Source organism: Papio anubis, chromosome 11, assembly GCF_008728515.1.
Source record: "Papio anubis isolate 15944 chromosome 11, Panubis1.0, whole genome shotgun sequence".
Classification (NCBI taxonomy): Eukaryota; Metazoa; Chordata; class Mammalia; order Primates; family Cercopithecidae; genus Papio; species Papio anubis.
Window position 1 is genome coordinate 32,724,106 of NC_044986.1, and position 129,135 is coordinate 32,853,240.

Sequence of the window (129,135 nt, forward strand, 5' to 3'; positions counted from 1 at the left end):
CGCAACTGCACTGGATGGGGAACGGAGGGAGGAGATAGGACAGACGACCACCCCTCCACCCACGTGGAGAGGGCCTCAGACGTAGGGTTCTGAGAGCCAGCACCCTAAATCTGGATGCGGGTGTACTGATAGGACCACAGAGTTGGCCTAGTATAGGCGCCTAACTGGGAGTTATTCTGAAGAGTAAGAACTTCCTGTCCCAGGGCCAGGGTGCACGGGGGAGGGTGGCTACTAAAGGGCAGGCTTGTCTCGGCCTCCACCGTGGTTCAGCTGCCGCCAAGGAGGTCTCCGCAAAGGAGTTGGAGGTCGCAGTGGGAGTGTAGTTGGGAAGATCATTGAAGGGACTTTTGGGGATCCACCAATGGAGGGGAGGCCCATCTCAGAGACAGGGAGAGACAAACTTGGAGCCATGGGGAGTGACATACAAAATTTTATTCTTTCTTTATTATTATTATTATTATTTATTTCTTATGTGCACAAAAGAAAAAGAATGAAAACGAACCAACGCGCTGAAAGTGGCCGGGGAGACCAGAACCGTCCGGGGAACTTTTAGCAGGTTAGGCCTGGGCCTGGGTCCGGGGCCTCTGCCCGGCCAGCCCCACAGGACTGGAATGAATCGGACCTTGGACCTCGGCGCCCTCGCCGCCCCGTTCGGGCCACTGGGGCCTGGCTGGGCGCCGGGTTCCCTTAAACGATTCTCTTTTCTCTTTTTCCTTTTCAAATAAAAAAGGCTCGAAGGGGAGAGAGATCTGGGCGAGGACTCCAAGCCTTTTCGGATTTGTTCAAGGATTTTTATTTATTTATTTTCACTTTTATTGACTTTGTTTCTGTTATTTCGAGTCGTCACGATCCACGGGTGAGGAGACATGCAGGGCGCATCGCCACTACCGAAAGAGCAACTACGGGGTGGGGCGGGGCGGGGCGGGGCGGCCCGGCCTTCGGCCGCACGGGGCGCGCGGGGCACGGCCGCGAGGGGGCGAGCCCGGGGGCTGGAGCTGCCACTTCGGATCTAGCCTGCGGAGACAGGGCGGCCGGGCCAGGGCTGGGAAGAGAGGCCGAGGAAGGAACAGAGACAGACAGACGAGAGCGACAGAGACGGAGAGAGACAGGGACAGAGCGAGAGAGAAGCGGAGAGGAGAGGGGGGCAGAGGGAGAGAAGGGCAGGGAGGAAAAAGCGAAAACACGGAATTACAGAGAAAGAGCCAACAAAACAGGCCAGAGGAGTCCACAGGACCATGTTCGTCATTTTGCATAGAGATTTCTTTTCTTTCGTAATTTTTTTGTAACATAAAAAATGCCCCCCTCCCGCAGGACGTGCTGTGCTTTAATGGGCGTGTAGCTGTGTTCCCCCCTCCCTCCCAGCGAGCGGCGACTCTCACAGCACAGACAGCGGGGCGTATCTACAGGCAGGGCTGGCGGGCGACAGGGACTCTATGGGGCCGGGCGGGGCAGGGCGGAGGGGGAGGGGTTATGTACACCGGGGTTCGCCTTCACACAACACACACCATCATTCCACAAAGCAGCAGCCTGGTGGCCTTTTGTGTTGTTTTGTTCCTTTTTGCAAAGACCATCATATTAAATAAATGTAGACTTTTTGTGGTTCTGTTCAGTTCCTGCCGGAGGAGGAGGCTGGGAGGGGGTGGGAGGAGTGGAGTGGGCAGCCCCTCACTTCCACCCCGCAGCAGCTCAGACGCCAGCTCAGAACCGGTTCTTACCACCGGCAGATTGAGAGTCTGTGTCGGGGGAGGGGGAATCAAGTAACTGCTGGAGGAAGATCCCAGTCCGCAGCCTATGGAAACTGGTCCTGCGGCGGTCCCGGAAGAGCATCCGATGGGGCTGCGAGTCAGGGAGGAGGATGCAGGGCGTCGAGGACGGGCGAAGGACGGGCAGGAGGGGAAACTGGGAGGCCAGCAGGTGGAAGAGACGCTGAGGTAGGGGCAAGGCAGGGCTGAGAGCAGGGTCTCGCAGCAGGAGGTGTCGGGCCCTGGGGAACTAGGCAGTCCAGGTGGAGCAGTGAAGAGCCGAGAGCCCAGCTCGGTCGGTGCGGGCTGCTGGACCCCTCGCTCCTTGGGTCCCAACCTTGGAAAGACCTGACGACCCCAAAGCCCGTTCCTAGAGCGGGACCCCCACTCCCTCATTCCACCTTCTGCGGCAGGGCACACCCGGAAGGCGAGGGCAGTCCGGCTGGCACTGGGGGTAAAGAATTTTCCCCAAGGATTCGGCAGCGAGCTCTTCCTACTTCAGTAGAAAGTCGTTTTGTTCTTAATCTCCTTGGCCCAGCCCCTCCAGCGAAGCCTTCCGGCGCCCAAGCGTCCGAAGCGGGTGCCTGGGGCTGGGCCGCGCTGCGGTCCGCGCTGATTGTGTGTCACAGAAACTTACGGCGCGCGCCGGCTGGTCGCGCCCGAGTCCGGCCGGGTGGCTGGCGGGCTTCGGGGCTGGCTCGGTCGAGGCCGGGGCGAGCTGGGCCGAGTCCGCTTAGCGCCGCCGCGCAGTCCAGGCAGGCGGGGAGGGGCGGCGGGCGGGGTTGGGGGCGGTGAGCCCGGGCCTGAGGGTCCCGCCCGCGGCTCCACCCGTCCTGTCCGGCCTTCGAGGGGGTGATGTGAAGGGTTGCGGGTGTCCTGGGATGGGGTGAGGCTGGGGCGGTGGCCGGGAGGCATCGCGTCGGGTCGGTCCTCCCTCCCTCCGGGGTGGGGTCAGACGGGGACGATGTGGAGGCCGAAGCTGTCGGCCTGAAGCTTGATGTGGTCCCCGCGGTAACTAGTGGCGGTCATAGGCAGCGGCAGCAGCGGCAGGGGCGGAGCCCCGGGGGGCGGCACTATAATAATAAGGGGAACCTGGAAGTTAACACAGGAGAAGAATGGGCTGGGTGAGAGGACAAACAGGAGAACAAAAAAGGAAAGAAAAGCAAAGAAAAGACCTCCCCTGGCTGGGGTCCAGCGGGATCTGGACTGGGAGACCTCGGCTGGGCGGTGGAGCCAGTTGCCCTGGAGAATAGTTGCGTTCACCGGGCATGAGAGGGACCCGATCCGGGGAAGCCCGGCTGCGCACCCTCCAGGGGATCCGAGGGCGAGGGCGGCGCAGAGCCTCGAGCGACCAGGGAGGGGACGGGAGGGCAGGAGGTGCGGGCGTCCTCAAGGGGTCCCCGGGCCTCAGTACTGCACTAGCAAACCTGTCCCCCTGGCCCGGCCGGGCCCCCAGAGGTCGGGTCGCCGGGAGTGGGACCGTGCCCAGAAGCCGCGCGGCCGCGCTGAGCCGCCGGCCAGCCAGGTGGCGTACTCACTTAGTAAGGCGGGGTTGCTGAATCTCCAAGCCTCGTTGTAGGCCGTGTACTGGGGGTGGCTGTACGGGTTGCCGGAGAACTCGCTCCCTGCGGGAGGGTCGGGGAGTGGGGATCAGACGCGTGCACGCCGGGGCGGACCCCACGAGTCCGGCCGGTGGCTTCTCCGCCCGCTCCTCCCTCCGGGTCTCAGGCGCAGGTGTCGCGGGCAGGGTAATAGCCTGGCGGGTGGGCCGGGCGGAGGTGGGGCGATCACCGCGTCCGCGTGGGGAGAGCCCGGGGAGGCGGGAAGCACCGACGCGCTCGCACACCCACGGGTGGACCCTGTGGGCGAGTGCCCGCCCCGGGCTTCCCAGCGGAGGTGCTCGCGGCCACCCACGAAGGGTTTGTACTGGGGCGCGTGCACCCTGTCGCGCTGGGGGCCAGGGCTTTATAGAGGCCACTCCAGTTCTAGGAGGCATGGCCCCCAATGGGCGGAAATGGGGGTGGGGGACGGTGGCGAAGAAAGGCCTTCGGGACACTTTCTCCCGGAAAGTCCTAAGAATGGCATCAATGCGCGGTGCCAACGCAAGAGGTGGGGGCTCTGTTGGGAGACACCGCCCTCCCGCTTTTCCCTCTAGAGGTTGGTTGCGTGGGCTACGCGGCAGGGGATGGAGGCGGCAGGAAGCAGGTGAACTGCCCGCTGGTCCGCGAGCGGTGAGCAGAGGGCCCGTGGGTTGGGAGCCGTCGGAAGCTGCCTCCCTCCCTCTGCGGGAGAAAGGCCAGGCCTCCAGGTTTCCCCCTCGCCCTTTCTCCTGTGTGATGACCCCAGACTGTTTACAGTGATCCCTAACCGCGGGTTAAGTAGAGGAGAAGGGGCCCCTCTCTGAGAGGGAGCTGGGGTGGGGGTGGGGGATGCAGCCACTGGAAAGCCTGTTTATTGACGAGGAGGGAAAGCATGCGTGCAGCAGGATAATGAGCTTCTGAGCTCAACTGTGACCAAGAGGAACTGAGCTATCTCCTTCCCCATCGCTAATGAAACAAGTGTAATTTCCTCATCAGCACTAGATTCTGTTTAACGACTCCCCCCTCACCACCACGAGCTCTCTGCGGCTCCCTCTTCCCCACCTCCCTGCAGACTCCCTGCCCCCACTTCCCCACTCTTCCCTCACCCCCACCTCTTTAAAACCTCCTCCAACCCCCACCTGCTCACTGCTGGGAGCTTCTCCCTAAAATCTCCTTGCCCCCCAATAAGGCTTCTACTTCCCTTCCCCTAAATCTGGGCAGGAATCCCTTTACCCACACCTCTAACTCCCTTCAGCCCCTAGTCTATAAGACCCAGCAGCAATCTCCCTCTTTGCCACTGTCCCACCCCAAGCTCTGCTTACCCATGGTTATCCCTAAATGTCTCTGGATGGATGGGGCCAACCACTCTCTTCTATCCTCCCCCTTCCCCATACCAATGAGAGTTGAACTTCAGGGAAAGGCCATATAGAGGGCGGCCAGAGGGAGTGAGTTGCTGGCTGAGTGAGTCTAACCCTTCTTAAGACAAGAGTGTTTTGGTGTTTGTGTGCATAGGAACTTCAGCTCTCTTTGGCTTCAAGCCCCTGCTCCCAATCTGGGGATTGGGGATGGGTATAGTACAACCTCCAGCTGCAGTCACCAGACGTTAAATAGAGCCTCTGCCTCTCTGATCCAAACAACCCAAACCCAACTCCTCTGATCAGGGATGGGTCAGAGCCCCAGGGGAGCAATGGAAGGCTGGGTGCCTCTGAAGAGGTATAGGGGTGTTCTAGCCTGTCTCGCTGCAGTGAGTCTCCCTGGTTCCTGCCGCAGCCTGATCTCCATTCCTCTTAGGGACTAGCTCCCTCCTGCCTCTGGGTTGGCGTTGGTTCTCAACATTGGTCTTCCCTTGTGTCTTGGTGTGTACCAGGGTGGCTTTGTCTGAGTGACTGACATGCCCCTGGAAATGGTTCTTGGCTCCAAGTTTCCATGGAAACCAGGGCAGGCTCTTCCAAGCAGTGTCAGCTGGCTGGGGTGGGCTGGGCACTGAGGGTGGAGCTGAGGCTGAGTGCTCCTCGGGCACAGACTCGGGTGGGTGGGCGCTGTGGAGGGGCCATGACATACAGTGGGTTGCACACAAGGGGGCACTTCTGCAAGCTTCCTCCCGGGCTTGCTCATGAGGGAGGATGAGGGACCAACTGCAGCCTCTAGGGAGAGAGAGGGACAGAATAGCAGTGGTTTGCAGGGAGGGGACGTTGGGTCTCCCCCCACCCCAGCCTCAGACTACAGACCATTCAGCAGCTCACCCACAATTTAGTTCCCCCCACCTAGATTAGGCAGCTGCAGCATTGTCACCTACCAGGCACCATTCCTGCCAGGGTGGAGGTGGGGTAGCTTCCCTGGCCAGTGGGGGGCACGTGAGGGGGGTAACCAGGCAGAGTGGTGCTCGCCATGTCACGACCTGGAAAAACACAAAGGGGAAGGAGTGAGGCCTGGAAGAAAGGGGCCTGTCTCTACTCACACCAGGGTACTGCATGGAGAGGAAACTCTTGGAGAGGAAAGAGCTCTGTGCAGACGTGCGGGGGTACGTGTGCCGTTCTGCACCTGAATGCGCAAGTCGGAGTGTGCCTTTGCATGTGTCTAAGCTAAATATCTATGATCAGCTGTATGTATGCATCTCTGTTTTGTATAGCTCTTTGTGTCTCTGTGCATTTGTGTGTGTGTGTGTGTGTATTTGCCTTTGCCTGTGTCTCTGTGCATTCCAAACCCAGATGGAGATGGGAGGGAGATGACCTGGTTTTACTCCTCCTTCTCAGCAAGATATTCAGCTGTGGTCTCTCCAGTAGCCAAAGGGACCTCTATCATCTTGCTTATCTTTCCTCTCCCTAAGACCCCATCTTTCCTTCAGGCTTGGAGGACACCCCACCATCACCCCTACAGGGAGTGATGGCTATTCCTTGTCCTCTCCAAGTGGAGCTGCAGGTGCTGGGCCTGGCAGGTGTGGAGAGCAGGGGGCCAGCCAGTGAGCTATTTTGCTGTTAGTGTTTATGGCATTTACATGATAGAAAACCACCCTGAAGTGAATCAGGAGCTTTGAGCCAACAGTGCAAGTGGACCAGATAAAGTTCCAATGAGCAAAATCTGTTCCCCCACCAGCTGCTGGACTTCTGTCCCTGGAGGGCTCTCCAGCTAGAGCCTGGAGGGTGGGAGACAAAGCGAGTCAAGATGAGAGTGCTACCCCTGGTCCACAGACATGTCCTCTGGGACACAGCTGCACATGACTGGGCTCCCTTCCTTGCCTGCACACTCCATTGCTATGAAGGGGTCACCACCTCCCTTTGCAATTTAGCATTTTCTGATCTTTAATAATAATTTGCTTTCTCCCCTCTGCTATAATCCCTTCATCCTCTCCTGGACCTCCTGGAACCCCCTTAACCCCTCCAGATTCCCCTTATCCTCCTCACTAGCCAATGCCACTCTACCACTCTAATGCCTCTGTCCATCCTTGGGAAGGCAAGGCATGGCTGCAGAAAGTCACAAGACTATGCATATCCGGGCCCATTCACTTTCTTTTCGTCAGCTGGACCATAGTCATTAGTCTCCCAGTGGCTATTCCAAAGCATCTCTCTCTCTTTGCTACACTCCCTTTGAAGAGGGCCTCACCTCCCTGCATTCCAGAGATGTATGAGTTTCCTCACCCCTTCCTTGACACATCTGAGTGATCCATCCTTCCCTAGCTACAGAGCTACAGCTCAGGTTTTTGCATTTCTAGCACCCTGCTGAACATTTTCCTTAGCTGTCCCTCTGTCACCTCAAACCTAACTGGAATAAAAACAGATTCATCTTCCCTCCGTCGGTTCTTATGATCTTGAAGATCATAAGACCAAAAACTTTGGAGTCCTTCTTGACATAGCCTTCTTCCTCTCATTCTAGATGAAGTTAGTCACCAAGTATTGTCAATTCTCCTTGGCAATGTCTGTTACATCTGCTCTATTTCCATTTCTTCCACTACCTTCATAGCTCAGCTTTTAAGCACCTTCTTTTTGCCACACAGTATTTTTGCTTGCATTCCCTGCCTCCACATTCTTCCCCTCCTGTCTATCCTAAATGTGGCTGCTTGGCTAGTCCTCATGAAACATTGCTTTCATCACACCACTTCTCTTGTAAAAACCGTCGCTGATTCCCCGTAGTCTATAGTTTGAAATGAAACTCTGTGGCTTTTAAAGCTGCTAAGGTACTCTTTCCACCCCACTTAAGATTCTCACCCCTCCTGGTTTAGTTTGACTGTTTTTATTGGCTTGTGTGATGTGAACCTCCTACGCTTTTGCCATGACCTTTTCTTCTTCCTTGTCGTTTTCCTCTCCTTCCCCCCGAAGTCTTAAAATCCCTACCATTCTACCCACCAGGGAAATTTCTCTCTTCCAAACTTCCACAGCATCTGTGCTGCATGGTTTACCATGCCATTATATATCATAATGCATCAGCCCCGATAACATAGCTTGCTTCTTCAAACAGATCATAAGCAACCTGAGGGCAGGACCCTGTCTTCTGCTTTATCCTGCATAGTTGAGAACATGGTAGATGCTCAATAAACACTTGTTGATTAATCCTCCATCAATCTATTGCACTTAACAGCCAATTCCTGATGGGTTATAATTTTTTTATTGTTTCATATATATTGGTCTCCTTAAAGAAGTAAAGGCTGGGATAAAATGTAAATATTAGAATATGCTTTTTCTTTAAAAAACAATTTAAACAATAGATTATGATTTTTATAAGCTGATGAGAGGTTTACAGTAAGGGACTCATATATTGTGACTTTATCATGCAATAGAATGATTTTCCTCTATACCTGTCTAATATAGCCAATATCTTACATTTCCGAAAACTCGAGAACAAGCAGAGTAGAACTGCCAAACACGAGATCAGTTTTGACTCCTAGAGAGACAGAAGAAAGGATTCGTGTTTGCCTTGATGTGGGTTTTCTTTTATTGACTTCTGTTGTCAATGAAAGCTACACTCCTCCTGACTGTCTCTTAGTGGAGTGGACCTGAAGTAGACAATGACAGCAATATCAAAATCAATTCCTAGAGAGATTAATAATATGGCACTTATTGGTCAAAAAAGGCCCAGGACAGGATCGAGTTAGGGAAGATGCAGGGGTTTTGAAGCTAAACAGATAAAGAAACCTAATTCCTCCTTCCCTGTCATCATAAAGTCTGCAAAGCAGCCAGGAAAAGGGGTGTGCCTCTTTCTTAATAAATAGGAATTTAAATGCATCTTAATTTCGGTTTTCAGTTGCATGATTCCCACAACCTATCACCATGAATTCCTTATAATCTAAGGTTTTGTCACAAAATCTCCTACCTCATTTCAGGAGGAAGGAAGAAAGGCTGGATGACTAGAAAGATGTTTCTAGCTAACCTGGATGCAGTCTTATTGGAAAGTTTTATTTCCACTGGCTTTCTCTCTTGCAAAATGGCAACTTCCCTCAGGTAGGAACTTTCGCATGCTGAAAGTCACCCACTGGACAGTTGATTGAAAGGCACATTGCCAAATTCTATTTAGAAAACTGAAGCTGGGCAGTGCCATGTAGAAATTTTAAAAATGTGAAAGAAGAGTCCCAAGACTAGGAAAAAGCAGGCAAGCTTCCTCGTGTTCTGCATACAGCTGTGCACCTGCTGCTGCGGAGTCTATAACACCAGTATCACCACAAAGAGGTACCCTGTTAAGGACCCCTGAGCCACTAACGGTGCTGGCCACTGCATACAAAGCACTCTCAATTGCTTCATTAGCACACAGGTGACACCTAAAGAGCAGAAAAAAATTGACCAAACTCTTGCCAGAGCCATATATTTTTCTGGAACACCATTGTCAATAATGGAAAACACATACTGCAGGAAGTTTTCAAATTACTAAGACCGTCATACCATTTGCCCAGCAGCATTCTTTGAGCAAGCCTCTTTTAGTGAAAGAATATGAATGGGTAATGGAATCTGTGCAAGCAAGAATCGACAGAGCACTGGGCCTTGCTGTACTATACATGGGTGGAAAAATAGGAGTGCAGACAGACTCTAAAACTGTACAACAGCACAGCCACCTCCGTTATACCAACAAGCAAAAGCACAGAAAAAGGAGAAAACAGCTATGTGACAGAATACATCAGTTATAAAATACGTGCCACCCAACAGAAAGCAGTAGAGGATTTTCGTTGCTCACTGACAATGGCCAGTAACATAAAAACAGCATAAGAAATTATAAATGGACAAAACCCCACATACTATTACAAGAGGATGGGCATTTCATGTTGGACGCTTGCTTTCCAAGGTACAAAGTTGTTTTTTGTTTTTCGTTTTTTGAGATGAAGTCTCGCTCTATCGCCCAGGCTGGAATGCAGTGGTGCGATCTTGGCTCACTGCAACCTCCACCTCCTGGGTTCAAGTGATTCTCATGCCTCAGCCTGTAGCTGGGACTACAGGTGTGTGCCACCATGCCTGTCTAATTTTTGTATTTTTAGTAGAGACAGGGTTTCACCATGTTAGTGAGGCTGGTCTCGAACTCCTGACCTCAAGTGATCCGCCTGCCTCGGTCTCCCAAAGTGCTGGGATTACAGGCGTGAGCCACCACGCCTGACCAAGGTTACAAAGTTTTTAAAGATGAAGAGCCTTCCAGATGATGAGGTAACTTCCTTGTTTCAAGGGTGAGACAATGAAGGCACAATGATGCATCACGGTTTTACCATGACTACATAGCTAATAAATGATAGAGCCAAAATTTGAAGCCATGTTTATACCACGCTGCCTTTTAATAACACGAAGCCAGATACTCCCCAAAAGAGCCAAAGAAAAGGAAAAGAAGTCATCTGACAAACAAAAATCTCATATCGTCATGGTTGTTGATAAAAAGGACTCAGAGAACAAAATCCCGACGCCAAAAGTCTGTAATAAAACTCCATGGGGTGGAGTATTAATTTCCTGCGAGAATTTTCTGAAAAACAAAGAGGGTCTTCAAGAAACAGTGGTAGTGGAGAATCTTAAAGTCCCCAGAAGTGTTCAAAGCACTGTACTTGATGAGGATATCTTCTCAGTTCAACTGCAGAAGTCCCTGAAGATTCTACAGCCAATTTCTACAGCAATCACTACATCTGCATCAGACAGTGCACTTTCGTCAGACATTCCTTACCAAATGGGCCAGATCAAATCAACTGTTTTGGAGAATCTAAGTGCAGCTCCTCTTACAAGTACAGAGAAAAGCAAAGTGAAAGCCTTTATTAAGAAAGTTGAAAAATTGTAGTCATCAGGTAATTTGCGCTACTTTCACTATCAGGTCTAAGATTCAAGGTCAGAGCTGTGTTTCTACTTGTGCCAGGACTAGCTAGCATTCATCGAGCACCTACTATATGCTGGGCAGTGTCCTTCGTATTTTATATGATGTATTATCTCATTTAATCTTCATATCAACCCTATGATGTTGATGTTTTTATTTTTATTTTTATTTTTATTTTTATTGAGACAGGGTCTTGCTCTCGTCAGCCAGACTGGAGTGCAGTGGCACAATCTCGGCTCACTGCAACCTCCGCTTCCCAGGTTCAAGTGATTATCCTGCCTCAGCCTCCCCAGTAGCTGAGATTACAGGCACCTGCCACCATGTCTGGCTAATTTTTGTATTTTTTAGTAGAGACGGAGTTTCGCTATGTTGGCCAGGCTGGTCTCCAACTCCTGACCTCAGGTGCTCCGCCTGTCTCAGCCTCCCAAAGTGCTGGGATTATAGGCGTGAGCCACCGGGCCCGGCTGTTGATATGTTTTTAACCTCCCCCACCTTTTTTTTTTTTTTTTTTTGAGACAGAGTCTTGGTCTGTCTCCCAGGCTGGAGTGTAGTGGTGTAATCTCCACTCACTGCAATCTCTGCCTCCCAGGTTCAAGCGATTCTCCTGCCTTAGCCTCCCAAGTAGCTGGGAGTACAAATGCCTGCCCCTGCACCCAGCTAACTTTTGTATTTTTTAGTAGAGACACGAGGTTTTGCCATGTTGACCAGGCTGGTCTCGAACCTCAGGTGATCCACCCACCTCGGCCTCCCAAAGTGCTGGGATTACAGGTGTGAGCCACCATGCCCAGCCTTTAATCCCCAGTCTATAGATGAGAAATAAACTCAGAAGGGCCAAGTATAATGTCCAAGATTTCACTGCTAGTAGATGGCAGAAACTGGATCACAGAACAGGCTGTATACTTGGGAACTGATCCTGGAATGATATTATTCTTAAATAGTGCAGACCCAGAAAACAGATAGATGTTTGGTCCAGGAAAGTAATATGGGATCATGCTAAGTGAATCTTTCCTATAACAGAACATCTTGTCACTTCTTGTTTCTTATGTTTCAATTTCTTCCACTTTTTTACAGTGGTGGTTTTAAATTGGGGTTAACTGATGCCTTAGGAACCCATAGATCACTTCAAGGGGTCTATATAAATCTATATATAAGATGTTATAGACATTATATATCTGTATCTTTCTGTGTAGATGGTATATGACTTTTATCATATTCTCAAAAAATATGGCTTAAAGATTAATAAGCACTCTTTATAAAAAAAAAAAGCAAAAGAGCCCCGTTCTTTGGCATAAGACACTGATTTGTTTGCAACTACTTGAATTGTATCAATAAACAAGATGATACGAAGCACAGCAAAATAACATGTGAAGTAGCAGGGAGGTTTATCTCAAGTCAAGGAAAATGTCAGCATTCAGAAGATCAAGGAAATAAAAAGGACGCCACGAAAGAAGCAGAAACTGCTGCTCATGATGGCTCAGATGAGACTTATTAGACATAGATTTATACAGCAAAAGTTCTATCGAGGAGTTCAGAGATGCTTTTCCTCAGCATCTTTCTCTGAAAATAAGCACTTTTGCTACCCACTTGACACTGTGGAAGACCCTAAGGCCAGAAAACATAACTCTTGTTTTACTACCCTATCCTCAAGTTCTGTCTGCTTCTCATAAGGTAGCGAAAATGAAGACATTAGATTTCTTCAAGGCTGGCAGTCTGTGCCTGCATTTGACATAGGCATTTATAATACTTACAGGAATACACAGTTATTAAATTTGTAATTGCTGCCTAAATATATAAATGCATAATTGGTATTTACTATAACAATTATGAGCACCTTATGACCAATTCAACTTATATCTATTACACTAAAGTAACAAACTTTAAATCCACACAAGATGTTTTAAAAGGAGAGGAAAAGAATTATCTACATATTTCCTTTCATTTCTTATTTCCCAAGCTTCCAGATCCTCCCAGGATTTGATTTATCCTCTGGGGCAGAAGGGACTATGGGACGGCCCACAGCACCAGGCTCTGCCTCAGCCCCATACCCTACCTGAGGCTTGCCTGCTCCGGGTTCCAGCAGAGGGGGCTGTGCCTACAACTCAGGGTGGCTGCTCTTCCAGCTGATCTCAGCTCCCACTGACACCATGAGACCCTGGTCCCTGGTGTGTCCTAGGCAGGGATGTTACCCAGATCTGCAGGGGCTTAGTGAGGTCTACACCTTGAGAGCCAACTGGCCAGACACAACCAGTCATGCTGTTTCCATTCCCTCTCCCAGCACCCTGCCCTCCTCTGAGCTGTGTAGCCTGTTGGCTCAGGGCCTCACAGGAGGCGGTTTCCTTCTAATTCAGCTGGACCATGGATGGAAATGCAGCTTCAGCATCCTAGGATAACACTAGGGAGTGTTGGGGAGAATCACACTTTCAAAGGGCTGAGAAGGAACTTGGCTATCTTCTAGTTCAACTCCCTCATTTTACAGAGGAGGAAACTGAGGCTCAGTCCTCTTCCCAGTTCACGTCCCTACGTTGACTTCTCTGGCTCCATGAGCTAATCACAAATGAAGACTGGAGTTGGGCAGGGGCTGGCACTCAAGAGGTTGGGCCCAGGCTCACAGATGGGCTCAGAGCATGAGAGACCCCCATGCTGGGTGGGCAGAGGTTAAGCCTGTTTGCACAGTCTTCTGATACTCCAGGCCTCCCAGTTCCTCTCTGGCTTTATTTTGTTCTCTGAGAGCACTGAATTGTCAGCTCTAATCCTTCCGAAAGCGCAGTGTTTTTCAGGCGCTCTGTGTAAGTGAAACCCTAATCCCAAGGAAAACGGCCACTTAAGCCTCTGCAGCATTAGGCTGTTCTCCAAGCCCTGCAGGATTTCCTCCTTCCCTGCCTGAGAGCCCAGCCACCACCACCACTGGGGAGAAGAGGGGAGGATTCAGGCTGAAGGCACGCAAAGCCCTCTCAGAAGTGACAATAGTGACGGAGCCTGTCTCCCAAAGCTCAGGGTTGCAAAAGCACTGGCTTGTTTGTCCTGAGGCTATAGCTAATTGTGGAGGTGGAAGGGATTCTGGCTACCCTGGGAAAGGAGTGGGGGGTCTTCCTGTCACCTTGGAGGTGACCGGCCCTCTGGGGGAAACAGGTTTTCAGGTCTTGCCTAGGTGGCTTTGAGGCCACTGGGACATTTCTGAGCCCTTGGTACCAATACATGCCTGTTTCATTGGGACAGCAGTCTTTAGGATTTCTGGTCATTCAAAAAATGTTGGGTTGACTGACCTTACTTTTACTTAGCCAACACTTTCTTCTTAAAAAGTACCAAATAATGGACTAAAAAGCTTAGTGCTGGGAGATCCCTTTTTTGGAGAATTCCCCTGTGGGACACATCAAGCATCTAAATGACATCTACAGAAGCTGGAAGGGTCCCCGTAACCTAACGAATCGTGAAAGCCGTGGCCAGTATTCTCAACTGGGCAATCCTTTATTGGCCTGAGTTGGCTATTGTCATGCACTTGATAGCAAGATCATTGATTTCTTAGAAAATATTTTGATTCAAATTCAGACTGGACCCTTTCTCTCTCTCTGATCTCTAATGATCAAGTGAGGCCATCCTTGGAGGAAAAAGCATTCCATTTGGCATGTTCAGCCTTTTGGGCCTCACAGACAGAGGGAAAAGATGAAGGGAGGAGGTAAGAAGAAAGGTCCAAGGTTATGGGCCAAATTTGAGCTCAGCGTAGAAAACACCAGAACTATATCTTTGCTAAGACACCCCAAACCCTTCCTACCTTTGTCACCCTCCCATCGATGTTCCTCCCTCTGCAGCCCCATTCTCAGCCTGGGTACTTCTGCCATGGCACCCTTCTGGGGAGGGCAGCCCAGCAGCACGGGGTGGCTGGTAGGCAAAGACAAGGACATGGGATCGGGACCTGGGATTGAGGTGGCACGGCTTTTATTCTGGTCAAATTTGGCCTGACTCTGATCCCGAGAGTGGATTAGTGCCTCTTCTTTTCCATATCCTTTACCTCTAGCAGTGGACTAGGAGGAAGGGAAAGAGGCCTGATCCAATGACTCCCTAGGCTGCAGGCCCAGAGCAGCCACATATCCGTCAATGTCTCATTGCTATGGAAATGCCCCTGTAATTAAATCAGAGCTGAGGTTGGGGGTTGGAGGTCCTTGGGGATGTGGCTTGCAGACTCAGGGATGTTTGGAGGAGGCTAGCCTCTTTTCTTGGGACCCTCACAGCCTAAAGGAAGGGTCTAGGGCATGTGAGCATTGAGAAGCAGCCCTCTGGCTTGTTTTGGCCTCCACACTAAAGGGCTCTCTGACTTGCCACATGTCTGAAGTTGTCCTAGCCCTCTCCTTTCAAGGAGAGGAACTGTGATGTCTGTGCCCTAAATTCCTCTAGCTAATCAGGGGCTTTGAGCTGACAGACAAGACTAGGAGACACCCAGCCTCCTTCAGAAACATTTCTCAGTCTTTATTGCACTCTCCTCCCCTAGGGGCTGGCCAAGGGCTAAGCTGTTTGTTTTATGGAGGGAAATGCAGTTGCATTGGAAGGGGGTTGTTAACTACAGGAAAGAGGCAGTTCCTGGAGGTCCTCAGGATGCCCTGAGTAGGAGGAGGAGGTTTCCCAGGGTCCACACCTCTATCTGCTAAAAGGCCACTTTGCTAACCATCTCAGATGTGGGCCAGGAGGCCGAGCTTCTGAGAGTTGGCAACCCTTTCTCAGAAGCTACACCCACACTACTCACACTGGTCCTGCTGCTGTCCAGCTGTGAACTTTGCCTCTCTGGCCTCCCCCACCTCTGCTCAAATGAGCCAGCTTCTGGGAGACCAGCCTTTTCTGCTCCATCTTCCTGCCTTGGGCACTTCCCTCTTGGGCAGCATCTACATCTCTTCCTGGATCTTAGTTACAGCTTCCTTCAAAACTGCAGTCTTCAGGAATTGCGATTCCTCAAGGATCTAGAACTAGATGTACCATATGACCCAGCCATCCCATTACTGGGGATATACCCAAAGGACTATAAATTATGCTGCTATAAAGACACATGCACACGTATGTTTATTGCGGCACTATTCTGTAAAGACTTGGAATCAACTTAAATGTCCATCAGTGACAGATTGGATTAAGAAAATGTGGCACATATACACCATGGAATACTATGCAGCCATAAAAGGATGAGTTTACAAGTCCCTTTGTAGGGACATGGATGCAGCTGGAAACCATCATTCTTAGCAAACTATCACAGGGGACAGAAAACCAAACACCGTATGTTCTCACTCATAGGTGGGAACTGAACAATAAGTCCTTGGACTCAGGAAGGGGAGCATCACACACGGGGCCTATCATGGGGGGAGGGGGAGGGGGAGGATTGCATTGGGGATTATACCTGATGTAAATGAGGGATTGATAGGTGCAGCAGAACTAACTTATAGCACAAGTATACATATGTAACAAACCTGCATGTTATGCACATGTACCCTACAACTTAAAGTATAATAATAATAAATAAATTAAAAAAAAAAAACCTCCTCCTAAAAGAAAAAAAAAGTCATTTCTCCCAAGCTCTTGAATAAAACCACCTTCCCCCAACCAGGATGGGGAAGCTACTGAGGCTTCCCACCTGTCCCCACCCCACTGGGGAGAAAGGTACTGTCCCCATCTCTAACTCTCTAATGTTCAGACATTTTCCCAAAGAAAACATAAGATTTTCTGCTGAGGCTTAGCAGTCTGGGAGCCTGGATAAGCCTGGAACAGGCTCTACTTTCAGAGTTGCCTGAGGCTCAGCTCTTTCCATGCCTCCTGGACCCCACACCAATAATCTATAGGTGTGGTCCTCATTCTTTGCCCTTTTTGATCTCCATTATCTGACAATTTGGTGAGCAGGGGTGGGAAGGGACTAGGGGATCCGGATCTGTGATAAAGATACAACTGATACTTCCTTTCATCTTTTTTAGAATATTAAACTTGCTGAGTTTATAGCGCTTTTGGACTATTCTATTGTCTTCAGTTCTTGGGGGATGTTAACTGTTCTGTTTATTGCTTCTACTAACTTTCCCTTTTGGAAGTTTGTGTTCACATGAGATGTGTACTTTTTCATAGTAAGCTCATCATTAGTGGTGGCTTTTCCCCCCACCCACCCTGTGGGAGTCCCATGTGCCCTGGATTGTAGAAGGTCTCTACAAAGAAGGTTTCTCATTGCTCCTGGTGGAGTTTCAGAATGGGTAACTATCCTGGACAAATTTGTATGTAAGTTCCTGGCTTGGGTTTCCTGCGACATACTCATGGTATAAATTTAGACTCTGATCTGGCATCAGGCTTGGGGTCTCCATGTCTCATGGTGACATTCCCTGTTGCCCCCCGCTTCCTTGTTTCCCTGGGCTACTGGGATGAGTGTATGTGTTTGCCTTTCACGGACAATGTGATCCCTGTTCTGTCCCTTGCTTTATGCAGGATGACACTCAATTCTAGCTTCCTGATTCCCAAAGTCACGTTCCCTGACTGGTGTGTTACAACCCCATCCTCTCCCAGTCGGCGTCTCCCTCAGTGTAATGTCAACAGCCTCTCCAATACTGATCTGGCTTTGAGTTCCCCTCGATTTCTGGCACCAAAGAATGAGGTTTGCTGCGTATTAACATTTTTGTTGTTATATTTTATTCAGTTACGTTTTGGTGAGTTTAGCCTGCCTGGGTCCCAGACCATCAATCTCCTTCCTCCTTTACCTCTCTGTGACTAAAACAAGGGCAATGAGAGCTGCACTTGCCCAAGGCTCGGCCAGTGTGCGGCAGCAATGCCCACTAGAGGCTAGTGAAGCCTGCTGGGTGCAGTGGCTCCAGGGGCTGGTGTTTTGCCTAGTTTCTAGAGCAAGCTTGTCCAATCCACAGCCCGCAGGCCACATGCTGCTCAGGACAGCTTTGAATGTGGTCCAACGCAAATTCGTAAACTTTCATCTAACATTATGAGGTTTTTTACTTTTGTTTTTGTTTTTAGCTCACCAGCTCTCTTGGTGTTAGTGTATTTTATGTGTGACTCAAGTCATTTCTTCTCCTTCCAAAGTGGCCCAGCGAAGCCGAAAGATTGGCCAACCCTTTTCTAGAAAGCATGGAACTGCACAATCTCTGACTTCCCCCAGTACTGTCCCTTGCATCTGGGCTCTCTCCTTCAGGGTGGACTCGCACTGTGTCAAGGGACTCTCTCATGCTCAGAAACATCCCCAGTGACTTTGGGAATCCTGGAGTAAGTTCTCGTCTTCTCCTCCCAGATCAACATCACTGCCAGCATCTCTGCGTGCTCCTCTGTCACTGCAGCCCCAGCCAGGCATGGGGAGGGAGGCAAGGTGAGAAAGCCATGGGGAACAGGGGCTATCTTTCCTACCAGGGAAGGGAGACTTTAAGGAATGAAGGCTCCAGCATGTAGCTGGAGCCAGAGTTCTCACTGCAGACGTTCTGACCCAGAGGGCCCTGGGACTACTGAGAGGTGGATGGCAGCCCCCTGGGGTCCTTTGGAGGGTCAAGAAGGTGGTGAAAGGTACCAGCCACAGCCATCCAACCTGAAAAAGCCTGGGGCCAGAATGCCCCTGACCCATTCTCTCATGTAGCTGGTCCCTTTTTCTTTATCACTTAGGAGAGACTCGGCTCCGTTCCAGACCAGCAGCCTAGAGCCGTGGGCTGGAGAGAAGAGATGCCGCTGAGCTAGAGCAGCCCAGCGGCGGAAGGGAAAGTGGGTGATAAATTTAAATAACCAGCTTGACTTGGCAGCTTGCTGAGTTGTGATGCAGTGAAATTAAAATCTCGGCAGAACTTGCAAACACTACCCAGCAAAATCAGTCTCTCTCCTTGGTTCCCTGATGGAAGGCGGGGAGGGGAGGCTACGGGGCTGAGCCCTAGCCTCTGGCAGCCACCCTTGCTTGCAATGTGATTAGCTGTGTCCTGGCCCACTGGGCCCCACTCTCCCCTGCACACAATAGTCCAGGTTCCTCTGTCCTCTCAGTCCTGACCTTGTGGAATAGCTGCATCAAGTGGCTGGTGAAGTTTGAAATCAGCCTCCAGTGCCAGGAGGTGGCAGGAATCTCAATAAGGTCTGGCTTTTCAGGTTGGGCTAGGGCATTCCCTCATCCCCTAAGGTTTGCAGCCGTAGCTGCCAGTCCTGGGAAAGAAGATGAGCAGGGTACCTGAGACATGGAGGATGAAGAGGGCTCCTTGAACACCTTGGCACTCCTAAGTCAGGCTATGGGCACAGGGTGACCTAACAGCTCCCTTACCTTTAGCACACACCTCCCCAGCATCACCTACCCACCTGAAAGAGCCTTCTTTTCTCTTCTCCCACCAAAGCCCTTAATATTTGCCAAAAAAAATAAGTTTTTAAAGACTCTTTGAGGGCAATGTCCACAAATATACTAAGGACCTCTCTCAAACACCAGTTCTACCTGGAGCCCGGTTCTCACAGATGCCAACATATTTCTACAAGAACTCACCCAAAGTCCATTCTCCTGTTTCTGTTCTTCTTGCATCACTGCTCACTACTACCCACAATATCCTGGCCTGAAGGCCAACACGCTGGACCCACTGCTGAGATGGCCCATGGAGTCTGAGCAATGCCCCATTGCTCACCTTGACAGTACCTCTAGCAAATTCTGTTTGTCCCCATAATAAACACATCATAAATCATTCATCTTTAATAGATTATGCAAATTAGGAGGACATAAAATCAACAAAGATCAATAACTGCAGCAGTTTAATTGCCAGCAAAAACAGTTTAAGAATGAGCATAATCTGCAGCTCTTTCTTGGGTAATGGCGCTATTAATCCAAACACTGGATCTTGGCCTAAGTGTGGAAAAATCATTCCCTACCCCTATCCCCATCTTCCCTCCCCCACCTCTCCACACACTTCTCTCTTTTTGGTAATTTCCAGTTTCTGAGAGTTTCCCCGTCATTACCACTGGTGAACAGCTCCGAATGTTAATGGTTCTGCTTTTGTTACTCCTCGCTTGATTGAAATGTCGCATACAGATTGAGATGTTAGTGCTAACTTGCCACCTGGGAATGTCAAGCTGGGTCTGAAATGAACTTTTCTCACACTTGGATCCAGATGGATCAGCCGGAGATGTTCCCAGGCTGAGCTGGGACTGTTCCAGGGCCATGGGGGGGAGGCGGGTGGGGGCTGCTCAAGGTGGAGGCACTTCTCTGCACCAGCCTCTGGGTCTCCTACGGCAGGAGCCCTACCCTGAAGATCCATATCTCCATCCCAGGAAGTGCTCGCCTTCTAGACTATGGCCTGAGCACTGGGCAGCACATGGGGTTAGAGAAGTCTCCCAGGTTCTCTTTGACCAGTGCTTGGAGTGGCCATCTTTGGGAAGTGACCACTGTACCTCTGAGCAGGTCAGAAGAAAGGTGGCCTCTGCCTTGGGTCAGAATACCTAGCAGGTCAGAGAGCTTCCCAGCTGGGCAAAGAGTGGCTCATGCTGAGGGCCATTCGGTCATGGGCTATGTCCTGGCCCAGCTAACCCAGCTAAGGTTGTCACTCCCGAAAGCCCAGTCCAGGTCTCCAACACTTCCAGAACTCAACCTCTGACTCCCTAGCCAAAGATCTAGGCTGGAAACAGTTGTACCAGTACATACCCCTTAGGGAGAGGCTGGGAAAGCTGACAGGGCTCTCCTAAACCCCCAGGTGGAGGCTGGGTGGCCACTGAGCCCAGCTCAGGCTCAAGTGCAGCCACACTCAGACCAGCTCCCAGGCAGAACCAGGGCCCAGTTCTAGAGTGCGCTGTGCCTGTTCCCTGTCTTTGCTGCTGGCTGTGCAACCCCGCTGCCGGGTCCCCAGGCTGCCTCCGCTTGCCTCGCTCTGCAGGTAACGCCTCAGTGTCTCCCAGTCCCCACCGAGACCCTTCTCAATCATCCTGTCTCCCAAGGAACAAACGGCACATTGGCTTTAGTGTCTCCAGAATAATTAGGTGAATTTTAATAACACCTCAATGTGTGTCTCTCCCACTTGGGCAGTCTCCTGGCCTGGAAACCCTTCTGCAGTGGCACGCGCCTTCCACAGGCTGGAGCTCTGCGGCCTTCCCTGGACCCCACCTCCCCTTCCAAACTAACTGGCCCTGCTGCTCTTCATCTGTAGGGGCTCCTGGCCATGGTGCCCCTAGCTCTGCATTTGATTGTGGGCCAACCCTGATCCTACCTGGCCTTGAAATCAAGCCTTGGTGTCAGTGACTTCTCGGGGAAGCAGGAGGAAGGCTGGAATAATTGTACTCATCTCAGACTCCACAGAGCTGGGTGCCATGCCCTCAAGCCCAAAGCCATGGTCACCCACACTGCCTGGAGGGAGTGGGAAGTGGGTCCCCCAGGAGCCTTGCAGACACACATGTGGAGGCTGGACACTGGGTACCCATGCTCCACTCTCACCAGCCTCACTTATTTGCCTTCTGCAGATGTCCCCACAAGAGGCTCATGATTCTGGGCAACTTGGGAGAGGGAAGAGAAACGGGCAAAGGGAGAGGTGAAGGACAGGAGGAAGAACTGGCAACAGCCCCTCCTAGCATCAGCCTCTCCAGGTTGAAGCCCACAGACACCCTGACCCCAGTTTTTTTCTCCCCACATCTGCACACACCTGTTCAGGAAGCACCCTAGTTTTAGAAGCCTCGTTCTTTCTGTAAATATCATGGCGGGGGATCTGCTCATCACACTGGGCTCCAGATGGCATGGGCTGAGGCACCCTCCACTGAACACGGTGCCCCCACCCTCCTGGAAGCCCCCTTACCAGTCACAACGGGGTATGTCTGCGTGCCTGACACATTGCTGCCCAGCTCAGGGTTGGTGGATGCAGATAGACTCGACTTGACTTCATCAAGCCCAGGGGTCAGGGCTGGGAGGGAGTACTCGTTCCCCTGGGAGGAGAGAGAAAAGTGACAGCTCTCTATTGATGCACACACAGAGAAAGGGCTTGGTGTGCAGATGGGGAGGAGGAACGGGGAGCCCTCCCAGATGGGGGGGGGGGGGGGGGGGGGGGGGGGGGGGGGGGGGGGGGCTTGGCGGATGATGGCAAGCTTTGTGTGGGTAGGAGCAGACCTGACTTGGTGAAATCGGAGGCGCGGCACCCTTTACACATTTTGGGCAGTTATGCCAGCACCCTTTATGTTTCTGTAGCATCTCCTGCCTAAGCACCCCCGAAGGTAGGGTGTAGTAGTGGGGATCCCCTTGTTGAGAGACATGGGATGTCGAGGAACCTTGGGGAGGACGGGGAACCATGGCATGACTGGCAGAACCAGTAGCTAGGGGAAGGGCCTAGTGGGGCCTTCAGCCTGGCACTGCCGGCTGCTCCGGTATGGGCGCCCCTTTTTTAAAAACAAACAATGACAGCCCCATGGGCCCCTCGCTCTCTGCCTGTGCACTGGGGTGTGAAATTGGGGAGGGGGAGAGTCCACATGGCTAACAGAAGGGTAGGAGGGGGACAGTCATTGACTCTGAAAGGGTGTCCTGCCCGAAACACTCGGGTAATTGCCTTTTTATTGTAGCCACGGCCAAGCCAGACCCCAGAGCTGGGCAGACCAGGAGCCTGCACAAAGCAGGAAAAGTTGCTCTGATTAATATTACGTTAAATTAAAACTGATTTTCTGCTCTTTCGGGTCCGTTTTTTTCCCTTCCGCTTCCTGGCCCCCCCAGAGTACCCCCTCCCCTCCATGGCTGGACGGGATTGCCTCGTCATTTCCAATTCCTTCTCGTATTGATCTTCCTGTAGAAATCAGTTTTGTAATTAGCTGCAAATTAGGCCTTCTACTGGGGGTGAAGCTGCCCCCTGATTTATCACCAGAGTAATTCGCTGTGATCGGAGAGAAATTAAAATGAACTCAATTAGGCTTCGGATTTGCTTTATGGGCCCTGCTCCGAGTTTCAGGGGGAAAAATGACTGTGCTGGTGTTTAATAGTCTAATGAAAGTAAATAAAGGTTATTCATTGTAATACAGCCGGGGACTCAGGGAGGGTGCACCGAGCCGCCCGCCTCGGCCGGCTCCTCCTTTGTTGGTTTATGGCTCAGGGCACCTTAAAAAGACTTTTGATTTTTGTTTTATGAAGACAAACAGCTTATGGGATAAAAGGACGGGCGGGGAGAAAGGCGAGTGGCTGGGAGCTATTGGAGTCTTAGAGTGGAACTGTAGCGTGCGAGGCTGTGGGGCTGCACTGATGTGCATGTGTGGGAGCGTGTGTGTGTGCGTGCAAGCACAGCAGTGCTGTGTTGTACTGCGACCGTGGGCCTGGCCTGGGCCGCATGTGTAGCAGGGATGGGAGTGTGCCCCTGTGTGTAAGCGGGTGTGCTGGGGGCTCTACCCAGCGTATGTGGGTGGAGGCATATGCTAGGGGTATACTGAGCTGGTAATCTGGGAACAGCACACACCCACTGGCTCCATGCGGCTACCGGGACATGCTGTGAGTACTGTGGGCTGTGGGTGGGGGAGCAGGTGGACAGTGGTGTGTGAACACAGTACCGTGGGCTGCGGGTGGGGGAGCAGGTGGACAGTGGAGTGTGAGCACAGTACCATGGGCTGTGGGTGGAGTGTGAACACACGCACAGCAGCACATGGAAAAGTTTGGAGGCGGTTTTTGCGTTGTGCATTTTGCTGGTGTGTTGTATGCTGTGCCCCATGCTGTGTGTCCTGGGCTGCTCAGTGTCTGCAGAGAGTGTTGGGTGTAAGTGGTAAGCTGCCAGCCTACCTAGGGTTCCATCGAATGGCTGGCTTGGGGAGCAGGAGGCAGGCACAGGTGGGCTCTCCTGACACTGGGCAAGGAAAGCTCCCCAGGCTAGCATAGATTTTCTGTAGGACCTGAGGGGCTGTGGGCAAGGGACACAGCAAGAGGATGTTCCTGAGTACTCCATGCCAGAACCACGGAGAAGTGGAGCTAGAAGGGACTTGACAAATCCTACATCCAAGCCCTTCATTCTATAGATGGGGAAATTGAGGCTCTGAACAGAGATGATTTACCCAAGGCCATACTCTTGCATCCAGAACTCATCATTTCTAATTACTATATACAGACCATAAAGATTTGTCTTAACGATACTATACTGTCTCGTGTAAGCCTGTTCACACTGCACACACACAGAACACACGTGTGTAACACATACAATGCTGGCTATGCACGTGGTGTTTGGTGAACGAGTTCTTGAGAGGCCTTGCTCTGCTGGGTCCTTTCTACTTCTGCAAGCAGAAAGCTCCCTCCTCACCTGTTCTGATTTGATGTGCTCTGATGCCTGGAAGACGTCAGGGTAGGAAGGACGCTCAAAGACCCGATCCAAAGCTTCCAGCTGCTGCTGGGTGAAGGTGTCAGCTCGCAAGTGCTTCCGCAAACTGTCCACGCCACTCTGGGAATCTCCATTGGGGACTGAGCCCTCGGACACATCTGGAGAACACATGGACACTCAGGGCATTAGCGCCAGGCCAGCAGAGGCACAGGAACAGTGCAGGGCAGAGAGGTGGGCACCCGGCCCTGGAGCTCTGCACCCCTATGGGACCCCCTACTCTCAGCCCTAGGCCAGTGGGGCTGACACCAGAGGGTAGCCCTGCCTCAGAGACCTGGCTGAGGAAGCCCAGGGAACAGAAGGACCTGAGGACCTGGTAAGAGATGGAGTGGTCACACTGTGGAGTCAGGAAGGATTAGCCAGAGGTGGAGCCAGCGGGCTTCCAGGAGCCAGCTCCCCAGGGCATGTCTCCCTGAACCACCCCCTGCCCCCAAACCAGGGCCAGCCTGGGGAAGAAAGAAGCTGGGTGTCTCAGACGGGCATTACTGAGCCTGTGGAGAATTGAACTCGGCTCCGAGATGAATTTCAGTTCCACTGATTCCAAGGGTTGAAAACCATCAAATTTCCAAGGCCGAGTGTAACCTGGAGACTGGGTGAAGTAATTAACTTCGCCCTGAGGGAGGAGGGGCTCTGAGGCAGAGCTGAGGCACTCTGCTTGGGTTGGGCCAGGACTGAGGCCAGAGGGAAGCCAAGCGGGAGGAACGAGGTGTCGCTAGAGCAGCAAAGCTCCCAGTTGGACAGAGCCCACAGAAGGGCCCCCGTGGATGCCGCTGTGCCCCAGCCACCTTCTCGGCCTCTGTCTCCAACCTGGACCTGGGCTTAGGCCTCCTACAGGAGCCATTTTCTTGGTTACCTGGTTCCTCCTGCAGGTCTCCAGAGGGAGCAGAGACTTGTCACACTGGTGCCCGCTCCCCCTAGGCTACAGGTCAGTCCTGTTTCCATGTCCCCTTTCCCCAGGTGTTCTCAGCCCTTCCCTATCCCTGCCTCCAGCCTCGGTTCCCTGGGCATTTTCAAGGTGTACAGTAGGCAATGTGCCTGCTCTGCAGCCTCTCCCTTAACCCACACCTTGCAACTCCCCACAGTGGGGTTTCCCCGACAAACCCTACACCAACTTGGTCACTCCTGGGCTCTCCTCAGCCCAAGACCAGCTGAAGAGCCTTGGGCCTGGGGCCAGCCCAAGCCGGAGGCCCCAGGGTGTTCCTCTGGGACTGTTATATGTATCAGTTTATAGGTGATTATACGATATGATATAATCAATATTGCGTTATATACAGTAACACCGTACAGTATCATTCAGGAGACCATAGAAAATATTACATATTGATTAACTCAACCTGCAGCCATCCTCCCTTGCTGGCCTCCCAGACCGAGCGTGGGGTCTGCTTTCCTAATGTGACCTCTCATCTTCCCTCCATATCTATTCTGGAGGGGGTAGGAAAGCAAAGAAAGTGCGTGCGTGTGTGTGTGTGTGTGTGAGAGAGAGAGAGAGAGAGAGAGAGAAGGAGAGACAGAAAGAGAGGGAGAAAGAGACAGAGATCAAGACCAGGACCACATCTGAAGCAGACAGACAGAGGAAGCTTCAATATTTGTTCCCATGGACACAAAACTTGGTGGTTGTGGTTTTTCAGTGTAAGGCTCTGGAATCATTTCAGTCTTATGGGATGTGTGCATCAACATGTGAGTTGAAAGTTGGAGTGTGGTAAATTTATTTTTCCCTTTTGTGTGAGTATTGTGTGTCTATGCACTTGTACACAAATAAACATCCAGATAAACAAGGGTCTGCGTGTGTTGAAATGAGAATGAGAAGCTTTCTGAAAGGAAGTGTGTGTCTGTGTGTGATTGCATGAGGACCATGAGGCCACATGCCCCATTTCTCCTGTGCCTGCTTCTTTTTTCAGGATGTGCCATCATCCTCATTTCACTCCCTGTAGCTATTTGCATGTCCTATTGTGTCTGATTCTCCCTTCCTGGAGCCCTCCTACCTTTTGGGGAAATCAGAGTCTCAGGGCTGAGGAAGGCATCAAGTGTCTTCATATATGGTTATTGCAGGGGCAGAGAGGGTGTATTTGTGAGCATGTGTTCGCACATCATGTGTGTGCATGTGTGGCAGGACTCCCCTCATGCCTCTGTGTAGATTTGTGTATATGCCTATCTGTATGTGGCTTGGCTCACTGTGTGTGTGCGTGTGTGTGTGTGTGTGTGTGTGTGTGTGTGTGTGTAGGGCCTGAACTGAAGCTTTGTCCTCAGGTCACTGGCTGGAGGAGTCTCTTTGCCTTCATTTATTCAGGGGCCCTTCAGATCTTGACAAATCTGTCACTCTAAATTTGCGAGAGATTATGGTGCTCTCTCCCCGGCCCGCAGAGAGGTGATATATGATATCTGCTGCCCCTATTGATTGCCTGATCTGGTGGCAGAGGCCGGCGAAATGAACTTGAAATGAACATCATGCCTCAACTCATTGTGCGTATAATACACTACTTAATCCCACATTTTTCAGCCGCTATGGAATTCAATTGATCAATCATGTTCCACTGATAGTACTGTTTTAGGGGTTATTGCTGCTCCCTCCACTCACTGACCTTTTTATTTATTTATTTATTTATTTATTTTTTGTATACTCAGGCCCTGGTGGTAAGACAGGTTACAGAGGCAGCAACGGAGGGGAAGGGGGAGGGAAGGGAGGCAAAGGCTAAGGAAGCCTGCTACTGGAAGAGGTGGCAGTGGGAGGCGGGGAAGCAGAGGAAAGGGAAGTGGGGAGGAGAAAGGAGGTGCTAGAGGAGAAGGAAAACAAAGTGGTGTGATGAAAGCATGCGGAGAACCCCCGCCCCGCAGAGAGGCTGGAGGAGGCTTGCGGGAACTCTTGTAGGAGAGGGAGGGCAGCAGTCATGATGAATGGTGAAGGAGCACAAAGAAACTTATGTGGAGCAGAGAGGTGAGCCGCAGGGCCGGGGAGAGGGCAGCGGCATTACTGATGGGGGACAGCCAGCCAGCCCTCCAAATCCACCACACGTCCGTCCAGTAGGCTCTCCCGGCTCTTTCCAGAGGAGGGGGTGGCGTCCTTCCATCAGCTAGGGAAGGAAGGGAGGAATGAAGCCAAGGAGAGACGGCAGGAAGGGAAGGAGGAAAGGGGGTTGGGAGAAGCCCTGGATCAGAAGGTCCAAGGAGGAGAAACTCAGGGAAGGAGGAAGCCCAGAGGCACGGAAGGGCAGAAAGCGGGAGGGGAAGAAAGGGAAGAAGCCTTCCGCGCCAGAAGCTGGAAGCCGGGCTGGGATGAGGACACTTACTGCAGGAACAAAACCAGCTGGCTCTGCTTTGGCTGAAGCCTGGGTGTCCTGCTACCTGGTGCCCAGGGCCTGGATGAGGGTGGCTTTCCAGGGGAAGGAGAGGAGGAGGAAAAGGAGAAGAGAGTAAAGGAGGAGGAGTCAAAAAGGAAAGAAGGAAGACAGCTGTCAGTGCTGACCACCTAGAGGGTTCTCCGGGGGAAGATGGGGAGCGAGCTCAGCATGGGGCTTTCCAAGGGCAAAGTCTCAGATGGGACAGCAAGGAGGAAGAAAGAGACCCCTGTTAGGCCCAGCTGTTGAAGGGCTGTCTGGCAGAGCTGGGCTGAAACAGAGGTGGAAGCAGAAGCCAATCTTAATCTAGGTTTCTAGGACGTAAAAGCCGTTCTTAATCTAGTAAGCAGGGAAGGAAAGCGCGTAAGTGATTACACAGCATCCATTTCAAAGAAGATCCCCTACCCAACAGCCCCTTTGCCCCCATGCCCAGCAGCCAGTCTAAGAGCACCTTGTGGCAGGGACCGTGACTAATGCATTTCTGCGGCTCCAGCATCAGGAATAGCCCCGAGTAGGTACTCAGACTCTCCTGGGTGGTATTCAAAGCTATACCTCTGGCAGAAGGTTTTGGGACTGGCCACCTGACTGGCCTGGCACCACAGGACACCCAGTCTCTCATCAGGCAAGCCCCACACATCCCTGGCTAGCAGATGTGCTATCCCCACTGCTTGTTAGCCTCTAACAGCATCAACTCTGACCCGCAGGCCTTTCCCACTCTCAGAAACACCATCCTGCCCATCTCTGGTGCCTCTACCAACACACAGACAACACTGTGTTCTTGGTGAGCAGCAGAACTTAACCCTGGGGCTTCTGAGCTGCCATCCAAAGCAGGTGGCAGAGGCTGCTTGAGACTGGGGCCTGGAGAACGCATCTACATTTGAGCTCCCTGCACCAAGAGGGCTGGAGGCTGCTGGTCATGTGTCCTGCGCGTTCAGGAGCAATTCTGATTTCCAGTATTCTTCCCCATTCTCTGGTCACATTTTTAGACTGGGTCTGGAGGTGGCTGTGGATTTAATAAGACCAAACAGAGCAAGGAAGGGACCCTGTGCTAGTCAGTCTCCATAGAGGGAGGGTTCAGCCTCATTCTCCGTCTGCCCCCTGCCCAACTCCCATTCTGCAGCAGCTCACAAGTATCAAGAACTCATGACATGCCATTGCTGTTATTTACAGAGCTCGTTCAATCCTTCCGACAACCCTGTGGGGGAAGTACTATGATACCCATTTTAAAGATAAGGAAGCTGAGGCAAAGAAGAGAGGTTAAGTAGCTTGTCAAAGGCCATGCAGCTAGTAAATGACAGCCAGATTTGAATCTGGGTCTGAGTACAGAGCCTGCCCTCGAAATCATTTCACTCTGCAGCCTGGGTGCCAAACACAGTGGGCCCAGTTGAAGGCCACTTGGCTCCATCCAGGGCACAGCCTCCCTCTCGGCATCCCTCATTCTCTGCCTGGCACCCTCCCCAAATGGAGGCTACAGCCTGTGGCACATGTGCTGGCTGAGTGCAGACTGTGCCCAGATGATTAGGGGATGTCTGGTCCAAATTCTTCATGTTACCATAACTAGCAGGGGTGGGCCGTGACTTTTCCAAGGTCACACAACTGGGGAATGGGACCCCCAGGACTGGGCCATTCCAGGTGCTCTGTCCACTGTGGCATGAGCACTCTCAAGGGGGTGAGCTGCCACAGGTCTTTTTGGAACACGGATAGTATGTAAATAAATTAATTCAATTAAACAAACTGCTGAGTCAAAACTTTGACATAGATTATTCTTTCAAGGATAACAAAGCTCATATTGTCTTCTTCTCTGACTGTTTCATATTTGCTTAGCATTTAACAAAAGGTCTTCATAGATCTAGGGTATTTGGTCTTCCCAACCACTCTCCAAGGTAAGTAGGGATTCTAATCCCTTTTTACTGGGGAGGAAACTGAGGCTCAGAGTATATAAGGTGCAGGGCAAGTGGCTGGCTCAAGGGGACATTTACTGGGGGTCTTGGCACAGGGCAGGAGCCCCGACAGCTGTGGACTAAACGGACAGACAGAGTGGCTGCCTGCCCAGCCAGAGCCCAGAGTGTGGGGCTGCTGGCAGCAGGACCCGAGTCTCCAGGCAAACGAAGAGAACTCCAAAACCAAAGATCAACTTGACTGGAAGGAGAGCTGCTGGTGTGGTGACAGTGGTTACTTCTTGATCACAAGCAATTTTTATTTTCTTTTTATCTAAGTTTTTCCATATCGTCCAGGCTTTGTGCAATTAGTATGTGCTACTTCTAGAATCACTATTAAAAATGTCTTTACTCCTCAACCGAAAGATCTCATCTCCTCATTCATTCAGCCCTGCCACTCACTCCCCGTCTATTCCTGGGTGGCCCTGGAGCTGGGCCCTATCTCACACCTCTCACCCCAGGTCAGGGCCCTGGTACTGGCCAGTCATGAACGGAGTTGTCCAGTGGGGTCTCAGCAGCTTGGGGAGGGGGACACTCCCTGAACACTGTCTTGGGAGCAGGGCTAGGGACAGAAGGGTCACTGCAAGGGACAAGAGACAGTTGGGGGTGGTGGTAATAGATAAAATGAAATAATGGGCCAGGCATGGTGGCTCATGCCTGTAATCTCAACACTTTGGGAAGCTGAGCCTGGAGGATTGCTTGTGTCCAGGAGTGTGAGACCAGCCTGGGCAACATAGCGAGACCTTATCTCTACAAAATATAAAAAATTAGCTGGGCATGGTTGCATGCACCTGTGGCTCAGCTACTCAGGAGGCTGAGGCAGGAGTATTGCTTAAGCCTGGGAGGTCAAGGTTGCAGTGAGCTAAGATAGTGCCACTGCATTCATCCCGGACAACAGAGTGAGACCCTGTCTCAAAAAAAAAAAAAAAAAAAAGAAAAGAAAAGAAAAGAAAGAAAAAGAAAGAAAATAAAAATGAAATGATGTCATTTCCTCTATCAGAAAGCACCAAGGCTCATCAAAGTCTACAAAATCAGGATGGTATGAATGGGGTTGCCCATCAAATCCCAGGAAGCAAGATGAGGTATTTGAAAAGAATTTAAGTATAGCAAAGAATTACACTAACTTTGGCCACGTGCGGTGGCTCACGCCTGTCATCCCAGCACTTTGGGAGGCTTGAGGCGGGTGAATCACAAGGTCACGAATTCGAGACCAGCCTGGCCAACATGGTAAAACCCCATCTTTACTAAAAATACAAAAAGTTAGCTGGGTGTAGTGGCGGAGGCCTGTAATCCCATCTACTTGGGAGGCCTGAGGCAGGAGAATCGCTTGAACCAAGGAGGCGGAGGTTGCAGTGAGCTGAGATCGTGCCAGCCTGGGCGACAGAGTGAGACTCTGCCTCAAAACAAAACAAAACAAACAAACAAAAAAATTGCACTAACTTCAGTTTTCTAAGCTCAAATACAAACATCTATCTGTCTATGGAGAAAGTAATGATATTAGGGCTTTCACCTACACTCATCAATCTCTTCAAACTTTACAAGGTGCTTATTATTATTCTCACTTTCTAGAAAAGGAAATAGAGAGGCAAAATTATTTGTTCAACACCACAAAGGTAGGAAGCAGCAGAGCCTGGATGTGAACTCAGGGATGTCAGACTCCGAAGCTCTCTCCATTCTGCCACGTTTGCCTTCTCTGTCAAGGATCCATCATCACTTACCGAACACTTACTGTGTTCTGGGCAGGCTCAAGGTACTTTATGCACATTATCCACAGTCTTCACAGAACACTTGGAAAAGTGACACTGTTAGTTCAATTTTACAAACGAGGAAACAGGCTCAGGGAGAGTTCAAAATATGTGCAAGATTGCACAGCTGGCAAGAAGCAGTCTTGGGGAAACGGAGTCTTTATCCGCAGGCAGAAAATGACCTCAAAAAGTGATATGGGAAGAAAAGAGAAAAGTGTGGAGGCAGCGGGAACAGTGGGTGATGGGCCTCAGGCCTCAAGGGCTGGGGGAGCAGTGGGGCTCAGGGGCCAGCTGTGCTGGGGATGGGGCTCTGCCCGTTCTGATGGTGGCCTCTGCTCAGACGGTGCTCTCTCTGCCTAGCTACTCCACACATTACTTCCGCCTCTGAGGGGTTCACCCCCAGGCTGCCCCCCAGTCTTCTCAGCTGCCAGTTGTTGCAGTTTCAAACTCAATTGTTCTCCTCGGTAGTGAGGCAAATGGAGTCATTAATTACCTTCTATCGGCTGGGCTGAGTTCAGAACGCGATCAATATCCCCGCTTGTCATTCAGGGCAGCCCGCCTGTGCAGCCCCAGCCCCACCCCCATGGCGGCACAGCAGAACCAGGGAGATGGAAGTCCAACTGGGAACAGGGAGTGAGGTTTGGGAGCTGAGGAATGGGGTGGCTCCCCAGAGGTCAGGTGCTGTCCAGACTGGTAGAGGAGGGAGGATTGATGGATTGGGGGGGGTGAGGGTTCACAAGGGAGAGTGGAGGAGGAAAGAAAATGAAGGAGTGTTCCAGAATGAAGAGAGAGGTAAGTGAGATAGGAGATGGGAGGGAGGAAGAGAGGATGAGGGGGAAGTGGGATTCGGGCAGTCAGGGAGGAATAGATAGGAAAAAGGAGAGGGGAGGGAAGGGGCTCCAGAGGGCCAGGCTGGGAAGGAGCTATGGTGACACTGCTTGTCCAGGGAGATGGATGATACGCCTCATTGCCTTCCATCTTTAAACTGGACATTCAGTGAGTCTGGCCTGGCCACAGTTCCCAAGCCAAGCTCAAGAGGTGGGCATAAAGTGGGCCAGGTGCAGTGGCTCACTCCTGTAACCCCAGCACTTTGGGAGGCCGAGGTGGGCAGATTGCTTTAGCTCAGGAGGTCAAGACCAGCCTGGTCAACATGGTGAAACCCCGTCTCTACTAAAAATACAAAAATTAGCTGGGTGTGGTAGCATGTGCCTGTGGTCTCAGCTACTTGGGAGGCTGAGATGGGAGGATCACTTGAGCCCCTGAGGTGGAGGCTGCAGTGAGCTGAGATCATGCCACTGCACTCCAGCCTGGGAGACAGAGTGAGACCGTGTCTTAAAAAAAAAAAAAAAAAAGGGGTGGACATGAAGAAGGCTTTGGAAATCTGGTCCAAACCTTGGCTCGGGACAAGACCAGGTTCTGCCCAGCCGTCTAGCCCTAGGAAACTACCTACTGTACTTGACTAAGCCCAGCTTCTAAACACTCAGTGAGTTCATGAGCAGGGAGAGGCTGGGGTAGCTGTGGGCCTGCCTGACCTCAGGCTTGCTGTGCCCATTCACACCCACCAGCCTCTATGGACACTAATGGTACTGGTGACCCTAACACAATGCTGGACCAGAAGTAACATCTCCTGGGTTGAAATCCTAGTTTTGTTGCTCATTTGCTATAAATCTCCTGAACTTTTCAGGATTGAGTTTCCTCAGACGTATACAAGAGGGCTGTTAGCTCCTCCCTCATCATTAATTTCTCCTTTGTCTGCATTCCAACAGCCATCTATCCAAACCTTTATTGTAGAAATAGCACTAATAATAACTAAAACAGATCCAGTTTCTACTTGGATACCAGACACTATACTTAACACGCATATACTGATTTAATCCTTACAATAACAGCAACTAACATTTATTAAGTGCTTAGTATATATCAGGCACTCCTCTGATAATCTTACATATATTAATTCATCACTTAATTTTCATGAGAACTTAAACATTATTGTTCCCATTTTGTAGATGCGGAAATGAAAGTGCAGAGATTAAGGAACTTTCCCAAGGTTACATGCCTCAAGGATGACGGAGGAGTAAGAATTCAACCCTGGCAACATGCCTCCGAACCTGGGGAAACTGAGGGATAGAGAGACTAGGTAATTTACCCAGAACAACTTATGATAGCCAGTAAGTGGCAGAGCCAAATTTAGGATCTCGTCATATCATAGTTATTTTTTAATGTTTGTTTTCTCCTCTAAACTGTGAATTTTGAAGGCAGGGGTCCTATAGTTTTCAACTTTAAACTTCAAGTAGAAAAGGTGATCACGAATGTTGACTGATTTATTGACAAGAATTCCAAAAGCAAAGACTGATCAGTTCTTAACTTGCTACGCTCAACATTTTACCTTTTAGAAGGAAAAAGAAGCAACAAAGGAGAATGCTACTCTGAATTCAGTGTCACTCACGTTCTACAGCTGGAAAATATCATGAAGGGAATTTAACTGGATTCCCTCTTAGGTATTTAAAATTAAGACAAAACCCAAAAGCCTGGCTCAGAGAGATTAGGTAGTTTTCCCATGTCACATAGCTAGTTGTCATAAGAATGGGAACTGAAGTTCCTAGCTCAGAGCCCTTTCCACTATTGCAGGCCACTTAATTCTGACCAAGAAAGAAAGACTGATGAAAGGGAAATAGTGGGGATGCAGGGAGAAAGCAAGCACGTCTAGAGTTGACAGTAGCTCAGGAAGGGGGTGCTGGGCAGAATCTGAATTGAAGAAAGCAAAATGATCCATGCTGGGGGAAAGACATGCCGGGGATTCCATGGCAAGAGATTCTAAAAGAGACCATAATTCCACGAGGACGGGATGCTCTAAAAATGAAATTTTGCTTCTATAAGCTCATATAATCAACCTGACAGCATAAAGGGAGTGGGAGTGGGGGAGGGGGTGAAAAAAGAAGGACATTTAAGGAAAATCACTGTTGTTGCACACAGATAAGCTTTAAATTATGATGATCCCAGATTTTAAAAGGACATGTACATTGAACAGCGGAAGATTATGCAGCCATTAAAAAATCGTGTTTTCAAAGAATATTTAATGATATGTGAAAATGGTCCTATGTAATGTTAGGTGAAAATAGCAAGACATGAAGCTTCTTATATGGTATTGTTCAATTTTTGCTTAAAAAATTATATATACACAAAAAAGAAAGAGACTGGGAAAATCTACCAAATTCAACAGTGGTTGTCTCCTGGTGATGACATTGTGAGGGAATTTTTAAAAATTTACTATCTCTTCCAAGTATTTCCCAAAGAGCATGTATTCCACTTATGATCATAGAAGTCACTTTTTTTCCTCTTTTACAGGATACATGACAGATGGAAGGGGGGGACCATAACCAAGGATGTTGAGGGTGGCATGAGCCTGTCAGGAAGACAAAGGCTCAGAACAAGCTGAGACAACAAAAAACGGCCTTGGATGCTATGTTTGGAGAAAGAAAGAAAAGAAAGGCAGGTTTTGGCTCAGTCCTAGGGAAGAGGATGTGATATTGAGAGAGAAGGCAGAACTTCTCAATCCTCAGCTTGCTTTTGTCTTCACCAAAGGAAAGTATCTTCAAACTGAGCCCAGTAGGAGGGCACTGGTGCCCTGGTCAGGGAGGGGCCAGGCAGGTAACCTCTGGCAATTTCAATGAACTTTCCCAGGTCCAGACAGGACCTAAAACTGCTGCTGATAATCCCTGAGATGTCGCAAAGAAAGGGTGAGGCAGTGACAAGCCCAATGCCATCCTGTCTGTTAGAAAAGGGGGGAGAAGTACACGTATGCAAATGACACTCAAAATCATAAATTCAGGATCAGGTTCTGGAAATCCTTTAAAAGAAATTATTATACAGTTAATTACAGCCAACAGAAAAGGAAATGGTGATACCCCAGAGCTTGCACGCACTCACAAAAATAAGTTGTGGCATATTTACTCGATATCAATGCTTAGATCAAATACCTCCCTCATATACACTTCCCTAGTTGCCCTGACTGGAAGCAACTGCTCCTTTGTTTTTTTCATTCATCATATGACTTCATGCCTTGATCATGGCATTCATCACATTCTGCTTATATAATGATGTGTCTGTCTACCTCCCTGCTAGATTGTAAGTTTCTTGAGGTCAAGGACTGTGCCCTATTTACCTTTGTAAATCAGTCCTGCCATATGTTGTACATAGCAGGCACACAATTTGCTCATCAATGTAAACTGGATTTTTAAAAATAATTTATTAACGAAATTCTGTGGAAGTAGTGAATGTTAACATTTGACAAAGAATCTCCTTCCTAGCATAATGGACAACGTGAAAACAAGTAAAATGATTGATGGTTGTTGGGCTCAGTAGTTCCCAGAGCATTCATTCACTTATAGCAGCTAGGAGGAGGTCTCCATCGGTGGGCCATGTGGCTTTCCTGTGTTTTCAAGGAAAATAACTCTTTTGAAAAAAACTAGTTGGATGATGATATAGAAGACATCCTTATGACCTTAATCGGGTAGAATTAAGAACCCAAACCAACAAGATGAAATTCAGCAGGGATAAATGGAATGCCCTATGTTTAGGTTAAAAAAAAAATCAATTACACAAGTGCAGAATGGGGTAGACCTGGCTTGATAGCAATTGATATGAAAAAGATCTCGAGGTTTTAGTTGACCACGAACTAAATATGAGCTTGAGTCTGACACGGCTGCTAAAAAATCGAATGTAATCTTAGGCTATATTATGGATGTAGAGTCTCCAGATGGGAGAGTGGCAAGGCTCTACTGTGCCTGGCATTGGCTAGACTGTCTCTGGAGTTCAGTGTTCATTTCTGAGGAACTTTAGCCTTCAATAATGAATTCTGAGATGGGTAACCAGGATGGTGAGGGAACCCCCTCAAGGGCAGGAACCGTATCATGTGAGAATCTGAAATCTACCCAGGACCTAGCCCAGCATTTGCCAAGAGCTCAGTAAATATGGTGGAGTGGATGAAAGGGAGGGAGGGAAGGAAAGGGAGGGTATCAAATGGAGAGCTTTACCGCCACCACCATTCTCTGTGGCAAATTCCATTACCTCTATTTTAAAGATGAGGAAACAGATTCAGAGATATTATGTAATCAGTCAAAGGTCCCAGAGCAAGTAGGGAGTGGAGATGGACCCACATCTGGACATTTGGATCCCACATCCTGTGCTCTTCCCTCAACCCGCATGACTCAGTATAAAGTGGTGCTGCAAACAAACAATGGCCACTGTCCATCTCTGACATATGTCCAGGCAGAGCTGTGGCCTTTCAGGCAGAACTACTGGAGGAAAGAGTTCTATGGTGAGTGGCAGATAAGACAGGATGACCCTTAAGAACCTGACACTCTGCCTTGTCACCATCCAGCCCAGCCAAGGTCTCTCAATCTCAGCCACTCCTAGGCTCCCAGGCTCAAGCCCCATTTCCTGCTTGCCCTTCTAGTCCATTTACCCAGATTCCTACGGAACACACAGTCACGTGTCTGGGCATTTAACAAACAGCCAGTTGTCTGAGTGCAAAAGCCTTGCCTTCCCCAGCAGGCTGTAAGCTCCTGAGAGCCACATCCTGGTTCTCTGCTCCTCTCATACCTCCCAACACAGTGGGCACCTGGGCCCACATTGATACAAAGATCCCCAGAGAGGCCAGAGAGGAAGGTGTCAGTTTCCTCACTATCCCACCGATTTACACACCAAAGCAGTCAAGGACTCTTAGCTCACTGAAAACTGTCCAAGGACAGGGGGATAATCTGAGGGGCCCCTTAGGGCCCTGGTATTTCCTAACCAACCTGTAGAGAAGAGGGAGATATGGAGGAAACCTAGAACCCCAGGGAAATGTACCAGCAAATTTACTTTCCTCACTTTAAATAACTTAGCTCCCCCGAAAAAAAGCCCCCAGGTTACCTGTGGAGAAGAAAAGCATGGCACCCACTGCCAAGTCACAGCCAGCCTGGATGTATGCGACCCATGTATGAAGAAGTGAAACGGGGGAGAGTGGGTACCGACAAGGAGGAGGGAGATGAAGGCCAGAGGCCCCAAGAAGGGAACACACAGGTTGTGGGAGAGGGAGGACAGAACCAGGGGAGGAAGGAGAGGGGAGAGCTTCCAGTGGATTTAGGGAATTCCCCAAGGAGATCATCTTTCCCACCTGGGAGCATTGGTGTGCAGTCCTGCTGGCCTGCTGCAGGGGCTGGGGGGGAAGGAGGACTCACTGAGTGTCTAGCTCCTGGGACCCTAGCCCTTCCTCAGCCTTCCCTGGGCTCTCAGGGAGGGGGTGGGGCCCTCTGCCTAGTGCTGTCCCCATTTGGCTCCAGCAGGGACCAGAACCAGTTAGAAATCTCTGGAGCCAAGAGGAAAGGGGGCTTTGTTAGCTCAAAGGACACAAGCAAGGCGAAAAATTACATACCAGGCCGCCCTAAGTATGCTTGTTTAGAGAAACTGCTTGCATTTATGAAGTCTTTGGTGCGGAAAGCAGGGTTGCAAATGACTGCATCAGAGCGACAGTAAAGGCCATTAATTTCCTGTTATGTTTTCCTGTGTTGGGGGCTTTATTAATTTAATTTTACACTGTCGAACAACAGCGAGAGCTGACACTGCCACACCGCCACGGCTAGGGTTTTCTTTTTGTGTGTGTAGCAAGCCTTTGCCTGACATGCAAATCAACGCTATTACCAGAACCAATAAAGATGTGTGGAGGGAAGAGGGGAGGGAGGGGAAGGGAGAGCGCAGGGTGGAGAAAGGACCAATGCCATCCTTGGCCAGTGTCTGCCTCCTGTGCCTAGCACCTCCTGGCTTCCCAAGGCGTCCTCCATAGTCAGCAATTTCTGAGCATCCTTTGCTATCCTTCTGCCCTCTTCTTCTCCCCATCCTCTGCTTCTGGATGGTTCTACCTCTGTCATCCTCCTCTGTCTCAGTTCCTGGCAGAACTTGCGTAGAGACATGGAGTTCCCAGAAAGAAAAGGGAGATAGACTTGTCATTGTCTGACCCCAGCTGAGGTATGTCGCGGAAGCCACAGGGGCAAGCAACATGATGGTGCCAAGCCCACAGGCCAGAGCAAAGGCCTATGTTGCAGACTTCCTCTCCAGGCATTTTCTCTCCCACAGTCCCTTTTCATCTAAAGTCAAGGGTCCTGGCCCACTTACACATTATTAGTGCACACATGCATGAACCCACGTGCTTGTGCATGTGAGGAAGAGTCCAGAAGAACAGATACTCCAACACTCCAACTTGCTTTTAAGCCCCTCTGTGAGCTTTCATACTTTAACATTGTCAACCACTTATTTCCTTTGAATTACCAGGAAACAAATAAGGTCTCTATTTCTCCTTAAAAGACTCCAATAGCTATTTTCAGTAGCTGTAAGGCACCCACATAGTTCAGACCAAAATGCCAGAGAAAAATGGATCCCCAGCATCAGAAGAAAAAGCAAGTCCCTAGAGGTTCCTTTGTATAGCATTCTGGTCCCTTTTGCTGCCTAGGCCACATACCCACTGCCCAAGACCACCCACACTGTCCCTCACCCAGGCGGCTCCTGCAAGCTGGCTGCCCCAGGTGGCCCACAGTGCCCTCAGCTCCCCACACCACCAGTCCACCCAGGTGCCTACACTGCCCAAGTGCCCATGCTGGGCACTCTGCCTAAAGAGATGGAGATGGCAGGTGAGGACGGAAGAGAGGAGGAAAGAAAGGCTCCTGGAGTCACCCCTACCAAATCTACTGTCTGCATCCCTCCATCCCAGGCTGCCCAGGCCAAGGGAGATATGTGTGAGCCAGCGAGTGTGTGTGAGTGTGTCTGTGCATCTTCCCCTCTGTCACTGGCTTACTTGCTCTCCTGCTCGCACTTTCTGCTTCAGGAGCTGTTTGGCAGGCTCCGGGAGGCTGCTGGATGGAATCCAGCTCTCCCTAGGAGGAAAGCATAAACTTCATAAAGTGCATTTACTTTAATGCAGGTTCCTGGAGCTGCTCTCCTCTGACTTCTCTTCCCTCCCCTTGTCTGCTGTCTGGATCACATTCTACCCCTGCCCCTGTGTGTACCCCAACCTTACACACATGCACACACATACACAAGTACACATGTACACATGCACACACACGCTAGCCAGTCCTCCTGAAAAAGGTGAAGCCTGGGGCAGAAGGAGAAGGGCGAGGTGTAAAAGCTCTGGCTGCAGGATAAAGCCCCAGCCCCAGTCCTGGAAAGGCCCCCAGGAGATGCCCACACACTTGTCTCCAGTAGTGATGAGCACAAAGGGTGCTTTGAAGCAGGCAGGCCGAGCCTCAGGGAGGGAGGGGATGCTGACATTTCACGGGGGCAGCCAAATTAGGAGCCACCTGGAGGATGGGCCACAGGGCTCCAAGAATGGGAGGGAGGGAAGGCCAGGCCTCCGTGCAGGTTGAGGTTTGTGAGGCCTCTCTTGTCTAGTGCTGTCAAGGTCAGCAGGTTCGGGTTCACTGAAGGGTCAGGATGGTTTGAATTACTGGCTCCACTGCAACTCGGCTCTGAGGCTCGTGATCTGTCTCACAGCCCCTGAGCCAGGCCCAGCCCTCCCCCAGCCCTCTATGCCTTTCCACCCCAATGGGGCAAAATGGAGAGGGTCCCAGAGAGCCCTAAGGCCACCATGGCTCTGAGGAAGGCAGAGCAGGAGGAGTCCTTCTCTGGGCTCCGGGGGTGGGGGGCAGCAATGGTCAAGGAGGCTGCCAGGACCATTCTCCCCGGCCTACGTCCTCTCCAACCCTTTTTCCAGCTGCCTGCCCTTCTCAGCTGCCTGCTTGTCTGCAGAGGAAGAGGAACGCAGGGAGGCGAACTCAGGAGCAGCAGGGCCTGGGGATAGCCTTGGCGCCCATCTCCTCCTTCCTGCTTCCATAGCTTGTGCTTGGGGAAGAAGGGCAGAGCTGAGGCAGCGGATTTCCTGCTTGGTGCCCTTGCGGGGTGGGAAAGGAGAACAATTCCTGTCTGCAGGGCTGGAAGGTAGTTGCCAAGTGAAAGACTAGGAAGTTGAAGATGTATTCTGACAAGACAGGTGCTCATCCACGAGGGTGCAAACGTGGAGCTGGGCACGTTTTGGGTACCTGACAGCCTTTGCTGAGACAGTGGTATACCTGCACCCACCCACCCCAATTTCCAGTGGTGGATGGACACATACAGCCCCCTCCGGGGCAATTCTGTACATTCTCTCCTGGTAGGGTGGAACTGACCTCTCTATTCTGAATTTCTGGCACTCTGTGAACAAATATATACTCTTTTGTGCTAAATCTCAAAATACTTCCCCAAACAACCAGATGGAACTCTTCATCCACATAACAGCATTAACTAGTTGGGAAGCAAAGGTAGCTGGTGATTTGGCTGCTGGCTCTGATATAAAGGCAAGGACTTATATGCAGATGCATATACCTATGTCGATCCACACAGCCAGGGCTAAACCCCTGTACTTCCCCACAAAAACATACAAATCACCTATGCACAGGGCTCAAGATAAAGGTCTTTCTAAAACATCGACAGAACCTACACCTACCTCTGGATAACGACATGGTCAATATTCAACAGGCTCACTGCCAACTCTACCCAGAGGTTGGCTAAAATATGTGATCCAACTAAGACAGAAAACCTGCCCCCTCAGGTATGAGCAGTTTAATTTCCTTGGTTACTAGGAAGATATAATCATAGCAATGAATGTGTGTTCATAAATGAGTTTTTTTCCCTGTGTTTTGGTGAGTGCTGACCTTTGAACCTCAGCTCTTTCTTTGACTGAGTGAACATTAGGCAGGTTTTGAGTTTGAGTTGGAAAATGAACATGGGTTGAGCCAATGCAGTTAAAGTCAGGCACTTCTCTAGACAGGCAGTTGCCATCATATAGATTTGGTTTCTGGACTGTCATAGGGCCTATCTTCTAGGGAGGGGAGAGTCTGTGATGTGCTAGATAGTACAGTGTGTGAAATCATGAAACCCCACCAATAATCCACAGAGCACCTCTCCTTAGAGAAGCACAAACTCAGGCTGGGCGCGGTCGCTCATACCTGTAATCCCAGCACTTTGGGAGGCCGAGGTGGGTGGATCACCTGAGGTCAGAAGTTCAAGACCACCCTGGCCAACATGGTGAAACCCTGTCTCTACTAAGAATACAAAAATTAGCCAGGTATGGTGGCGGGCGCCTGTAACTTCAGCTACTCAGGAGACTGAGACAGGAGAATCGTTTGAACTGGGAGGCAGAGGTTGCAGTAATCTGAGGTCGTGCCATTGCACTCCAGCCTGGGCAACAAGAGTGAAACTTCATCTCAAAAAAAAAGAGAGAGAGAGAGAAGCACAAACTCTGCTCAGCTGCCCTCTGCCAACAAAAATGTCTTCTTACAGTGCTGAACTAGGGTCTGGGAGGAGAGCAAAAGCAGAGAGAGGCCCTGCAATTCCCTACCTACGATGTAAGCTCACTTTAGAAACCTGGGAGCACACTCCTTCTCCCTTGTCTTCTCTAGGAAAAGAGTCGGATGGCTGGGTGTGCATGTGTGTGTGTCTGTGTGCGTGTATGTGTGTCGGTGTGTGTGTGTGCAAGAATTAGGTGGTAAACAGACATAATTGTGCCCAAGTGCTGGGTTTTTGTTTACCCAATATGGTGCAACCTCGCCACATCTTCTGGGCCCTCCTCAGCCTCTCTCCAAGCTCCTTCAGGCTGAATCTCATCCCACTAAAATAAGTGTGTACTCAGCAAAACTTCCCCAAACTCTTCCTACGCAGGGAGCACTCAGATCCCTCTCTAGTTCTGCCAGGCCCTGCATCTGGACCAAAATGCCACTGAGAGAGTCAGGCTCTGGCTCCTGCCTCTGCCCCCAGCCATACCCAGTCCTCGCAGTTCAGAGCAAGCCTACCAAGGAGCGCTCACCCACCGACTTCCCCCATCAGCCTCGGTCAACACAGCAGGCTGCACCCGAGTGCCCAGGGCCTGGGAAGCCGAGCAGTGGCAGCCTCTGGTCTTCCTTGGGGTCCTGCTTGCCTGCCTTTTCTGACCCCAGCCCTCCTCCCGCTGCCCCTCCAGAGGGAGAGTGGGGAAGAGAGCTTGGTGACCAGGGCACGCCTGGTTTACATTAATGAGATACACCGAGTGTAATCCAGCCATGGAGGCAGTCTACAAAAGGAGGCGATCGCGGGCGGCCAGGAGCAGAGCTGCTCAGGTAATTGGTTTATCTATCTGGAAGCAGGGGGAGCAATCTCAGCACAGACAGACTAGCAGTAAAGTCTCTTCCTTAAGGCTATTTCCTTTGTCTTTTCAATTGCTTGCACATCCATGTGAGAGAGGGAGAGAGTGTTAAAGAGAGAGGGAGAGGGAGAAATGTTAATTTGTGAATTAATGGCTTTTCTCAGCGGAATTGTAAATTCAAATGTCACCTCACACGGTGACACCACGGCTGGTCTGCTGAAGAAGCAATGATAAGATCCCCCACCTCCCTCGGTGCCCCTCCCTCCCCAAAGATAGCTGTGGAGTGGAACATGCTACTTTTAATTTGCAATAACAACACAACAGAGGTATGCAGTAATGACTGCCTTCTTCCACCCTCCTGGCTTCCTTCCCCCATAGTCCAGTGGCTCCCCCATTTCCTCTCTCCCCACACCCTTCTCAAACAACACCTCACTTTACCCTGGGTGCCCCCACCCCACCCCAGCCAGCGCCCGATCACATGGGGGGGTGCATTTGGAATTGACAACGCTGCAACCCTCTCTTCTCCTTCAATAATCAGGGAATTAATGACCCTGAAGTTAAAGTGAGGCTGATACCGAGGCCCTGCCCAGCGTTGGGAAAAAGCCTTCATTGTTTTCAAGCAGGAGGCGGGCAGCAGTGAGGGAGATTCATGGATGGAGATTGAATATGCAATTTTCTTTCACCTTGCCAAGAGCTGCCCCTGGGCTGTGCCTGGCCTAAATTTTTCCTTTTACCATCTCTGCCTTATCCGGCCCTCCCACCTCCCTTCCATTCTTTCCAGAAAATTACCTTCAAAATTGATTTCCACTTTTACAAACAAATATAATGGGAACACAGGAAAAAACTTGGGCCGTGATGAATTAGGGCTGTCAGGTGCTTCCAGGTCTCCTTTGCTTTTGTTTTACTACCCGATCTGCTCTTTGTTTTTCCAAGGGCTGGAAAAAGTGCCCCCCATCCACTGAGTGCCTGACCCTCCAGGCCACCGGGGCCTCAGCCCCCAAACCCCATCAGTGGCCCATGGCAGAAGTAATCCAGGCCCTGAGACTCTATTAGCCTCCTGGTCTCCCAGTGGAAGCCTGAGCCAACTCCTCCTTTTCCACACTCTGGCCCTCAGGAACCCACTCTCTGAATGTTCTCTAACCGCCACCCCCAAGCTATTTCCCTTGACCCCCACACCATGTTCCCTCTGGCCCTCATACCTCTTAAAGTCCAGACCAGATGCAAACCTCCACCTCCTCTAATGTGGGCAGGATCAGTGTATACCTCGACTAGAGCAAATGAGAGACAGACAAACACTGAGAGATCCCAAAAGACAGGAAGGCAGAAGATTGGGGGCAGGACCCCAAGATCGGGAGACCAGATTCCCCTTCTAAGGCTTACAAGGGTTCTGAGCTGCAGTTCCCACACAGCCTGGCTGTAAGGGCCTCAGTCTCCCTAGACTTGGGCCCTAGGTCGCCCCTGGAGGCAGGCTCAGGACAGCACCTCCATTTATCAGCAGTAGGTAGGGTGATGCCTGTGCCCAGGACCATGGACGCCCAACACACTCAGGCCTGGCTTAGAGCTCTCCCTGATCACACGGTCACACCTGGCACTCTCTTCAAGCATGCACACTACCCAGGTAACTGCATACCTTCCCAGTGCATGACATTCCCATCCCCTTACGCCCAAAGATCTCAGAGCGGTAGAACACAGGCATACTCACACTGGCATAAACTGTGTAAAAAATTACATTTGGATTTATAAAACAAACATACATTTTCCAAGGTAAATAAATAAACTTGCATGTGGGAGCAGAAATGTACACAGATGAATAGAGGGAGAGATGCCCACATGTTAGAAAAAGAAGGGGATCTTATATTTATTTATTTATACACACCTAAAATGCCTGTGGAGGCGGAAAGATGACATGTGGCCCAAGTGGGTAACCACAGAGTAAATGAACAGATCAAATGGACAAAGGTTCTCCCAATCCCAGGTGTGAGGATGACGCCTTTCCTCCACTGCACTGATCCCATCCAGGTTAAGTAATCCCAGCATCCACTAAAGACTGCCCTAGTTACAAGGAGCTGCACCAAAGTTAGGGCATCTGTGCCCAGATAAATTTCTTTCTAACACAACTTCATTTCCTCATGAAACATAAACCTGCCAATTAGGCTTTCTTTCCCAGGTACACAAGGATGCATCTTCCAAGATGAAGTCAGCTCAACACTAAATTCATGACCTCATGGAATCCTCTCCATAGTCCCCAAGAAGGAAGTGCCATTACCATCTCCATTTTACAGAGGAGAAGATTGAGCTGATGAAGGTTAGGTGACTTACCCGACTAGTGAGAGGCAACAGGATTCAGAACCTGCTATGCTCACTCCAGAGGCCACATTCGTTCCCACTGAGCCCCACTGCCCATCCATGCCTTGCTCTAGGGATGGCATGCTCACTCCTACCCTGTGCCTTCCTTCCTGGTGGGAGTTTCTGCAGCCTTCTGTTGCCTCAAGCCAGGCTCCCAGACAAGGGCAGGTCTTCTCATTTCTATGGCTTAATCCCTTCATTTGCTCCAAGTCTAACCTGAGCAACACTCTTGGGGACCTCTAGGATGGTAGCTAACTAAGGAAATAAACTGCTTCTTCCAGTTATAGCTTCATCCAAAGCAGAAGGGAGCTATTAAAGGCAGTGACAGGACTCGGCCATTTGCAGCCATGCAGCCTGCCCTGCCTGCAAACGCACAACTGCATCAGCTTGGCACCACTCAACAGCACAATTCATTGTACACCTAATTAATGGAATGCAGTATCATGACCCCCTGCAATCTCACACCTCAAAGGATGATCCCAACACACCTCCCTCACACAGACCAGCAGACTCTCACCATATGACTTCATTTGGATTCTTGGACAAGTTATGTAACTGCCCTGTGCTTCAACACCACCACCGATGAACAGCAACGTTTTGGGCCCCAGCCAAAAGCAACTGGGTGAAGGCGAAGGACTTTCAGTTTTCAGCCTGATTGCAGATAGGGACATACAAGAATCTCTCTCCTCCAGCCACACAAACCAGCTCACACAGTGTTCAGGGAATTGGCTTTCCTTCGAAGGGCCCAGGGAATCCAGCACTAACATGCTTACCCATAATTACAGCTAAGAAGAAGTGAGGATTTTTGCATGATATGAACGGGGATTCTACCTTCTCAGACTGATGGACAGTCTGTCTTCTGGGTGCTTCAGAATATAACTTCCTCATCCATCTGGCCTGTCTACCTGTCTCATTCTGGGAGCTCCTGGGCTCTTGGGATGAGGGTCAAAGCCTCTTGATCAGCACATTTCTCAAAGGAAAGTCAGGGGGTGTTTTCCATACTCTCAAAGGCCAAGGCATGGGAAGGGGTCTCAAACAGGCTCACAGTCACTGCCAGTTTTTCCCCAGAGTCACAGCTGATCAGTCCTTTCCTAATATCCCCAGGGAAATGATGGCTGCAGATACTAATAACACTGTCCATATTCTGAGTGCCAATGCCAATAATGTTCTGGGCATTATCACTGTGAGCACCAATAACTACTGCTGAGATTGTCTCCAATAACGCCAGCACGCACTGCAGTGATTGTCCTCACTAATGCCCATCACCGTGACATTGTTAGAGCTGAAGAATAGGCCGAACTGTACCCAGAGCAAAAGAGGAGCAGCTTCCTGGAGGACAAAGAGGTTCACAGCTTGCCCTCAGGGTAAGACACTCCTAGGAAGATGCCACAGTGCTTGAGGCCAAAGGAGGGCCAGTCTGGCAGGGTCTTTAAGGGTCCTCCTGGAGGGAGATGAGCCCCTCCATTCCCTCTAGGGTCTAGCCCTTTGATGTGCATCCTCAGTCCCATCCCAACACCCCTCAGTTCCCCATCAGTGTTCTCTTTTACTGCAGTCCTGGCCCAGTCACTGAAGGACACACCTGGGTGTCTGCAGCCCATGCCCGAGGCTGCCTTCTGTGACTGGCCTGCCAGCTGCTTTGCTACCTTGGCCTGACTGCAGAGTTGAGCTACATCATCTTGACACATAATTATCTCCCCTATTCTTAATCATCTGAGCTGCTCCCTAATGCAAACTGGGCCTGGCTGCTTAGAAGCAACCAGAGTGGGGGAAACGGGAGGAGGGGCTGCCACAGCTTTACCTTTGCTCTCTCCTCTCCCTTCCCACCGGGGGCTGGTGGATCAGGATTGGAGGGGGAGGTCAGGGAGAACTGGTCTCCCTCATAGGCCTGGCCTCCACCAGGGAAAATACAGCTCCATTTGGCCTGGGGTTGGTTAAGAGGAGTTGGTAAGAGGAGGAGAACTGTCTCTCAAAAAAAAAGTGCAGCCTCTGATATTTCTTGACACCTGGATAGGCTCAGCAGGTAAATGTTTCAGAGGAAACTTGGGGGCCCCATAATCTCTTGCTTTGAAGACTTCCACTGCTTCCTGCAACATGGCCCTGGTGCATCACTGTCACACTGCTGGAGCATGAGCTTCCCAAACCCAGCCCTGCTCCTGTCCCTTCCTGCTCAGACTACTCCTGCCTTCAGAAAAAAAAAAAAAAAAAAAGGCCTAAACTCCTTCTATGGTCTAGACCTGGCCTGCTACCCTGTAGCCTTAACCTGTCTCTTCAGCCTTACTGTCCACTACATCTCTTTGTGCCTTCTATCCCTGCCAAAGCTGCCCTGCAGCGGTTGGTCAAAGGGCCTTCTGGTCACAAGGCTCAGTCTATCAGATAGAATTTCAGGTTACCATTGTCTCTGAACATTCTCCTCTTCATCCCTCAGGCCCCTCTTCAAAGAGCAGCCCTTCCTGGCCATGTACTCCCTCCCCAGCCCAGTTCCTGTGGCCCGCCATCTAGACCTCCATCGCAACAGGGTATCTGATGGGCCTATCTGCTCTTTGGGCTCACATGTTTAACATGCCCCACTAGAATGTAAGCTCCTTAAGGACAAGAATCATATCTTGTTCTGCTTTGGGATCCTATAGTACCAAGCCTTTCTTGAAACTGATGTCCAGGAAAGGTTCACTGAACTGAACTGATTAGAAACAATGAAGGCGATCAACCGCTCAGGAGAGCACCCTGTTCTGGGCCAGCCAGGTGCAGCCCTGGGTGACCACAGCCTCATGCCAGTGCCTCCATACCCCCCGCCTTTCTTGCCCCACAGGAGCCCATGCAGCAGAGGGCATACTTGGCCACAAGGTTGGCATACTTGGCCACAGCCTCAGACTGAAAAGGGAGATTACAGAGGGGCATCTGTGGCCTCCCATGGGCCGCTGGGCCTCTCACCCCCTAAAAAACACAGGGGCTGCTGGTTAAGGGAGAGACTTTTAGGGTTTGAGGCAGATTCTATCAAAGAACTCGGGGTGCCAAGGAGCTTGGCCAAGGCCTGAGCATGGGGAGCCTCAGGGAGAATTGGGACTTAGGGCCTTTCCCACAACCTCCCCCTGCCCATCAGAGGCTGCCGCCAAAACAACCACAATGAAATTTAGTGAATGGCAAAGGCCGTGGCAGCCAAATCGGTTTGGATATTTTGGAAGAAGGAGAAATAGAGCCAGACAAGCTGTTTCCCTGTGAAACGAGGCCATTAGGGCTTCTGGAAGGAGGCCAGCGCCAGGTCATCACTGTCTTGCCAGGCCTAGGCCTCCCCTCCACCCTGTCCCTTCCGCTGGGGGCCAGGCTTCTCCCACTCTCTTCCCTCAGCCTAGGCCGGGGGATCTTGGACTGTGGGCCCAGGCAAGCTCAGCGTTGTCCCTTTTCTCTGCTCCTCACTCCATTAGGCTTCCCCTACCGAGGGTTTGTCTATGTGTGGAATGACCAGATAATTTATTGTCCAAACAGGACATTTCTAAGAGAAAAGGGAGATGCTGAGATGCTGACTGGCCAAGACACAGAGACAACAGGCATAAATTGGGACTGTCCTGGGCTAATGGGATAGATGGTCACCCCTTTACGCTCATTGTCTGAGGATTCTGTCTCTTTCCTGGGAGATGTCTTTAAAATCCTCTGAAGGCCAGGAGGTTACCACTTCTTCAGAGGGAACCATGAGAAAATGGGGGCAGAAAGCAGGCCGGAGACACTGGTGTCTCTGTTGGTCTGGGTCTGCCAGCTCTGTGCCCCAGCTTTACGCATCACAAGAGAACCAGATGGTAACCAAGAGACCCCCAATGTCATGACATTTGAAAAACACTTTGTCCCAGGCTCATCCCCACCACTCTCCCCCTTATGTCTTTTCTTCTCTCCTCTTCCTCTTCCTTCCCCATTCCCTTTGACACCCTTCCTAACAGCTTGGCTGCACCTTGAGGCATTCCAGGGAGGTGAGGGAGAGGGCCAGGGGATTTGGAGTGGCATCTCTACTCATGGAGAAGAAGAGGAGAGAGGGGTCCCATGTTCAGCTCCCTGTGAGGTTTGAACTGGGGGTGGTGTGCATGTGTTAAAGAGAAAGGACACCAGGGTTGGCTGCACATGACATCACTCCCTCACCTCCGGACAGATTGGGATCATGTAAGGACAAGGTAGGTTGGCCTTTCATCCTCAGGTCAGAGACCAGGTGTTCCCCCAACTCCAAAACCTTCCCAAGGTAAATAGTTCCTGCTTCTCCTCCTGGCATCCCACAGGGATCAACAGGGTGAGCCCTAGTGGCAGGTGAGGCAGCCTGGGCTGCTGAGCAGATGGTGAAGCTGATGGCCTCACCAGCAGCCACCCTCCCTCTCTCCAGGAGCCAGCAGGGCAGTTGGGGGACCTGGGCTTTGCTACTAAAATTGATCTTACAGCAGAGCAGCTGCGAGGCCGGGCCGAAACCGGAGCTTAGAGTCCAAGGACAAAGCATGCGAAGGGGAAGCCACACCTCTTCCCTCCTCCCTACCTTCATCACGTTTCCTCTTCTCACCATTGGAGCGAGGAATCCCCAGGATCCCATTGATGGAGTAGGATCCCACTGGGTCATTGGAGGCGCTGGAAACAGGAGGGGAGGCCGTGCTGGGAACTGGATGAAAGGAAGGAGGAAATGGCATCAGGATAGCAGTTGTGATCGTAGGCCAAAGCCCCAAGGCTCGGGGGCAGAGAGAAGCAGAGGACATAAGGAGGGATAAGGAGCTCACATTCCTCTTGTTCCTCTACCTTCTCTGGGGTCTATTTAAGAGGGGATTGCATTGCCACGTACAGGCTACTATTCACTTCTGTCCAGCCCTGAGGTAAGCGGTGCCCAGTCAACCCCAGGCCTTCTCTGCAGACCTGTGGATTTCACTGGGGTTCTCAAACTCACTATCCTAAAGACGGATGAAGTACAGGCCCAGGAAACACCAAAGCTGTCTCCATCTAGGCAGCACCTCCATGGTCCTCTAGAGAGCACAGCTCTTTGGATACCCCCTTGCACAGCTCATCCAGTCCCTGGAGTTGGGCAAACCCTTCTAATGAAGACCCAGCTCATTGTTCTCAGTCTCCTGGGCTGAGTCTTTACCAATCCTGATTTAAAGTCTGTGGCTTTCTAAGATGTGTCTCTGATTCTCTAGGGGACACAAGACTGGTCCTGATGTTCCCCAGGAGTGTGCAATTCTCTTTCTCAGCTGCTTTTGGTCTTGAAATCACTTGAGAAACTCCTAATTTCTCCCTTAGGGCACAGATTAGTGAACCCATTCACTCCATGGTGATCAACTCAGGTACAGCCTGGCCCAACCCTCCCTCCCAGCACACACTGTAACACTGGCCTAGTAAACAACAGCTCCTGCCAACTCCTGGAGGGCTGGAACTAGCCATTTCTATTACCTGCTGGTCAAGAAAGAAGGGGACAACTGTCAAGAGGAACAGCAGGAAAAATGTAACCACATCCCAGCCCCTCAAACCCCAGGCCTCATCTATGGCTACAGTAGCACCAAGTTTCTCCTTGGGCCAGAGGGAAGCTAGTCTATGTGCGCTGGCGACAGAGGAGGAGTGTTAGCAGGTGTTCTAGTAGGCCTGGGTCACGTCTCCGAGAGGCCCTAAGCATGGCTCAAAGAATCAGGAGGATGGAGAGAGGAAGAGAGATACAGAGTGGGTGAGACAGAGGTTGAGCAATCAAGAGAGAAAGGCCAAGAGGAAAGAGGCCATGAGGAAGGAGGGAGACAGAACAGAGCCAGAGCTACACCTAAGAGAGAAGACAGGGAAGGGCAGAAGGAGAAAAGAAGAGGAGGCAAGGGGAGAAGACAGAAGGACAATGTTAAGAACAAGATGGAATGTTAAACAAAGATGGAATAAGAAAGTTGATATGAAAGAAAGAGGGCACAGGTAGGGAGACAGAATCAGATAAAAATAAAAGATTATAGAGAAGGAGGGAGAGGGAAGCAGGAGGAGGAGAAGAAGAAAAAGAAGAAGAAATGCTAGAAGGAAAACAGTTAGAGAGAGGAGAGGAGGGGAGAGGATAGGGACTGCCTAAGGCAGGGAAGAGGGAGGTGACAAAGGTGGGAGGCAAAGAACAATCCTAGTAAACCAGTATCTCTCAGGGAGACCCTATGTGGACAGGAGTTCAGGCGAGAGGAGTTGGCAAATAAGATGGGCCCTGGACCTCAACCGGGCAGGCAGTTCCCAGGGGTGGAGCTGCATTTCCTGTCTTTCTCTAGGTGGGATCCGGCTTCCTCCCCTTCCCTGAGCCCTCTTACCAATGGTGTGGCCAGGGGCGGTCACTCCTGTCCCAGCCCCATCCGGCGTTGGGTGGAAAGGCTGCTGAACTTTGGTCCGGATGATTCTGCAACAGCGTCACAACAGCATCACACATCATATGCCCACTCCTACCCCGGCCAATTCCAGCCCAGCCCTGCAAAGGGGCTCTCTCCCAAGTTCCTCAGCGATTTCCTCATCCATCTGCTCCCTGCGTCCCTGCCCTCACTGACTGCTGCAAGGCACAGGGTTTTCCTTCTGTTGGCTCTGCAGATCCAACCTAATGTAGCTCTGGGTGAATGCAGCCTGCCTTATGTCCTGCTATGTGCATCACCCAAATTATTGTTTGATTTTTGGTAGCAAGGATCAGGGCAGCAGACCCAGTGAGCACAGCATTCTTTCTCTTTCTGCAGGGTGAGGACTGCCCTGGTGGCTTGTTGTCCATCTTTCTCTCCTCAACCACACATGCATCTCCTCCTGGTACCAGGACCTCCTGGGATTTGAGATCATTTTGGAGCTGGCTTTCCTACTTGGGACTGTATCACAGTCCTTCAGAGTTGAGAGGATGAGATTTCCCCATATCCTGAAAGAATGAGAAGTAGCCAGGGAGGGGCTGGGTCACAGGTGACCCTTTTGTCCCCAGGACTCCAACACAGCACACAATCCCCTTGCCAGATGTCAGGTCCTGAACAACCTCCTCTTGAGCCCACTTACTGCCCTCAAACAAGTCAGAGCCTTGTTCCCATATGGCTGGCTGGTTTGCTGGCCTCCTTTTCTGAGGTTCTTACTTGGATTGCAGCTTCTTCGCCAACCTGATTGAAAGGTCTGGTGCCCTCCCTGTACATCTTGGGGAGAAGGGGCCAAATCAAACATCCCAGGAGCCTGCTTTTCAGGGATCTGAAAAACCCAGGGCTCAGTGATGCCAAAGACCAGTCCCAGGGCCAAGACTGAGGAATGCTCCCCCAACCCACTGGTCAAATGAGGGGCCTTTGGAAGCCACTTTTCTGATAGCATTGCTCTTCCCCACAGAGAGGCATGTGAGCCAAGCTCACCTCAACCAGCCAGGTGAGTCACAAACCATGAACCAAGTCAGCTCTAAAAGCTTTTCCTGAACACTTGCAGGCGTTGGGATAAGCCAGCTCATAGTGCTGGATATGAAGGTGGGGAGGGGAGACTTAACCCCTGAAAAAGCTAAGTTACCAGAGGGAATCAGGTAGTTAGTGCCGGAAAGTTGGAGCGGAGGAACCATTCCCCTTGCAGGAGAGGGAACTGGGGAAGAAGTCGCTGAAGACAGGGAAATTGATGTAGATCTTCAAAGCTGAGTAGGGCTGAAATCAGAGGCACAGAGGATGGCGGAAAGGACACTGGGCTACGTGGCAGGGGCCCTGAGTCCTGCTTCTGATTTTGCATTTAAGAAGCCACATAGCCTTGGTCTCATCTCTCAACTTCTCTGGGCCTCAGTTTCTTCAGCTGTAAATGAAGGGGTTGGACTACAGGATCTCCACTGTCTCTTTCCCCAGTAAAAAATAACTTGATCCTAAGATGAACAAAGAAGTAGAAGGGAGGGCATCACAAGCTGGTGGAAGCAGAAGCCATGCGAACCTGCTGCCTTCTGGGTTAATGCCCAGAGCGGTCAGCCAGAAAGAGTGGAGGCAGGCAAAGGACTAAGAGGAAACAAGGGTGAAAACTTGGATGTGATGAGAACCATCACCATTTTCCACTTACTGAACATCTACTATGTGCCAATATTATACACAATTTATATGACTTATATATATTACTGTTAATTTGCACAACCACCTCCAAAGTAGAGACTATTATCCTCATTTTGCAAATTGAAAACCAAAGCTGAGACAAGTTTAAGTAGCTCACTCAAGATCACACTACTGGCTGGGTGCAGTGGCTCATGCCTGTAATCCCAGCACTTTGGGAGGCCGAGGCAGGCAGATCACGAGGTCAGGAGTTCGAGACCAACCTGACCAACATTGTGAAACACCGTCTCTACTAAAAATACAAAAATTAGCCAGGTGTGGTGGTATGCACCTGTAATCCCAGCTACTCAGGAGGCTGAGGCAGGAGAATTGCTTGAACCCAGGAGTTGCAGTGAGCTCAGATTGCACCACTGCACTCCAACCTAGGTGACAGAGTAAGACTCCGTCTCAAAACAAATATCACGGTACCAATTAGGGCAGACTCAGAACACAGCCTCTAAAATCTATGCTTTTTGTTACTTTGTCATCCTGCCCCCAACATGTAGGAACCAGGTTTAGAGGGTCTTAAACCATGAGTGATTTCTAAACGAGTGGGTATCTGTACAAACAGATCCCAGTAAAGCAACATACATATACATGAGGCATGAGGCGATATGGAGCTGGTCTCAGGAAAGAAAGGGAAGAATTTGCAAGACAAGAGGAAGGCAGAATGGCCGGAGTTTGGCAACCAACTGGAGTCAACCATGGCTTTACAACCTCAGTTTTGTGTAACTGGAAGCTTGGTGGAGTTTACATCAGCAGGTCAGGAATAAGGCTGTAGGGAGGTGACTGGTGTTGGAGGGAAGTGGTAGCGTTGGTCCTAGATGTGCAGCACTTGAGATGAAAGGGGAGCATCCAGGTGCAATGCCCCTGCATCAGCAGGCAAAGAGGTATGGATTTAGGAGACTGTCAGGGACCAGGGAAAGGAGTATTTAAAAGACAAGAGGCCTAAGGAGTGGATACTGGAGGACATTTACTTCCAGGGACTGGGAAAAGAAACTGACCTTGCCTAGGAGTCAGAGAATTGGTTGCACAGGAAATGGCAGACCAAGATAGGTCAGTTTCACCTAAGTCAATGGAGAAGAATGTTTCAAGAAAAACACAACCTGCAGTGCCAACAGCAACGTGGAGACTGAAGGGAATTGGGAACAAGAAGAGGCACAGATTTGGGATTCTGGTGGCCATTAATGGCTTTGAGGAGGAGTCTCAGCAAAGCAAGTGGAGCAGGAGCCAGACAGAACAAGGTTAGGGAATGCATAGGGAGGAAAGCGAGGCAGGGCGGTAAACGGAGAGTATTGCCTCAGAAGTTTTTGGAAAAGGAAAGGACAGGAAAGTGTGGAAGGTGGAGGATGGAATGGGTAGCTAAGTGGAGGGAAGGACTTCCTGGGTAGGAAAGACCTGGATAAGCTTGTAGACTGAGGAGGAAGAACCAGTGAAGAGGAAGAGACTGAAATTGCCTTAGGGACTGTGGATGATTAACAGAGCAAGAGAGAACAAGGAAAAATGGAGTGCAGACTCCAGGGAAGTGTTAGCCAGAGATGGCATATTTTTAGGTGACCAAAGCTTTGAAAAGGAGCTTTTACGGTTTTTATCTCTCAGCAAAGCAGAAGGCAAGGTCATCTCCCAAGAGTTGGAGGGAAGGTTTGGAGTATGATCACAATGGAAAAGATTGGATAGTAGCTGAGAGGTGGTGTACAATCACCTACAAGAAAAGTCTAGAAAGATGCTGAGCAGCTCAGAGTAGCTGCTCCTAGTTTACTGCAGCAAAAGCTTCTGTGAGTTCACTGGGCCTGTGGGTGGCTCTGGCTTGAGGGCTGATGGACTCTTGACTAAGGGAACCCCAGAGGTGGGGCTGGCTGAGAGAGATAACTGGATGGGCTTGGGGAGTTTCTGTCTTTGTTACCCAGAGCCTCTGACCCCTAGGGCACTGGTGCAAATTTAGCTGAGGCAGCAAGCGATGGAAAATCACTACTCCCTGACAGTGGCTTGGTGGTGCATGGAGGAGGAGCTGGGCAGGGTGCCTGCTGTGAGTTACTAATGCTCTTGGTGTCCATCCATGACCTCAGGCAGTGGGCACTTGCCAGTACCTAGAGCTGATCTCGGAGAATTTAAGAACTGGGATCGTGGAAATCTGATGGTCATCCATTGTCCTCCTGTCTCCCATACGACAACCCAACAACTCATGGCAATTTCACTCGGGGCTAAAGGATGAATGAAGTAAAGTAGTTGTTGATGATGATGGCCTGATACCATTTCCCCATGTTCCTCCTCCTTCTCCAATTCTTTTTCATACTTGGCCTCACAAGATAGCCAGACACACACCAAACCTCCATGGCCCCGGGCAGGTTTAGCCTGGAAGGTCAAGTTCTGGATATAGATCCCTGGAGGGTGCAGCCGGGACCCTGGAGGACACAGCTCTGCTCAGAAGCTGGGAGGTGTCATTTTTCCATATCCACAGAGAGACTGCCCTGCCAGGGTGCCCGCTCCCCACTTCTCTTTCCTTCACAGGATACTCTTTCTCCTCCACCATTTCTGATGAGAGCTCGCCCTTTTCTGGGGATCTCCAGGGCTTTGGCCAGGGCCCCGCATGGGGACTTCCAGGCACTTAGAGTTTCCCACACTTCCAAGGGAGTGAGAGCAGCAAAAGGAAGAAGGGTATGGGTTATGGGCTCAGCCTGCCTTAGTCTGAATCCCGGCTTTGTTACTTGTTGCCTGTGAAACCCCTGGCAGTTTCTTTTTCCCTTCTCTGTAAAAGAAGATAATACTACCATACACTTCATAGGACTGTAGTGAGGACTAAATAGGACACTCCATGTAAATTGATTAGTATGATGGTTGGTTCAATAAATGCTACCTATAACAACAATGATGACCAGTATTATTATTCCTACGGGTGACCCCTAGGCCCAGCTGCTTTCAATTTAGGGGCTGAGCCAGATGCACGCAGGAGACCTCCCTACCCAGTATGCCCCAGACTGGTCAATGCAGTTGCCACTGAGACCCTGGGAAGAGCATTGAGAAGACGAGAAACTGCAGCAGCGGTGGCAACATCCGACCCAAAAGGAGGTTGCGTCAGACTCTGAAGAAGACAGACTGGGGACTGGACCAAGCCCCACTGGGGTCACTGGCAAGGATCCACAGGGTACCCAAGGGATGGCAGGGGGTCATGGCAGGACTTCAGAGCAAAGGATGACAGGGCAGGTGGGGAGGCCACTCCCTCATTGGTTAAATTCCTGGAAGACCCCCACCTCTCACCAACTTGGATATCAACACCATCTCAGGCTCTGTGAGTAAGAATGAAAGCCCTGTATGAGACTCCTATTAACACTGCGTTAGACTCAAGAAGAAAGAGAGAAGCCCTCCACCTTTTAAGAGAGCACCAGTCGGCCGGGCGCGGTGGCTCAAGCCTGTAATCCCAGCACTTTGGGAGGCCGAGGCGGGTGGATCACGAGGTCAGGAGATCGAGACTATCCTGGCTAACACGGTGAAACTCCGTCTCTACTAAAAATACAAAAAACTAGCCGGGCGTGGTGGCGGGCGCCTGTAGTCTCAGCTACTCAGGAGGCTGAGGCGGGAGAATGGCGTGAACCTGGGAGGCGGAGCTTGCAGTGAGCTGAGATCAGGCCACTGCACTCCAGCCTGGGAGCACAGCGAGACTCCGTCTCAAAAAAAAAAAAAAAAAAAAAAAAGAGAGCACCAGACATTCCTCCTACTCTTCTAGTTCTGCTCTCTCTCTTCCTCCTCCTTCCCCATTCTTTTCTCTGTGTTTCACTCTCTGTCTCTCTCTTCTCTTTCTCTGCTCCTCTCTCCACTTCCCCTCTCGTTGTATGTCTGTCTGTCTCCTTGCACCCTGAAGTCCCAACGTGGCTATGTGAGTTTATTGATTCCTGGGAGCTGGGGGAAAGCAGGAGGCAGGGCTGGGGTGCAGGCTCAGGGATGGAAATAGAAGGCTATAAATTATTTGTGACAGGAAAGCAATAGTGGCAGAGTGCTGAGCACAAGTCCTGTGTCACTATTAGATTCCTTTTAGCCTGATGACACTGTAAAAAAGGTTAAGTGTCTGCTGGAATCGTACACCTGGGGGGCCGGGGCAGCCTGGGAGCAGAACAAGCCACTGAGAGCAGGTATATCAATTCTCCAGGCCAATAATATTCCTCTCATTGATCGCCACGCAAAGTTCAAAAATCTCATTACAGCCAGGCAGACCGGGAACTTTTTACAAATCAATAGAATGATATAATGTATGTATACTTAGTACAAATGTATCTATTCATCTATCCATCCATCCACAGTCCGCCTCAGGGTTTCCAAGTTAACCTACCCATCATATTATGTTATGTTATGTCTGATATTATATTGTATTATATTATATGATAATAAATGGTGTGCAAAAACTCCCTGAGGTGGAGACAAGAAGAGGTCCTATTAGCATTGAGGTGACCTCAGACAGCTCACCTTGGGAGGAGTAAGGTGGCAGCATTTACAGGACTAGGCTGGGCAGGATTTCTAGGAGCAATGCTTCCTCAGGAGAGGCTCTAGTTTAAAAACAAAAACAAAAAACTGTGTACTGAGTATCTACTACATGTTAGGCAATGTTCTATGTACTTCAAATAAATAGTTCACTTAATCCTCACAACAATGCATTTTGCACACAAGGCTTATTACAACTTGCCCAAAGTCACCCATTTAATAAATAGCAAATCTGGGATTTGAATTCAGGTAGACTAATCCTAGGGACTAATCCCTTACCTGATAAATTAGACTGCCTCCAGGAGAGAGACACCCAAAGGCCCCATATTTTAACTTCTATTTTCAGTCCCTTCTGAGAAATGAAGGGTGAGGGGTTTCCCTGAACCTCAGTTTTCCTCACTAGAAAATGGGAGTAATAACACCTGCTGGACCCAACTGCTGACAACCCCTGTACACTGGGTCTCCAAGCTTGTCGCCATGAAATCCTTTCCTGCTGTCTAGAACAGACTTGCTTCCCAATTTTAGAATTACTTCCTGGCAGAGCTTGAAGAAACCAGTGACATGACCAGGCTTGGGGCAGGCTGCTCTTAGGAACAAGATGTCAAGTATCTGGATATATGTGTTATATACATGTATAAATCAGCTTAAATTGTCCTGGAGTAAACTGCCCACTTTAGAGTCTTTGCAGAAAATATTTAATCCCTGGTATGGGGAGAGTCTTTCCTGATTCAGTAAATCAAAGGCACTCCAGGGTAGAGAATGTGCCAGATTAGCTGGCCCCACTGCCCACTAAGTCAGACAAGTGGTCATGGGGGCCTCTGCCAGTGGCCTCAGGCAGCCTGGGCATTATAAACTCGATCATCTTACAGAACAAAATGATATTTGCAGCTGGGCATGGTGGCTCATGCCTATAATCCCAGCACTTTGGGAGGCTGAGGCAGGTGGATCACTTGAGGTCAGGAGTTCGAGACCAGCCTGGCCAACATGGTGAAACCCCATCTCTACTGAAAATACAAAAATTAGCCAGACAGGGTCTCACACACTTGTGGTTCCAGCTACTCGGGAGGCTGAGGTGGGAGAATCACTTGAACCCACGATTGCAATGGTGAAGTGGAACCCAGGATTGGAGGAGGCAGAGGTTGCAGTGAGCCGAGATGGTGCTACTGCACTCTAGCCTGGGCTGCATAGTGAGACTCTGTCTCAAAAAAAAAAAAAAAAGGTATTAAAAAGGATATTTATGGCCAGGCGTGGTGGCTTACACCTGTAATCCCAACACTCTGGGAGGCTGAGGTGAGTGAATCATGAGGTCAGAAGTTCAAGACCAGCCTGGCCAAGATGGTGAAACCCTGTGTCTGCTAAAAATACAAAAATTAGCCAGGCGTGGTGGTGGGTGCCTGTAATCTCTGCTACTGGGGAGGCTGACGCAGAGAACTGCTTGAACCCGGAGGTAAAGGTTGCAGTGAGCAGAGATCGTGCCATTGCACTCCGGCCTGGGCAACAGAATGACATTCCGTTTCAAAAAAAAAAAAAAAAGAAGACATTTGCTTCAGCGAGGGATATTTTGCCCAGTTAATGCAAGTGGTTATCGCTTCAACTCAAGTCTTTGAGAGCTGCCTATATCAGGCACGTATCCATGGCTTGGCCCCGAGGCAAGTCAGCAACACTAACAGCGGGAGACTTTTCACAGCAGAACCTTGAGTGAGATATCATAGATCACCCAGGAAGTGTTTACCTCTCCTGGAAATGGTCCCTACTCCTGAGAACTCTAAGGAGCTAGAATCTCCCCCCTTGTATACCCCAGGAACTGAAAAATTGAAATTTACTTCCTCCTCTCCACAGAAACACAAAGGAAACAGCATCTCCTCTGCACGTGGCTTCCTTTAAGGCAGGCCTGAATCACTTAACACACTCTGTTTTTGTAACCTCTGGCTGCAGTTTGGGTTGAGTTTAGAGGTCTTTTTGCCCATGCTCACTCACATGCCTTGCAGATTTCAGTCTGGATAACTGACCATATGTCAGGCAGGGTTCTGGACATGGCCACTGATAAGGGTCAGGTCATTCTTCAGAATTGTGGGCAGGACCTTCCATTCTGGCTGTGGCAGGCTGTTGCTGGCATACACGGGTTCCAGGTTACCACGGTTCCTCCCAAATGTGTCAACTCTTGTTGACTCTCAGAAGTCATAGCTGAGCTCCAAGAAATGAAAGTCCTACCAAAAAGCTGGCAGAAGGGTTTCCTCAAACTACTGCCCTTGAACTACCTGCATTAGAATTCCTCGGGGTGCTTCCTAAAATGCGAATCACCGGGTCCCACCTCAGACCTGAATTAGAGTTTCTGAACTCTATTTGAGAAGACTAGCTTAAGTCAGGGGGTGAAGAAACCATCCTTCTGGTTGGTTTCTCAAGGGGATCCTTGGGAGAGTTGGGAAGAAGTCTTAGTGAGTTAAGAAATTTCCTTTCTCATACTCTATCAATCCACGTTTCTCTCCATCTATTTACCCTGACTCCAGCTGACATAGTCACCAAAATTCAATAAGCTATCAGTTGCTCTGTGGAAACAAAACCAGAGGTTAAAAATTGAAATAATTTCTTTTTCTTTTTTTTTGAGACGGAGTCTCGCTCTGTCGCCCAGGCTGGAGTGCAGTGGCCAGATCTCGGCTCACTGCAAGCTCCACCTCCCGGGTTCACACCATTCTCCTGCCTCAGCCTCCCGAGTAGCTGGGACTACAGGCGCCCGCCACCTCGCCCGGCTAATTTTTTGTATTTTTTAGTAGAGACGGGGTTTCACCGTGTTAGCCAGGATGGTCTCGATCTCCTGACCTCGTGATCCGCCCGTCTCGGCCTCCCAAAGTGCTGGGATTACAGGCTTGAGCCACCGCACCCGGCCAAAAATTGAAATAATTTCAAAATGGTTTTTGGTACATTCCAGGATGATAAATTCCAAATTCCAAGTAGGTTACTTAGATACCAGGCATATATTCTGCATCAACTTAGCCTTCAAAGACTGGCATTGAGGGAGATTATCCTTCCACCTCGTGCCCCTGAAAGCCCAGGCCAGAGACAATTTACCAGGCTAGATGGGCCATGGGGCTGGCCCAAGGGGGCAATAGTGATGGTTTATATGATGAATGGTAAGCATATGGATTGATTTAACTTCAAGATATGCATAGGTTTAAAAATTAAGGGGCAATGTGTTTAACTAACCATTTGGAAACCAGTCTGCGGTGCATGCCAAGCCCAGAGCGTGATCAGACTAGCTTCTCTCACCACTGGCCCTGCCCTCATCTGTCAGAGCTTCTGGCTAGAGCTGGAGTCTACCAGCTGTCCACCCCCATGGTCCTGCTTGGGAAGCTCCAGAGGCTTGAAGACTGCTTGATATAAGGTGAACAAGGTACTGCTATAGATTCATTGCTGGGATCAAGTCTCCCACTCTGCACCTGTCCATCACCTACTCCCGTCCCACCACAGGCATGCCCACCTCCCTCTGCAGTCACCTGAGCAGGAGCAGATATAGGGCCTGATAGTGACTGCCTGGCCTCCCTACCTCTAGCCTTTCCTACCTCTCACCTATTTAGGCATTCAAAAACAGTCCATCAGTCTTTCTCTGTCTCTTCCTGAAAGAATGTGATACAGCTAAACCCTACAATCACTTCCTATCACCTGTAGGATAAATTCAGAATTCTTCAGCCCAGCCTTCAAAATCTTCCCTAATCTGGCTCTATCCTAGCTTTCCAATCTATTTCTCTCTGTTTCCCTCTTCCTCTCAGGGTCTAGCACAGAGCTGAAACCTTGTTTTCTTGCTTACTCAATTCACATAGTAGAGTCCTTCCCTGAACTCTGAGCTCTGCAAGGGCAGATGTCACTGCTATTTTTCTCATGACTGTCTTTCCCCAGCACCTAGCAATGGTGTCTGGTATAATGTAAGTACTTGATAACTATTTGTTCAATAACAAATGAATATCATTAACAATAACAATAATATGCTCTTGTTTTTTGTTTTTGTTTGTTTGTTTGTTTGTTTCTTTTTGAGATGGAGTCTCACACTGTTGCCCAGGCTGGAGTACAATGGCACAATCTCAGTTCACTTCAACCTCTGCCTCCCAGGTTCAAACAATTCTTCTGCCTCAGCCTCCCGAGTAGCTAGGATTATAGGCGCGCACCACCATGCCCAGCTAATTTTTGTATTTTTAGTAGGGACGGGGTTTTACCATGTTGGCCAGGCTGGTCTCAAACTCCTGACCTCAAGTGATCCTTCCACCTCGGCCTCCCAAAGTGCTGAGATTACAGGCATGAGCCACTGCACCTGGCCAATAATAACAATGACAGAATCTTAAGGGACACAGTGGGCCAATATACCCTTACTATATACCAGGCACTGCGCAAAGCACTGTATGCAGATTATTTAACTTAATTCTCACAAGTACCTATGAAGATTATTGTCCATAACTTACAGGTGTGGAAGCTGAGACTCAGAGAGGTTAGGTAACTTACAGAAGGTCACGCAGCTGTTAAGTAACACAGTCAGAATTTAAATCTGAGTGTCTCACTCCAGAACTTATGTTGCTAACCATTGAATAGAATAAGTCAGTCATATCAAGAGCAGATGGTAGAATCTATGAGAGGCTAGGCCTGAATAGAAGAGCTGAATTTAATAATAGTAAAAACAATAACTATCATTTATTTCGTATTCATTATATGACAGGCATTATAATGAATGTATTTTCTCATTCGAATTCAACTATAACTCTATCAAATAACCATCCTCTCTATTTTGCCTAAGAAACAACAGAAAGGCCGAGCAACTTGCCCAAAGTCACATGCTTAATAGCATTGGAGCCAGAATTTTTTTGTTTGGTTGGTTTTTATTTTTTTCAATTGACATATAATTATACATGTGCATCGGGTAAGAGCCAGACATTGGATCCAGGCTTGTGACTTCAATGTCTGTAGGATGAACCATTTGACCTTTTTGGGAAATTTATATATATATATACACACACACACACACATATATATATTAACTATTTGGACATGAACAAATTTTTCCTTCAGCCTTTTCATATCCACGATTTTGGAAAATTGAGCAATTATATATGTAGACAATTAACAGAGAGCACATGTAGCTGTGATTTTAAACATGCTTATTCTCTCCCATGCATGTGCCATAGCTGTATTTGATAAGCATCATGTCTGCGTTACAAACAAACCACAATTTTAGATTAAGTGGCTATAGGCTTCAGTGAATTTTATATGCACTGGTAGGTTTGGGGGGCAAATTTTCCAAATTATTTTCACCTATCTAGTTTCCAAATCATGTACATGATTGCATGATGATACTACATATAGATGTTTCTCAATTTCTGTTTTGAGGATCCATTTCTATGATTCATGTATCTTTATATTCAGGTCTGCTCCAATGCATTGATCTAAGATTTATAATAGTGGATATATTTATCAAAACCTACTTCATGAATACCTGCCAAGTTATGCCCATTTCTGTCAAATATGTAAACTACAGCGAGACTACACCATCACTGTTCCCTTCCCGGGGTGTTTGAGATTTTCACATCACAATCATGTTTTTATATTGGTCCATGCACCAGTATTGATGTACATAAATGTGCATTTGTATACCTGTGTATCTCTCTGTCTATGGCCAGGATGGGGTGGGGGAGGGGGATGTGGAAATGAGAGAATTATTAAATGCCAAGTAGCTGTGCAATAAATTCCATTGATTTTATAAACTCCAACTTGTCTTCAGTCTCCTTCCATTCTTTATCCTGGGGGCATTGCAACAAAAACCTATTTTAAATACCTTTGCTTCCCCCCCTCCCCCTCCCCAAAAAAGTGTCAATATTTTATTTGGATTTTTAACTTCGCTCCATAACAGTTGTTTGACCTCCTGACTCGTGCGAGTCACATAAATTCTGGGACTTTATTCAGGAGCCATGTTCCTGCTATTGAATAAGCAATTTGGGAGGGTGAATTAATGACTTGTGCTGTTGCTGGAAAGTCCCTGAAGAAATATTAAAATTGCTTGCAGACTGAATCGATACTCCGTGAACACCCAGCAAGAGGGCTTTGGCTCTGGAATGGCCACAGAAGGTAGGGCTGGGTAGAGGAAGGGGAATTCCTGCACCCAGCTTGGTGAGCTCTCCTCCCACCACCACCTTTCCCTTTATCCCTGGAGCTCTGTCATTTTCAGTAACAGCGAAGTCTTATTAAATCCCAACCAAGATAGAACTGAATTGTCCTGTCTCGGGAAGCAGGCTCAGGGGACAGTTTACTCTCTTACTAGCAATGAGAGCCCAGAGGCCTTATTAGAGGTGATGGTCTGGACACATACACCTGCTGGAGAAACGGCATGGTGCTGCTGCTTTCTGGCAGGCTGCATTGTGCTTGGGAGGACTGCAGCTGTGATCGTTTTCTGCTGGGTGTGCAGGAGAATTGGGTGCTGCGCTACTGGCTCTGTCTCTGTGTGTGCCTGCCCACGTGGCTCAAGTGGCCACATGATTTCAGCCTGTGGGTATGGGTGTGCCTATGGGATGCAGAGTTTGAATTGTGTTGCGCATTATCTTGTATTGTTGCATTGTGTTGACGCATTCCGGCAGCTAGCTTAATGTTTGTTACTTGGTGTTTTGTGGTATTGTATTGAGGTGGCTGCACTTTGTGTAACACTGAGTTGGAGGAATGTGAGTATTGTTTGGTGGCAGTGTCTGTGTTTCTGCTTTGAATCATTGTGTTCATTGATCATATCAGCATCTTTTTTCCCTAATGTATGTCTTAGAGATTAGGTTAATGGATGTCTCCTTGGTGATGTGGGTTGAGTAACGATGCTGGATCTGGGTGGTGGTGTACGATTCGGTAATTGCTTTAATTGCCTTCTTGGTGTGGTTGTGGGTGAGAGGATCCATCCTTTAGCTCTTTTAGCTTACTCTGGCCTGGTCATTTGCAATTCTGCTTTTCAGAAGGAAGATTCTAGAGATGCAGGACAAATATCTTCTTGATGACCAAAAATACGATTCTTTTCTTCTTGGAAGCAAATGTCCCTGCTCTGCTGAACAGTTATGACTTTACCAAACGAGAACAGGTCTGCCTGATTTGGAGAGTTAAGCCCCTAGACCTAACCTTATCCCAGTTGAGAGTCCAGATCCTTGCTGCAGTTAGAAGAGGATGGATGGGAGCAAACTTCCCAATCCCAATGGGAACAGCAGCATAAACTCTAGTTCTAAGCATCCCCATTCCACTCTACTCTGTGGCTCTAGCCATTAGCATCTTCTTCCTTCCCAGTATCTCCAGATGACGTGGCTCAGCAGTGACTTGCACTGAGGAACACACACCATGGAAGACTACAGAGATACACAGAGGTGTGACCATCTGCTAGGGTGCAGGGTCCCTGTTTTGAGCTTGTAAGAGACTGCAAAATATACAGAGTTCCCCAAGAGATTGCCTATGCCTGCACTTCCCTTGATCCAAAGTAGATATGAAGTATGACATAGGGGATAAGCATGTGGGTTTTAGAGCCAGGACTGCATGGGTTCAAATCCTACTTCTGCTACTTAGCCTGTGACCTTGAGCAAGTTATTTAACTTATCTGTACTCCAGCTACCTCATCTATAACAATCCTATAAAGCCCTATGGGGTTGTTTAGGATGCTTAAATCAATTAATGCATGTAACATGCTTATAATAGTTCCTACTGTAGTAAGCACTTGCTAACCACTACGATGATGATAATGATGATAAATATAAAGGCTTTCTGAGTAAAGCAGCCATAAGGTTGACCTATGTATGTGTATAAACATGTACACATATGTGCTAGTGTACATAAAATCCTAAGACAAATTAAGGAGGTGTGTGTGTGTGTGTGTGTGTGTGTGTTTTAAGCAGAGAAGTGCAAAAATTGCAGCCAAGTAGCACAGGGGCAGAGGGTAGTTCTCTCTCTGCCATCTGGGGAGTGGCAGGGGCTGGGGGTTTACAGAGCTCACCACTGCCTATGCCCACACAGAGGGCAGCAGCTGGCCCTGCATCCGGTAATGAATAGGCAACCCTTGACTTGTTTCATACTACAAGAAAAATGTAAGGATGATTGAGCTTTCAGGATTCTAATTTTGTTCATTAAAAACATTTACTTTCTAATTTTAAAATCAGAACCTTTACCAGCTAATAGGCATAAATGAGGAATAATGAAATCTATGAATTTGAGAACGATGCAAAAGGTATAAAAGGTATCAGATAAGCGACTGTTTAGGTATTTGGGTGTGGGTCTTATGGCCATTGAGCTGAACTTGGTCACCTAACTAAGCCAAAGGGGCAGGGAGAACTTGAGGCAAGAATGGGATCGCACCTCAGTCTTGTTCCATGAAAGTTCCCATAAAGATGAGAAACACATCTTTGGGAGTTGGGAGTTTGGGAAACGTTGGTTTTCATCTTTACTCTTGTCAGGCAAAGAATAAATAGAATTTGCAGTTGTCCAGTTAGTTGGAGCCATTGCATCAAATAGATTAAGCCCAAAGTAATTTTTTCCTGAAATTTTTTTCTTAAAAAATTTTACTCCTTAGCAATGGAAATAACTGCAATGATTGTCAAACTCCCATGCTTCCTTAGAACATCCAGACATGCCAGACAAGAATAGACAGATTTGGTTTGAATTTGTTAAATATTTGCTCACTTCTCCCTTTCCTCTTTCTTCTTCCTTTTTCTTATCTCCATTTCTTTCCTCTCTTCCCGTCCTCTTCCTGTTTACCTCCCTTTCCTCTCCCCTCTATGACATTTAAGAATCAGTGGAACACTTCAAATGCATCAAATAAGGATTTTTCCCCACTACCATTTCATTTTATCTTTTAAAAAACCTACAAAATGCAAAGCGCCACAACCTACAAAAATGCCATGAAGCCCAGAAAATGCCAACTTTCAATTCCTCAAGCAATAACGGGCTCATCCAAGAGAAGGAGTGTGCAGTTATATGAAGTACACACACACACACACACACACACACACACACACACACAAGGGCTGGGCTCTCAAAGTTGACAAAGGGACAATTATCTGACTAATTCTGCTCAATGGTCAGATTACTGAATCATAGAAGGTCTTTTTTTCTGGAAATACACTGAGTGGGTCCTCTTTCTAAATCCATCTGGGCTCACGAGAGACTACGATTCTCACTGGCATTCATGATACACAATTCTGTTCACAGAATATCCTTTTGGCTCTTCAAACTTTTTTACTTAAAAATATTTCAGCCGGGCGCGGTGGCTCACGCCTGTAATCCCAGCACTTTGGGAGGCCAAGGCAGGCGGATTACCTGAGGTCAAGAGTTCAAGACCAGCCTGGCCAAGACGGTAAAACCCTCTCTACTAAAAATACAAAAATCGGCCGGGCGGGGTGGCGGGTGCCTGTGATCCCAGCTACTCAGGAAGCTGAGGCAGAGAATTGCTTGAACCCGGGAGGCAATGGTTGCAGTGAGCCGAGATCACGCCACTGCACTCCAGCCTGGGCGACAGAGCTAGACTCCATCTCAAAAAAAAAAAAAAAAAAAAAAAAAAATTTCAGTGTGTGTGTATACACAAAGCAGAATGCATACACACTGAAACAGACACATAACAAGAAATACAGACTTGATGATTACTACTGCAATAATAATAACTAGCATTTATTGAGCACTTAATACTTGCCAGGTGCAATTCTAAGCAGGTTTATGTGGACTCACTCATTTAACCCTCACGAGAACTTATGAGAGACCTACATGATTATCTGCCACATTATATGAGTGAGAAACTGGGGACCAGAGAGGATATGAGATGGACCCAGTACCCTCTAGCCAGTGAGTAGGGAAGCCAGCTTCAAACTCTGGCAGTTTCTCCCCAGAGCCTGCTTTCTAACACTATGCCACATAGCTTTATGTGAATTGCCTGGCACATAGTAGGTGCTTGCTAAGCACCTACTTGTTTCTGAATGGATGAATGAAAAGATAAATGAAGAAAAAGTCACATGTATTAAGAACCTGACAGTCTCCCTTAAAATGGCAAAGTGGACTCCCTTAGAGAAACCAGGCCTAACAGACAGCCTAAGCTTCTGGACAAAGGGACCTGCCCTCCTGGCCCTGACTTTCTTTCGGGGAAGGAAACCTCTCACCAGCTGTGCTCGTTCCAATACTAACGACTCTAACCACCAGATCTCCGCTTGACTTAGAGCCCAGCCCAGCCTCCTTTCAAGCCAGAAATCAGACTCAAACACATCAAAGATGTTTTCTAACCAAAACACTTTGTTTCCTGGAATATTTTTCTCTGAAAACAGGTGTTTCCCAATGTGTTGATTCTGTGCCTGGATGAAAAACTGAGAAATTCAATCAATTATGTGGACATTTCTAAATCGCCAGATCTTTGGCATCATATTGACAACCTTTATAGATGATTGACTAAAGTTTTGGTTTCCATCTAGATGTTTGGGAGTTGCCACAGTCATTAACCTGTTTGTCAGCAAGTGCTCATGCATTTCCAAGAGGCATAAGTGAACACTAAAAAGGAAAAGAATAGCCCAGAATAAAACAGACAAAAGAGGAGAGGGGTAGCAGCTATTTGACAAAACCAGTCAAGCAGGCAGTGTTCTGGGAATGGGTTGCTACCTTGGAGATCCATTAGAAGGTGGATCCAGCTCACAAGAGACTCATGTGTTTAAAGACCTTTAAAAACCTCATACAGCTGTATCCTCGACTGCCTACTGACCTGTACCCAATCAGATCCCTGCATGGAGGAACCGATGGATCAATCCCAGAGTCCAGCACAGACAACAGCTTGCCCATGGTGCGACCAGTCCACCCTCTGCATACTGACACTCTCTGGAAGCCTGCGTGCCTGTGCATTTAACATCACTACGTATTGTCAGTCCAAGCTGTGGATTCTGCAAAGCTTGGCATAAAGCCGGTTTGTGACTTTGTACATGTACCCCTATTTGTGATTTAGTGCTCTGTCTTTTATCATTTCTCCTACCTCCATTTCCTTTCCTGCTTGACTTTTTAATGCTATTTACAACTTCCTTATCCAGAAAGCAGCATAGCTATCTTTCAGTGTCTCTAACTGATATATCCAACTAATTTTTCTTATGCAGGTTTTCTCTCCCCTCGATTTAATTTATGTTTTTAGTAAATAGGAACTTTAGATTGTTCCATTCAGTAGCATTTAGGATTACCACTTTTATCAAAGAGATCATGGCACTAAAGGACTCCTTGCAAGGGACATTTGTTTATTCTTATGAGAAACTGGCTCTCCTTATGTGCAAGAAGGCTGCGTGCGTGCAGGCGTGCATGCACAATGTTCTCCTCGGTTTGTGCCTCTATGCTTCACTGCCCCATGTCAATGCCACTTGGCACTGGCAGGAAGAGCCCAGTGAAACCCTAATGTGGACGGCAGCTGACCCTCAAACTGCTGGAGATAAATCCAGGCCCTTGACCCTTCCTGATGGCCACTTAGTTCTTTTTTTTTTTTTTTTTTTTTTAATAGAGATGGGCCTCACTATGTTGCCCAATCTGGTCTCAAACTCCTGGGCTCAAGCGATCCTCCTGCCTCAGCCTCCCAAAGTGCTAGGATTATAGGTGTGAGCCATCATGCCGAGCCTGGCAGGGCTGCTTCCTCCAAATTCTCTCTCCCATGTACCCCTTCATCTCATAGCTGCAGAGGAGGCTTGTGGTGATATTCACAATTACGGTTTTGGGGGTTATACTCCTAGAAGTGTGAGCTGGTGGGGAAGGAGGGTGGGAAACCAGAACAATGACTCCCTATATTTCTAGTAATCTATTGCCTTTTTCTCCTTCTCTTCAATTCTTTCCACATCTTCTCCCCATTTACTAACTCTATTTGACCTTGAACTCTGGCCTCTCCCTTCACATGAGAATCTGTCACAAGGGGGACAGCACCTCCAAAGAAGCAGTCACCTGACCTGACAGGCCTGGAGACCAGTAGCCAGAGGGGCCAGACCATCACTCCACTCCTGGAAATAAATCCCATTGTATTTGCATTTTAATTTTCCACATAAACAAAGGCCCAGAGTACTCGCTTGGGCAGCATCACTGGACGAATTTAATTAGAAATGAAAAGTTTATAGGGCCCTCTTTAATGCGATTAATGCTCAGTTAACATTTATCACATTCGGATGCTGGAATCGCCTTTTCTAAGCAGCCACTGGCCATGAAATGAATTTCTCTCAACTTTTTTTGTACCCACCCTGGGAGGTCATCTCCTAAGGGAGTCTGCATGGCCTTCCTGGCTGTCTCCATGGGGCCAGGAGTGACCTGATCTACAGAGCCAAGTTCAGGGGAAATGAGGGTGGGGGAAGAAGAAAAGTACATGTGCTGGGTGGGAGGGCAGAGGGTCGAGAGTGCCGGTGAGCATTGTTTCTAGGAGGAGCTGAAACCTAACCAGGGCTGTACCCTGTGCAGGAGCTAAGTGCTCAGCTCCAAAGACGGGCTAAACTACTTCATAGCCCCCTCCCTAATTAAAAAAAAAAAAAAAAGATACCACACCTCACCCTGTACAGTCCATTTCTGTGGCCAAAAACTAGGCCTTAGCAGGGCATGTCTGTGTTGATCACATCCGGCTCCCACTTCTCTCTTCCCGTCTTCTGCCGTGTCTCTTCTACCCTCCCCTCACTCTCATCTGGAGTCTGCTAGGGTTTCCCTTCCAGGACCATTGCAAATGGGGTAAGGAACCCGAGTCCCAACCCCGGTCATACCTCCTTCTCTCTGGCTCCCCCAGACTCCAGACAGTCACAGTCGGAAGGCTGCCTGCCCTAGTGTCAGCTCCTCGGGGAAGCAGCGGGGAGTGGGGAACATGAAACCTCCATTGGTTCCTAGAGGAAAGATGGCCTTCCTTATCTTATCAGATTCTCCTCACTCTTTAATTAGAGTCTTCTGAGATTGGCCCCCTAACCCAAACCAGCTAACCTGAGGAACGAAGAGGAGGAGAAAGAGGAAGAAAAGTAAGGTACTGGGGGAAGCGAGTGTGGTATCCACTCTGCAAATGATAAAATGAGGTAACTATCTTGATCTTTGTCTCTGCCTAAACACATGCTCCCTTTGAGGACGTCAGCAGACACACACGAAACACCTGCTTCCAGTTCTCCTAGTGCGATACTACATGCACCCTCCACCCTGGTCATCATACACGGCTTGGTTCACTCATCTAGCAGAGCAAATGCACACTGCTCACGAGCGTTCACATCCCCAAACATGTGCATGCACACAGACCAGATGTGTCGGGGCCTTGTGTGTATCTTTCAGGACCCCTGCTCATTGACCCATCAGGATGTCTACTGTCCCTTCAACCATGTACTCTCCAGGGAACATTCACTAGCATCCCAAACAGGCAGTGATAGCAGGGACTTTCATTCTGGGACCAAACAATCCCTTTAGCCGGAAGCCTTCTGAATAGCAAACCACCAATTCCCAGTTTGACAAGACTGACTCCTTTCGAGAGCTCCCTGGGAGCCAGAGCCATTTAGACAGCTTCCCAGCGCATAGAAGGCAGGCTTAGCTAGACACCACCAGCACACATAGTCTTTCCAAAGCAGAGCCGTGCACAGAGGCTCCCAACACATCACTAACTTCTCTTGGGACAACACGCTAAGGCAGGCACCACTGCTTGACCTTCAAAATTAGGATGAAAGCTTCTGGACTAAGGGGCAATATGAGTGTCTCCTTCCTGACCGCCTCCATGTCCAGCAGGCCAGAAGCTGCCTGCAGAATCCTCATGCCTTTCAGCTTCTATCACCTGCCTGCCAGGTATGGGCTGGGCAGTTGGGCTGAGCAAAGACTCCAAGGCCAAGAGGGAGCACCAGGACCAGGGAGAGCAGCCCCCAGGGCTCACTCCCATTTGCTCATGCTCAGGGGCCGCTTTTGTTCTCCCATTCTGTCTGCTCCCCTCTCTCCCAGTCCTCTCCAATCCTTCCTCTCTGATTGCTTGACTCTACTGTGCCTACAGGGTGAACACAGTTGTCCTCCCAGCCTGCTGCCCTGCCTCAGCCCTGCCAGGAGCCATGGGTCCTGTTCCTGGCTTGCTCTGTTTCCAAGTGGCAGCAGAGAGAAATCTGTGGTTCAGGAAGGACTGAGGGCAGGCAGAGGAGGAAGTCCAGAGCAACTCGGCCAAAGGCTCTGGGTGGAGACAGCTCTAGAATCTGGAACCCCCAGCAGGCAGGGGCCTCCCTCCCTCCCTTTTGGCTGCTCTACAACTCTCCCTCTCCAGCCTGCCAGGGACCAGGCTGGAGCCACTGCTGCCCTGCCTCACAGCCTGCCGAGAGGAGCTACAGCCAGGCCGTGTGGCAGACTCACGAGGTTCCCTCTCAGAAAGGGCTGCATAACTCCAGCCAGGCCGCTTTCCCTCCCATGCCATTTCCTTTGCTCCACACTCTTCTCAGAAACCAGCTCACCTTCCTCTTCCCCTTTCTCCTTCATCACCTCTGGGCCTCTCCTCAGGTCCCATCAGCCTGTACTACCAGCTGCCTGGAGCTTGGGCTTCCTCCCACCAACCCCAAGACCTTGCAGGGCTACCGAAGGTCCCAGCTTGGATGAGCAGATCTAAGCTCCCCTTGCAGGCTCTGCAGTGCCACATTCTGTTCAGCCATGTGCTCCAATCCCGAACAACCCTGTCCAGCCCAAGGCAGCGCCCTTCCACCTCTCAGCTTCATCGCTGCCTGCCTTATTCTCCCAGTCCTCATCCTCACTTTCTGCCCCTCCCTACCCATACCCCACCTCTCCTCCTCTGGCTATAGAGAGTCATAATCTCTCCATTCCCTTCCCCAGGAGCTTCTGGACCAAGGGACCCAGCAAATGTCCCAGCCCCTTCCACTTGCACGGATGTTACTGCCCTGGTCTAAGGCAGAGAGATAAGTCCATCCAGTCAGGTCCACCAAAGGCTGCTGAATGCTGGCCACTGGACGGAATCAGGCCCAAAGATGTGTTTTATTTGGTCAGCACAGAGTTTTTAAAAATCCAGTCTCCTACATCACTGCCTGTAGGCTGGGCCCATGTGCTCCAGCTGTTTGTCCAGTTCTCGACACTTTTCATCTTATATTCTGGAACCTCTCTCCGCTGGTGCCCAGGAGTCATTTGTGCTCGTGATTCCTGGAACCATCCCATCTCCATCATTGCTTCCGGCAAACCCCAGTCTGGACTTCTGTGCACTGCTTTCCTTTCCCCAACATCCCTACAATAAACCTGAACTTTTCTAGAATAGAATGGCACCTGACTCACTCCTCCTGCCCTGCTCTCTTTCTCTCTCTTTCCTTCTCTCTTGGAAGACACAGAATCTGTTCTCATTATATTGTCTCTCAGAAAGCAAAAGAAAGGGCTTCATTCCTCCCATGGTTGTCGCGGATGTGCCGTGAGGGGACCCTGGCTCTACAGCCTTGTCTGTCTACTCTTTCCTGCACACTTCCTCTCTTACCTGAGAGTTCCCAGCCTACAAGAGGCTGCTCCCTCTCCTGTGGGGCCAGACCATTCTTCCTTAGCTTCCTATACCCTCAACAGCTCCCCTGTGCCCAGCCCTCCTCAGGAGGTCTGAGGCGGCTGCCTCTGACATCATGTCTCACCTACACCCCAAGCCTTCTGCAGTGGCCAGCTCTGCATTTCTCACAAACAGTAAGCCTCTTCCCTATGCTCCTTGCACCTGGATTACTGAGGAAAGACTTGCAGGCTGGCCCTGGTGTGAGCTCTGCCCGCCGTTGTGTCCCAGTGCTGCTGCCATGCCTCCTACGGCAGGACCACAGCTCTGGAGAAGGGTTGTGCTGGGAAGAGCATCTTCTTGGCTGCTTATGCAGTTGGTCCCTAACTAATCCTGCCAACAAGGCTGGGACCCAAGTGTCAAAGTGAGGATGGACAGCTGGTTGCACAGCTCTTCATCACAAAGGTGGCATCACTGTAGCAAAGCCCCTCTTATCGGGGGTTAACTGGACTACAGAGTGTTACAATGCAAATAACTGAAGAAAAATGAGGCTCCAATTTGCCTAGATTATGAAATGAGGAATCTTCAGCCTAGCCTTATTGCTGCTGCCACCTCGCCCAGTGGCCTAATGACTGCTTGCCAATTACAAGGTGTCCAGTACAAGTACAAGGTGTCCAGCCTTGCCTGTGACTGCAGGTCATGTCCTGTGAGTCTTCCTCCCTTTTCTCCTCTTGGCCTCAGAGCCTTTTCACTTAAAAGCAGACTTAGGTAGGCACCCACAAACACACACAAATCCACACACACAGAAGATACCAACTTCTACACTGCAAACCATCATGAATATATTCAAGCCATGCCTTGCTAGCCCCAAAACAAATAGCCTGTTCCACAAGAGAAAACCATCTCAACCTAGTAGTTCAGTGGTAGACAGAAAAGCCAAACGTGATTTAATTTTTCAGCTGTCTAATATTTCAGCTGCTATTGGGCAGCAGCTGCTACTTGCTATTTGGGCATTGGTTGTGAGACTCTATTTCCTACTCCTCAGTTTCAGGAGCCCTTTCCCCTTCTCTAGACTCACCTGCATGGCTGGGGAGCTGCAGTGGGCATAGCTGCACCTGAAGCTGCTTCCCCTGCAAGAATCTAAGCTCTGGACACCTGGCTTGGAGGGGTGGGGGAAGTGTAAGAAGAAACAGCAGGGATGCAGAGAATTGGTAGGTCGGATGAGCACCCTTTATACCACATTCTTTTAAAGAACAGGAAGTGAAAAAGAAATTCTTTTCAGCGTACAGATGCTCCTTAACTTACAATAAGGCAATGGCTCGATAATATTGTGCATTGAAAATATTGTGCATTGAAAATGCATTGAATACATCTGATCTATGGAACATCATAGGTCAGCCCAGCCTACCTTAAACATGCTCAAAACATTTACAGTTGGCCAAACTCATCTAACACAAAGACTATTTTATACCAAAGTGTTGGATATCTTATGCAATTTATTGAATACTGTACTGAAAGTGAAAAACAGAATGGTTGTTTGGGTACTTGAAGTATGATTTCTACTGAATGCACATCACTTTTACACCATCGTTTTCCTCTCAATATAAAAACTCCAATTCCAGGTAGACACAAGGAGGGGGCTGAAGATAGACCTGAGTATTAAGAGGCAACCTGCAGAGTAGCTATTGTTGGACACCTAAGAAGCTGGGAGCGGACAATAGGGCTCCTTCATCAGTCCTACTAAGAAGACTGGGAAGCAGGACCTCTATCCCATGTGGGATCATAGGAAAACCCCTTTTCAGAGAGGGTGTTAGTGGGTGGGAAGTGTGATTAATCTTCCACACCAGTTACTATTATTGTTCCTCTTTCTGTAGAAGCTATAACATTCTAGTCTGCAAGCACATACCATCATGCATAGTCACACTATCCCATGTGCACCAGAACAAGTCCATTTCCCAAATGCTGCCTAAAACACATGTTCCCTACCACCTCAACTTCCAACATTGCCTCTCATTCCCTGGGTCTATGTTGCACAATACTCCCCATCTAATACCAACATGCATATGAAGCTATTGCTCTCCCCTGCCACATCCCCACTCCCTCCCTAATCTCCCCTACTCCAGGCACCCCTGTTTCCCTTCTCTAAGGTCTGCTCCTGTTTGGCCCCATCTCCACTTGCTAATTCCCCCTGTGGCCCCTCTATTGAACTGTTGTGTTGTCCATTTCCCTGTGACAAGGGCTCTGGTTACAGAGTTATTGATTGGTTTTCATGCAGACAGATGGGCCCTTCCTGGGCTCCCATCGAAATCCCTGGCTGTATGGGCTGATTGTTGCCTCTCAGGGTGTAGGATTGCACTGGAGACCACCCTCCATGCAGCCTCCTTTGCCCAGGCCATGAACGGTAATAAATGGAGGCAGCCTGAGCGATAATAAAAGCAATTGAGTAGGTTACCTGTGCAGACACAAGATTTATGCCGCTTCATATTTGATGTGATTGTTTTATTGAGTTCTCAGAACAGTTGGGACACTATTTATTTATTTATTTTGGGTTTTCCCTCTCCTCTCTTTTCTTCTTTGCATCACCTTGTGAAATGCACCTGGAGCTGTTGTCAGGCCCAATGCCTCCTGTCTGCCTCTTCTCAAGAGCCTCCAGCTGAGGTAGGAAGGCAGGGCGACCAGCCATTGCTATCACCAGAAACCCCTTTTGTAGCTTGAACACCCACAGAACCAGCCAACGGGGAGACAGTCAGACCAACAGGACTGAGGGCCAGGAAGCCCAGGCTAAAACAACTACAAAAACAAAAAGAGGCTTTTCAGGAGGACAACTCTAGCTCATTTTAGGGAATGAGAATTTCAACCATCACGCCTGTTTCAAATGTTATTCTGATGATGGGCAACCTCACAGTAGGGGACTGTCTCCAGGAAAAGACAGGTAAGCAAGGCTTCTGCGACAGAAACTGGTGCATTGGTCTGCTATTTGTGGGCCAAATCTGCTAGGTTCAGGCCACAGAAGGCGAGTTCCCTGTCCTTGTTTCTCCCATTCTTGTGTGGATAGAAGTCTTTTTCTTAACTCTCCAACTTGTCCTGTCTGTTTGCCACGAGACCAACAGCCCTAACCACCAAACAGCTGCAAAGGTATGGAGATGCGGCGGGCAGTACTGCCCTCTGGCCCAGCTTCATGCCAAGCCAGGTCCAAGAGTTGAATAGGCAATGTTCTGGAACCTGAGTTTCAGAGAGGGAGAAACAGACTCTAGCCCTGAACATATCTTCAACATTCCCTGGGCTAGGATGAATGGCTCCCAGATTATTTGGAAAGGTCTCTGAAGGAACAATTGGTAGACCATTGTCACCCCACTGCCTGACCCAAGGGGAACAATGACCTGAGAATGACAGAAGAGGGACACCCAAATGACACAGGATGGAATTCCTTAACACAGCCCTAGGTTGCCATTGTTAGAATGAATGTGCTCACCTAGAGCCTAACAGGCTAAGAGAGAGTGTGGATAGTGGGAGATCCGTGAGAAAATGATTCTGGCAGGGTCCACTCCAAAGATCTAGGGGCACAGAGTGTCCTGACTCCAAAGAGTGTTAGGCAAGCTAAAAAAGTTAGAAGGTGACACCCTTATTGTCGGCTTTTCCCAAAAGAGCACCCTCAGGGGATCGTCAGTAACCCTAGACTCTGTTTGGGGTCTGTGCCTGTTCTTTCAAAGGAGCTGTATTCTCTGCCCAGAGTAACAGCCAAACCAGAAGACTGGCATATAATCAGGAAAATCCCTCCTGCTTAGACAACTGCTCAGCGATGTAACTAGGTGACTTTTTCCTTTTTCAGTAGCATGGATCTCCCTCCACCTCTCCCCTCTACAGGCCATTTCCCACACCAGGTTTCAATCTAAAGTCCCCTGTTTATAAACACCCGCCCTTTACAGCAGCGGTGTACAAACCAAAGAACTGGCAACTCCATGTTCAGCCATCAGTAACCCAATATTTAGAAAGATTCAGATAAATTCCACGTGCTAAGGAGCCCAGTCAAGCCTTGGGATTTTTGACGGTGGTCTGTGGGAGTGGGGAGGCATTCCTGACCCAGTCCTCTGGTACAGAGAGGCATTTCTGAGGATTTGCTAGGGGAAAATACAGGCTGGATGGCCACGCCTTTATCGCAACAGGATCAGAGAATGCCAAAACCATTTTTAAAGAGTGAAAAAGCAATTTAGTTTATAACCATAACAGCATATTTCAAGTGCGGCGACAGCATCTGTTTTGGGGAGGAGAAGTTGAAAAACCTTTGGCTCAGGTGGGTGAGCATGTGTGGACTTCTTTTCTTGCCAATCACCAGCTCATGCACAACCTTACTCATAACTGTTATAAAGCACCCAACACAAGTGGGCAGGTCACAACCAACAAAGCTCTAAACTCAAGAACCACCCATTCCCCGGTGCACCATACTTTCTGCACACAGGAAAATCTCCAAGCTCTTCCTACAGTGAGTGAGAATTCTCAGAACTGATAAAAGGCAAAGTTTCTGATATAACCAGCAGAAACATCCTGTTTTTATCAGGTTTTTGGGTGAAACAACACATCTCAGATAAACCTTCCCTCTTCAGAGCAAAGCACCTACAGGGATGAAGATGACAGCATGGTTCCCGAGGTGGATTTCTCCAGCCCCAACTCAGCAGCACACTGGGAAATCCCCAGAATTCTTTCCAAAATATGAACCATGAGAGGATTCGGGTCTAGAGCAAAATTGAGAATAGTTTGCCTGCTCCTTATAGACAAAGCCAGCCGTGAAGCCTAACTGCGGACCCAGGGTGGGCTGCCCATGTGGTTAGTGGCTTACCTGTTCCTCTCCTCCTACTCCCTCTCCATCTCCAGCAACACCTGCCCACAGATGGCTATTTCTCCACACCCAAAGGAAGCCTGTGTGCCCCTCAGGTGACAGGGCTCTGTGCTGGGTGGGTTCTACAGCTGTCACAGCTGTCAAGCTGAGGCTACTCTTTCCCTACCCTCATCTCACTGGTGGCTCACTTGTCTACTTTGTCCTAATTCTGGTGGGTGCACCTCAAGACCTCTGGAGCTTGATCCTGGGGTCACCTGGCCCTTGCTCTCCATGGCTTTTCAGGATGGAAGCATTTCCAAACTTATGCCTAAGCCAGCTTCCAAAATCATCTCAGCCAATGAGGAGTGCATGTTGTCGGGGGCAGTGGCAGGGGGTGTTGGACAGGGTCACCACACCTGACTTGTTGTGCCACTCCTCTGCCCCATTCAAGAGAAACAAATTACCTAAATCCTACATGACTCGGGTTTCTCCAAGGGCTTGCAAATTCTATTACTGACAACAAGCATTTCTCTTAAATGTTCTGCAGAAGACTACTACCCAGTCCCAGCAACACTGCACACAGCAGGACCACTCTTGGCCCTTGGCTGTTCTTCTCTTGAGATCTCAGTTCCAACTCACTCCCAGGACCAGCAGTCAGCCAAGAGACTGAGTCTCTACATGGCTCATAAAACATTGCTTTGTCCCCTTCCCCTCCCGAAGTGCCACTCTTGCCTCAGTCCAAAGCTACCCCAGCCTCCTCTCCTGGATTTTAAAGCAAAGGGCTTATTCCTCTCCCAAACCACCCAGCGTCTTTCTCCAGCTCCTTTGGAAGGTATCTGAATGTCAAATTGCTACGCTTTCAATACCTGGCTGAGCCAGGCCCAGGGAGCTGGAGGGTTTTTGGAGGGTGTATAATTAGCTGATCAGTATTATGTTACCCTGTTCATATCTGAATAACCATTTTAATACAGATGGCACACACTGGGATAATTTCTGGGGTCGCCTCGCAGTACATTACAGCATGAGTGTGGCAGAGGGAATCTTCTTTAGCCAAGGTACATTCTACCAGCTAATTTTACCTGCTGTTTTCAGGATGATTTGGGATAATTCCATATCATTTGCAAAATATTTTTAAAATCCTTGATATGTGATGCCAATTTCAGAATAAGGCACCATCAGAGTTATTAGTTGTCCTGATAATGAGCTTATGAAGAATGCAAAAAATAACAAAGTTATGAAATGCTTAGCCCTCTTTTCATTTTGGGGTGTCTTAATATGGGGGGCCAAGGCTGTCTGGGACTTCCTTCTGACTGGTGTGTGACTTGTGCAGGGACTCTGTGAACAACTGTCTGTTTGTACAGTTCTGCGATCTTGAAACCAGCCCAATGCTGCTTGTATGTTCTGTAGCTACCACAGATAGGCATATTGGCACACTGGCTAGTGTGGACTTGAATGGAGTGTGCACATGTGTTCTCCCCGAGAGCATGCTGGAGGGGTTTGGAGACCAGGAGACCTAAATATCCTATACATCAAGCTGACTCAGCCCTGTGGTGTCCTCATGTGTGTGAGCCTGTCATCAGTGCAAAGACAGTCTGGAGACAGGCACCATAGGTGGTTGAGGGTACCACCCAAGGTTCAGTCTTAGAGTCTGGAGTTCTCCCTCCCTGCTTGGCACCCCCTTCTTGTCCAGCTCCTCTACTCCCTGCCAGTTGCTGGCTGGTGGTTGGCATTTGTTCTGCAAGCCCGGATCCCAGTGCTTATAGGCCGGAAATTTGTGTGGAGCTGGCTAGCAAGACCAGGCTCCTGGGAGGTGAGCTTTGTGGGAACTGGCAGGGAGGGTGGAGGAACCAGGACAAGCGGCTGCCCCTGGGGAAGGAGCAGCCTTTAGAAAGGGCAGTCTGTTTGGCGGGATGAATAGACACTGGTCATTTTAAAGGCTCTGGCTGCAGGCTGTGATTGTCTCTAGATCCCAAGGCTGGATGCTTGTAATCTTGGAGTCTTAATTACCACAAACACTTGGATTCATTTCCAGGACGCCTGCGGGAGAAGCCTGGCAGGGAATACCCAGCCCTGAACTGCAGACAGCCCTGTCTGTCTGTCTATCTCTCTGCCTCACAGGTCCCCTTTCCCTGACGGAAGGATTTCGGGCTGGCAGCAGGGAGAAAGGGCAGAGGCTGGACAAAGAGCACAGACTGGGTGTGGGACACCCCTGCAGGCAGGAGCCAGGAACTGGAGTCCAGCCCTGAAAACCCGGGTGCCTTGCTCACCTGTTGATGGAAGAGACGCTGGGCACTGTGTCATTGTCACAGATGCCCTCGGCCAGGAGCCGGTCTCGGATCTCCCAGGCGAACATAGTCGGGTTCTGTCGTTTGTATTCAGCAATCTTGTCCACCACTTTGGGCGTCGCCACTTTGGGCTTGGAGCCACCGATCACACCTGGCTTGATGCTGCCGGTCTCGTAGTACCTGCGCCGGGAAAGCCGGCGGGGTCAGCCAGAAGTGGACGGTGGCGGGTCAGCGGGCTGTGGGTTCCAGAGCTGCTGAGCCACTCTCCCGCCCGCCGAGGCAGCGGAGTGGAGGGAAAAGGCCCAGTGTGACTGAGCTGACTTCCTGAGGGTGCTTAGCTAGGACGAGGAGTGCCGCGGAGTAGGAGGACAAGGGGTACCATCCCTCCGGAGAGACGGCCACACCAGGGGCTGGGTGCGCACCAGCACGAATAGGCACCCGTGGGCGTGGAAGCCCAGCCTTTCATTTGGGAAGAGCAAAAGGAACAGCGCTGCAAGGTCTCCGGAAGGCCAGGGCTGAGGCACCACCTCGAGCCCTTCCCTACTGGGCACAGAGCATCTATGGGAACCAGGACCCTCCTTCTGCCTCCCAAATGCTGCTTTTTCTCCTCTCGGGGACCCATTTTCATCCCCACCCCATTCCTCTAATGTCCCGCACCCAACGTCTGCCTTAACTCCATTAAGAAAGTCATCCTTCCCTTTCTGAAGCCGGAAACCAGGGACCTTCTCACCAGGGACCAAGGGCAGGGCAGGCACTGGGTGACACTGCTCCACCCTCGCTCCTGGGTCTTCGGCCACCATCTGAATACTCTCTCCAAAAGGAGCACCTCTCCAGACCCCTTTGGGGATCTCCCTCTCCGGCTTGACGGGCTGGACTTTTGGCTAAGTCCTCCAGCCGGAGGCCCACGGCTGGCCGGGGAAGTAGGCAAGGCGTCTCACGGGACAGCTGCGAAGCCCTCACCTGCCCAGGATTTTGCTGACACAGCCGTGGCTGACCCGCAGCTGCCGGGAGATGTCACAGGGCCGCACACCCTGGTGGGCCAGCTCCACGATGCGCTGCCTCACCACGTCGGGTAGGGGCCGGCCGTTCACAAACACCCCCCCGAGCTGGTTCACACCCCCGTGCCCTGCTGGGGAGAGACAAGAAAAAAACACAACACCCCACACACAGCAGGGACCAGCCATTAGTCAGGGTCCGCGGCCCGGGACGGGCGAAGGAAGCAGGCAGGGCGGAAGGGCATGTTCCCGAACTTCAGAAGAAAGGTGGTGGACCCCCACGACCACGCGGAGGAGTGGGGACTGGAACCCGCCCGGCCCTAGAGACGCGGAAGCGCGGACGCTGGGCGGAAAACTGGGGGGCTGGGCAAGAGGGCGACTCAGGCCGTGCGACGATGCAAGGTAGAAAGCGAAGGGGGGACTGGAGAGAAACCAGATGACAGAAAAGAGGGGAGAGGGGAGAAAATGCCAAAGGGGAATTCATGCCAGCGGAAAGCGTAAGAAAGACAGGAGAGGAAGGGCCAGGCAGAGGACTGGACTAGTGCGAAGCAGCATCCCGCCTGCGCCGCAGGCAACCAGGGAGCTGTCCGCACGTGCGAGGCTTGGAGGCGGACGATTTGGGGGCGTCGGGGCTCGGCTGACTGTTCATCCGAGCTCCAAGCACAGACAGGGGATAAGTGCCTGACACACACACACACACCTTTGCTCTCTGCCTCTTCCCTAAAAAGTATTAAATTGTAATCGGAATTTTTCTACCTCTTTTCCTGTGTTGTTTGTTTTTGGTGGGAATTTTTTCTAATGTTATTTATCTGTAGGGGGACCGTATCTCTCTTTCACCTCCTTAGTATCTAAAGTGGAGCAAGGAAGGCGGATGAGGCAGGCACCCGGGGTCTGCTGCGCTCAGTGACAGGGAGGCGGCCGACAGCGGCTCCAGGCAGCAGGCAGAGAATGCCGGCTGCTTGGGCTCGCTTGCCTGCCGTACCGCGCAGAGCTTGGTTGGGGCCCACCGTCTCGCCCAGGTAGCACGGCATAGGCCGCGCCGGCGGGTTAATAACTATCGGGGCGCCCTGTATAGCCGGTCCAAACCCGACTCGCGTCCCTTTGACCCCTCAGACCTCGGCAGCCTCCCAGGAAACCGAGCGGCTCGGGCTTTGCTCTCCGGGCAAAGAGAAGGGCACGGGGTTTCCAACCCGCTTCCAGCGCGGGCTCCCGATCTCGTAGCCGAGGTGGCCACTGGGTACTAGGCCTGAGGGTGCTTCCTTGTGCCCCATTCTCCCTGGCCTACAGCAGTCTAGAAATCCTGCACCCAGAGCGATCAACCCGCAGCTGCAGTTACTGAGCAATCCAAGCGCAAAGACTTCTAGAGGCCGAGTCGGGTCGGCCCAGGCTGGCAACCTGCAGCCCCTGCTCCGCTAGCCTCACGCGAGTTTCGGAGAAAGCGGGGACATCTGTGCCCCCCTCATTTCCCTCCCGTCCCTTTCTCAGGTGGGGGGTACCTAGAGCAAGCTCGGGTGAAACCCTGGGGAAAGGCCTCTGATTGGGCTGCTGGGAGAGACTGGCACCTCTTCTTTTACCCCCGTGCCCACCCCGTTAATCTCCCTATCTCTAGCCCCACTCCTCACGCCTCCCCTCCCTCCAAACCCCGACCATCAATAATTTAGGCCCCGGGAGAACTCGCGTTACCGGTATGAAAAGGCGGCAGCTGCGGGCAGATTAAAGATGAATAATTCAGCCTCCCCGGGCTCAGGGCCCGGCCCCTCAGCCCCAATCTAAGGGGTGGGGATGGGAAGGGGACACGGGAGTCCAGGGCTGGGGGACTGCCGCGAGCCGGCGCTGAGTCGGGCCTGGAATGCGCCACTGCCGCCGGCACCGACTCTGGCCGCGGTGTCTCACCAGCCAGTCCACCGGCCGGCGGGCCCGCGCTGCGGCTCTCTCCCTCCGACCACCTTCTGCTTGGCCGGTGCAGAAACCCTTGGGTTTCAAAGTGGCTCCCCGCGGGCAGCCAGGACTCGGCGGATCCCCGGCGGAATCCGCAAAAAAGGAGAACGAGAGCTGTGGCAGCGGGCCGAGAGGCAGGCCGGCTGGGCGAAGACTGCGTGTGGACCCGGTTCCACTCCTCCCGAAAAGGACCGAGGCTTTCCGGCCGGCTCTCCGAGACCCGCAGCGGCCTGATGCCCTCGGCGCGGCTTTCCTGCGCTTGGAAATTACTTAGGAAAATATATTTTATCCCAGGAGTATTTTTAAACGGCCCCCGCCCCCCCAACGCTAAATATATGCTTAGCGAAAAACACAGCTCTCCCTCCTTGGCTCTCTTGTCCTAAACACAGGTCCAAGCCAGGTCTAAAGTTTCCTTGTGAAAAGTTACAAATTATCCTTAATTATTAATCTGCAGATAGGGAGGAGTTTCTATTTAGAATTTTATCTTTCAAAAAAAAAAAAAAAGGCCTGCAAAAAAAAAAATCTCAGAATAGTTTTTCAAGCTACAGACATGGTATAAATTAAATTCAAATTTTATTAAAATAATTCCCTCTTTTCTTTATTTTTTTCTCCCCTTCTCCCTTTTCTTCTGTAACATCATTTCAACTTTCTTTCTTTAATTTCCTTTCCCGTGTTTGGATTTCTCTTTTTCTTTCTCCTCAGCTTTGGCATTTGCTTTCCTTTTGTTCTTTCCCCCTCATTTTTTGCTCTTTGCTGACCCCCTGGCCAGGTTGCTGGCTGCACGATCCTCAATGGGGAGTCGGAAGTCTAGGCAAGGAGCCTCCAGAGCTGAGAGCAGAGCTGCACTTTGCCGGGGGCCCACCTGGAAGGCTGCTCTGCTGGCTCTCTCCCTGACTTCGATTTCCTTTTGGAATCCCTCTTTGTTTTTAGAGCATCCCCCAAGCAGAGGCAGGGAAAGATAACCATTCTATCTTGACAACCTGGGATTCCCAATGTGAAGGGAAGGAGAAGGCAAGGGAAGAGGGGTGGGAAAGAAAGGAAAAGGAAGAAAATATTTCCAATCAGCCCACAAGAAGCTTCCGCTGGGCTGGAAGGGCCTGGAGATGCTGAGAGATGAGGGTCAGAAGGGGGCACCCCACCCCCACACTCTTCTGCCCAATTGTCCTGACACTGAGGCTGAACACTATTGGAGTCTCCTGGACCCCACGACTCTTAAGTTTGAGAAAGGTAAAGATGTGGGGAGACAGGAGAGGGAGGCAAACAGAGGAAGAGAGGAAGAGATAAAAGAGAAAACAACAAAACAACACCTTGAAAACTGCCTGCTAATTTGTCCTCCAGCCCAGGGGAAGAGGCTGACTGGGGAAAGGGTGGCTGGAACCAGGGCTCCGAAGCCCTGGAACCATGACCTAAGAAGGAGCGGATGGAAAGAGCAAAGACAGGTGATAGGCACCAGGGAAGGTAGGAAGGCAGGCAGAGAGGTAAGTATGGGTGACAGAAGGCAGGAGAGAAGCTGGAGGCATTAGAAACACCGGGCGAGGGAAAGAGAAAGAACGAAAGGAGGGACTAGGAGAAGCCAGGGAGGCCTCCAAGATGGGACCTGAGCGCGAGGGGCCGGGGCCACGCCGAGACTGGACGGGGTTGGTACGCAGAGCCCCAAGCCGGGACAGGAGCCGGGCGCCGGTACTCACGGTGCATCGCGGAGAAGGGGTCTGCTTTGCAGTGCATATCCATGGGGAGGCAGAGGAGTGGGAGCAGCGCGGCCGCCGCCGCCGTGTCGCCTCGCAAACTCAACTTCAGGACTTGAGGAGAAAAGGGAGGGACGGTGGGGGAGGGAGGGTGAGTGAACGCCCGGCTGCTGCGGGGCGCGCGGGGGCGGGGGGCGCAGCACTGCGCTCCCCGCGGGGGCTCCTCCGGGCTGGCCGGAGCTTGCAACCGCAGTAGTCGCAACTTGTCACCGTCGGGGCTCGGGGCTGGGCGGTCAGTAGAGTGGCCCCGGGGCGGTGGGCCGGGCCGGGGGGCACTGGGGGCGCATGGCTCGTGCGGCAGCTGCAGCCAGGGCTGAAGCCCGGAGGGGGAGGCGACTCGCTCAGCTCCCCTGGAACCTGATCATCTGAGAGGCGGTGGTCGGAGAGCGCGCGGGGCGGGGGCGGCCAGAGGGCGCCGGGAGGGGAGCCGGGCCTCTCCAAGTGCCGGCGAGTTGGCGAAGTTGGCAGAGAAGTAGCAATCCCGGGGATGTCCGAGCGGGCGCCTGCGGTAGGGGAGAGCGCGGGCCGGGCCCCCGCCCCCGGAAAAGGCAGGCGCACGCCGCCGCCGCCGAAGGGCCAGGAGGGAGGGAGGGAGCCGAGTGGCGCTGGCAGCGCTGGGCTGGCCCCAGGTGGGTTGCGGCTGCGAGAAGACTCGGCCGGAGACTGGAGCCTCCGCTGCCGGTGTGTGTCTCTCTAAAAGCTGCAAAGCCCCCTCCAGACCCCCTCCCCCTCCCCGCGCTGGGAGATGGATGACTTGTCAGACAAAGGCAATAGATTCCACCACTCTGTGATTCGCCAGCGCCGGAGCCCGGAGCTTCGGCGAGGAGGGCCCCGCGCCTGTCACTCCGGTGCCGGCAAAGGGGAGGGTAGGGGAGGGGGAAATGGGAGGGAGAGAGGGAGCAGCCGGCGAAGGAGGAGGGAGGGAGGGGAGCGGGCCGGGGGAGAGGGAATGGGAGCCCGGGATTAAAACTACACTGAGAAACGAAACTCGCCGATAAGATAAACGTTAGATAAGGATAAAGAGCGGCCAGTCTAATGAATATTCAGGTAACGACAGAGGGCCTTGGAGCGCGCTGCGCTCTGAAGCCGGGCTCTCAGTTCTAACTCGCCCAGCCCTGCCATCCACCAGCCAGTGCCCGCCTGGGCCGCGCGGCCCCAGGCCCAGTGCGCATCCCTAGCCCCAATCCCACCACCCTCGGCTCTGAGTTCCCTTCCGTTCCTTCCCGGCTCTTCCTCTCTTTATGGTCCTTCCCTTTGGCCTTTCCCTCCGGAGGTACCTTCCCACACACGCACCCCCACTTCTCATTCCACGGAAAAGTGTCCAGCAGTTTGTCTTGTCCCCTCCCGTTCCATGCGACTGCACGCAGGGCCTCTCCAGTCCTCTTGCCCACCGGGTCTGGGCAGTCCAGAACGCTTGGTTCAGAATCTAGCTGAAGACCTCCAGCGAGTACCCACCTGCCTCGGTGGGACTCAGCGGATGGTGGGAGAGCCGGGGGACTTGGTTTCTGAACCCTCGGGTGACTGGGGACGGGGGCAAGGGAGGGATACAGTGCGAAGCGGCAGGTCGCTGGCGGCAGAGGATGCGGGAGACGAGGCTGTCTCTCCCCGGCTGGGGAGAAGAGGAGGCTGCGGACGCGGCTGAGCGCCGCCCGCTGCTAGCTCGGCGGATCCCGGGCGAGCGCAGGAGGCGCAACGCACGGGGCCGGCCCCACTCCTGCCGGAGCCTCCGCAGCTCTCTCCAGCACTCGCTCCCTTGCTCGCTGGGATTCGCACCAGGCAGGAGAAGCCCTTTGTCTCCTAACTGGTTAAGTACAGAATATCCGAGAGATCTTTATGAAATATTTTCCCTCGTCTCATAAATCATCTTGGCACTTCAGCTGATGTTTTAACTCTCTCTCCCTCCTTCGCTCCCTCCCCCCGCTTCCCTGGGTCTGCGAAAGGGCGGCTCGGCGAAGCCTGCGCAGCGCTCTTGCAGCCGGGATCCGAGGTTCCTCCAGCTCCTGTCTGCAGCTCCGGGCGCCCCGCAGAAGCGCGGCGGACTCACGCTCCCCTCCCTCTGGCCGGAGCCTGGGCGGCAGATAGGATGGGGAGAGATGCACCTGCCTGACTCAGCCCGACTCAGCCTGACTACTATTACTGGGCGTCTTGTACCGGGTTTTCGGGATGCCCTTATTCCTCAGGAGGAGTTCAGAACAAGCTCAGCGGGACGGGGTTCTGAACCTCACTCCTGTGGGGCCTGGGTCCGCTGGGATCCTGGCATTTGCCTTCCCTCCTGTATCCTCCAGAGCCCAATAAGCTTATTTCCACCTGCGGGGTAGTCTGGGAGGAAAACACTCCTCCCCGGCTGCCCCTCCCAGCCCCCACCCCACTTCCCTGGGGTGGCTAGGCAGGTTGGTTCCCTTGGGCTAGAGGTTGAAGGCGCAGGGCCCAGCCCCTAAGGTCAGTCTCTTCCTCTAGAGGCCTGCAGATGGCGCTCCCGGGTTTGCTTTGGCCTCACAACCCCACTAACACGCACTAACTTCGCGGAGGGAGCGAAGAAGGAAAACAGTTCGGGCAGCCGAAAGGGAACAGCTACCAGGCCAGAGTGCAAGGGATCTCAGGTGGTGTTAGCTAGCACAGCCTTGGATTTCCCCTCTGGGAAGTAATTAACCCAGAACTGGGGGGAAAGGAACATTGAGAAAGGGTTCTTACTTACAGGAGCTCAGAACTAAAGTAACCTTTGCCCCAGGTCCCTCCAAGTTGGTCATTCAGGAATTTGTCTCAGGGCATCTCAACTGTTGGAGGAACAAAGCTGTGAGTAGAAGCCCCCTTCCACACAGAGACAGATTTTTCTAGAACCAGCTAGGCATGTGCCTATGTTACAAGTACCATGAAATGTGGGTGCCCACAACAAGCATGTTCACATGTTGGGTGAGAAGGATTTTCCATTTTGTAGAGAAGGGGACTTAAAGCACCAAGTGTGCTGGAAGTTGTCCTCACACACCTGTCCTTCACATGCACCCTCTGAGGAGTGAAGATACTTCCGAAAGTCCCACTCCCAGGTAGTCCCTGAGAGTACCCCCTGCTCCTCGGATCCTCTCCCCAGCACTGCACTAGCTGGACACTCACTCTGCCGCCAAGCCGGATCTTGGCCGCTTCCTCCTTAGCTCCAGCCCATTCCTGGGTCTAGAGAGTAATGCTCCCTAGTGATTAGGAACCCCTTTTCTCCAAAGCTCTGCCTTCTCCTAGGGCTCCAGGATGAAGGGCTGGCCTTCATCCAGTCACTGGCCGCTCCTCTGACTCCCTCTTTTCTGTTCTCTTTCTTCTTTAGAGTCTAGTAGAGGGGTGGGGGGAAGGAAGAAAGGAAAAAAGGGAAGAAAGAAGAGGAAAGGGGAAAAGAAAGAAAACAACCCAACCCCAAACACTACCCGGGCTTCGACCTGTCAGGGTTGGTTGCTTTTCCCGTCCGCCTCTAAATGAACCTTTTCTCTCTGGTGTTTTCAAAGCGGTCCTTCCACCCCCCAACCTAGGGGCATTTACACTTCAAACAAGGCGCCCGCCTCCCTGCGGAAATTTAAAGGCAAATAAACTTTTGGGGAGTTGCTCTGATACCCATCTCGGGATTTGCTTCATTAGCCGCCTCTGTGCATCTGATCTGCCCAATAAATCTTCCTTGTGGATCTCGGCTCCTTTGCCTTCTCGGCTCTCTTCCCTGCCAGGCTTGCCCAGGCGCCTGGCGGCCCCCACCCTTGCCTCCGCCCTCCAGGCCGAGCTACTGCTGGCCTGGCTGTCTGGCCGGGCCCCGCCTGCTCTGCCTGGGTGTAGGTGTCGGGATGGCGGATAGGCACCCCGCACCTCGAGTGTACCAACGCACCGGCGCCCCAAGCCAAGCCAAGCGCGACTCCCGGGCTCTCAAATGCGTTTCTGGGCATGTTGTGCAAAAGTGAAGTGCCAGTGTAGACCCAGTCCGCTGCCCCGCTGCCACCCACACATGCTCCCTTCCAGAAACCCTTTCTCCCATTTTCCGGTTTCCAGTTCCCTGGCCCCAGCGTTTTCTGCCCAGGCGAGAAAAGGCAGAAGTGTGGTTGCCTCCCCTCCTCCTGCAGGGCCCTGACCCAGGGCCCAGGCGCCCGGCCTCCAGCAGCTTGGGAAGGCGGCTGGGCCTTGGTGAGACAGGTGGGGGCTGCAGGAGCATCCCAGCCTCGCCCCTCCCCCGAGGCCAGGAACTGCCTTCTTCCTTCCACTGTCGGGGGAGCGGCTAGGGGAGCTAGGGCCAGGCTCTGAGGAAGGGGATTAGAAATTCCGAAATTAAATGCATCTCCCCAGGAAATGCTCCCCACAGCGCGGACCAAATTAAACGCATTAAAGTTCAGAGGGGAAAAAGCTGTTTAGAACCAAGGGGGGAAAACTAGTCCGAAGGGAAGAGAAGCAGAAAGGAAGGAGGGGAGAGAGGGAGAGCAGAGCTGCAGCTCCGCAGCTGAGCTTCATTTCTGGATTATTCCCACTTTTGGAAGTCACCACCAAAAAGAAAAATAAAAGTTATTCTGACAACCGAACTCCAGAGCCTGCCATCGAGGCTCACTCGCCCTCTGGGTCCCGGCGCACCCCAGGGCGCATACCCTCGGCTGTCAGATCCCAGGCAGCCGAAACTTACATCCCAGCCCCTTCCGCAGAGGGGCATGACCGGCTCCTGCCCGGCCTTTCCCCCTCCTCCTCCCCATTCTCTCCCCGCCCTTCCCCCTGCCTGGCCCTCTGGTCACGTTGGAGGATGGTTTTTTTTTTTTTGGAAGAGCTTCTGGTACAATATGGAGCACCATGGGCTGCAATTTCACACTCCACAGCACATTCCCCCTTAAGCTACTTTCTTTTTTTTTTTTCATCTAAGACCCCCTAATTTCTGCTTCCTCGCTCCCTCCCTCCCTCCTGCTCTCACTCTTCTTTTCCTGCTTTTGTTCCCAATATTTGGGCTCCCTGCGTGAAGCCCGGGGGGCCTGACTCCCAGCTGGCCCCGCCCGCTCGGTCTGTTGGTCCTGTGGAGTCTAGGCGCACGTGCTGGGCCTTTATCCTCCAGGGCTCCTCCCCCTTTAATCTAGCTTCCCCTCACAAGAGGTCTTTGCGACCTGCCCAGCCCTTCACAGGCCCTTTGAGGAGCAACAACAATGCAAGCCACTTGGCCACCAAAGCTGCCTCTTAGTGGCACGGGCCAGCCAGGTGGCTGCCGCCCATGGGCCACTCTACTAGGGAACTGAAAAAACAGTGAATCTGGGAGAAACCCAGCCAGCAGGTCTAGAAAGTAAGAATGAAAGTCCTGTCCAACAGAGAACAAGCTAAAGGGGCTGGAAACCCAATGAGGCCCTGGTACTCCTGGCTCAGACCTGGACACAGCCTGTATCCCCTCCCTAGATACCCATGGACCTCTGCACAGCTAAAGGGTCCACTTACCCCACAGCCTACAGGAAAAAGCAACAGCCACTACATACACAGTCCCTTTGCTTCTCTGAGCCTCAGTTTTCTCACGTGTAAAATGGGGATAATTACGCCTGTCTTGTCTACTCCATGGAGCTAATCAATAGGCATTTTGCAACCCAGACATTTCTATAGTAGATTATGGAGTAAATGCCCAGCTTTCTGAACTCTTACCCTTCCACAAAGAGGTAAAGGAGGGATCTGAGTGCTTAGGCAGGGCAGGAGGTGGCATTTTCCACCCAACTTCAATCCTATAAAGGTTACTGGGGATTCCTCCCCGCGCCGCCTTCTTGTTTTATTTTGTTTGTTTCCCTTTCCACTGGCTATGCCACACCTGTCCAGGTTTATCCTTCTTCCCTCTGTCTATCCCTCCTGCCACTCCTCCATTCCCATTTCCTGCACCCCCCTCCCAACTGCACCAGCGCAGCTGCTAGAGGATCGGTTAAATTCCTCACTGACCACCCCCCAACCACCGCCACCAACAGCCGGGTTAATTGTGGCCTCAGGCGCGGTCCTCTTCAGCCAGTCCGCCAAAACTGTCGGGAGGAGCCGGCCCATTGGCGGAGACCTAGGGAAGGAAATCCCGTCCGGTCCGGTTCCAAACAAAGAAAGTTGGTCCTCCCAGGGTCTGCAGTTAATCAGTCAAAGCCAGAGCGGACAGGAGACGGTGGGGAGAGGCCTGGCTGGGAGGAGGCTTGAAGGAGGGAGAGACAGAAGGGGAAGAAAGAGGACCTAAGAGAGTTGCCGAGGGAACTGAGAAGCCACCACCTGTCTCTGGGAGGCCTGAAGAGGCTGGTTTGTGCGAAGCCGAAGTCCCCACCTGGCCAGCTGTCCCCTCCCCTCCTCCCCTAGGCAAGGCGAGAGAGTCGGAGGGAGGCTGAGTGTCGCTGGCGAAGTAATGATTAACTCTCTTAGCAGCCGGGCCCGGAGCCCGCGGCCTCATCGGGCTGTGGTCGAGGGAGACGGTGCAGGCAGACCCAGGACATCCCCGGCGTTACCGCCACCGTCATCGCCGCCGCGACCGAGGGACCTGCGGAGGGTGGGGGCACGCGACAGCCAGGGGCAGCCGAAAGGGAACGCAGCGCAGGGCCAGGGGAGCACACTCCAGAGGTCGGGAGACCAGAGGGAGCGAAAAAGCCACAGCCGAGATACAGGGAAAGGAAGGGCCCCCGCGGGTGAGCGCGCGCGACCCGGCCGAGCTGGGGAGAGTTGGAGAGGGGCGGGAGGACCCGGGCTGAGTTTCCCGGGAGTTGCGAGCCGGCACCAAATCTACCGTCTGGGATCCATCCGCGGCGCGCCCGCCTTCCCTGCCTCCTCTCCCAGCAGCTGTGTGGATGTTAGGAGCAGGCGGAGAGCAGGCCACAGCCGGGAGCTGGTAAGGCAGGGGGACCCGCCAGAGAGACCGGGAGGCCCAAAGGGCAGGGCCGCCGAGGCAGTGACAGGCTGCGAGGTGGCTGGAGACAAAGGACCCGAACGCAGGGGAGAGGGGACCAGGGGCGAGAGCGGCTGACTGAGACAGGGAGAGACCCGAGGAAAGTGGCGTCGTGGGACCCGCCTGGGTTTGTCCACTCCTGCCACCTCCGCCCACGTCCAGCCTGGAGCCGGGACGTCCCGGGGGTTCCTGGCCCGCCGGTCTTGGGGCCTCGGGTAGGGGCTAGGGCTGTTGCTGGGAGCTGCGGTGGCTATGGGGGTCGTGTGTGTGTGTGTGTGTGTGTGTGTGTGTGTGTGCGCGCGCGCGCGCGACGGCTTAGGCCCGCGGGGAAAGGGGGAAGGAGGGCCCTCGCTGTAGGGTGAGACCCCTGCCCCAGGCGACTCCAGCCTCTGCCCTCCAAGGCCCAGAGCCATCCGTTTCCCGAACTTGAAACAAAAGGGCTGAACCGAATCCCTCAGGAGCCAGGACAGGGTCTCTTTCTGGAAAAAAAAATGCTTTGGTTTGAGACTTTAAGGGTCACCTGCATCCAGAATTATTTCTTAACTTTCTGTAACTGTTCCTAAAAAAGAAAAGCTGCAAAGTAAATCTTGGAAAGAAAAAAAACTCAGGTCCCAGGAGTTCACTCCGCTATGTCTAGACCGGCTGGGAGGTCTAGACCCGCGGATAATGAATACATTGAAGAAAATGATGGAGGCAGGAAGCCCCTTTCAATTTCTGAATCAACTAAGGAGAATTTCTGATGTGTCTCTTTGGGGGCTGAGCGTCTGGATGAGGGGATCGTGGGAGTGTGCCTGAGTGTTCTGAGGGTGTGTAAAAAGTGCGAGGGGGTGGCGAAGGATGTTTAGGCAGATAGCTATGTTCCAGGCGGGGCTGAGGTGGGAGCTGGGGACCCATATCCAGCACCTCCCCCTCCCCCTTTGCCCTCAGCAGAGGCTGCTCCGAAGCCAAGGCCTCCGCAGCCTCTTCCAGCGGGGCCGCCAATCAATCCTGCAGGTCAACACAGCAATTAATAACGGGGTGAGGAGGCCTGGCAAAAGAGGGCGGGGAGGCATCAGGCTGTGTCTCCCCCAGGCTGTGAGGACCTGACGCCCGAATGGGGAGAGGGAGGAGAAGTCTCCCAAGGTAGAAAGAAACCTGGGAACTCAGTACAGGCCAGGGAGGGAGCTCAGGGCCCCAGAAGGCAAAGGCAGGGGACTAGCGTCAGGGAGCCAGAGATCTGGCTGGGACAGGGCAGCACAGAAAAAGGGAGGGCATAGAATAAATGGCTTATTTTTGTAAGTTCTGGGGGTATAGGCAGCGATAGCTGAAGGCCACAATTGCCCTAGTTGCTGATTCAGTCCCCTTCCTCCTTCCCTCGCCCTTTCCTGATGGTTTTCGCTGCTCCGAAACAGGCTCAGCGAGACTAAGTAAAACCCGCATCCTTCGCAAACCCGGCTGCGGCAGTTGCGCCAGGGCGTCTGGCAGGCACGTTCGGTCACGCGCGTCTGTCATTGTCATTTTCAACTAGCCGGATGAGGTCCAAAAGGGCTCAGGGCCGTCTAGGGGAGGCAGGGCCTCCAGGGAGTTGTGCCCCGGCCAAACGTGGCTAACGAAGAGACGAGGAAGGAGGCGGTGAAAAGAGAAAGAGGCAAAGAGAGAAGGCGGCTGGGAGGGCGTAAGACTCCGCAGCTCTACTCGGTGGGGCCGCCTCGAAGTGCGGTTTCCTTTTCCCAAACACAGCTCTGTCCCTGCCCAGCTCCGCAGCTCCTCCCCACCTTTCCCGGAGCTGCTGCTGCCTGGAACACGAGCCATGCACCGGCAAAGGCGGGAAAGGAGGGAAGGGAAAGGGAGTGCGGTGCGGAACCCGACCGCTGGCCGCTCTGCCACTCGCGCCGGGGGAGCGTCTGCCCTAACCCGTCAGGCACAAGTAGGCGCAGGCGTCCCTGGGTAAGTGGAGAGTGCCCTGGTCTCTTCTGGAGTATCCTGAGCGCCTGGAAATTTGGAATAAGGACCCTGACAAGCACTCAAGGATGCCCCCCCATCACACTGCCTTCTGTTTCCCGAGGTCCTGGGGAGGGGGCCTAGATGCCTTGCTGGGAGACTTGCTGGGACTGAGAACCTGGTTCACAAACCTCAGGCCTGCAATGCAGGCAGAGCGCCTGCCCAGAGGGAAAATGGAAAAGTGGGAGTCTCAGGAGCTTGAGCAAATGGGACAGGGAAGGAAGGAGGGCTGGGGACAGGAGGCATCAAGGGGCAAAATAGATTCAGAAAGAGTTTGGGAGAGAGAAGCCCTGTGCAGAGAGGAAGAAAGGGGAGAGAGTTTCTCAGGAAGGCCCAGACGTTAGGTCTGTCCTTGGACTGAATATTTATACGGTCGAGGGGGTGCACAGATGGGCTCTCAATTGAATTCCATCTTCAACACCATCAGAGATTGATTTTGTACTCGCTTTTAATTTTGTCATAATTAATTAGATCATTACAACTGTTTGCTATTGATCTCCCTACTTAAACTTCTGGTGCACAGGGTGTGCCCAGAGCCCTAAAAGCTCAGGTGGCCACGGTTGACACTCCAGGGGCTCAGATTTCCCAGTGGGGACAAGGCCCTAGGAGGGGAATTGGGTACAGCCCAGGGATTGGGTCAAGAAGCTAGATCAAGGGTAGGGCTGGGGGTGGGACCTGGGTTATCAGCTGAAACAACTGGAATCTGAACTGGGGGAGGGGGGAGCAAGGAATGAAATTTGGGAAAGTTTAGGAGTGAGGCAAAAAAAAAAGGCCTCAAATTAGGCCTTGACCTCTGTGGAATTATTTGGAAAATCTGGAAACCTGATCCAACCCTCTCCCTCCCCCAAGTCCAAAACTAAACTTGGGTGCCTGACTTCCCACCGCTGTACACCACCAAGGCACCTAAAGGGCAGTTCAGAGCTGAGTTGGCAGCCCTGGGGGACAGGAGAAGGAAGAAAGGAAAAGAGAGCAGCACTCTACTCTCTTAGCCCTTTGGGTAAACATTTTCAGATTCCTCTCCCCACTGGGTCCCCTGGGGCCTGCCACCTCTCCCCATGCCGCCCTGGATTTGTGGGGGGCAGCGGGCAGAGCCTTATCCCTACACAGGTTAGGCTCATCTACATTAGTGTTCACAATCGAATACACAAGACCCTACACACAGGTATACACAGTGTTTCCCCACCCACTGGCATAGGCCCAGCTCACACTCCCTTCTTAGTGGAAGCTAAGGCCTTCCCAATGCTCCCAACTTGGAGGAAGTTGTGCAAAATATCTGTACGCCCAAAGTAGAACGAGAAAGTACTAAACACACAACAGAAAGGAAAAAGCAAAGTTCTGCAAAGAGCCCAGGCGAAGTTGTAGAACTCACGTTTTCTGAGTGGAAAGTTTTTAGAAGGTTTAGAGGATACCGGGAGGGACGGCCCAGGAGGCCCCAGAGTCCGCAGAGCCTCAGTTCCCAGCCTTCACAGTAGCCCGCTGGGTACTGAGCACAGGGATGAAAGAGGAGAGGAGCCTGCCCCGGCCCTGACCGCCCCCATCCATCTCCCCGCGTCCTCGCCCGAGGCGCGGACGGGTCTCTCCCGCTCTTACCTGCCGGACCCTCGCGCTCTTCCATGCTCGGCTCCCCGCCGCCGCCGCCGCCGCGTCCTGGGCCTGGGTCTGGCTGTCCCGCTTCTCCGCGGCCGGACAACGCGTCTCGCCTTCGCCGCCGCCGCCCGGAGATCTGGGCGCAGCCACCCAAGACCAAGCGGCTCAGATAACCCGAGCCGCCCGCCGCCTAGGCTGTGTGCTCCGCCGGCGCCGGCTCTCTCACTCCCGGCCGCGCCGAGGCTCCGCCACCCCGAGGAGCCCCGGGTTCTCCGCCCCGCGCACACGCGCGCACACGCACCGAGGCCCCAGCCAGCCGCAGGCAAGCAGCTACCCTCGCTGCCTGAGGCGCCCACGGACCGCAGCCCAGACTAGATACCGGCACACCCTCTCACCCCACCCCCTCTTCACTGTCACACGCCCCCCTCCAGTCCCACAGCCTGGCTCTCGCGTACTCCCCAACTTTGTGCGGTTCCCCTTCCCCACCACACTCAGCTCTCGCCTCATCCCACTTTCTGGAACGTGAGGCTCCACAGCCTGCCACACAACCCCGAGTCCCAGCCTCCCTTTCCAGGATCTCCACAGACGTGCCCTAACTTTCTCAGGCCACACGGTGGTTCCGGAGGGCCCTGTCCCCACTATGTTCAGTGTGGAAGTGCTCGCTAAATCCCTCATAGGTTCTCCTGCTCCAGGAACTTTTTTATTTTTAAACTCTAAATAAAAGAAAAAAGTTCTGGCTTCCTTGCCTTTAAAGAGATGGCGAGGGCCGGGGGAAAGGAAGGAGGAACTCACCCCTTCCAAGCTCCTGCCACACTCACAGGGACACCCGCTTGAGCCATGCCTGTCCACAGCATTCTGGTCCCAAATCTCTTATATCCTCAGACTCACACCCTCCTCTCCCAGCACACTGACACTTCCAACCCTGATGAAAGGCCCACCTTAGCTTTGCCCCACATCACTCCCTCTCAACCTGGAATTGACACCTCTCACATCTTAGCCCCAAGCTCTCCCTAAAACTCTCACACCCCCTTTGCTCACCTGTACCCTCTTGTACTCCTACTTCTGATACACACACACCTCCTGAGGACCACAGCTCCCACTCCTGCTTGCCCCAGGGTTCCCCTTCTTCATTTGCTCCACTTAATACCCCTATCCACTTACCGTGGGCCTCCCACTTCACACAGCCTGGCTCACACTTACGGGGAAACACTGAGAGACTATCAAGGAAAGTGCTGGGCAAGCCTCCGTGGGCAGGCAGAGGCTGGGGCTGGCCCCATCTTGAGCATACCCCACCAGGCCCCAGGCAGGAAGGCACCAAGGCAAGCCAGGCAGCAGGTTCACCAGGCCCACTGGGCCAACTTTCCTTAGGAATTGGAAAGGGGATCCCACCACTTCAGCTGAACTTCCTCTAGAAAGGTTGTATAACTAGGGACGGGAAGCCGGAAGGGCACAAGAGCCCAGAGGCAAATGGTTCTGTGACTTATATCATGGTTCTGTGACTTAAAATTTAAATATCTTCCTACAGACATATGATTTTTTTACCCTTTCAGGCAAATTATGGCCAAATTATCATCTTACTAATATCTGTGATTTAAAATATGAGACCATGGTGTTGTTTTTTTTTCTGTCTATTTTTCATCAAACAGTGATTTTCCAACCCAAGCCCACAAATACTTAGAAGCGAAAAAAAATTTTTTTTTCACTTTGTTATCCACAGAGCAACATTTCCAAGGACAGGGATGGAGAGCAATATGTATACATGAGACCCTAGTTACATACACAAAAATCTCACACCGTCATCGTGTGGTCCCTCCATTGCATACATGTGAGATGATCACACATGTAACTAACCTTTTGCTGTCACCTACTCAGAACCACACCCACTCACACACAGGGACTGTGGCCTGCTGAGTCTCAGCTTCACTGCACAGCTCTTTGTGCCCTTTTGTGGCCTTTTCTCTGAAATAGTGATGATAATCCTTGCCCTTCTAGCAGGTTTCTCGTGAGACAGTATGTGTGCAAGTGATTTGTAAATTGTGAAGTATGACCACACATACTTCCGGTGCTTTTGCTTCTATTCTATCAGAGACTTGAACTGAGGCCCAATGTACCAGACCCATACATAGGGAAGCACCCACTGGGAGCCAGTGTTTTGAACTGGGAACACACAACACACGTACTCAGTGTCCCCTGCCTGCTCCTGAGCCAGTTGGTCACAGTTACCTGGGCACAGGGCCCAGAGTTGGGGCAGTGCCAAGGCCGGGGCCTAGGATCAGGGGAAGGGAGCTGAGGCCATTGTGCAAAGTCGCCTGTTGCGTACCAGAGGGGCCATGAAGAGGAAGGTGACTTCTTACCTCTGGCTCTGATACTCTTCCTCCGGAAGCCTGCAAAGTGATGTCAGTCAAAGGGCCCAGCCCTGTACCTCAGACTCCCTCCAGCCTCCTCCCTCAGGCTCAGCCTCTCTTTGTCTCCTGGCCCTCACCCCTGTCCTGCACTGTCTCTTGGGCCCTCTTGCTCATTGCCCGCCCCATTGATTGAAAGTCTCTCTCGGGTTCTCCAAGGAGTCCCAGGAAAAATGATCCGCCAGCCTATTGATTCTTCATTAGAATTACATTTTCACGTGTGCTAAATTGGTTTTAAAAGCTTTTTCTGTTGTTATTGTCTTGTCAGACCCTGAGGTCCAGGGCAAACCAAGTTTAAATGTTGTAGCTTCTTAGGAGAAAAAATAATCACTGGGGCTGGGTCTGTGATTACTGGCTTCTCTGCCTTATTGTTGTCATGATGACAATTGTGATTTGGTTTAAGTATCTTTAGGAAAAGGGCCCTGCAGGAGGCTGCTCAGGTCAGGCTGGGGCTAGCTGGTGAGAGAGCTGAAGCCCCTGAAGGAGAGGTGTCAGGGCAGTTTTTCTTTTCCTGAAAATTAAATTTAGCACTTGAGCCTGTATTAATTGCTTCTGGGACAAGATGAAAAGCAAAAGTTTTCAAAAAATCATTTTTTATTTCCTCACTCCTGTTCCAGATCAAATACAGGATAAATAACAAACAGGACCCTCACTTCTTCTAGTTCCCTCCCTTCTCCCCTAAATAGCTGGGGAGAAGGGAGGAGCATCAGTCTCCACCAAGGTGCTAGGGAGAGGTTGCAGCCTCCCGCTTTGTAGCAGGGCAGAGGCCTAGTCACAAGGACTGGTCATCATTATGCTTTGCACTGGCTAGGGAGGAATGAATCCGAATGGTGGGGAACAAGGGGGAAGAGAGAGGCAGAAACTCCAATAGAGGGAGGAAGAGAGGAGAACCAGAGAGGGAAGGGTTCAGGGCCCAGACTGGCAGAGGGAGAGAAACACTACCAGAGACAGAGGCAGAGAAGTACAGGGCAGAGGAGGAGGACAGAAATGGATGGGAGGAAAGGAGGAAAAAGGGAGAGAGGGAGACAGAAATAAGGAAAGAAGGGAACAAGAGAGACTGAGAAGAGGAAATGTACAGAGGAAGGAAATGAGAAGGAAAAACAAGAGAGAAAGGGAAGAAAGAGACTAAGGCAGGAAGAGGAGCAAGCCCCAGGGAGCTCTCAGCCCCTCCAGCCTGTCCTGCCTCCAGCAACCCCCCTACCCCAACTGCTTCTGGCCTGGCAACCCGCAGGCAATGCTTAGGAGTGGGTACCAGGCGGCAGCAGAGCCCAGGCAGGAGAGCCGAATGTCTTCGTGATGTGTTTATCCCCTAATCAGTTCATTAGTTATAAACAACATGACATTAGAAGTTAGGAGGCAGTTGATATTAATTTTTATTTAACTAGTTGATGTTTAATCCGTCACGCCAGGCTGGGTAGCAGCGAGAAAGATCTTCCTGACACAAAACCAGTTAGAACTTCATAAGGCGCAATCAGTGTCCGCGCCTTGAAACAAACAAGAGAGACAGAGAGACAGGGAGAGACAGAGAGACAGTGGCAGCCCTGCCAGAGATGGAGCCAGAGATGGAGTCAGAGACGGAGACAGGTGGAGGGCTGGGAGAGAGCTAACCCAGGGCGAGAACTGGGGGAAAATAAACTAGAAAGGCAGAGAGCTCAGACAGCTGGCAAGGGGCTGACAGCCCTGAACCTGGGCTCCAAGCCCAGGACAGCCCCGACTTAATAGGAACCAGGAGACCAACGCCCTGGGAAAGTCCGGCCAGGGCAGTGGCGGGGTGGTTGGCCAGGGACCTGCCAAGCCTGGCCGCTGCAACTACTAGCTCCTTCCGGCAAGGAATGTGTTTAGTGTCCGTCGGTCTGGTGGGGTGGCAAGGGTCTAATGTCACAGCGAGGCGGGCCCTGACTTTCCGAAACTCCTCTCCCAGGTCTGGAGGCCAAGAACCTCTTCCCTCCCTGCTCCAGGAGGAGCCGGCCCAGGCAAGAGAGGAAAGGAGAAAAGGGCGTGAAGTTTGCACCCAGCAGTTCAAGTTTCACAAAGTTTGTTGCGGTCACAGAGAGGGGTGTGTGTGTGTGTGCACGTGTAAGCTCGGCAGTGGCAAGGAGGGAGGAAGTAAGAGACGGCGTGGGGATTCTGCAGGCAGGGGAGGGCATTTCCCTGGGTTTGCCTAAGCCTTCAGGAGCGTCCCTGCATGCGGGCTCCTCGGGTGGCGGCCCTGGTTGCAAGTCTAAGGTCCCCTTGGCTTGCCCGGATTAATCTCCCCCTCTCAACCCCGCCCCCGAGCAGGAGCGCTCGGCTTTTTCCACCTTCATTCTGGGCACCGGCGGGCACTGGCTTTGTCACGGCTTCCTGAGCAGGCACGGGAGCGGGGGCGGGCTGTAGTTTTCCGCCGTCGCGAAGGACACTGTTTGGGGCGACAGAGGCATCTTCGCCCGCGCGTAGACTCAAGCCGAACATCTCACCGTTTGCATGTTAATCTGAGTCCACCGAGAAAAGGAAATCGCTGGAATTCCGAAGAAAATTGCCTCTCGCCGGCGGTTAATAGTTAACTCAGACAGGAAAGTTCCCAGGGAAAGGCGAAAGCCAGGGCGAGAGGTGCAGGGGAGGTGCCCCGGGAGGGCCTCGGCCATCCCCGGTCTCTCCCTCCCCGGCCGCGCTCGGCCCCGCGCGCCTCCCCTTCCCGGGCGGCGCATCCCCCACCCTGTAATTAGTATCGTTTAGTTCACAAAACCTTTCCTGGGAGAAATCTGTTCCCTCGTTCCGGGGCTCAGTTCAGCACCTGATTCCGCCGGGTGAGGCGAATAAATCACTGCGGCGGCGGGGGAGCCGGACCCAAGCCCGCCAGACGGTGGCCGCCAGGAGAACGAAAAAGTGAGAAAGAGGCGGCAGAGCCAGGAAAAATGATGCAGGGAGACGGCGCAACCCTAGCCCAGGAAGAGTGAGGGGCCCGGGAAAGGGAAAGCCAGAGAAAGAGAGGGACCCAAAGGCAGAGAAGGGGCCAAAATGGAAGAGGGAGATACAGAGACAGGAGACAGCCAGAAGGAGAGTGACAAGGAAAAGCGAACGAAAAGAAAGGGAAAATGAAGGAGGGAAATAAGTTAAAGAAACAAGAGCGAAGAGGGAGATTAAGAAGGAAGGGACAGGCGAATAAAGAAAATAAAACCAGAAGAGCGAAAGCTTTTGTTTATCTACAAAACTCCCTTGCAGGGCGCGCTTCCCCGACCGCGCCCTGCGGCGGGGAGGGCCAGGGCTCTCGCGCTGAGGCCGCAGACCCAGGAGGCCCGGGCGGGGCGCTCAGCCTGTGCGCTTGGGGCGCTAGGCGGGGTCCCGCGCGGACCTGGACTCCAAGTTGAACTTCCGGGCTCGGGACGCGCCGAAGCATCTGCCCCTGGAAGGAGTGGTGTTTGGGTGTGGGGTGTCATCCTGGGTCCATGTCGGGGAAGGGGATGGGTAGATAAAAGGTTCACGGCTCGTTCTTGGCGCCTGGGACTTTCAGCCCTGTTGCGAAGGGAGGTGGGAAGGCGGGAACCCGGGCTGGGCAGGCTGTGGCCGCTAAGCATAGAACCCCAACGTCCCCGCAGCTCGGACTTCTCATTCTTCAGCCGGCCCTGGGAGAACTCCCTTCTTGCGGATCTCGTGTCCAGGCTGGCGCGCCGGGCCACAGATGCAAGGAAAAAGTAACGCAGCCAGAACCGCCACCTGGCGCCAGCGGAGGGCGCATTTCCTGAGCTGCCTTCCCACTGCGACCCAGAGACGCGGATCAGATTCTGCCCGCTCCCAGGGTCTGCTCTGGCATCAGTGTCCCCAGGCCAGAGGGTAGGGAGGAAGAAAGAAGACGAGAAAGAAGCGGGGGCAGGAGTGGGGTGGGGAGGAAAAGGGATGGGAGAAGCGAGGGGGGGAGGGGGCGGTGCGGAAGAGAAGCAGATTGCAGTGAAAAGTGGAAATGCAGACCAGATGAAAAGGAGGGCTTAAGGATGCTAGGGAACTTTCCCTCTTCGGTTTGACTAGGTCTCCGGGTAGACGGAGGTGGGAGCGCCCAGTTTCCTGGCCTCACCATTTTGAGCCCCTGTGCTTTGGCGCCTCCAGGACGTCGGGCTGAAGACTGAGACCCCAGCAGGACCGCTGGAGGCTCCTGTGTGAGGAAGACCGGGGTCACAGAGTGGAAGACTTCCCTGCCCACTAGGCAGCCCCTGGGATGACAAACGCCCTGAAATTTTCCAGCCTTTTGAGACTTCTGGGTCGACCTGGTCCAACCCACTCTGCTCCTCCTCTCTCCTCCTGTCCCCTCCTCTGGCACTGGCTGATGGGTCAGCTGCAGAGCTGGACTAGAGGAGTGGAAAAACAAACAAAACAAAACAAAACAGAAAAAAACGTCCAGGAAGAAGACTGGTAGCTCAATCAGTTCTTACTTCTGCATGGAGACAGAGTGCAACTGATGCCTAGACCAGAATTCTTTGGAAGTAGGAAGGCAGCGACCGAGCTGGGCTAACTCAGAGAATCAAGGCACCAGTCAGTCAGTAAACCGGGATCAGGGCACTGGGGCTAGAGAGGTGAATCACACACTGGCCCTATTTTCAAGGAAGACATTACCTGGTTGCAAAGACAGAGAGAGCTATCAACCAATAAATTCTAGGAAAGGGTCAAGATAAAGGTGACTGGGGATACAGAGAAAGGCAATTGGGGGTGTCAGGGAACACTTTGTAAAGGGAATGGGGTTTTTCAAGATCAGTAGATGTCCACTAAATGCAGGAGCTAAGCAGGTGAAATATTCCTAGGCAGAAGGAACCTCAAGATAAAAGCATGGGGCGGGGCGGGGAGCGGGGCAACAGCCTACCTAGCTGGGGAAGGAAAAAGGATTCTGTGAAGCCAATATATGGGTGAAGTAAGGGAAATAAGGCTGGGAAGTGGGCAAAGCCTAGAGCAAGGAGCACTTTTGCTAAGAGTTTTGCTTTTCTCCTTTAGGTCATGGACACAATTGAGAGATTTTTTGTTTGCTTTCTTGTTTTGTTTTTGTTTTTGAGACAGGGTCTCACTTTGTCACCCAGGTCAAGTGCAGTGGCGCTATCACAGCTCATTGCATCCTCATCCTCCCAAGCTCAAGCAACCCTCCCACCTCAGCCTCCTGAGTAGCTAGGACCACAGGTACATGCCACCACACCTGGCTAATTTTTTATTTTTTGTAGAGACGAGGTCTTGCTATGTTGCCCAGGCTGGCTTTGAACTCCTGGAGGCAAGTGATTCTCTCACCTTGGCCTCCCAAAGCACTGAGATTACAGGAGTGACCCACAATGTCTTGCTGGGAGATTTTTTCAACAGAGGAATGAAAAGATCTGATTTGGAAGGGAAAGACTCTATGGACAATGGGCTGTAGGTAGAGAGAGCATCAGAGACTGAGTGAGTGGTCTGCAAAAGAAGATGTGAGGCCTCAAAAAAGTCTAAGGGATATAGAAGCATTAGATGAGACAGGCAGAAACAAGATGGTCACAGATTTTGTGTGTGTGTGTGTTGTAGGGTGAGATGCTAAATTAAGGTCAACCTAGGTTTCTGGGTGAATTTCATCTCATTTCTGATTCCTCCCCTCTACCTTCCGACCCTCTTCCCTTGCAAATCCTCACCTGTAGTGGTTGTGAAGTGGAAACCCACATGTCCTGTCTCACTTGACAAATGGGTTTTTCTCCCAACCTCATGCACCCTTTACCGGGCAGTCTCATAGAACAATGCACACTACAGAAGATGATAACTTCTCACTAATCCCAAGACATCTGAGAAAGCAGCAGGCAAGAGTAGAAGATGGAGTCAGCAGTCTGGAGATGGACTCCACCTTTCTCAGATCTGAAATGTACCAGCTATGTGACCTTGGGCAAATCCCGTGGCACTTAGGCACTCACTCTGCCTAAGTGTTCACATCTATAAAATGGGGACAAAAATTTCTGCTTTATAGAATTGTTGGTCAGGTTAAGTAAGTTTATATATTCCTGGCACATTGAAAGAACACATTTCATCCTGTTATTTCATTCCCTACCCCACCCAAGCCTTGGACTTCTTCATGCATAGATTGAGCTTTGTCTCCTGCACAGGTACAGGGTGTCAGGAGTACAATGAGCAGTAATGTAGTGATACTCTGGAAAAGTTGTCAACAAGAGGAAAGGCCTTGTACTCCACTGGAGCAAAGTTAATGATAATAACAACAAAACAACTAACATGTCTGAGGGCTGACCGCATGTCAGGTATTGTTCTGAGTGCTTTATAAGTAGTAATTCGTTTAACCCTCACCTAGTGTTATGAATCCCATTTTACAGATGGGAAAACTGAGGCCCAGAGAGCTTTAGTAGCTTACCACAATCACACAGTGAGTAGGTGGCAAAGGTTAGGTTCAGATCTTACCTTTGCCACCTACTGCCTCCCTAACTTACACTCTTTAAGCATATGCTGTATTAGATACTCCTAGTCCCCAGAGGGAAGTCAGAGGGGAAGAAACCATTCCGGCTGTGGCTGAGAGGACTCTTTAAGGACATCAGTTGGTGAAACACAGGAGCCCTCCACCCTCTGCCTTCCAGATCCTCGTGTCAGTCCCCTTTCACTCCCTCCACACTCTGCTATTTTGTCTGCCCAGGGCCTGTAAATCAGATAACTCAGATCTGACTGCTGCAGGCAGACTAGCCAAGACTGTGAGGCTGCAGGGCTCCCCAGCCCTCACTCAGCCCTTGTTTTTTTTTTTTTTTTTTTTGAGACGGAGTCTTGCTCTGCCGCCCAGGCTGGAGTACAGTGGCCGGATCTCAGCTCACTGCAAGCTCCGCCTCCCGGGTTCACGCCATTCTCCTGCCTCAGCCTCCCGAGTAGCTGGGACTACAGGCGCCTGCCACCTCGCCCGGCTAGTTTTTTGTATTTTTAGTAGAGACGGGGTTTCACCGTGTTAGCCAGGATGGTCTCGATCTCCTGACCTCGTGATCCGCCCATCTCGGCCTCCCAAAGTGCTGGGATTACAGGCTTGAGCCACCGCGCCCGGCACTCAGCCCTTTAGGAAGCTCTAGGGCCCCCACGCCAAGAAGTGTTTTTTTGTGTTGAGAGACTGATTTTTCCCAGTCAGGTCTTGCCCCTCTCCAAGATGCCCTCAGGCTCTCCCAGCTTCCAGTCCTGCAGCCTCACCATGGGGATGGCCTCTCCATGCCTTGTCCAGCTGGGCTTAGCCTCTGATCAGGCCTAAGTGGGCCCTGATCCTTAACACCAGCCACAGCAAGAATTCCCTAGACAGATCCTGATGGGCCACACGCAGGCCTGACCTGGGTTGCCCCATGCAGATCCTCCATGAGACTGGCCAAGGTCCCTGAGAACTGCAGAGCACAGAGGACCCTGCCCATGAGCCCATCCTGTCAACAAGCTCCTGTGTCCACACAACAGGCACTGTGGCTGGCCTCGGAACTGACCTCACTGTGGCCAGAGCTACCCCCATCCCATATCCTAGAACTGCCCTATAGTTCCTCCTTCCTGTCATTTTTTGTTTGTTTTTTTGAGACAGAGTCTCACTTTGTTGCCTAGACTAGAATGCAGTGACACAATCTCAGCTCACTGCAACCTCCACATCCCTGGTTCAAGCGATTCTCCTGCCTCAGCCTCTGGAGTAGCTGGGATTACAGGCCTGCACCACGCCTGACTAATTTTTGTATTTTTAGTAGAGACAGGGTTTCACCATGTTGGCCAGGCTGGTCTTGAACTCCTGACCTCAAGTGATCTGCCCACCTCAGCCTTCCAAAGTACTGGGAGTGGAGGTGTGAGCCACTGTGCCTGGCCAGTTCTTCCTTTCTCTAGGCCTGCAATGGTCTTTCTTTTCTCTCCTTGGACAGGAGTTGTCTTTGCCAGAAGATAGAAGCTGAAGTTCTGAAATGATTCAGTTCTGTGGAGACCAGAATGAGTAGGAATGAAAATATGTGTGTTGGTGGAGGAGAGGCCAGGGCTTGTTTTTGAAGGGTCTCATTTTTTACTGGAATGTAAGCATTTCCTCACCAAGTAAGACTGAATGGCCTCTTCCAGATGACCTTTGAATTCTTTAAAATAGTCCCCGTAGCTCAGCAGATGCTATTCTCAAAGTGCTAGTATCATGCAGCCAAACCATTGAGGCACTACTTTTGGAGGTCTGCCTTCCTAGTTCGCAGTCCAGGCTTTTGAAAACCCGTCCTCTAAGGCGGACAGGGTCAGGCCACAGGCCAAGGCATTCAGAGCAGACCCTGGGGGTGAAGGTGACTGGATGCGTGTAAATCAGAGAGAAGCGCTTTCTGTCTTGCCGCCCCTCCCTGGCTCTACCTGTCAAGGAAAAGTGTTGTGTGTATGGGGGGTGAGGGGTGGTGGGGGACAGGGTACCCCTGAAGTAGGTGTGTCCCTTCCCAAGGACAAGTTGCTTCTCTCAGTTTCCTCATCTGAGAAGTGGGAAGCCTCATCCCTTCTGCATGGAGAAAGTAAAGCCTCAGAGCTCCCAGCACAGTGCCTGGCACACAGTAAGGGCCCCATAAGTGTCACTGTCATGATCATATGCCTTTCAAGCAGCCCGCGCTTGCACCAGTCCCAGGCTCGGGGTTCACGGCAATCCTCGACACCTGTGGGAGTTGGGAGCTGGGGGTGGGGGTGGGGTGCGCTTTCTCTAGCAGAGCTGTTCCTCACCGTCCTACAGCTGCGGGCCTGGGGCTGGGGACCTGCTCGCCTACCCCGGCGCGGAGCCTGATGCTCGGCTGCGCTGGCGCGCGGGCCAGGGCGGAAGGTTGGACGGCCGGGTCGGAGGCTGGCAGGCGTGAGGAGAGCCGGATGGGCGCAGAGGGACCCTGCAGCCCGCAGCCTGAGTGAGAAGCGAGTCTGGTCGCCGCCGCCGCCGAGTAGCCCACCGGGCTTGGAGTTGCCCCGGGGCCCCACGCGTCCTCCGCACTCCAAGCGCCGCTCGCCCGCGGCCCGCCGCGCCCCGCCCGCCGAGCGCGGGAGCTCGATTAATAATCATAAACCCCCCGCTCACCCTCCTCTTAAAATTAATAACTCTGTAATTAGAGTCATTTCAGAAGCCTCCTGAGCCGCCGAGGCCGGCCGGGCCGGCGTCCGCCCGGCGCGGTGGGCAGGAGGGAGGAGGAGGCCGGGCGCGGCGGCCGCGGCATCTGCAGGTACAGAATGAGAATTAAAATCGCTCTCAACAATCCAATACACTTTTTATCAGTCATCTATCTGAGAGCCGGGCCCATTCATCATCCGAGGCATTCTCCCTGAAAACAAGACCCATTCAGATTTTATACAAATTATCATATTTATCATCGTCTCCAACTCCGGAGTAACATCTCCGCAAAGTGTCTGCTGTCTCCCCGGGGAGCCGCGCAGCTCGGAGCGCCCGAGCGCCCGCCCGGCAATTCCCCCATCGAGCCCCTCCCCTCATCCCTTCCTCCCCACCCCGCCCCCAACCTCGCGGGCCTGCTCTCTGGCCTTTGATCCACCGGCTCTGCTTCCCCCGCTGCTCTTTCTCCCCCACCCCCAACTTCCCATCAATCTCTCTCCTGCACTCTTTCCTCTCTCTCCCTCTCATCTCTCCCTCGCCTTTGATCTACTCTTGCTTTCCTATCCTCCTCTCCCCCTCAGCTTCTCTCTCTGGATCTTTGCTGTATTCCCACGGCCTCATCTCCTATTTCCCTGGCAGAACCAAAAAACCAGAGGGGCCATTTGGAACAGAGCAGCTTGAGCCTCCCCTCATGGACTGGGGAGGTGCTCCAAAGTGGGGCTCCCCAGGCTTATTGGAGGGGTCACTTTGGGCCCAGTCCAGGGGTCACTTTGGGCCCAGTCCAAGAATCTGAGGAAATGAAGTGGGGCCACAGGAGAGATGTGTACATGCCCATCACACACTACAGCTCACTGCCCTCAACACACCACACAGGCTCCCCATATACAGTCACCTCACACCACACACACAACCCCTAATACACATGCAGCTCCCAACACACACAGCCCTTGATACACGTTATCCCACAGCTCCCTAATCATACTCATGCAGCCCTCCTCATAGACACAGCCCCCCTCAACACTGCACACAATCCACAATATGTACACAGTTCCCTACTACACACATAGCCCCCCAATATGTACAGACACACATAGGTGCAGGAAGATACACGCATTCCAAACACACAGGTGTGCAGATCTGCAGACCAACCTCTCCTGTCCTCTTACCCAGATTCTCCACACCATTCCCCTCAACCTCCATTTATTTCTCCTGCATTTCTCTTTCTCTCAGCACACACATACCCTTCAGATGAGAACATGACAGGCACCGCACCTCCTGGAACAACTTGTGGCTTGAGTTTCCCTGGAACCAGCAAGATCTCAGCTGTCCCGTCCAGCTCCTGGAAGAGCCCTCCTTGCTCTGCACTGACCTTCAGAGGTCAATGAGGCTTCCCTAGGACAGGCCTGCAGATACTAGGACATTTCAGAAGGGGCTTTTATTCAGACTCTAAGGAGGGAATACCTCACAAAAAGGGACAACAGGGATGTTCAGAACACAGATTTCCAACTCAAACAACCATCCATAAATGACGGCTTCCTTTCTAGGCCTCAGTCCTGGGGGTGACCCTGATGGCTTCCTTGGGAGCATCCAGTCTCCAATATTTTTTAGTTATATTTTTTTGAGCCAGGTCTTACTCTGTCGCCCAGGCTGGAATGCAATGGTGCAATCTCAGCTCACTGCAACCTCTGCCTCCCGGATTCAAGCAATTCTTCTGCCTCAGCCTCCTGAGTAGCTGAGATTACAGGTGCCTGCCACCACGCCTGGCTAATTTTTAGTATTTTTAGTAGAGATGAGGTTTCACCATATTGGCCAGGCTGGTCTCAAACTCCTGACCTCATGATCCACCCACTTCAGCCTCCCAAAGTGCTGGGATTCCAGGCGTGAACCACCGCACTCGGCCAGTCTCCAATATTATACTGAAGTCCCCTTCGACTTCATCCCCCTAGTTTCTCCAAAAAGGCTGCCTCGTGGGCTAGTATGGAGGAGCCCGTAGTTGTGTCTCCTGCAGGTATTGGTTGGTTCATTCATTCATTCATTCATTCATTCATTCATCAGTTATTAATTCAAAAATCATTACTGAGTGCCTTCTCTGTGCCAGCCCTTTGCCTGATATGAGAATTACAGTGATGGACAAGAGATACCTAGTCCCCACCTTTATGAAGATTATAGTCTGCAGCAGGGTGTCCAGTAGAACTTTGTGTGATGGTGCAAGTGCTCTGTATCTTCACTGTTCAATATGGTAGCCACTAGCCACATGTGGCTATTGAGCACTTAAAGTGAAGCAAGTGTGACTGGGGAACTGATTTTTAATTGTTTTAAATTAAATTAATTTATGTAATATAATTGTGGCTAATGGCTACTGTATTGGCCAGCACAGATCTAGCCAACAGGTTAGTCTTCATTTTGTTAAATGGGACAGGATATATGTAAAGGAATTCCCTCTTCCTTCCAGAGCTGTGGAAAGTGCAGGTATGGGGCCTCTGAGTACTGGCACTTCTTGCTTGGACCACTAGTTTCCTACATACTCTAAGAATGCAAACCATCCACACATGAATGACACAAAAATCTGTGTCCCTAAAACAGGCTCATTTTGATGTAGATCAGTGATTTCTCATGCAAGAGTAATAATAGCATTTATTGAGTATTTATTTCATTCCAGACACTATTTGCATATGTTCTAAGTCTTACCAGGGGCTCATGCATGCAGACGCCTGTAGGGGCAGGAGGAGTTGGGAAGACAACAGGGAGGGGGGTTCTAGAACAACTGGAAAGGAAAGGGTTCTTTAAAGGATGTAGTTCCTCTAGAGACTGTTGCCATGTAAGAGTGGCAGTCAGTGATGCCAAGTTGTCTGACTTTTAAAAAGCAACCAAAGATATTGATTTGTATTTGAAATTCGTTGGAAAGTACTTAAATTTTTTTAAAAAAGAAACAACCTAACTGGGCAGATGATCAAATGATGAATGTGAAAGGATAGTCATTGCAGCTTTATTTGCAAATTAGAAGTAATCAAAATGTTCACAGCTAGGAGCCTGGTTAAATGACTTATAATATGTCTATTTAGGGGAATACTGGGCAGCCTTAACCAAGAGTGAAGTGACTTCATATATAGATATGGAAAGAGCTCAAGATAAATTAAGTTTATCTCTATGAGATGAGATCAACTTTATTTATCTTGGAGTTCTTTCCATATATGTATGTATGTGTGTGTGTGTGTGTGTGTGTTTGTGTGTGTGTGTGTATGCATGGAACAATGTGTAAGGTACCATTCATTAGAAAGAAAAAGAGAACATACATGTATCTGCATAGACTGGTTCTGAAAAGTGATTTCCTTAAGGAATGGGGCAGAGGTGGAAGGAAGACTGTTTTTCCCTGTATCCCCTTTGGTATGTTTTGACTTTTGCACTAACCGCATGACTTACCTATTTACAGTGCAGGCTGAGCAAACCTGGCTAAAGGCCAGCTATGGCTTTTGAGCCACATGTGCACAAACTGATCCTTATAGGCTGTCCCTTTGAAGTAGGTGTTACTGACTCTATTATACAGATGAGGAAGCCGAAGCTCATTTGGATTAAAGTATGGCTGCTCAAGTTTATACAACTGGTTAACTAACTGGTTAGTGGTGAAGCTTCGATTTTAACCCAGGTCCCTCTAACTCACAGGCCAGAACACCACACTGCCTCTTCCTGGAAGAGGGGAGGAATCATGATGATAGTAGCATCACTGCCTTCAATGGCAGTATTCATAGAGAACTTGTTACCTTCCAGGCACTGAGATAAATATTTCAGGTCACATTATGAACCTTATGAGTTAGACACCATTATTATCCCATTTTACAGATGAGGAAGCTGAGGCAGAGTTACATTGGGCAGGAAGTGGTACAGCTGAGAGCCTTACCTGGGTATTGTAACTCCAAACTTACCTTGGTCCTTTAACCATTGCAATGCACATAGAGAACTCTATGTCCTTTTTTTGTATCCCACTGTGGGCTCATCCCCAAAATGCCCTGTCACACCTCTCTGGGGCCTGCCATGAGTGTACACTGATTTCTCTAGTGTGGACTTATGTACACATGTATTTGCCCAAACGCATATGTGCAGCACCACAGCAGATGCCCTTGGGGGACAGACTTCCTGTGTCCTCTTCTGTAGTGAGGAGAAATGGATATCTAACCTCCAGCAATGCTCCTTTGGATTCCCTGTGACTCTCCCTTCCTACTTATACTCTTGTGCTGCCGCATGCCCAAGAGCAACCAGAGTTGTTAAATGAGAGTTCTTGGCTCCAGGGCCCCAGGCATTAACAATACCAAATGTTTATAGAGAAAATCTCTCTTTCTCTGTTTTTTTTTTTTTTTTTCCCCATTATTGTCACCCAGGCTGGAGTGCAGTGGCACGATCTTGGCTCACTGCAACCTCCACCTCCTGGGTTCAAATGATTATCCTGCCACATCCTCCCAAGTAGCTGGGATTACAGGCGCCCACCACCACATCTGGCTACTTTTTGTATTTTTAGTAGAGATGGGGTTTCACCATGTTGGCCAGGCTGGTCTTGAACTCCTGACCTCAGATGATCCACCTGCCTCGGCCTCCCAAAGTGCTGGGATTACGGGCATGAGCCACCATGCCCCTTCTAAGAAAAATCTCTTTTGATTATCTTAACACTCTGTAAGGAAAAAAGGACAGGATTAGTATTCCCTTTTTGTGGATGAGGCAGCTGTGGCTCACACATCACATCACATCGTATCACATCACATCACATCACACACAAACACAAACATACATGCACACACATACTTGTAAGAAATAAAAATCTATTGTGTCTTGGCAACATGGATGGAACTGGAGGACATTATGTTAAGTGAAATAAGCCAGGAACAAAAACTTAAACATTACATGTTCTCCCTCACATGTGGAAGCTAAAAAAAGTTGATCTTATAGAAGTAAAAAGTAAAACAGAGATTACTAGAAGCTGGATAGGGAGGGGTTTGTTAAAGGATTCAAAATTCCAGCTAGATAAGAGGAATAAGTTCTAGTGCTCTATAGCACTGCAGGATGACCATATTCACAATAATATATATTTTCAAGCAGCCAGAAGAGAGGATATTGAATGCTTCCAATGCAAAGAAATGATAAATATTTGAGATGACAGATACACTAATTACCTTGATCTGGTCGCCATACATTGCATGTATATATCACTATTTATACCATAAATATGTACAATTATTATGTGTCAATTAAAAAAATAAAAAGAGCAAAACTAGAACAAAAAAAGTATGTGTTATGGTGAAAGTTAACTGAATCATTCCATTTTCTCATATCAATGCCTCCAAGTCCCTGTCCCAATGAAGGAACCATGGGGGAATCTTACACAGGGGCCCTAAGCTGGAAATGGAGGGAGACAGAAACAGAAGCAAAGAGGTAATGGAAGAACCATGGTCTTTAAGCAAGAGTTCATCCCATTGGTGGCTTGGGTTCTATGGCTAAGACTGTGACTCAGTGTGGCTCAAGGTCTGGTGTAGCTTTCTGTGCATGAGGACATGTGTATACACCACTGGCTGTCAAGGCACCAAGTTCCTACACAAGTTTCCCTTCCATCACAACAACCTTGTCCTCCTGCCAAACCTGGTCAAAGAGCAAGTGAACAGGAAGGCCCAAAGATTCTCAATCTGCCCCCCAGTCCCCTCAGCCACAGGCCTAGATCCCTGGTACTAGCCCCTACCCTAAAGCATGCGTAAGGAAGGACAAGCAGGCAGATATTGAGGGGACGTTCCCCTCGCCCACCCACTACATGTGTTCATGCTTATGTTGGCAAAGCACATGCTCTGGCAGGATCTGGAATCTTGGAGGGTTGGGGGCAGCCAGAGGCAGTCTCAGATGTGGATGGCAAATCTGGCAACAGACTAACCAACCAGACCTCCCCTAAGGCCTCAAGCATTACCTCTAAGAAATTTATTTAACACACTTTTTATTTATTTATTTATTTTTTTGAGACGGGAGTCTCGCTCTGTCTCCCAGGCTGGAGTGCAGTGGCGCAATCTCGGCTCACTGCAAGCTCCGCCTCCCGGGTTCACGCCATTCTCCTGGCTCAGCCTCCCGAGTAGCTGGGACTACAGGCGCCCGCCATCGCACCCGGCTAATTTTTTGTATTTTTAGTAGAGACGAGGTTTCACCATATGAGCCAGGATGATCTCGATCTCCTGACCGCGTGATCTGCCCACCTCGGCCTCCCAAAGTGCTGGGATTACAGGCTTGCGCCACTGCGCCCGGCCTATTTAACACACACTTATGAGGTACTTGCTATGTACTTGACACTGTTCTAAGCACTTTAGATAAGTGTGCTAGTTTCCTATTGCTGCTGTAATAAGTTACCAAAAACTTAGTGTCTTCAAACAACACAGTTGTTATCACACCTTTCTTGAGTTCAGAAGTCTAAAATGGGTTGGCAGGGCTTTGTTCCTTCAGGGGGAGAATTTGTTTTCGTGGAGGCTAAAGCAACTCCTTCTTGGATGCTAATCTGCCATGCTGACTTCTGATTAACCGCAGTTCCAGAAAGCCACTAAGATTTCCAGTTTATTTATTGTTCTTTGTATAAAAGCAGGTACTTACTGTAAATTCTGCCCTTATGTCAAACAACCTTGATATTATCATATTTCAATTGTCCTATATATCCCTTCTGAATCATGCTTTCCTCATGGGCATATAAGCCCCGGGTCTGGGGGATAAAGGCACAGGGATCCACCATCTCTTCTCACTGCTGCCTGAGATACACACATGGCTTCTGTTCATAAGTCCCTATTACATGTTTTGTTCTAAGAAACTGGATTTCTTAACCTCTTTCCTTGTCCTCTCAACTTCCTCGGACTTTGGGGGTAGGTTTGAATAGAACTGCCTACCATGAAACAGTTTCTTTGCCTTTTCCATAGTCTAGAAGCTACCCACATTCCTTGGTTCATGACCACATCATTCCGGTCTCTGCTTTCGTTCTCACATCTCCTTTGACTCAGATATTCTTGTTTCCCTTATAAAGAATTTTTGTGATGACATTGGGCCCATCTGGATAATGCAGGATAATCTCCTCAAGATTTTAAAAATTAATCACAGCTGCAAAATCCCCTTTGCCATGAAGATAGCATATTCATAGGTTTTGGGGATTAGGATGTGGACATTTTGCAGGGGGAAGCCATTATTATGTTTACCACAGTAACTATTAACTCATCTAATCCTAATAATAACTCTATCAAGTAGGCACTATTACCATCCCCATCTTGCAAATAGGGAAGCGAAGAAGCCAGAGGTTAAGTCGTTTTCCCAAGGTCACAGGCTTAGTACATGACAAAGCTACAATTTAATCTGCCTTCAGAGTCTATGAGCTTAACCACCATACTACAAGTATTCAGAAGCTGATAGAAACAAATGCTCTGTTTCTGCACCTGCAGACACCCTACATACTCAGACAACTCACACAATGTCTGTGTATTTTTTATACATATATACACATGCCTTTCATATATAGATATATTCTGCTCAACTATATGTGCTACAGACACATGAATATAAACAAAATACCTGGACACACATATCCACAAACATCCCTTCTGCTCACATACACTCACACTGTACACATGTACACATGCCCTGCACACACATATACACATTTATATATATTATCTCATGCAAGTCTACGCATAAATACATACTCTGTGGACACAACCAACATATTATATATTTTTCTTTCTTTTTCTTTTTTATTATGGCCTGTGACACAGCCTTCTCAGGAGGTCTTGAGAACGTGTGCCACCATATTATATTTTGATACTATTTAAACATTCTGTGTTCACAACCACATAATGCCCTCTAATATATACACCTTGCACACACACACACACACACAGAATGAGACAAACATATATCCTCTTTATAAATACACCTTGCAAAAAGATACACAATATGCCTGCAGTGGCATATATATCCTGTACATGAATACACCATGCACACAGCAAATGTCTACGCTATCTAGACACATATCTTAACCACACAGACATTCTGTGCATACGCATGTATATCCCACATAGCGACTCGCTTGGTATACGTACATATTATGAACACACACCCTTCATCTCAAAACACCATGCCCGCATACCCTATTTACATTCACCTTTACAAACCATGCATTGTTCTCAAGTACTATGCACATACATACAGATACCCCGGATACACATATCCAGCACACGCACACATACACATACAACCTTTAATAGATGTCACACACGAATCCCGCAATTATAGAAATGTATATCCTATTCGACAGGTCTAAATCCACGTTGAACTCTCTGCTTTAATCAGCGCTTCGCATGAAAGATAACCTCGTAAGTAGGCAGCCCTGTCTGAGGTTCTGAGGGCTTCCTCAGGCATTTCCCAGCGCTGGACCGTGTTGTGCCCATTTTCCCGGGGAGGAGGCCGAGGCGAGCGGGGGGCGGGGCTAGGCCGGGGCCGCCGACCCCGCCCCTTCCGCGGAAGAGGTGTGACCAGCCCCCGGCGCGTATCCCTCAGCCTCCACAGAAAAGTAGTTCCAATCCCATGTTTGTTAACTAGGTTATCTAGGCTGTGGAAGATTTTAATGTTGAATTTTATAGCTTTACCACGCTCTGCCGTCCTTGTGAATATTGTAATATTGCATTTTTTACAAGTTACTCTTCTGTTAATGTTCCAGCTAGTAACTTTTATAATCCTCCTCAATGAAATTTTTTTGTATTCTTCCGCACCGTTAACCCCAATGGCGGCGCCTCGGCCCCTGGCAGGAGGCAGATACGAGATGAATTCCTCTTTAATCAGAAATAATAATAATAAAAACACACACGCGGCTCCGCTGCCTCTCGCTCCGGCTTCCCTCACTGCCGCTGCCGCCTGTCAGGGCTGCCTGTGGACCCTGTGGCCTAGGCCCCAGGCGGCTTCCGACAGACGGCGTGGGCGGTGGCTGGGGCGGGGCTGGGCTTCGGACCGCGGGGCGTCCTGGGCAGTCCCTCCCCGGCGCCCCTGCTCCATGAAGCCGAATCTCTTCTTGACCTAGTTCTTCAGCCTCGGGCTCTCTTTCTCTCTCGCTCTCTCTCTCTCTCTCTCGTCCGTCTTCCTGCCTGTGTCCATCTGTCTGGGCCTCTTTGCGGCTGACGCGGCCATTCACTCTCCCAGGCCTGCCTTTATATCCGCTTCTTTCTCCTCGACCCCACTTCATTGGTCTCTGTCTCTGCCCTTCTCCACGCCTTTCTCTGTTGTGGATCTCCTCTTTATCCTCCACGTTTCCAGTCTCTACATCCTCCCCTCCTTTTTTCTTCCCAGAAGACCCTAAGCCACTTGGGGTGGGGAATAGGGAGTCCCATGTGATGGGATGGTCCCTGGTGAGTGAAATGGGCTTTTGGACCAGGTTGTGCCTGGGCTGGGATTGGGGTACGTTTGGAACCGCTAGGTTAGGGGAGCATGAGAGAGGGTGGTGGTTCTGTGGCCATGCAAAGGGAAGAGGTCAGCTGGGGAGGGATTGGAGACCAAGGGTTGGGGGTGAAGGCTAAGTCAAAGGGGCCTAGCTTCTGGGGCCTGAGAAGAGAAAGCAGCTGGCCAAAGGAGCCCTGGTTTAGTGTCAGACAAACTCTTGCCCCGGGATTCCTTCTACCTAATAGGAAAGATCCACCATGGAGGTGGGTGGGGCAGTGGTGGGGGGCGAAGGAGGCTGTTACCTAGAAAGAGGACTGCAGTTGGGGAGGAATGTTGATATAATGGAGTGGTGTACGCATGTTTTTGTGCTGGGGTGATGAGCCTGTCTTCATTGATAGTAGCACAAAAAAAACATGTTCCAAGATTACAGTAGACCTCACAAATGCCTTCATTCAGCCAACAAATATTTATCGAGCATCTACTATGTGCTAGGTCCTGTGATAGACCCAGGGAACACAATGATAAGTGAAAATATAGTTATTGAACTCATGGAACTTATGGACTAGTGGAGGTGACAGACATTAAATAATCACACAAATGTATATTTGCAAACTGGAATCACTGCTAAGGATTGCTGAACTGGGAAAGAATATATTCCTGGGGCTTTCAGGGATCCTATAGGGGCGGGGAGAGGGGCTAGTAAATTGGACTCAGGTCCTGCTATGAGCTCCAGGGTCACATTCCTAGGCTTCTCACCTTCCTGCCAATATTCAAGCTCCCAAGAAGTGGGAGGGACTCCAGAGGGCTGAACTTCCCAACTGAAGTGAGATTTTATCAGCTTCTCTAAAAGACTCCATGCCACTAGATTTTCCTAGCAACTCCTAGATCTGACAGCTACAGGACTCTCCTTCCTCATCATGCTGAAGGGATGGCGATCCCAAACGTGAGAACAGAGGTGCCCAACATCTGGAAAGCGGAGCCCTAGCGCAGCCGAACATCTGGAGCGCTAATCGCAGGAGCCGCCGGCGGACCTGGACTTGGGGTCCTGGAAGGGGATGGGGAGTGGGAGGGCTCAGCTATCCGGGCACTCGATGCTCTTGCCCTCGCGCCCCCCAATATGGACCTGGCGGGGAATTTGTCTCAGCGCAATTCCGAGTGTCTTCGCCCCGCGCCGCCGCCAATGCCCCTGCGTGTACCCCCACCAGCGGAGTCCCAGGCCCTGTTTCCCAGTCCCACCTCCGCTGCGGGCCAGGAGCGTGCAGGTGAGGGGGATAGTGTTAAACGGGGACCCAGGGAAGGGAGAGGAAGAAGAACCAGAGGGGGAGAAGAGGGGGCGGGCGGGGCGGGGGCGATCGGCGCGCCTGTGCGGAGCGCGGAAGCTGCGAGCGCCCGCGACAGTAAAACATCTGTAATGTGCCATTCGCCGCTGCTCGCTGATTGCTCATGGATTAAAGATTAAAATCTCGGCTTTGGCAGATGGAGAGAGAGAGGAAACTCTTATGAGCACGTTTTGCATCTGCATTTCATTCTGCTCTGTTCCCTGCGCCACGCCTGGTAGCGCCAGCCCCACCCCGCCCACCCAGCTCCCGGTTCCCCCTGCGCGGCCAGGCTGGCCCGCACCCGTCGGGCCTGCGGACCTCTTCCCACCCTTCCTGTCGCTGCCAGCCCTGGGCTCCTGGCACCCTCGTCTTGTTCTCATCCGGAGTTCCCGCCTCTAATCTAGCGTTGGTCACTTCTCCGCTCCCTTCTAGACTCCAGGCAGGACGCGTGGAACCTTCCCAGAAATGGAGTACGCTCCATTCCAGGAGCTGGGGGCGCCACCCACATGCCTACCGTGCTAAGCAGGCTGCCTCCCGGGTGCGGAGGCTGGGGAGGGCTGGGGCGCAGAAGGTGGATGCAACAGTGGTATTCCAGGGTATGATGAAAAGTAATTGTGGCATAGCCAGGTGGGCTCACCTGGGCAATTGTTTCCCCTCTGCGTTTTTCACTCTGAGCTGCTGTGGAGGCAGGGGATGGGATAAGAGAGGGAACAGCGTCAGAAGGACTCCCAGGAGTTCACAACCCAGGGGTTGTGGCAGGAGGGTCCTGGAACAGGGCCTGTTCTGGTCTTCCGATAACCCCTGTAAATTAGCGTGGTCCTGGCTTACTGAGGAGTTGAAACACATGCTCAGGCACCTGGGGTAGATCCACTGGCTTCCTCATTTGCCACTTCCTCCCAGAATATGTCCCTGGCATTGAACTTCGTTGGGGAGGGAAATCCAGGCAGAGAGAACTGGAGACAAAGGACTGTCAGAAAGACAGACGGGCATTAGAGACACAGAAAAAGGAACAAAAAGCTGCAGAGCAGCGTGGCAGATGTGAGCACCTGCATCTGATGATGGGGGGAGAAGGCTGGGGCCATGGACAGACAGGGGCTCTGCCTGGCTTTCAGGCTCCAACTGGGAGGAGGAGGTTGGTCTAGTGTGAGCAGAAGAAAAGCTGAAGAAGGATGAGCGAGAGGAGGGTCGCTGTGGCAGATGTAATTAATTACTGCATATTAAAATGTTTGTTTACAGAGATGAACAGCGGCTGGAGGTCTGATGGTAATTAATTCACAGCATTTCCCAGCCCTCTTTGAGCCTGAACCCCTCTGGGGGGCCTGGTGGAGGGGTGGACTGGGCTGGGTGAAGTGCTGGCTTGTTCTTACCCTCCCCTCACCAGGGACTGGAGTCCTGAATGATTATGCTAGAGGGAACCTCAGACATCACCTACTCAAGCCCCACGCCACCACACACGCTTGGAGAAATCGAGGCCAGAAAGGAGTTGTGATTAGTGATTTGCCCAGGACCACCAGCTAGTCAATGGCAGAACCAAGATCACAGTCAGCTTCCTGTCAAAGTGTTCGAGGCCAAAGGAATATTGAGGCCATGGTGAACTTGGGCAGAGATGATATAACAGAGAGAGCAGAGAGGGGAATTAGGGCTATAGAAAGGGCTTGAAAAGGGGGAGATCCATTAGGGCCCTTTCTGGAGAGAAGATAAGAGGTCCACTTATTCTGGAGAGGCGGGGTGGGGCAGCATGGTTATCAGAAGGTAGCTTCCCCCCACCTCTACACCAGGCCATGAGGAGAGAGGCAGAAGCTGTTAGCATCCTCAGCCGGAGGTTCTGATAGTCTGGCAAGCTTTGTGACCTTGGGAAAATAATGTGACCTCTCTGAACCTTCGTTTCTTTATCAAATGGACACTTCCCTTGTAGGGCAGTTAGGAAGCGTGCAAGGGTTACTAAGACTTTCACAGAGGAAACACGATAGTGGCACTTACCCCACGTGGCCGCCCCTGCTCCCACTTCTTCACTCACACACAGTCACCCTCAATAGCAGAGGCACAAGCCAAAGTCATAAATATCCCTCAGCTGATTCACTAATTCACGAAGAAGTGGCTGGGGTCACCGAGTGGAGAATGCAGTGCCCGTCTGTCTTTCTGTGCAGGAGTGGGAATGCAAGATGAAGAGGAGACTTGCCTGTTTTGTAGGAGCCCACAGGATTCACAGCTATGAAGAGAGAATCAATGGTGAAGGCACAAAAGGAATGTCAGTCAAGTGAGGGGTACAGATAGGAGTGGGGGCCGAGGGGAGCCTGGAGAAGCTGGGCCCCAGGCTAGGCCACAAAGGATGGGTGGGAATAGGGTAGGAGTAGAGGAGGAGGAAGTTCTGTTGCAGAGCTGGGCATAGCCAGGGTTTCCTAAGTAGAAGGCAAGGGAAGCCTGCCTGCCCCCCTTAAGCCCTGGAGCCCAGGGCAAGCCCACATAGGCCTCTTATTTGGTGGGGCTGAGTAGGAGGACTCCTCATTTTCTCCTATAGGCTCTGCTTTTTTCATACCAACTCTGGGGCTGGTGGTAGAACAGACAAATTTCCCCTCATGTCTCAAGACCAAGCAGGCTGGGGGAGAGGGACAGGAGAGCAGATCTTGGGAGAAGGAAGAGCTGGGGTGAGCAGAAAGCCAGCTGTAGAAGAATGAATGAGGGCATCTGAGACCAATGGGGCACTTACTCTCTGAAGGGGCTGGGCTGGAGGAAGATGAGAACTAGAGGGCTATGTATTTGTCTGGGGCTTTGAAGGACAGGGTGTGTGTGTGTGCATGTACAGGAGGGCACAAGTGTTCATGCATTCTTGGGCCGGTGGCCATCACTACAAGGACGTGCTGGCAGGCATGAACGTGCATGTGAGTGTGTGTGGATGTGTGCTCCTGGTGTCTGAGTGTCCATGTGTGAGGAAATGCAGAGGGGCTACTTGTGCACATGTGGGCTTTTCTCCTACAGCCAGCACTCCTCCCCACACCCCTGCAGCTTCTGCAAGGTGAAGTGGAAGGAGACCCAGGGTCTCGGGATGGAGAGAGGTCACCTTCACCTTCTGGCCTGGTCTGACCCCCAGGGCCCTTCCTGGCTCTCTAGCCTTCCTCTCAGCCGGCTGGATCAGCTCCAGGGCCTGGAGTCCGGGTGGGAGGCGGCAACGCTCCTTCAAACAGCCCTTCTGCTCTAGCTTGTCTTTTATGGGGGTGGGAGAGGGTGTTTACTATAAACGGACACAAAAAGACAAAACAAGCCCAGGAGACACAGATTCGCAAAAAGACAGGAAAACCCACCTGTCACCTCACACTTGGGGAAGCCCCTCTACGTGTTGCTTTCTTTCCTGTCTAATTTCTATGTCAACACGGAGAAAACAGAAGTGGAATCGTGTAGCTCCAACTGTGGGCTGCCTCTTCCCCCCCGCCCTGAGCCTGCCCGGCGCACCTCTTTCCCCCATCCTTGTCACCCACAACGGCCGGACAGAAGCTCCTCCCGCCCTAAGCCACATGAGAGGGCTCGGTGGCTACTTGTTGGGCAAGGACCAGCGGCTGGGGCGTCCCAGGACGGCTGGGCTGGCAGCGGGCACGCGAAACGCGGCGCCCAGGAGGAGCTGCGGGAGGGCAGGAGCGGAGGGAGGCGGGGCGGAGCTGTCGCTTCCCATCAGGCGCAGGATTGTTCCCGACACGCGCAGGCCCCGCGGCGTTTCTGTGTCAGGGAGTTTTGCCGGCGCCGTGACCCATACGAAGGGGGTCGGACTGCGCACGGGGAGCGGCCAAGAGTGACCAGCGCGGCCGGCCGCATCATCACCACCTGGCCGGGTCACTGCTTCCCTCTCCTGCCGGGAGCGCCGCGGAGGGAGGAGATCCTGGGGGATGGGGGAGCGGGGTGAGGGTTTCTCCCGGTGTCACTGTCCCCCAACCCTCAGGGAAGGGCAAGCGGGAGAAGCATTTCCCATACAGAGGAGGTGTGGAGAGACAGGAGAAATCAGCACCCTGGGCCTCAGTTTCTTCCCTTCGAAATTGGGGAGGGGGAGGTCCGTGGTCCTGAAATGAGAATGCTTTGCTCCCTGAGAAGTGGCTGGGGTCACCGACTGGAGAATGCAGTGCCTGCTGGTGGGCAAGTCCCCTCAAGAAGCACGAGTAGGCATCTCCCCTCGGTCAACCCCAAAACCAGAGCTGCTCAAATAGGACTGGAGCCTGGACTTCCATGGAGAGATCTGAGGGACCTGGAAGCCTGGGGTGGGGGTGTCTATGCAAATCAGATGATAATTGGGGTGTGAGTGGCCAAGTTTCCAGAGCTGGGATGGGGTGGAGGAGGGGCTGCAGGGAGGGAGGGGCAGGCTCCTGACCTCTTCCCCCAACCCACTGGTCCCATCTGAAGTCTGCCGGCTCCCATCTTCCGCACTTAATGATTTTGACGGGCCCCACCCGCGCACCATCGGGGCCTTTGTGTCTGCCAGACCAATGGCCCCTCTCCTGGGCCTACCCATCAGTCACCCGGAGCTCCAGCTGTTCCCAGCCTTTAGAGCAACCTCGGCCATCACCACTACAAATTGGCTCTCAACAGCCGCTTGGAGACCCCCTTCTCTGCCATTGTCTCGGGACAAATGGCCCTTCCCCTGCACAGCGCCCCACAGGCCCAGCCTAGGCTGCCTGCTGTTTCTGGGATGGGAGGGAGCCCACCAGGTTCCTCCTGGAAGCCTCCTCCTCCCCAAACCCCAGTAATCTAGCCAGTCTGGACCAGCACACTGTCACACTGCCTAGATACTCCATATCCTTTCCTCAGTCAGTTCTGATTTAGGAGCCCCAAGACTGAATCTCCTTCTTTTTCCCTCACAGAACAAGGGCTGAAGAAGTTTAACTACATAAAGATGCTCCTTGACTTATAATGAGGTTACATCAGATAAACCAATCACAAATTGAAAATATCATAAGTTGAAAATGCATTTAATATACCTAGCCAAGTGTATGAAACTTACTTTAACCTAGCTTGCCTTAAACGTGCTCAGAACACTTACATTAGCTTACAGTGTAAGGGCAAAGTCATCTAACACAAAGCCTGTTTTATAATAAAGAGTTTAATATCTCATGCAATTTACTGAATATTGTACTCAAAGTGAAAAACAAAATGATTGTATGGGTACTCGAAATATGATTTCTACTGAATGTGTATCATTTTCACATCACAATAAAGGTAAAAAAAATTGTATTGGCTGGGCGTGGTGGCTCACGCCTGTAATCTCAGCCCTTTGGGAGGCCAAGGCAGGCAGATCACCTGAGGTCAGGAGTTTGAGACCAGCCTGACCAACAGGGAGAAACTCTGCCTCTACTAAAAAAATGCAAAATGAGCAGGGCATGGTGGAGCATGCCTGTAATCCCAGCTACTCGGGAGGCTGAGGCAGGAGAATTGCTTGAACCCGGGAGGCAGAGTTTGTGGTGAGCCGGGATCGTGCTATTGCACTCCAGCCTGAGCAACAAGAGTGAGACTCCATCTCAAAAACTATTATATTAATAAGTCAAGCCAGCATGAGTTGGAGGCTTGTGTACTTGTTGACTGAGGCTGAAGTAAAGGGTAAAAGAGGAGAGAGGGAAGGATTGGTGGAGGAGGGCCTGGGAACAGGGGGCCAGGGTTCCCAGGAGCCACCATGGCCAAGCACAGAGCCAAGAAAATTACATGCCTAGTTTTCTGATTGCATTAAAATCATGAGAATGAGGGGTCTGGAAGTCATACATTAAGGCATAGAATTAGAAGGGGCTTTAGAGACTGGCACAGGCATCCCCAAAGTGAATCTGATACAATTAGCTGGAACCGTGTTACACAAGCAAGCTCTTTCATGTACTGGCTCAATGGCTTTCTTGGCACTCTCGCCATCACCAAACTCTACCCCGTTCTCCCCTTCCTTCTCCTTTCTTCCCCTCCTTGCGAGATCTCTGCTCAAACTTTCTCCTTACTCTGCCTCCTCTTTTGGTCTCTTTCTCTCTCACATTTCTACCTTTCCCCTCCATCACTGGCTTGCCCAGGGTGTGCTAAGGAGTAGGCCTGAGAGGAGACAGCAGTGGGGTCTTTAGCTTTGGGGCTAGAAGACAGACAGAGCAAGACATACCCCATGGAGTCTGCCCTCAGTCAAAATGCCTATCTTGGCATCTGTCCCAGTGTCAGTGCCAGGGCAGCAGAAGAGTTAAAATGGTGTGGTTTGGGATGAGGATGGAAGTGGGCCTGTCTGGGTGTCTGTGTGAGAGGAGGCTTGAATGTCAAGATCTGGCTGAGATTTTGAGTCTCTGGCTGCCTGTATGAGAATATCAGTGTATATATATTGTGTGTGTCCCTGCTGAGGTTTAAGCCTGTATGTAGCTGGTCTTTCTCCAATGGACATCAGTTAGAGTTCTGGGAAAGGGAGCTGGGTGCATCTCTTTAGATCTTAAGGAGCGGTGAGTGGGCTGGGGGCTGGGCTGTACTGAGGTGGTCTCAGGCCCAGCTGGATTGGGCTGGTGTGGGGAGAGCCTGTTGTGGCAGTGGTGAATGGGCCTATCTGGCTAGGGGAATGGTGGAGAAAGGATGGGGCGTGAGTGGGGGTGGAAAATGGAATTGCCAGCCCGGAATGAATGGATGGTGGAGTTTCTCTTTTGTAACCGGGAATAATTAAGATAGATGTGCGGATGGATTAGCTGTCCTGCAAGGTCAGGAGCGCATTGCCGGATCACTCTATTATTTCGCTGCGCCACAGCTACCCAGCTAACGCCTTTTTCATGATATTTTGAACATCCACACAGAAAAAACCAAGTAAGTGCACGAGAGATACAAATGGATCATTTGGTGGAGAAATCCGTCTTCGTCACCGCCGCCAGGCTGGGATTAATGCGATTGAAGGCTCCTCCAGGCTCTGCCAGGGAGACGGCTCAGGAAAGCAAGAGAAATTGGTTTGTACCCCTGGGAGCACGATTGATGGGCCAGGCCTGCCAGTCTGGGCTGGGCCACTGTGTTCTCAGGCTGGACTGGGGGTGGGGAAATGGGTCTGGGGCCTGGCCTTGGCCTGGGTGGTGCCTTGCCCTGCCAGAGAAGCCTAGACTGGCCTAGAACCCGCAGGAATTCGCTTTGGAGGCTGTGGATGGAATGACAAGGACAGTCTCAGACTCTGATGCCCCAGCTGGGCTGAGGGACTTTGGGAAAAGAACATGAATGGAGAACCCTATTCCCCAGTGACACCCCTCTTTCTGAGTGGCCAAGGATAGGCTCCAAATGCCTACCAGGATGCAGGACCTCAGGGAGACAGTCTGGACCCAAGGAAGATGTGACTCATCTATTCTCAGAGCCAACATTTACTGAGCGTGGGCCACATGCCGGCACTGCAATGAACACAAATGATGTCTGTCCTCACGAAGCTTGTAGTCTAACTGGGAGGACAAACATTGAACAAGTCATCCCTGCCTGGGTGATAGGGCTGTGATGGGAGCTGATGGAGAACTCTTCATTGGCCTGATGGAGAGGACAGAATCTACCCTGAGGGAGGTCAAATGACTCATCCAAGGTTATACAGCTAGTGAATGGCACAGCGAGGACTAGAAAGAAAGTCCTTAGGTCCTTAGCCTAAAAGTTACTGCAGAATCCTACTAACATGATGGAGGAGACAAGGTCTTCAGTCTCCAACCATGGTAGATATGTAAGCCTCATTTGGGGAAGCAGGACAGGGAAGCAGTGCACACTTATGTACCAGGAGGTATGCACATGTGTGGGCACACACAAACACACACACATTCACATACGTGGAGTGAAGATGGCCTCAGTGAGATAATCAGAGAAAGTATGGACCTTTTTTTTTTTTTTTTTTAAGGTAGAGTTTCACTCTTGTTGCCCAGGCTGGAGTTCAATGGCACAATCTCAGCTCACCACAACCTCCACCTCCCAAGTTCAAGCGATTCTCCTGCCTCAGCCTCCTGAGTAGCTGGGATTACAGGTGCCCATAACCACACCCAGCTAATTTTGTATTTTTAGTAGAGACGGGGTTTCTCCATGTTGGTAAGGCTGGTCTCGAACTCTCTGCCTCAGGTGATCTGCCCGCCTCGGCCTCCCAAAGTGCTGGGATTACAAGCGTGAGCCACCATGCCTGGCCTGTTTTTGTTTTTACTTATTAAATATATATGGTAAGAAAGAATTTAAAGATTATACTCAAGTGAAAATTAAGTCCCCTCTCACTCTTCACTTTCAGTCCCTTAATTTTCCCTCTCAGAAGCAACTGCTAGTATCCTTTATGTATGTGTGTATGTATCTTTTTTTTTTTTTTTTTGAGATGGAGTTTCGCTCTTGTTGTCCAGGCTAGAGCTCATTGGTGCCACCTTGGCTCACTGCAACCTCCGCCTCCCGGGTTCAAGTGATTCTCCTGCCTCAACCTCCAGAGTTGCTGGGATTACAGGCACCCTCCACCATGCCGGGATAATTCTTCTTTTGCATTTTTAATAGAGATGGAGTTTCACCACGTTGGCAAGGATGGTCTCGAACTCCTGACCTGAGGTGATCCACTCGCCTCGGCCTCCCGAAGTGCTGGGATTAGAGGTGTGAGGCACTGTGCCCAGCTGTGTGTGTGTATCTTTGTAGGAATATTCTCTACATTGGGCCAGACGCAGTGGCTCGTGCCTGTAATCCTGGCATTTTGGGAGGTCAAGGCAGCTGGGATTGCTTGAGCTCAGGAGTTGGAGACCAGCCTGGCCAACATGTGAAACCTCATTTCTACAAAAAATACAAAATTAGCTGGACGTGGTGGCCTGTGTCTCTACTCCCAGCAGCTTGGAAGACTGAGGTGGGAGAATGGCTTAAGCCCAGGAGGTGAAGGTTGCAGTGATTGTACCACTGCACTCCAGCCGGGGTGACAGAGCCAGACACTGTATCAAAAAAATAAAAAATAAAAAATGAAAATTAAAAAAAGAGAAAGGCAGAAAGAAAGAAAAAGGAAATATTCTCTGCATTCACAAATGATAGCAAACTGCAGACTTTGTTCTGCATATTTTTGTTTAATTTAAAAAATTATTTTGGAGATTATTAGAGATTTTTTAAATCTCCCTTTTTCTTTTTTACCAGCAGTGTAGTATTCCACTGCGAGGATGTCCTGTCACTTATTTAACAAGTCCGGACATGTGTTTAAATTGTTAACTAGTCTTCTACTGTTGCCATAGTGATTATCCTTGAAGTCGAATGGCTAGGTTGAAGAGAATGTGTAAGAGGGAGTTTTGGCTTGGGTTTGAAGGGAGAGAGATAAGAGGAGTAAGAGGAGATGGAGAGGGCAGAGGGGCCAGGGTGATGGTGGGCATAGTGGAGACAGCGAGGGGCTCTGAGCCAGGGAGGCTGGAGGCTTGTGTCTCAGTCTTGGTTCTGTTCTTTACCACTCCCGTGTTCTTTACTTGTTCTGTGATATTGAGAAAATTACTGCATTTATCTGAACCTCTTTTTTTTTTTTTTGTAAAATGGGGAGAACAGGCCGGGTGCGGTGGCTCATGCCTATAATCCCAGCACTTTGGGAGGCCGGGAGGGGTGGATCACGAGGTCAGGAGATCAAGACCATCCTGACTAACATGGTGAAACCCCGTCTTTACTAAAAATACAGAAAATAAGCTGGGCATCGTGGCGGGCACCTGTAGTCCCAGCTACACAGGAGGCTGAGGCAGGAGAATGGTGTGAAACTGGGAGGTGGAGCTTGCAGTGAGCCGAGACTGCACTCCAGCCTGGGTGACAGAGCGAGACTCTATTTCAAAAAAAAAAAAAAAAAGGTAGGGGGAAGAACAATACAAACCTCACTGATTCATTGTGAGGTTTGAAAATAATTTCCATGATTATATATAGAAAAATAGATGGACTTACTCTATAATAAAAGCAGCAATGATCTCTGGATAGTGGTATCTGAAATGTTCTATTTTTTCTTTTATATCATCTGCATTAGCTCTGTTGTCTAAAATTTCTACAGTATAAATGCATTATTTTCACAATCGGAAAGAAATAATATGGACTCCAGATGATTCTGGTGGGGCAATGTCAGTGGGCAAAGTCGTCCAGTTGAGCAGCAGCAGAGTCTTCTCGTTCGTTTCACAAGCATCTACCAAGCACAGATTCTGGCCAGGCACTGTGCTCTGCCGTGGAGCTGTTTTGTGTTATGGTGATCATAACAGAAGCTTTGTGGAGCTTATGACAATTGGAGACGTTCACAGAGAGGTATAAATTGCTCCTGTGAAATGTCGACAGGAGTGGCTTGGGCCTTCTGAGAGCCTCGAGTACAGTGTGGCCTAGTTAGGAAGGTGAAGAAAGCATTCCTAGAGGAAGTCCTCAGTGAATTAAACCAAGATTGGAAGGACCAATAGGTGTCAACCAAGCAAAGATGAAAGACAAGCCTGTTTCAAGAAGAGGGAGCAGCAAAGTGGATGGCTCAGTTGCAGAGGAAGCCTGGTGAGTAAAAGGGATGAGGTCAGAGGGCGAAGGGAAAGGGTCCGGAGGCATTGGCAGACCAGGCAGTCGAGGTCCTCATGGCTTGTGAGAATTTTGGATGTGAGAGCAGTGGGAGTCATGGAAGAGTTTAAGTCCAGAGGGACATGATCGGGCTCGTGTTTTGAGCAGTCCCTGCTGGCAGCAGAGTGGAGATAACGTAAATCAGTGAGGAGACCCCTGGGAATGGAGGATGATAATGCAAATGAGGGGAGTGATGATGAAGATGGAAGGAAAAGGAAGGGATTAGCAGAAAAGGAGTGGGAGAAGAGGCTGGAGAGATATAGCGGGGCGTTGCTGTAAGTCCCAGCTGAAGAGTTTAATCACCAGTTAGATACCTGGAGCCATCGATAGTGATATTCTAACAACCTCCATTCATAGAGTAGAGTGTCTATCTATGCTGGACCATGCACAACTATTTTTTGCATGCTTATTTCATTTAATACTTGTGGCTACCCTATGAGGATGGTACTATTACTCTCATTTGGTGGGTGGATTAAGCAACTTTTTTTTTTTTTTTTTTTTTTGAGGCGGAGTCTCGCTCTGTCGCCCAGGCTGGAGTGCAGTGGCCGGATCTCAGCTCACTGCAAGCTCCGCCTCCTGGGTTTACGCCATTCTCCTGCCTCAGCCTCCCGAGTAGCTGGGACTACAGGCGCTCGCTACCGCGCCCGGCTAGTTTTTTGTATTTTTTTTTTAGTAGAGACGGGGTTTCACTGTGTTAGCCAGGATGGTCTCGATCTCTTGACCTCGTGATCCACCCGTCTCGGCCTCCCAAAGTGCTGGGATTACAGGCTTGAGCCACCGCGCCCGGCCCTTGGATTAAGCAACTTGATCCGGGTCACCGACCACTAAGAGGTAGACCTGGGATTTACACCTTGCATTCTGGTTGCAGAGTATAACCACCAAGCTACACTGTCACGGGAGCTTTTCAGCAGAAAAAGGATGTGAGCAGGGTTGTGACTTTGGAAAATTAATCTGGTGGTAGTGAGCAAGATGAATGGGTTTGGGCAGAAGTGAGATCAGGGAGTCTGGGTCATGGTGAGACCGAAGGAATGGGCAGGAAGGGATGGATGTGGAGGCCATTGTAAATAGATGGGATTGAAGATGTGTATTAGTTATCTATACATAGGATTGAAGATATGTATTATCTATTGCTGCTGTAAAAATTTACCACAAACTTTGTGGCTTAAAACAACAGCGATTTTTTAAAAAATCTTATTTCTATAGGTTGAAAGTCTTGGCAGGCATAACTGATTTCTCTTAGTCTTACAAGGCTAAAATCAAGGTGTCAGCCTGTCTGAGCTCTTCTCTGAGGCTCTGGAGAAAGAATCTGCTTCCACTCTCATTCTTGTTGGCAGAATTCAGTTCTTTGCTGTAATAGGACTCGGGTCCCTGTTTCCTTGCTGGCTGTCAGGTGGGGGTCATTTTCCTAAAAATCACTCTCTGGTGCCTGCATGTGGCCCCTCTGTCTTCCAAGCCAGCAACAGTGCATTATTTTCGTGCTTTGAATACCTCCAGTTGCCTCTGTCAGCAGCCAGAGAAAACATTCTGCTCTGAAAGGGCTCCTGTGATTAGACTAGACCTACCCGGATTATCTCCCTTTTGCCATGTAACATAATCAGGGGAACAACACAAGGAGGCAAAAGTTGTGGGGTCATCTTAAACTTCTCTGTAACCAGGCCGGGCGCGGTGGCTCAAGCCTGTAATCCCAGCACTTTGGGAGGCCGAGACGGGTGGATCACAATGTAAGGAGATCGAGACCATCCTGGCTAACCCGGTGAAACCCCGTCTCTACTAAAAAATACAAAAAACTAGCCGGGCGAGGCGGCGGGCGCCTGTAGTCCCAGCTACTCGGAGGCTGAGGCAGGAGAATGGCGGGAACCCGGGAGGCGGAGCTTGCAGTGAGCTGAGATCCGGCCACAGCACTCCAGCCTGGGCGATAGAGCGAGACTCCGTCTCA

At 50.9% G+C, this 129,135-nt stretch overlaps 2 protein-coding genes and 1 long non-coding RNA gene across 10 annotated transcripts; 1 reads left to right on the top strand and 2 right to left on the bottom strand.

Moving 5' to 3' along the window:
• Positions 1 to 410: 410 nt before the first annotated feature.
• On the bottom strand, positions 411 to 82,017 carry PAX2 (paired box 2). 7 transcript variants are annotated; one of them, XM_009215182.4, is made up of 11 exons: positions 80,390 to 82,017; positions 79,412 to 79,609; positions 50,683 to 50,768; positions 48,915 to 49,034; positions 43,264 to 43,332; positions 23,788 to 23,963; positions 21,328 to 21,454; positions 5,619 to 5,720; positions 5,384 to 5,466; positions 3,281 to 3,367; positions 2,735 to 2,815 (listed from the first exon to the last, which is right to left on the bottom strand). In XM_009215182.4, the coding sequence occupies exons 1-10, from the start codon at positions 80,611 to 80,613 to the stop codon at positions 3,281 to 3,283; spliced, it is 1,272 nt and encodes a 423-aa protein (XP_009213446.2). In that variant the 5' UTR covers positions 80,614 to 82,017; the 3' UTR covers positions 2,735 to 2,815. The 7 variants fall into 7 exon arrangements, with proteins under 7 accessions (XP_021799284.1, XP_003904192.3, XP_021799283.1 ...); XM_009215181.4 differs by having other exon boundaries at positions 2,745 to 2,834; XM_021943592.2 differs by lacking the exon at positions 43,264 to 43,332 and having other exon boundaries at positions 411 to 2,834.
• Positions 59,944 to 71,776, top strand: LOC103887687. Of its 2 annotated transcripts, none has more exons than XR_004176922.1 (4): positions 59,944 to 60,029; positions 67,639 to 67,822; positions 69,799 to 69,926; positions 71,692 to 71,776. It is a non-coding gene; the product is annotated as an uncharacterized LOC103887687 (long non-coding RNA). The 2 variants fall into 2 exon arrangements; XR_004176921.1 differs by having other exon boundaries at positions 59,946 to 60,029; positions 67,601 to 67,822.
• Positions 82,018 to 83,052: 1,035 nt separating the features above from the next.
• Positions 83,053 to 94,896, bottom strand: LOC116269421. Its single transcript, XM_031652129.1, has 3 exons — positions 94,555 to 94,896; positions 84,051 to 84,161; positions 83,053 to 83,342 (listed from the first exon to the last, which is right to left on the bottom strand). The coding sequence occupies exons 1-3, from the start codon at positions 94,577 to 94,579 to the stop codon at positions 83,170 to 83,172; spliced, it is 309 nt and encodes a 102-aa protein (XP_031507989.1). The 5' UTR covers positions 94,580 to 94,896; the 3' UTR covers positions 83,053 to 83,169.
• Positions 94,897 to 129,135: the final 34,239 nt, after the last annotated feature.

Bases quoted from the DNA above. Each gene is read 5' to 3' on its own strand.
- LOC116269421 (XM_031652129.1), bottom strand. From the start codon at position 94,579: ATGGAAGAGCGCGAGGGTCCGGCAG. The intron at 84,162-94,554 runs GTAAGAGCGGGA...TTTCTCCTCAAG, and splicing joins AGAGCGCGAGGGTCCGGCAG to TCCTGAAGTTGAGTTTGCGA. The intron at 83,343-84,050 runs GTGAGTACCGGC...TGGGAATCCCAG, and splicing joins CCCCTTCTCCGCGATGCACC to GTTGTCAAGATAGAATGGTT.
- PAX2 (XM_003904143.5), bottom strand. From the start codon at position 80,613: ATGGCTGGTCCCTGCTGTGTGTGGGGTGTTGTGTTTTTTTCTTGTCTC. The intron at 50,769-79,411 runs GTGAGCAAGGCA...ACGCTGTTGCAG, and splicing joins AGCGTCTCTTCCATCAACAG to AATCATCCGGACCAAAGTTC. The intron at 49,035-50,682 runs GTAAGAGGGCTC...CCTTTCATCCAG, and splicing joins CGCCCCTGGCCACACCATTG to TTCCCAGCACGGCCTCCCCT.